The 144,179-nt window shown below is 35.4% G+C and overlaps 3 protein-coding genes, 1 long non-coding RNA gene and 1 pseudogene across 7 annotated transcripts; 1 reads left to right on the top strand and 4 right to left on the bottom strand.

Moving 5' to 3' along the window:
• Positions 1-11,940: 11,940 nt before the first annotated feature.
• On the bottom strand, positions 11,941-13,017 carry LOC145577996 (uncharacterized). Its single transcript, XM_081635407.1, has one exon. The coding sequence runs from the start codon at positions 13,015-13,017 to the stop codon at positions 11,941-11,943; it is 1,077 nt and encodes a 358-aa protein (XP_081491533.1).
• A 43,264-nt stretch (positions 13,018-56,281) lies between these two features.
• LOC145577995 (uncharacterized) lies at positions 56,282-67,764 on the bottom strand. The gene is made up of 5 exons (XM_081635406.1): positions 67,599-67,764; positions 67,240-67,403; positions 65,704-66,790; positions 56,779-56,978; positions 56,282-56,689 (listed from the first exon to the last, which is right to left on the bottom strand). Exons 2-5 carry the CDS (start codon positions 67,371-67,373, stop codon positions 56,596-56,598), a joined length of 1,515 nt encoding a protein of 504 aa, XP_081491532.1. The 5' UTR covers positions 67,374-67,403; positions 67,599-67,764; the 3' UTR covers positions 56,282-56,595.
• A 2,702-nt stretch (positions 67,765-70,466) lies between these two features.
• LOC145577994 (uncharacterized) lies at positions 70,467-72,442 on the top strand. The gene is made up of 4 exons (XM_081635405.1): positions 70,467-70,988; positions 71,110-71,253; positions 71,351-72,223; positions 72,317-72,442. Exons 1-4 carry the CDS (start codon positions 70,467-70,469, stop codon positions 72,440-72,442), a joined length of 1,665 nt encoding a protein of 554 aa, XP_081491531.1.
• Positions 72,443-76,849: 4,407 nt separating this feature from the next.
• On the bottom strand, positions 76,850-99,027 carry LOC145577993 (uncharacterized; annotated as a pseudogene).
• Positions 99,028-119,187: 20,160 nt separating this feature from the next.
• On the bottom strand, positions 119,188-123,610 carry LOC145579173 (uncharacterized). Of its 4 annotated transcripts, none has more exons than XR_014099072.1 (6): positions 123,167-123,610; positions 122,464-122,578; positions 121,789-121,866; positions 121,142-121,211; positions 120,220-120,277; positions 119,188-119,474 (listed from the first exon to the last, which is right to left on the bottom strand). It is a non-coding gene; the product is annotated as an uncharacterized LOC145579173 (long non-coding RNA). The 4 variants fall into 4 exon arrangements; XR_014099074.1 differs by lacking the exon at positions 121,789-121,866 and adding an exon at positions 119,610-119,692; XR_014099071.1 differs by lacking the exon at positions 121,789-121,866.
• Positions 123,611-144,179: the final 20,569 nt, after the last annotated feature.

Here is a 144,179-nt window from a genome sequence, read left to right as displayed (position 1 = left end):
ATTTATTGAACTTAAATTATTTTCACTGAAGTGAAAGTATTTTCACCTTTCTTCAAAAAAACAAAAAAAAAAAAGAAAGTATTTTCACCAAACTAAAATTATTTTTTACTGATTAAAAATTAGTTTTATCAATTCTATTATATTTTCTTAAATTAGTTAAATAACAACGCATTTTGTATGCGGCTAGCTAGGTCACACCATCTGGCCGGACAAAGTAATACCTATAAAATTGACTGAGTAACCCCTATAATACTAACTGAGTAACCTCTAACACTAGTTAAGTAACCCCTATCTATAACACTGATTGAGTAACCAATAGCACTGACCAAGTAACCCTTTCAACACTAACGAAATAACTTTTATAATAGTTGGTGACACGGTTTGGCCAGCTACGTATTAAAGTTTGTGATTAAATTATTATAAATAGATCTTATTTTAAAGAACTTTTTAAAAAGAATTTGACGATGGAAATATAATAGAGTTATAGGATATTTATTAAAAGTTACGATTAATTTCGTATATATGAAATATTAGAATTCTATCGATAATAAAACTCTATACAACAATTTTATCTTAAAAATCTTTCAAAAAATCGATTATTTAGCATCATATGTGTCACAATAATACCTATTTTTCGCTTACATGGTGCGACATTTGGCGAAAAACTGGAATGCCAAGTGTCGCTGTCTCATGGCCTAGCTGCGAGACCGGCTTTATATATTAGTGGTATAATTAAGAAACTTATTAAAAAAATATTTCAAAATTAATAAATAATTTTAAAAACTAGATAAACAATTTATAATTAATTCTGACATTAAAAAATAAATCCAAATCATCCAATAAAAAATTAATATAATATTAGTCATTTTAAGAATGACTACCATAAAATCATCCTAAAATTTAACTTTTTTTCCTTGGCATTACAAAATAATTTTAACTATATATACTTTATTCCTAACACTGTACCGTACCATACAACTTTCTATAATATTATAATTATGTATATGAAATTTTAAACATGCGAGAATATAATGAATATGAATTAGTTGAATGATATATATATATATATATATATATATATATATATATATCCGTTCTTAAAATTTTGACTCATCACCTCTCATTTTAAGTTATTTTAAGAAGTTTGACTCACTAATTCTACTTACTTCGTTTCTTTGAAACGCCTCTTTTACTATCTTACCCCTCTTATACTCCTTTTTACATACTCTATCTCAGGGTCGGTTACGGTTTTGTTCACCTTATTTTCACTTATTTCAGGTGTAATAAGTTTTAAAAAGTTCAGATCAGAAAAAATAACTTTATATAAGGGACCCAACTACAAATTACAACTAAAATAAGTTTTGATACACAAAGTATTATATGTGGCTAGCTACATGGTGTGACCATTTCACAATAAGGCAATTAATTAAGTAATAAGGGGTTACGATGATGAGCAAATGGGTTACCTTGACGTATGTGGGTTACTTAAATGAAAAAAAAGGGGTTACTCTCTTCTAGAAGTGGAATCATTCTTTCAATTTTTAAAATAAAAAAATAGAGGTTAGTCGAATGAACAAATGAAGTTACTTATTTATAAATTAGTAAATAATACTCGTATAATGAATTAGAGTTACTTTAATGGAAAAAATGAGGTTACTTGACCTTATGAATAAATAGAGTTACTCATATATATAAATAAGGATTATTCTTATTGATTAATGTGGTCACACTGTATGGCTAGTCACATACAAGACTTATTAGGTTTAATAAGGTTTAATAAATTCAGATAACTTTAAGTAAATTCAAATAAGATAATATATGTTTAGATAAATGAAAATCAAATGAATAAAACATACTTTTATTTTATCCACAATTTTCTTATACTTACTAATATTTTTTCTTCACTCTTTTTTCATCTTGCTTATTTTATTTGCCTTTTCTTACACACTCACGTACTCTTTTTTCATGCATTCCTAGAAACATGAACCTACAATATATAAACGAGTCTATTATAAGCAAGTTAATTCAATATATTTAGTAAATTGACATTATTAGGATTTAGGAATGGTTGATAAAAAACCAATGCGCATGTATTGTCCGCATCGTACATACGCTTCAAAATGACAAAAAAGTGGAATGTGCTATGTAAGTATATTTCAATAAATATGGGCATATAAAATAACATAATCAATAATAACATAACACTAAAACAGACACCGAGAGTACACGTATCACATATTTTTGTTGTTTTCCCCCTCCAAAACTCTCCTTCCCTTTTTACCTTTTTTTTTTTGGTTAATATTTGATTCTATAATAATATCATTCCAAATCTTTTACATTATCTTTATAACAAATATATATTCCTTTTTATTTTGTGTTCATAATTATTCTATATACATTTATCTAAATAATTATTTCAACTTCTTTCAAAAAAAAAAAATTATTCTATAACAAATATATTAAACAATCTTTTACATTATCTTTATAACAAATATATATTCCTTTTTATTTTGTGTTCATAATTATTCTATATACATTTATCTAAATAATTATTTCAACTTCTTTCAAAAAAAAAAATTAATTATTTCAACTCCTTTTTAACTATTTTTTAAATGGAGTATTATTAGATTTTGCCAAAATAAAGTTATAATAAATTGATTCATATAATAGATATTAAAGAAGTTTCTTTAAAACATCACTTAATATTTTTTTTTTCAAATACCTCTAGCTAATATTTTATTTCAATTTCAATTCAATATAACTATATATTCAAGTTAATTACAATTTTGTTTATGAAATTTTACTACTATACGTACATATTATCACAAATTGATTTATAGAGTATAGTATAGCTATAAAATAAATGTTGTGTTTAACAAATGATTTCTTAGATATAAATGTGACATATTATTTGTAATTTTGTGTATGTGTGCACTTTTGCTAATAATTTTATTGGAGAATTTAGTTTGCTGTTCGATTGATTTTTTTTTATGCTTATTAAAAATGCATTTATAAATAAGTATTCACTAATATGGCCACTAGACCTGATCAAGCCCCACCTGAAAAATTCTCGAGTTAAGGCAGACTAAAAAATTCATTTTTTAGATAATTTGTTGCTTTGCCTATTAATGTAGATTATGACATTATAATTTCTATATATTTGATTTGTATGTTTTATCAAATCTTAAAAAAAAAAATAGACTTACCGTGCATGGCATGGGTCTTAAGCTAGTAACATAATACTAAAACAGACACCGGAAGTGACACGTGTCACATCTTGGTGCTGTTTTTTTCCTCCAAAATTCCCCTTCCCTTTTTAACATTTTTTTTTGTTAATATTTGATTTTATAATAATATCATTCCAAATCTTTTATATTATCTTTATGACAAATATATATTCCTTTTTATTTGGTGTTCATAATTATTCTATATACATATACCTAAATAATTATTTCAACTTCTTTAAAAAAAAAAAAAAATTCAACTCCTTTTTAACTATCTTTTAAATGGAGTATTATTAGATTTTGCCAAAAAACTTATAATAAACTGGTTTATATAATAGTTGTTAAAGAAATTACTTTAAAACATCAATTAATTTTTTTTTTTTCAAATACCTCTAGCTAATATTCAAGTTAATTACAATTTTGTTTATGAAATTTTACTATTATACGTACATATTATCACAAATTGATTTATAGAGTATATTATAGCTATAAAATAAATGTTGTATTTAACAAATGATTTTTTACGATATAAAGGTGATATATTATTTGTAATTTTGTTTATGTTTTCACTTTTGCTAATAATTTTAGAGGAAATTTACGTTTGTTGTTCAATTGGTTTTTGATGTTTATTAAAAATGCATTTATATATAAGTATTCACTAATAGACCACGAGACCTGATCAAGCCCTGCCTGAAAAATTCTTGAGTTTGGCCAGACTAAAAAATCCATTTTTTAGATAATTTGTTGTTTTGCCTATTAATATATATTATGATATTATAATTCTATATATTTGATTTGTATGTTTTATCAAATTTTATTTGTTGGATATAATTAATTTTCTTAAAAAAAATTAGACTTACCGTGCATGGCACGGTCCTTAAGCTAGTATTCATTTATAATGTACATGGGTATATTAAAGAATATAGTGTTCATTTATAATGTAAACGAGATTTTTGTACATAAATTTTGTAAAGAAGGAAATAGATAAGTAGTAATTATTTTTTTACCATACATTAATTATAAATCATTTCACTTTATTTTTTTTTAACAAAAGTTCACTTTCTCTCTCCAAAAAAAAACTTCAAACCCATTTAAATTCCTCAAATCCTAAGCAATATTTCAAGAAATTCGAAATTTTTGAGTCCAAATTGTTCAAGATGACAGACAGAAATGAAAGGTAAGACTAGATTCGACATACATACTTGTTTATTTTGAGTATTCAAATAATATAATGTACATTAAACCTGTAAGCAACATTATAACATATATGTTCATCAACAAATAATACAATTTACATTAACATAAAATAAAATGTTCTTTTTCATATGCTTGCATGATCATTTATAACAATTGAATTCTATAAATTACCAAATATTCATTTACTATATGAATAATGTTCTTTAATATTATCATGTTGTTTATTAATATGAAGGATCGATGTTCTTTAGATATACAAAAAGAAATAAAGCTGAATGTTCTTTATAAAATAGTTATTTACAAAACAGGTATATGTTATTTACAAAATAAGTATACAAAGAAAATTTCAGATAAAACATGCTTAAAACGCATGTTTTTTTTTTTTTTTTTGGGAAATAGCTACTCCCTCCATCCCTTACATGTCTACTTTCCTTTTTTGGGGTTTTAAAATTACATGTCTATTTCTATTTAAAAAATGTACTTTTTGACAATATTTCCTCTTTTTTATGAGTTTTTTTTTTTTTTTTTTTTTTTTTTAATATTATTTTTCAATATTTTTTTCTCTTCAATAATTACCAACTACCTTTTCTTTCTCTTTATCTCTCTCTTGTATTTGTACTTACCAATAAAGAATTTTAAGGAGTCTCTAAGGGTCTGTTCACTTTAGCTTAATTTCATTTCAGTTCAATTCAGCTGTAATCAGTTCAGTTCCTAATTTCCTTCTCTCATAAAATATTCAATTCTATTCAATTTTTAATTCAATTTATTTCAACTCCAATCAGTTTAGTTTAATTCATCTCATTTTACTAAATATGAATAGACCTTAAATTTTTTAATTCTCAATGAAAAATAAAAACTAAACATGTAAATAAGAGACAGAGGTATTACTTTTCTTCTTCGGTTCTTCTTACTCCAAAGTTTGCATTATACGAAGTATATAATATACCAAAATGACTTTATAACATTTATGCTAATCTTAACCAATACAATTTCCGAAACAATAATTACACATGCATAGAAAGGCGTGCAAAACGAAACGTGGAGTACGTTGATGGTAAAAATAAACATTGGAGGCGTAGAATACAAATTTACTCGATGCTCATAATTAAATCTTTTTATTAAACATTTATAGTACCAATATAATTCAACTAATTAATCTGATTATGCTCAGAATGTTTTCGATTTAGGGGTTACGACATCTGCCGTGTATATTTTTATTTTATTTTATTTAATTATTATTAATATATTTTTACATATTTTCCTTTTTTTGGTTTATCATATAGTTTCAAATTCGACTTAATGCAAATCATGCAATTTGTATAGTACTTGGTATATATTATATTATCTTGTGAGTAGGCTAAAGCTAGAAGATGCTCCTCGTTGTTACTTGTTAGGTTGTTATCCAAGTACAAATAAATAGTTACTCCTGTTTTAACTCTTTTATCAAACTTAGAAAAGGACATTTCTCTCCCATTTTAATTTTAAAGCATACCACTTTTCCATTAATTAGTGCATGCTTTTGCTTTTTCTACTAGTTTTATGTTTCCTATGTGCTACAAAAGTAACGTATGATTGTTTTTCTTACAGAAATTTTGGTATAACATATGCCTAAACTTTGGCAAATACAAAGTATTTTAAAATTACTCTGTAACAAGTAATTTTTCTTTATAATTCATTAAAACGGTTGGTTCGATCGGCCAATAAAGTTTTAAAAAATAATATATTTAACTTTAAAATTATACATCATTAGTTCATTACTTATATATGTAACGTTGTTAGCTTTAAATTTGATAATTTAAGATTTTAACTATGCTGTCGATCGTGCTGAGCATAGTAGCTACTAGCTAGTAAGGAGTACAAATGTTTGACACATTATTATTATCATATACAGGCAATACAACTATACAAACTAGCTAGCTATTAAAGAAAAAAGAAAGGAAAAACATAACATTACACAAGCATTATTATTGTTTATATAATTATCGCTAGATCGATCACATACTCAACTTGGACCTAGGATAGAAACAAAAACATGCACTTGAACTAAACTTACAAGAAAGAATATATTAAAGTAGCTTATAAATATATAATATAGTATTAATACTTTTAATTGTTGCAAGGTTAATGTAACTTTATCTATTTCACAATAGATTACATGCACCTTTGTTTTATAATGACTTCAGTATAATTAAATCTACATATTAAGGAAAGTGAATAGATGAGTAATATAAGTGTAGATCAATAAGCATCACAAATTAAAGTCTTTCGAGTTTGCTAGGGTTTAGTTGATAACATATTTGTCATTACTAAAATAAAGCTTAGTGTGAGAAGAATTAGAAATTCATAAATTGAATGGAGTATTAAAATTTTCATACAAAGATGGAAAAGGGAAAATTTTTATAAAGTAAGAGGTGAGGTGAGTCAATCTAACCTTTATTTGATTCTTTTAAATGAGACTCTCCATTTTTTTTAAAAAATGTGTATGTGTGAATTTGTATATCAATCAAAACTTAATGTAAGCATCTTATTTTTCATTCACCTTTCTGAACACGTTTGTAATAAAATGTAATTAGACTTTACATGTAAATAGAAAAAAGTAACTACTCCTTATATTAGAGGAGCGCTGTAGTGGTGTTAATGAGCTTAGCCGGCTCGCGAACTACTCGAAATTTTTACAAGCTGAGACACGGCCATGTTCGGCTTGGCTCGTCAAGACCCCTAGGGCCGGGGTAGAATTGGTAAAATGATCATTGTCCTCATTGATGATTGAATAACACGCTCTCAAACAACGGGTGGGAATAGAGGCCGCAACGAAAAGAGAAAGGCGGCACATGGAAATAGAAGACAATAATGAAATGAGTCATCTCAAATCAGGAAAGCATCGGATGCGATCCACATGCATTGACGTTAGTTGTAGTAATCTCTCGTATTATACGCCTTCACCTTCTCTGACTCTCACAGTTGTACTTGTCTTTTCTTCTTTTTCTTTTCTTTTCATTTTTGTGTTCTTTCTTCTCTTCTTTTTCTTTTTTATTTTCCCATTATTTGGGGTTTTGGGAAATTATACGGCTACTCTATTTTAGGAAGTACGAGTATAATATAAAGATTTGGACAGTTATTATTAATTATTGAACTTGTCACATGTTTGATCTGATTTTAACTCTTTGTATTTGCTTACTTTTAATACTCTCTCCTTTTCTAAAAATTCTACTCACTTTATATTTACGTGGTCTTCCATGAACAACTTTGACCATGAATATTTTCGGCTATGTATAATTGAAAATCATAAAAAGTTAATATTTAGAGATTTTATAATAAGGGGAATATAATAAGAGCACAATAATCACATATGCTAATTTATTTATATTGTATAAGTCATTAAGTATAGTCAAAGTTATTTTATTTTGACCCTATAAATAATAAATGAGTCGAGCTTTCAGAAATGGAGGTAATATATCGAATCAGATTAAATTAAACCCTTAAAGAGTAAAATATGATTGTATATGAGCATATATTTAATAATATACTAGTTTTGTGCCCCGTGCGATGGCCGGGTTGTTTGTTGAATTTTAAGATAAATTTTTTATCTATATGTCAAATTTTAAAATGTATCATTGATACAAAATTAGTTAGGAATTGATGTGCTTTTGTGACGATTTGCTATATAGTAGGCATATAATGACTAATAATAATATTGGTGGAAATGTTTGATTTATTACATTAAAAAAATAAAAAAATTAACAAATATTAAATTAAATAAAATAAATGTTCAAAGCCCGATGGGTTTACCCGAACCCAAAACTTTGGGTAAGGGTTGAATATTTCTTGACTTGTAACCTGAAGTGACCCAATCCTAGATGACTCATGGCCCGACCCTAATTAACAGGTTTATATAGTAATAAAATTCTATTAGATTGTGAAATATATTATTTTAACCGATTAGTATATGTAGGAATATGTTCCATGCCTTCTCATTGCTTAGTATAAGAGTATATATACAGAGTACATTGGGAATGATTATCTAATGATAGTAAATACACAACTACACATTTACATAGGCTAATACACCCCTGCAGTCGTAGCGAGAGGTAATCGAATGCTAAGGCTGGCACGAAAGTCTTTGAAGAGGAGTTGCGGCAGCCCCTTGGTGAAGATGTCGGCTATTTGGTAGCGAGAGGGGGCATGGAGTACACGAACCCGTCCGCGGCTGACTTTTTCCCTAACGAAATGGATGTCCATTTCTATATGCTTCGTTCGTTGGTGTTGCACAGGGTTGCCGAAGAGATAAACGACATTTACATTATCGCAATAGACAACCGTTGCCTTGCGAATAGGACACCTTAATTCTAGAAGTAAGTTGCGAAGCCATCGCGACTCAGCAACTACATTGGCTACGCCGCGGTATTCAACTTAGGCGCTTGAACGAGAGAGAGTTGGCTGGCGTTTTGCTGACCAAGATATGAGGTTGTCACCCAGAAAAACGCAATAGCTGGAGGTAGACCATTTGGTGTCAGGGCAGCCACCTCAATCGGCGTCGGTATATGAGATCAAACTCGAGAGAGAAGATGGGTAAAGATGGAGGCCGAGCTTGAGGGTGCCTTGTAGGTACCGAAGGATGCGTCTAAGAGCTTGCATATGCTCTCGAAGAGGGTCGTGCATGAAGAGACATATTTGAGGCATCGGACTTGACGAGGGTCTAAGAGCTTGCATACGCCCTTGGAACTTGTTTCAACCCGTAGAGTGCCTTTTTGAGAAGGGAAACATGAGATCGGACTTGCTGTGAATGATTATCTAATGATAGTAAATACAAAACTACGCATTTACATAGGCTAATACTCCCTCTGTTTTTTTTTTTTAAATGCATCACTTGAGTTTTCACACTTGTCGAGACACAACTTTGACCATTAATATCTTTAATTAGATATTAGTAAAAATTATAACAAAATTATATTATGATAGTAGACATTGTAACAAATCCAACAATATATTACATGACCATGTTTATAAATTATATAGTAGTGAAAAAATTAAGTCAAATGTAACATATGAATAGTGCAAATTCTCAAGTAATGCATTTAAAAAAAAAAAACGGAGGGAGTAGTATATATTTATAAAGGGATGTTTTACGCTTTGAACTACTTCCTTCGCTCCAAAAAATATTATGGTATAAAAAATAAACTTATATGATATTTTTTTAGAATTATAATCTAATAATTTTTTTGAATAAAATTATAATTCAATTTGTACATGTGATATATTAGTATTTTTTCAAAAATAAAACTCTAAATTAACAATTTTATCCTAAAATTCTATCCAAATAGAATTCTAAACTAATTTTTTTATATTATGAAGTCTATTTAAATCTATCCAACATGGCGCGACACTTAACGAAAAGTTGGAACGCCAAGTATCGCTGCCTCGTGATCTAGCTAAAAGCTTAGCTTTATATATTAGTTACTAGTTTTGTGCCCCGTGCGATGCTCGAGTTGTTTATTGAATTTTAAGATAAATTTTTAATCTATATATTGAATTTTAAAATATATCATTGATACAAAATTAGTTAGGAATTGATAGTGCTTATGTGACGATTTGCTATCTAGTAGACATGTAATGACTAATAATAATTCTGGTGGAAATGTTCGATTTAATACATTAAAAAAATAAAAAATAGCAAAAAATAAATTAAATAAAATACATGTTCATACCCCGTTGGGTTGACCCGAACCCAAAGCTTTGGGCAAGGGTTGAACATTTCTTGACTCGTAACCTGAAGTGATCCAATCTGAAATGACTCGTGACTCGACCCTAATTGACAGGTCTAAATAGTAATAAAATTCTATTAGATTGTGAAGTATATTATTTTAATCGATTAGTATATATTATAAATGTATGTTTTATGCTTTGAACTACAATCTTCGCTCCAAAAAATATGATGATATAAAATATAAATTTATATGATAATCTAATAATTTTTTTTGAACAAAATTATAATTCAATTGGTACATCTGAAATATTGGTATTTTATCGAAAATAAAACTCTAAAATAAAAATTTTATTTTAAAATTCTATACAAATAGAATTCTAAACTAACTTTTTTATCTTATGAAGTCTATTTAAATCTATCCAACGTGGCGCGACACTTGACAAAAAGTTAGAACGCCAAGTGTCGTTGCCTCGTGACCTGGCTAAAAGTTTAGCTTTATATATTAGTTATATGATATGATTTTAGAATGATATAGAATTTGGAATACTATATGTATGATTTACGGAAGTCCTTGCGGAACATGCAAGGATTATGAAATTGTTTATATAGTTAAATACCTTGTTATTAATATAACATATCAAAGAAATTAGACTATTCCCTTAATTTTATTTAGTTTTGCAATTTAGGTTTCAATAAATCTACACAAGTAGTGTAGATATTCGTCCGTCTCCCTATGGTGGAGTGTCTCCCTATGGTTTAGTCGTTAGTTTTTGTTAGTTTAGTTTGTTTATGTTTAGAGTTTATTTGTGTGTTAAGGTTCATCAAAAAGGTAATCTTCTTTTGCCTTATTGTCAATTCTTTGATAAAGATGTATTTGGGATCGCAACAGTTGTCAAGTTTTCAAATGCGTTCAGCGAATCAGATGAGAATCATCCTTACGGGTACAACAAATTGTTAAACCGTCTCTCCGAAAAGGCTGTATATTACAGCGATGTGTGCGAGAGATGTACCATAGTGCAAGATCTTTTCAAAGATCGTAGCTTTGATGAAGGAAACCCTAATTTGATTTAATTTTATGTATTTGTTAATTTAGATTTCATTTATAGATGTCGGATGGCTTTTTATTAATGAATTAATTTGTTTCAAAAAAATACCTTATTATTAGCGAGAATAGTGTGATCAATCTTGAGGCTTCATATCGACCAATATCTAGCTATCACAGTATACCTATCAATTTATAACCCTATATGACTTGAATAGTGTGTTAAACTTGATCTCCTTCGACGACGACTTCATTTAGCCAATGAATATGTATCAAATTCATCCCAAAATTCAAGTTTCTCAAGTCCTATCATAATATACAAGGTCATATGAGGATGTGAAATTAAGTGTTTGAGTCGATTTTAAGTAGAGTCTAGTCTGGTAAATGCATCTTACATCTTTTCTTTTTTTTTTTTTTTTTTTTTTTTTTTTTTTTTTTGACAATAGTAAATGGAACAACAAACAAACAACTAAATATTAGAATTAGTGAAACGATATGTTCTTGTTATGTCGTTAGCTCTTTGAACCTGTTCTCTTGGGACTTTCAGAATTTCTCATCTGTGGAAGGTTGCACCCACTTCCTTAATTTCTTTTCCCATCCAAGCAATCGCGATGTTCCTACCCAACCTATCCAGTAGGTTGTTAATGAGTGAAAAGTCGGAAAGAAGAAGGATCCCCTCCTTACCTTGTGTTCGGGACCACTTCATTGCTTCAAGGCAGGCCAAGCCTCACATTGTATAACTGATGAAGCAGCCCCACACTTCCCTCCTTTGCTCATAGTATTATCCTGATCATTCCTTGTGACCGCCCATCTGATCCCTTCCCTAAGCTAGTGGACTTCTTGTCCCACGACCTATCCACTTCTATAGTAAAGTTATCAAAACCCACCTTCTCCCTTCCCAGTTGCACATAATTGAACCCTAGGGGAATGACTAGGTCGTCCCTGCTTTCAGAAGGGTTGAGATTGTCGTGGTTGTCGTTGTGGATGAAAACTTCATGGTCCTGCAAAGCTAAATTTATGAACTCCGCAATCAAACTAGTATTCACATTAGTCCCATTGAAGCATCTTGCATTCCTAGCTTTCCACAATCCCCATAATGTCGCTATAAACAAAACAATACGGGTTCCATGTTTACCATCCTCACTATAAAAAAACAGGATATAGTGTTGGATCCATTTCCTCAGCGAGTTGGACCTAGTAGAGTCAGGGAAAATAGTTAAGGAGCCAGTCTCCCAAACCTCCTTTGCCTGATTACAGAAACGAAAGAGGTGTTGGCTATCTTCCATTTCCACCACACAGACTTCACATGTCTCGTCAACATGTATTCCTCTCCTAGCTAAGTTGACTTTTACTACAGTGCTGTCATGGAACAGTTTCCACAAGAACAACTTCCATTTTGGCTGAATATTCAACCTCCAAATAAGCTTCACAAACTCTTGATCCCTTGTCAAAAAGATAGCCCGCTCTAACCCCAGCTCTCTTGAAAGGTCGTAGTAGCCTGTTTTCACCGTGTATCTTCCCGAAGGATGAAACTTCCGGTAGACAAAGTCTTCCTCCCTTGTGTTAAGGGGTTCCATAGACAAAATTGCCTTTGCACTATCCCATTCAAAACATTCTCTTATCTTTCCTGCATCCCAGTTACAAGTATCCTTGTCAATAAAATCCTCCACTTTCCACCTCAATGCAGCTCCCAATGCTTGATTTGAGTTCACAGTTGGAATTTCCCCTTGCACCCAAGGCATACTGATAACCTTTACCTTTCTTCCATTACCAACTTTCCAAGCAAAGCCATCCTTGAAAGACTGAGTTACCTTCAGGAGACTTGTCCTTCCCATTAAAGGGTTCCCCATTCTAATGTATGGATTTTCAATATTGCAAATTCCACATGGTTGGCAGCCATTATGCACTCTTGAGAGAAGGAGCTGCGGCTTAAGGTGCATCTTTGTTGTTTGCTTGAAAAGAAGGTGTAGGGAATATTTCAAGCATCCCACACTTGAGCCCCACTGTGATCATACACTTAAGCATGGTGGCGTCCAAAGGGAAGGAAGCTAGAGTAAAAGAGTCGCCAACAAGTTTTAGGAACTTGTAAACCGTTCACAAGGTGAAGGTTATACCCCTTAACGATCCAGGAGATCATTAACTCCAATAGGTCTGGAACCATGACTGGAATTTCGGGGATGAAGGTACAAATCCAACCTAAAAAATATTGAACTTGCCCTAAAAATAGGCCTCTACTTTATTTTTCTCGTATTCACGTGCGCTTTCTGACTAACATACAATCAATAGTTTAACCCTAAACCTGTTTAATGTATGTTGGTTGAATATTAATGCACAAACAAATCTATTATTGGCGATCACTTGAATTATAATCATATTAGCCTAAATAAGATTATTAATTATCTTATTAAGCGTGATTACAATTACAAATTCCCTTTAAACCTGCAAGAGAGGGCGTGATCAAGTAATAACAAATAATAATATATATCAAGCAACATAATAATAACAATCATCTTAATAATATTCTCAATCTCAAAGCATAATAATATTAGCAAGATCCTAGGCATGATACTAAAAAGAACAAATCTTAGCATGTCACTAAACAATAAAGATCAAAGCTTTATTCTTGGCATGATACTAACATGATATTAGGAAAAGAAATAGGAAGCATCATAAACACTCATAATATCAGAAATATTAGTTAACCCTAAACATGATACTAGGAATTAACAAAATAATCTAAGCATGATTTCTATATCAAAAGATCGATAAAGTAATTAAATTACTTACTTCGATGCCTCGTATCTCTTTCTAATAACAAAATAAATGCGTTATTAACTTCAAGGAAAATATTAAAACAAACAATTAAATTAAGTAATTGAAATAGAGATTAGGGACCAAACCCTCAGAAATTATAAACCTTTCACGTCTAGGGCGAAGGCAACTTCGAACTTGGCTAGGTTGTCTAAAACTTGTGAATGTGGAATTTTGTAAAAGGGAAAGTTTAGAAAGAGGGAGAAAGAATAAGCTTCTAGCTTAAGAGAGGAGAGAATAGAGAGAGATGATTGTGAATTGTTGATCGTGAATTATTAATTGTGGAAAACGGAGGTCTAGGACCCTATTTATAGAAAAATAGTCTGGAAACAAATCAAGTCCTAATCGGAATAAAACTGGCATCTGTCGTTAGGCGACAGACATCAGCGCCAGGCGACAAGATCGGTACCAGGCGACAGATGTTAGCGCTAGGCGACATACTCAGTCGTTTGGCGCTAATTAAAAGATAAAACGCGCTTTGTACGCGGAATCCTCTTCTTAATATGATTATTAATCCTAATACTATTAGAATTAAAAAAAACCTTCTAAATATTCTAGAAGATTAAAATCAATCCTAATAACCATAGGAATAATAATTAATAGGCCCTCCTCTAGATCATTGGGCCGCACATAAAATTCATTTCGGGCCCAATTTAGTATTTTGGCCATAACTTCCTCATTATTCATCGGAATTGGGCTTATAATATATCGTTGGAAAGCTCTTTTCGAGCCCGACCCAACTACACTATTATTGGACCCTCATCATGGACCAAACTAAATTGGACTGGCTATTTTCATAAATAGAGTAAGAAAAGAAATGTTTTCAAAAAGAGAAAGAGAGATATTTTAATAAAAACATCCACATCACTAGACTTTCCACACTTTCACCTCGTTCGATAATCAAATGACGTGAAAAGTATTCATCACTGGGTTTGGTTTTGGGGAGACACATTTGGGTGTCTACAGAAGGGCATTGTTGAGAATCGAGGTTCCCCGAATTCCTATCCCTCCCATGCTTTTAGGGATCTGAGTAATGCCCCTATTTACCCAATGCATACCTTTGTTTCCGTTGTTGGACCACCAGAAACGAGTGATGAGTGAATCAATCTTGTTAGCTATGCTTTGAGGAAGTTTAAGACATTTCATTACGTGTGCCGAGATACTTACTAGAACCGTATTGATAAGGATTAGCTTTGCCGCTTGAGATAGGTGCAGGGAGGCCCACGAAACAATTTTATCCGTGTAGGGAATATTTAAAGCATCACATACTTCAGCCCCACTGTGATCATACACTTAAGCATGGTGGCGTCCAAAGGGAAGGAAGCTAGAGCAAAAGAGTCGCCAACAAGTTTTAGGAACCTGTAAACCATTCACAGGGTGAAGGTTACACCCCTTCACGATCCATGAGATCGCTAACTCCATAGTGGTCTGGAACCATGACTGGATATTCGGGGATGAAGGTACAAATCCAACCTAAAAGAGATTCAACCTGCCCTAAAAATAGGCCTCTACTTTATTTTTCTCATATTTATGTGCGCTTTCTGACTAATATACAATCAATATATTAACCCTAAACCTGTTTAATCTATGTTGGTTGAATATTAATGCACAAACAAATCTATTATTGGCGATCACTTAAACTATAATCATATTAGCCTAAACAAGATTATTAATTATCTTATTAAGCGTGATTACAAATACAAATTCCCTTTAATCCTGCAAGAGAGGACGTGATCAAGCAATAACAATAATATATAATAATATCAAGCAACATAATAACAACAATCATCATCATAATATTCTCAATCTCATCAAAGCATAATAATAGCAAGATCCTAGGCATGATACTAACATTATTAATAACAAATCCTAGCATGTCACTAAACATTAAAGATCAAAGCTTTATCCCTAACGTGATACTAACATGATAGAAGAAATAAGAAGCAACCTAATCATGATACTAGAAACATACATGGTATTAGAAATATTAGTTATTACCCTAAACATGATACTAGGAATCATAAAGACATCCTAACATGATACTAAGAATTAAAATAATCTAAGCATGCTTTCTATATCAAAAGAATAATTAAGAAGTAATCTAATTACTTACTTTGTTGCCTCATATCTCTTTCTATCAAAACAATATACACGTTAATAACTTCAAGGAAAATAATAAATCAAACAATTAACTTAAATAATTAAAATAGGGGATTTGGGACCAAACCCTCAGAAATTATCAACCTTTCACGTCTAGGGAGAAGGCAACTTCGAACTTGGCTATTTGTGTCTAGAACTCGTAAATGCGGTATTTTTATGAAAAAGGAAGGCTTAGAAAAAGGGAGAAAGAATAAGCTTCTAGCTTGAGAGAGGGAGAGTAGAATTAGATGATTGTTGATGACTTAAAATGGAGAATATCGACCCTATTTATAGAGAAAATAACTCGGAAACGATCAGAAAAAGACCGAATCCTATTAGGTGTAAAACTGCCTCTGTCGTAGAATGACAAAGTCCAGCGCGACGCGACAGGGTCTAGCGCGACGTGACAGGTTCCAGCTTGACGCGACAGCCTTGTCGCTACGCGGCAGGGTCCAGTGCGATGCGACAGCTTTATCGCGGCGCGACAGCCTTGTCGTTTAGCACTAGCTTTGTTGTTACGTGCTGATTCACGCGTTTTCTAAAAACCCGTACGGAATCCTTAATCTAATTAAATTCGATTAATAACGTCCGTACTTATCTTTAAAAATCAGATTTAATCTCTTTAAACACTTGTTTTAATCCAAATAGAATTCTTTATTTTCATAAAAGATATAATTATCATTCCTAATCTCATTAGAACTCAAAAAAACCCTCTAAATTATTCTAGAAGATTAAAATCAATCATAATAACTTTAGGAATATTAATTAATGGGCCCTCCACTAGATCATTAGGCCATAAAACCATTTCAGGCACAATTTAGTATTTTGGCCATAACTTCCTCATTATTCATCGGAATTGGGCCTATAATATATCGTTGGAAAGCTCTTTTGAAGCCCAATCCAACTACACTATTATTGGACACTTATCATGGACCAAACTAAATTGGAATGGACATTTTCATAAATAGATTCATTTTTGAAAACAGAAATAAGAGTTATTTCATTAAAACAACCGCATCACAAGACTTTTCACACTTTCACTTCGTTCGATAATCAATGACGTGAAAGGTATTCATCACTGGGTTTAGTTTATAGGGAGACATAATCAGGTGTCTACAATCTGACACCTTGTCGACCAAGTATCTAAAAGCCAAGCTCTTCTTTCCCTGAATATCTATAGGAGCCCCTAGGTGGGTACCCATGTTGTCCTTCTCAGACATAGCAAGAATCTGTTTCCAGGCTAACCTTTTACTATCCTCGACCCCTGAAGAAAACTTCACAAAAGGATTTCTGTAGGTTCAGCTGTTGGCCAGAAGCTTTACCAAACCTATAAAGGATGTCGTTAATACATAAGCACGAATCCTCACTTGCTTTAAAGAACAACATAGCATCATCTGCGAAAAACAGGTGAGAGATGGACGGGGATCTTCTTGAGACCTTCAACCCCTTGAATTGGTTAATGTCCTCTGCCAAAGTCAGCATTCTTGAGAGAATGTCTATACAGAAGATGAAAAGATAAGGGGACAACAGATCACCTTGCCTCATCCCACACTTAGGGATGAAATGCCCTGTAGCTTTCCTGTTGATGACTTCTTTAAAACTCACGGTTGAGATACATTGTGAGATCATCCTGATCCAGTGACTGGAGAACCCATATGCTTGTAGAACCTTCAGAAGGAAAAGCCAGTCCACTCTATCATATGCCTTAGACATATCTATCTTAACTGCAGTAAAGTTTGAGCCTTTCCTTGTGTTTATAAGATGCATGAGATCATGGCTAAGGAGGATATTATCCTCCATGTACCTTCCAGGGATGAAGGCATGCTGATTTTCAGAAATAAGGCTTGGCAAAATGGACTTTAACCTGTTAACCAGGAACTTAGAGATGCACTTATAGACCGTGTTGCATAGACTGATCGACCTAAACTGATTAGAAAGTTCTGGAATTTTAACTTTTGGGATTAGAACTAATAAGGACTGATTCCATTCCTTGAGCATATTACCCGTTCTCAGAAATTGCTGGACGCTATCCACCTCTAGCCTCCCAACATCCTTCCAATAGGTTTTGAAAAATTCCGCTGTAAACCCATCCGGACCTGGAGACTTGGAACCATGCATATTAAAATTGCCCTTTTAATTTCCAATTCAATGAAGGGCTTATCAAGCCCTGCTCTGTCCTTTGGTGAGATTTGAGGAAAGTCCAATTGTCTCAAAAGCAGATCTATATCCTCTCCATGACTATCCAACAGAGTTGGGTTATAAATCTCCTTAATAGAGCTTAAGAGTGCCTCTTCCACATCCCTTTGCCCTTCAACCCAGGAGTTATCCCCAATTTTGAGAGTTAGGATCTCGTTGTGCTATTGTCGTTGTTTTACCCTTCTGTGCATAGTAGGAGTTGGGCAATCCCCAAATTTAACCCAGTTTGCTTTCATTCTTTGCCTCCAAAAACTGAAACTAAGCTGGCTTTCTGGAACGATAAGGTTAATTTGATTGATGTAACCAACCCCTTCCTGGACCGAATTGATGTTCATGCCTGTACTTTATAGGTCTCTAGTGAGTTTCCTCCAATTAATTCCCTAAACCTTCCTCTTTTCCAAACTTTTTTAATTTCCTTGAAAGCTGAAACATGTAAGACCCAAGAACTCCTCCTTCTAGACCTCTTCTACCATTGCCTTGATTTCTGGAAAATTGAGACACCAATTCTCAATTTGATAAGGCTTATTCGAGGCCGTCGCTGTGGTTTGGCTCTGATAAGTAATAGCAGCGTGGTCGGTCGGCTCACGAGTTATCCTTCCATCGGGGGAGTGACTGAACCAATCTTCTGTAATATATGCCTGATCAAGCCTTTCAAGAATGAGGTCATTACCCTCCCTTTTGTTGCTCCACGTGAACCTTGGTCCCGAAAAAGGAACCTCCGTGGCATTGCTACTAAATCTCCAATCCAAGAAGGCATCTATTCCTCTAATGATGGGCGATCCTCCTACTTTATCATTCCCTTTCTCTACTTGGTTAAAATCACCGATGACTAAGACATTTTTGAACTCATTCAAAAACCATTATAGTTGTTCCCATACTAGTTTTCTATATTCTACTTGAGGCTCACCATAAAGAAACAATACATACTTAAAATTACCATTAGGTTCATAGATCTTACAAAGGATAAAATTTTTTGAAGAGTACAAACATTCAACTACATCATTAGACCAACTAAGAACAAGCAAACCCCCACTACTTCCTTTCGAGTTCCAACCAAAACTTGAAGTAGGGTTCAAAATACCTAAAACTGAAGCCGCACTATGAAAATCCATCTTAGTTTCCAAAACAAACAAAAACAAAGGTAGCTTAGAAAGATAGAGCCACACTAGGTAAGGAATTGCAAGAGAGTGTAGATCATTCAAGCCCCTGCCATTCCACGCCACAATCTTCATATAGCTTTTGGGGGCTAATCTGGTTCAGCCGCCTCACCCCTCGCAGAAAGTCTCATAGATTCAAGAATAGACAATTGTAGATCCCGACGAAGAGGAGGACATTGCTTTGTGCCTTTTGTTACTTGCCCTTTTTCGAATGTCCTCATCAATCTCAACCCCAAACTTACAAGCCATGTCCGGATCCGAGATTGCTTTTGAAGCAAACTTGCACACCCTATTTCTGTCCTTGAGACAAATGTTAAACCCACCCTTTTCCGACCACCTATGAATCCTCTTGAGCCTTTTACGTTCCACCCACTCATAGTCTGTCTCACTATAGCGAAACAAGTCTCCATCACAAGAGTGAGGCATGTGGCCGGCTTCTTCCCTTATCCTTTTCCTTGTGTTAGCACTATCATCATAATTAAACAAATCCGTGAAATTGAAAGAGCTAAAGGGTGATACCAGAGTGTTAGGTGGATCAAACTCCGTGAGGGGAAAATTAGGGAGCCCTCCCAAGTCCGCCGAGGAAAGCTGTAAGAATAGTGGCGCCGTTGATCTTGCTGCTTGGTATGCATCTTACATCACCATTTGAATTTAATTCAGCTATAAATGGTTCAATTCCAGTTTAGATTTCCCAGATTAGGTTTCTTATAGAGTTTGGCAAAGATCAATTTCTGCCAAATTATGATTAGTTATGCAAATTTCAAGTCCAATTTGATTTTGTTTAGGTTTAGAACGTGTCTATATCAAAAAATTTTGGTTTGATTCGTCATCATTATTCTTTCACTGGAGTTGATTTCAGACACTATAAGAAAAATATCTTTTTGTAGCGATTATTTAAATATTTCATATCAATTGTAATTGCTATAAAAAAAAATCCCAACAAATGGTTATTTGATATAATATCCGCCATTACCATAGCCTTTAGTAGTATTTTTTGCTTCGCTGGGGTTGTCCTCATTAATCGATACAAAAAACTACATTTAATCATGGTGATTATTGTAGCGATTATAATCGCTACAAATGTTGAACTCATTTTCTACCAAAAAAATTAAATCCCTACATATGATTTATACAGGATTCGAACATGCAGCCTCAAGCTCTAAAATTAAATGTTTTTCCAATAAGTCATGACATATTTTATGTTCTCTTTGTCAAACAAAATTTTAAAATCTAGTATAAAAAAAGACATTTCGTATCCATTTTTGGATTTTAATGGCGACTGTAAATGATACGCTTTTTCATAATTTTATAAATGTGCTAAAAAAGGTGAATAATTATTATTTTGTTTTTCGTATCAATTTCATATGGGGTGTACTATGTCGATTGTAAAATGATACGGATCCCTCTACTATTTCACAAACATATATGCATATTGTAGCGAATGTACAATCGCTACGAAGTAATCGCTACAAAAAGACAATTTTCTTCTAGTGAAATAGAATCGTATACACGTTTAGGTTATAATTATATTGGATTATTTAATAAAATTTATAAAAAAAAAATTATGTTTTCTGTCGATTTGTCAGTTAAAATCATATTTATTGAATCCAATATATAGTGTGTTAGGTTAATTTACTAAACTTGCCAATCCACTATATCAGGTAATTAATATATCATGTTGATTTTCTTGCTTTAAGTTCATACTTCATATACAACAATTTTAGTAGAATCTGATCTGATCATGAGTTGGTTGGGTTTGTATTAAATCATAATTATATAGAAAAATTCTAAAAAATAATACAAACTTTGAGCGATCCGCCAAAAACCAGTCAATCTTATAATTATTTCTAAATAATACAAACTTTGAGCGGTATCCACTTTAATCAAGTTATGACCTGTTGGTGACTTGTTTAATAGGTTGTATGTGTAGGCGTCGTTTGAAGTGCGCCTACGTAAAATCATGTTGTGAATATGCTTGGCACTCTTAGGAAGTGGAAATTGACATAATACGATTAAGGACAAATAAAGTAGGGAGCCGCCAACAAGTTTTTAAGGAACTTGTAAACCGTTCACAGATCATAAAAGGCAACCACGAGAAAGGGACAACGATAGGCAACAACGATTGACCCTACACCCCATTCATAATCCATGAGATTACTAACTCCATTTGGTTCGGAACCACGAAAGGAGGATCGAGGATGATGGTACGAAAGTGAGTCATGGAGCCACCTTCGCCCGTATTGGCCTCTACTCGATTCTTATAGTGAAAAGTGATTCTTGCGATCTCAAAGGCATACAAACAAAGATTCAATTTGCTCCAAACTACTATTATACTAAATTGGTTGAATATTAATGTAACACATAATTCTAAAATATCGTGATCACTTTAATTAATATCAAGATTAAAAAGGAACCTAAACCGATCGTCCAAGTTATCTTATTAGGCGTGATTTTCAATTACATTTCCCTTTAAACATGCAGTATGGTGATCAATAAATAATAATAGAATAAACATTAATATTGGAAGCAATTTAACAATAATAGCGTTAGTCAAATCAAATAAAAATTAACCTTATCATGATACTAGCAATATTAAAATAAAATAAGTAATTAAATTAATTAATTACTCACATTCCGCGCGTTCCTTTAAATTGCTACATCATGAATAAATTGTTAGTAACTTCAAAAGAATATAAATCAAATGGAAATAATTAAATTAAATAAAAAGTAGAGTTGATTTGGTCCAAACCCTTAGTTAATTATACCTTTCACGCCTTGGTTTAAGGACGGAACCTCGCGTTAAGTATGGACTCCTTGGAGTGCTTAAGGGAAGAATGGTGTAATTAGAAATATAGGTTTAAGGCTTAGAATATGAGAGAGAGAGAGAGAAGAGAATGATTTTTGGTGTAAAAGAGAGGAAGGGAGAATCATTTGGTGCCCCGAACTGTAGAAAGGAGGGGGGTATTTATAAGGAAAATGAGTAGAGGGAACACACGGAACCCTAAAAAGATAAATACCCTAAAACAAAGGTTGCCGCGACACGGAAAAATGTGCCGTGACACGGGAAACCCTTGTGTGACGCGGCATACTCTGGAGTGACGCGGGAAATATTTGACCTATGGGAGTAAAAACGCGTGAAGGGTTTACGCGGAAAAGACACGAGAAAATTCCGTGACACGGCAGTGTCCACCGTGGCACGGTACATTACACCGTGTCACGGTAAAAAAGTGCGCGGAAATTACACGATGAGAAATACCGTGTCACGGCAACAAATACCATGTCACGACAACAGGTATTGTGTCACGGCAACAGGTACCGTGCCACGGTGGATTTCTACGCGAAAAAACATTGAAAATAGCACCATGACACGTAAATTACCGTGTCACGGCACCACGCACCGTGCCACGTCATCGGGCGCCGTGACACGGTGCTTTTACACTGTGCGCGGTAATTCCAGGTTTTTACACGTTTTTAAAATCATCATAACTTTTGATCCGTAACTCGGAATAAAGCATATAATATATCATTGGAAATCTTATCAAGTCTAATTTCCATCCCAATTTGAATCAGGTCAAAATCGTTTGTATATTTTATTATATGTCCGTTTTAGTAGAAGGGTGTCGGTTTTGGGTCGAGTTTAGTGTTTGGCTCATATCTTCTTCGTTTTAAATCGGAATTGGGCTTATGATATATGTTTGGAAAGATTATTAAAAGGCCTATCTAACCAAATAATAATTGGATCAAAATTATAAGTCAACAAAATCAGTTTCTCTCGGTTTTGCGATGTGGGCACGAGAAGAGGAAAACAAGTTATGGTTTAGGGAAATTAGCTAGGAAATGGAGTTGTTTATGAAATGTATTGAATGGAAACATGGATTTAAGCACTCCAAATATTAAATAATCAACCCGACCAATAATGGCTTTGAAAGGTTGTTCATCATCGGGTTCGATTTTGGGGAGACATTTTTAGGTGTCTACAGTATGGGACACGTGTCATCGTTTTATTAGTTAGGCAATTTAATTTAATTTTTTTTTTATCTTTTTCAAGTTATTTAATGTTTTTAATATTGAAAAAAAATTAAATGATATTAATTATTATTATAATTATTATTATTATTTGTTTAAAATGAAAAAAAAAGAAAAAAAAAGAAATTATTATTATTATTATTATTATTATTATTATTTGTTTAAAATGAAAAAAAAAAGAAAAAACCATCCACCACCACAGCTCAGCCTTGCCATCACCTTCCTCCTCCACCTCCAGTCGCCGGCTCGCCGCCCAGACTCCTCCAACCCCTTCGCCCCAGTCGATCGACCGACCAACCCAGCCGGCTAGCCCCATCTTTCCTGGCCTTTTCCTGATTCGACTCATCTCCCTTCCCTTTACTCCGATACGCAGTCCCTTCCCTGGCGCCGGCAACGACCCCCTCCCCCGTGCGTCATCCCCATCATCCCTCTTCCTCGGCAAACAGCAAACCCCCTTCCCTAAAACAGTCCCTCCCCCTCAAAACCCCCAAAAACACATCTCTCCCACCCTCGAAATACCCTAATTGGACATCCCCAGCTATCGTTAGGGGTTCGACTAGGGTTTTTCGGGGGTGAGGGATGGGTTTTTGGTGGTTTTGCGGGGGAGGGAGGGTTTGGGGAGGTGTTAATTGGTTGCGGAGGAGGAAACAAGAGGGTAAGGTGACGCGTAGGGGAGGGGTTCGACGCCGGCACCGGGGAGGGGGATCTGAAAGCGGCCAGCGTCTGGAGGCTAGGAGGGTTTTAGGGGCGCCGATGGTGGGCGGTTGGTGAAGGAATCAGGAGATGGTTTTTTTTTTTTTTGTGTAAGGAAATTTTTAAAAATATATATTTTAATTGTTAATTTTTTTTTTGAAAAGATTAATTGTTAATTAACCATAATTAAAGTTGTTTTTAATAGTTAAAAAATTTTATTAAAAAGAAAAAATAATTTAACCGGTCTTTTAGGTTGCAGGTAAAATAACTTGTTTAAAGCGGATACTCACCAAAGTTTGTATTATTCAAAAATAATCAAAAGTTTGACTTGTTTTTGGCGGGCCGCTCAAAGTTTGTATTATTTTTTACTCCTATTTATATTTAGGAAAAATGAAATTAAATAATCTCATCTTTGCGTGGTCTGACAATAACAATCCCACCTTTTGATTATCACGAGGCAATCCCACCTTTGAGTGTCATCTTCTTTTAACAAACCTTTTTACCCACAACCTGTTAAACAGGTTAAAATGTTTTTTTTTGTTTTTTTAAATCCATGTGTCACTCAATAATTGGTCAAAATAAAAAAAAAGGTTTAAAACAAAACAAAAACAAGTAAATTTTTTTTTTAAAAAGAAAAAACCCACAACCACCTACCACCCCCAGCCACCATGACACCCTAACCCCACCATAAACCTGCCGGCCACCGCCCTAAACCCTTGAAAACAACCGGCCGGTACTCCCTAATACCAAAAACCACCCTCAAAATCACCCCCTAACCAAAATCAACCCCCGAAACCACCATAACCACAACATGCCAAAGCCACCACCTTGAAAACCCACTGTAAACCCGCCAACCGCACTCAGATGCTGAAAACCCGCAGATAACCCCACCCAACCGCTGAAAACCCGTCAAGAACACCACCCAATCTCCGAAAACAAGCCGAGCTGAGAACGCTACCCAACTGCCGAAAACCCGTCAAGAACCCCACCCAACAACCGAAAACCCGCCGAGAACCCCACCCAATCGCTGAAAACTCCATCCCAACCTCCCTAACCACCACGAAAATCCCCACTCTAGCCCCCGAAAACCCCCCTTAAACACTATAAACGCATCCCTGTTTTCGGCCGGCCATTTTTGGAGGTTAAGGACGGCAGCCAGCGGGTTTTAGTGGTGGTTGGGTGGGGGTTGGTGGCTAGGGTTTCACGGTGGGGATTGGTGGCTGGGTTTTTTCTTTTTTGTTTTTTTTTTGTTTTTTTTTATTTTCTTTTTCTTTTTTGTTTTTTTTTTTTTTTATTTTCTTTTTATTTTTTGTTTTTTTCAGTAAAAAAAATAAAATAGACCTATTAAATTTTGATACGTGGCACATAACCTACTGTAGACACCCAAATGTGTCTCCCCAAAACCAAACCCAGTGATGAATATCTTTCACGTCATTTGATTATCGAACAAGGTGAAAGTGTGAAAAGTCTAGTGATGTGGATGTTTTTATTAAAATATCTCTCTTTCTGTTTTCAAAAATGTTTCTTCTTTCACTCTATTTATGAAAATAGCCAGTCCAATTTAGTTTGGTCCATGATAAAGGTCCAATAATAATGTGGTTGGATTGGGTTTGAAAAGAGCTTTCCAACGATATATTATAAACCCAATTCCGATGAATAATGAGGAAGTTATAGATTAAAATAAATTGGGCTCGAAATGATTTTTATATGTGGTCCGATGATCTAGAGGAGGGCCTATTATATATCATTCCTAAATTTGTTAGGATTGATTTTAATCTTCTAGAATATCTAGAAGGTTCCTTTTAATTCTAATGGAATTAGGATTAATAATTATATTTTAAAGAGTTTTATTTGGAATAAAATAAGTGTTTTATGATAAACCTGATTTTAATTTGATAAATACATAATTTGCTGCTTAATCATATCAAGGAGAGGATTCCGTACAAAAGCGCGTTTTATCTTTTAATTAGCGCCAAACGACAAAGTCTATCACCGGCGCTAACATTTGTCGCCTAGCGCTGGTCTTGTCGCCTAGCGCTAATGTTTGTCGCCAGGTGACAGATTCTAGTTTTATTCCGTATAGAACTTGAAGTATTTTCTACCGTTTTCGGACTATTTTTATATAAATAGGGGTCGTATCTCCTCCATTTTCAATCATCAACAATCATCAATAACCAACAATCAGCAATCATTAATTATTTACAATCAATCATCTAATTCTATTCTTTCTCTCTCTAAAAGCTAGAAGCTTTCTCTCTCTCTATTCTTTTTCTAAACCTTCCCTCTTACAAAATTCCACATATACAAGTTCTAGACACACCTAGCCAAGTTCGAAGTTTCCTTCGCCCTAGACGTGAAAGGTTTATAATTTCTGAGGGTTTGGTCCCAAATCTCTCTTTCAATTATTTAATTTAATTGTTTGTTTATTATTTTCCTTGAAGTTACTAACGTGTGTATTTTTGTTATTAGAAAGAGGTACGAAGTATCGAAATAAGTACTTTAATGGCTTTATTGATATAGAAATCATGCTTAGATTATTTTGTTAATTCTTAGTATCATGTTAGGATGTTATATTGCTTCCTAGTATCATGTTTAGGATTAACTAATATTTCTGATATTATGTATGTTTATGATGCTTCCTAGTATCATGACTAGGATCTTGCTATTAATATTATGCTTTATTGAGAATATTATTATGATTGTGATAGTTATTATTGTTGCTTGATGTATATTATTTGTTATTGCTTGATCACGCCTTTTATGCAGGTTTAAAAGGAATTTGTACTTGTAATCACGCTTAATAAGATAATTAATAATCTTGTTTAGGCTAATGTGATTATAATTCAAGTGATCGCCAATAATAATTTTATTTGTGCATTAAATTCAACCAACATAGATTAAACAGGTTTAGGGCTAACCTATTGATTGTATGTTAGTCAGAAAGTGCACATGGATATAAGAAGAATAAAGTAGATGCCTATTATTTAGGGCAGGTTCAATCTCTTTTAGGTTGGATTTATACCTTCATCCCCGAACTTCTAGTCATGGTTCTAGACCTATTGGAGTTAACTATCTCGTGGATCGTTAAGGGGTGTAACCTTCACCCTATGAACGGTTTACAAGTTCCTAAAACTTGTTGGAGACTCTTTTACTCTAGCTTCCTTCCCTTTGGACGCCACCAAGTGTATGATCACAGTGGGGCTCAAGTGTGGGATGCTTGAAATATTCCCTACACCTACAAAAACTGGTCACTAACAAGTCGGGGTCTGTTAAAAGAAGATGACATGCAAAGGTGGAATTGTCTCGTAATAATCAAAAGGTGGGATTGTTATTGTCAAACCACGCAAAGGTGAGATTATTTATTTCCATTTTTTCTAATATATGTATCTATATCTATATAATATATTTAAAAAATTATATGACATATGACACCGTCTTCTTAGGCAAATGCTTCAAATGTATGTCAAATTTTCAATTAAAAAAATATATTGTTATTGTAAAGAAGTAAACACATGATCAATTTAATAAAAATTGAGAATGAAGTTAACCACCATTTCAATATGATACTAATGCTTAATGTTATTAAAATGAAAGATAAGAAAGTTTAACAAAGGCACTTCCTTAATAGAGAGTTACACAAGTAGTTTTTATCTCCAACACTTTTATAGTACATACGGAGTAATAATAAGCAAATAGTATAGACATTAGCTTTACTTCAATTCATGGTAGAAATCATATTAATATAAGCGATTTTTAAAACTTACATTTAAGAGTTTTTCTTCATGGTAGAAATCATATTAATATAAGCGATTTTTAAAACTTACATTTAAGAGTTTTTCTTCAAACATCAAGCAATTACTTAACAAGTTATGATGTAAAAAATTTATCATTTAACAAAAAATTACGAAAAATTACCATCCGGCACGTTGCCCAAGAAACACAGTGGAGTATTAAAATCAATTTTTCCCTACTGATCAATTTAAGTGTTTTTACAAGGAAAAAAAAATTAAAAAAAAATAATTATTGCATTAGAACTTAATTATTCTTTGTCAAACTATTTTTTTTTCTCGAGTCAGGTGCATATCGAATTTGGATTTAAACTTTAGGGTTAGATATGATGTCAAATCAAATATATTTAGCTCTCGGGTGGTTTTCAATTGACTTGTAGCTTGATTTGAGTCAATTTAAACCATGGTCAATTTTGATTTTCCACCGTACTTTAAAGATATATGTATGGTAATGCCAAATTTATATGTTAAATTTGAATCTTATAAATCGGAATACCATATAAGTATATTAAAATTAGATTAAAAATTGAAAGTTAGTTGAAAATACATGCACATGTAATCTTTCTCACCTTCTAATTCACAGATTTCACACACGATTTAAACTCAATTGGTAATTTTTCTCCTTACAATTTGGAACATCAAAGGTAACTCTCAACATTTCCTACTCATTTCATAATTAATATTGAATTATTGATAGATAATTGGTCCCCTTCAGATAGTTCCCTTACAAATTAAATTGGTCCCCTTGGAATTGATTTTTTATTTTATTTTATTTTTTTTGTAATATTGTCTCGATTAGTTTTCCCAAAAACGATGAGATTGGACTTCTAATAAAATCAGGAAAGTAGTGGGTTCTATCGCGGCTAGAACTTCATTTTTAATGAGGCTTAAGAGAGAGGGGTCGAGGAATTCCCAATTTCTCATGCTCTGTTTGTTCTCTGAATTTGTTTTGTTATATTGTAAAAAAAATTAAAAATAAAAAAAATGAAAAATAAAAATAAATAAAATTGTTTTGTTTATGTGATACTACGTCTCTTTTTTAAAGCTATAGATATATTTCTATTTTAGATGATAATATAATACATGTTAGGTAATGAGGTTTGGTGTTCAAATCTTTTTATAATGTGATACCGATGTTTTTTTTTTTTTTTTTTTTTTTTGACGAGAAGATTAAAGATTTCATTTATAAAATAGCCAAACGGCACTTACAATCAATTTTTGAGAAATTTAAAATTCCAACAAAAATTATATAAAACCCTAAAAATAACATTGTAGAATCGATTGATAATAGCCTTAACAAAAAACTTCATCCGAAGCAATACAATCTGTGAGTTCGCTCTAATTCGGCATAAGATCTGCAGATTCATAATTTTTAGGATGAATAATATACTTCCGTGGTCTTCTAAACTCCGGTAGAAATTGCGAAACCTTCGATCTTCATTCTTCAATAAACAAGTAATAAAAATCCCTATCATGAACACCATCTTAAGGAGGTATCTTTTTATTGAAAGCAATTAAAGAGAAATTGGGGCTTTCCACCGGTAAAAACCAGTGGAAGCCCCTACAAAATTCACAAATTAAAATCAAGAATGAAGGAGATGAAGAGAAGTAGAGAAGGATTGAAGAAAAAACAAAGAAAAAACCCTAGCAAAAGAGGCTAGGAAAAAACCCTCCCAAGGGAAAACCCTAGAGGGAACAATCTCTCTTTAATGTGATACCGATGTCAGAAGGGCACATGTGATATATATATATATATATATATATATATATATATATATATATATATATATATATATATATATATATATATATATATATATATATATATATTTTTAAAATATGTTTTAATATTTAAATATAAATTCTTATTAATACTTGATAATAAAACATTAAAAACAAGTTTATTTTGTAGAGTCTAATAAACTAAGATGAACATAACTACATTTGTAACATTACAAGATTATAAAATGAGAATGCTTTAGATATACATTACTGAAACGATCAAACTTGTTCATATGTATATCAACACTCGACTAAATAAAGAACCAAATTGATATAACCCGATTAAAATTGGTTACAACCTGATTGTGTCGTCTACTGAAACCTATGACTTGCTCTGATTACAAAACTTGATAAAAAATTAACCAATTCGAAACACCCCATATCATACGTGCAACAAAATGACTCATTTCAATCTAACACATACCCAAAAACTAGGTCCTCCTAAGACTCGACCTAATTATAATGACCTTATATGAGCCTAAATTTGTTACAACTCGGCTAAGCATCTTCTACCTAAGCCTCTTCTAACACATTTTTTGGCACGCTATTTAAGCAAGTAATTAGGATAGGTAAACAAATGAATTAAGGAATAAAATTTAAACCGTAGTAACTTATCATTATCTTCTTATCAGTGGTAAAATTTTGTCAATTAATTTGTCTATTTATTTAGTCTAATATTTTCATCAAAGTGCATAGCAAATAGTGTGTTACAAGTACATAAAACTAAAGGAAGTAATATTTTGAATGATAATTTCAACAAAAAAAAGTACTACCACTTTTTAAATGTAGTTTTTAGCATTAATGTTTTTATATTTTTATTTTATATTTTTAATTTGAACTTGGTATTTTGAAACTACACTTTTAAGATTATATATTTTTATATACTTCATCCGTTCCTAAATGATTTTCCAGTTTGCCAAATTTCACAGGAATTAAGAACTGAGAGAAAAAGTGCATAAGGTACATTCAAAAGTCGTTTGTCAAATTTCACGAAAATTAAGGAATGAGAGGAAAAAGATAAAGTACTACGCACATTATAAAGAGAGAAAAGCACTTGGATTGTGAGTGGGCCACAAATAGTAAGTAGTCTCTTCGTTTCCATTTGTTTTTTGCCTTTTCATTTTTGGTGTTCTTATTTAATCTTTACATTTAGGATTTTTCTATTTTAAGACATAAACTTTTTGACTACTTTACCCTTACTTTATTTTTTATTATCTCATATTGCCCTCAATTTTGCATGTGATAGTATACTTTTTCCAATTTTATATTGGATGGGGTAATAATTTCAATGTTCATTGTTACTTTCTCTCTCCTCTCTCCTCTTCAACCTTTTTTTTTTTTTTTTGTAGTAATAGTCTCCTTTACCATCTCCCAATGAATTATAATGACAAAAATGATTGAATGTACTCACTTTATTAATTTTCCTAAATAAGTGCGCATAATTCTAAACGTAAAGAACAAAAGGAAACAGAGGGAGTACATGTTTGGAAAAAGAATAAAGTACATGCAGAAGAGTGTGACACAAATATTTAGAGGAAATGTGATGGTATTTATAGGTATTAAGTTAATAAAACAAAAAATGAGGATAATTTGATCTTTTCATAGTATCCAAAAATGGAATAATATAAAATGAGAATAACATTTTAGGACACCTAAAAAGGAAAATGGGAAGATTGTTTTAGATTTCGAGAAAGCTTCTCAAATTGGAGTGTGTATGATTGATCATTATATAAAGTATTACAATCCTAGTCCTAATCACATTAGAAAATGTCGAATGATAATGGTACAAAATGTATATACAAAACACATCATAAACTTGCAACAAAAACTATCTTTCTTCAATATTTATCACACCCCAACAGTCATAGTGGGATGGAAGAGGTCATACGCTAAGACTGGATCTGAAATCCAAAAATAAGTCACTTGGAAGGCCTTTCTTGAAAATGTCTGCAAACTGATATCCAGTACGAACATGTAGAACTTGGATTCAACCTAAAGCAGAAGCTAATATAATTATGATCTATAACCTTAGTTTTATAATTATGTTAAATAATCAACTCAACTAAAAATTTAAGCTGATGGTTGTAGACACCCAAATGTGTCACCCCGAAACCAAACCCAGTGATGAATACCTTTTATGTCATTTGATTATCGAACGAAGTGAAAGTATGAAAAGTCTAGTGATGTGAATGTTTTTATTAAAATATCTCTTCTTTCTGTTTTTTGAAAATATTTCTTTTCTTACTCTGCTTATGAAAATAGTTAGACCAATTTAGTTTGGTCCATGATAAGGGTCCAATAATAGTGTAGTTGGATTGGGGCTCGAAAAGAGCTTTCTAATGATATAATATAAGCCCAATTCCGATGAATAATGAGGAAGTTATGGATTAAATTAAATTTGGCTCGAAATGATTTTTATATACGGCCCAATGATCTAGAGGAGTGCCTATTAATTATTATTCCTAAGGTTATTAGGATTGATTTTAATCTTCTAGAATATCTAGAAGGTTCCTTTTAATTCTAATGAGATTAGGATTGATAATTATATTTTAAAGAGTTTTATTTGGAATAAAATAAGTGTTTTATGATAAACCTAATTTTAATATGCTTAACGCGGAATTTGCTGCTTAATCATATTAAGAAGAGGATTCCGTACAAAAGCGCGTTTTATCTTTTAATTAGCGCCAAACGACAAAGTCTATCGCCTGGCGCTAATCTTGTCGCCTGGCGCTGATGTTTGCGACAGATGCTAGTTTTATTTTGAATAGGACTTGATTTGATTCTGTGCTATTTTTCCTATAAATAGGGGTCATATTTCCCTGTTTTCATTCAACAATCAATCATCAATCAATCATCTCTCTCTTTTCTCTCTCTAAAAGCTAGAAGCTCTCTCTCTATTCTTTTTCCAAACCTTCCCCTCTCTCAAAGTTCCTCATGCACAAGTTCTAAACACACTTAGCCAAGTTCGAAGTTTCCTTCGCCCTAGACGTGAAAGGTTTATAATTTCTGAGGGTTTGGTCCCTAATTTCTATTTCAACTATTTTATTTAATTGTTTGATTTTATTATTTTCTTTGAAGTTACTAACGCGTGTATTTTGTTATTAGAAAGAGATACGAGGCATCGAAGTAAATAATTACTCTAATTATTCTTTTGTCGTAGAAAGCATGCTTTGATTATTTTGATTCCTAGTATCATGTTAGGATGTTTAATTGCTTCCTAGTATCATGTTTAGGGTAATAACTAAGATTTCTAATATTATGTATGTTTATTATGATGCTTCCTATTCTTTCTAAAATCATGTTAGTATCATGTTAGGGCTAAAGCTTTGATCTTTATTGTTTAGTGACATGCTAGGGTTTGTTATTAATCTTGTCAGTATCATGCCTAGGATCTTGCTATTAATATTATGCTTTATTAAGAATATTATTATGATGGTGATTGTTATTATTGTTGCTTGATGCATATTATTTGTTATTGTTTGATCACGCCTTTTATGCAGGTTTAAAGGGAATTTGTACTTGTAATCACGCTTAATAAGATAATTAATAATCTTGTTTAGGCTAATATGATTATAGTTCAAGTGATCGCCAATAATAGGTTCGTTTTTGCATTAATATTCAACCAACATAGATTAAACAGGTTTAGGGTTAACCTATTGATTGTATGTTAGTCAGAAAGCGCACATGAATACGAGAAGAATGAAGTAGAGGCCTACTATTAGGGCAGGTTCAATCTCTTTTAGGTTAGATTTGTACCTTTATCCCCAAACTTCCAGTCATGGTTCCAGACCTATTGGAGTTAACGATCTCCTGGATCGTTAGGAGGTGTAACCTTCACCCTGTGAACGGTTTACAAGTTCCTAAAACTTGTTGGCGACTCTTTTACTCTAGCTTCCTTCCCTTTGGACGTCACCATGCTTAAGTGTATGATCACAGTGGGGCTCAAGTGTGGGATGCTTGAAATATTCCCTACAGTTTTTTGGCGACTCCATTGGGGAGGATTTCTATTTTAATTCCTAAAATTTATTTTGGCAATGATTTAGAATGAGTGGATGAGACTCAAAAAGTTCAAAGTATTTCATGTGCGTAATTTTGATTAACATTGTGGCATATTTATAAAAAGGTCCGCATTGGAAAGACCATCTGAAATGCGTCAAAAATATAGGATTTTACACGTAGGATTTTAGGGAAATATCTTTCACAACTAAAATCGAAATAATGCTACGAAAAAGCTGGAAAATTTGAGAACAGAAAGCTGCCGAGGCATGTAGGAATTAGCGCTGAGAAAACAGCGTCATCGCTGAGCAATGGCTCTGTCGCCTGGCGACAGAGGTATCGTCTGGCGACAGATGCTATTTTCTCGTGCTGGATTCTTCCAATACCGAGCCAGAAATCTATCTTCTTGTTTCGACTAGTTTCTAGTACTGTTTGCTCGATTTAACTTCCTGATTGAGTTTTTCCCTTTTTTCTGAAACCCTTATGTGTTCTACATATGGCCATAACCCTCTGGGGATTCACGCTCCATCTACCCAATCGAACGCTCCTGGGGATGAAGGGTACATCCGAGTTTGTTGAATTCACCAAACCGTGAAAGCGAGTTTTAACTCGCGGGGTCCCATCCACTCGCGCCAACCCTTCCAAAGGTAAGACTTCCGCGCGGTGCATTCGGACTCACAAGCATGGACCCTCTTTGACTAACCCATATCCCGAACTTTAGAGAACTAGAGCCATGGTTAGGGTGCAAACTCATTGCATCATATTGTGACTATTTGATTACTTGTGCGTTATTTGTTTGTGCATAACCTATATGTGTTTCCATTAACCGTTTGTTTGACTTGTGAATGAGTTTAAATGAACTAATTAATGACTAAAGGACTTTGCTAAATTAATTAATTCATTAATAAATGATTAAAGTCTAAATAAATTGATCAAACTTGACTTAGTACGACTTTAGGCTTGTCCCTTTAGAGTAAAAATACTGGAAACAGTCCCAGACCAACGTTCCAGCAATGGCGCAGAGGTTTGGACTGTGGCGCTACGCGCTAGTGATTAGCGCTAGACGACAATATTGTCGTCTGGCGCTGGTCTTTAGCTTCTAGCGATAGTCCTGTTGCTCCGGCGACAGTCCATGTTTTTGCTCGAGTCTTCATGACGAGTCTAATTATCAGTTTGCTTAATCGGTTTAATCAGTTCATTAATGACAATAGTCATGTTTAGTCCTTAATTAAGAGCAATCTAGTCACATGGTCATGACATGAGTCAAACATGTCACCTACATTCACTAGTCTTAGCACACACTTTGTGTATATGTCATCATGACCATGTCTTAGGTTCATGCATGAGTCGTCCTTTCCGTCATTTGAATTGGGGGTCCACTCTATTCCTAATTTTTACATATCTCTCCATCCACATCGTCTTTCCATTCTCTACATGCTTTCTCCATATCACAACCTTCATTCTTCCTACCTCCTTCCATCTATTGCATGTTGAATAGAGCTTGAGTCAAAAATAAAAACTTACCCCCAATTTCCCTTTCCACAGCACTTGGTCAAGGAGAGAAGGGAGGTTAATCAAAGACAATACATTTGTTCAAATACTCCTTTTTGACAAACCCATCAGTCAAAAAAGAAAAGCTAAGAAGATAATGGTGTCTCAAGAAGAAGTTAATGAACTCAAGAAGGACGTGGCCAACCTAACTGAATTGATGAAGAGTATAGCTCTTCAAATCAATGACCCTGTGAGGCAACAACAAATGGAGCTCATGCAAGAAAGCCTAAGCAAACTCTCCAGTGACTATAGATTCCAGGGCATTAGCTCACAAGGGGTCTCAGTGGACAAGGAACTTCTTCCGCAGAAGTTCAATGCCAATGACATCCCTAAGTTCAAGCCAACAGACAATCCTTATTTTCACTTAAGGGCTTTTGAAACCATAATGAACATTAAGGGGACTGATAGGAAGGTTTTTCATTATTTGTTCTCACTATCTCTTGAAACCGTTTGTCAACATTGGTTCTTTTCTCTTGATAAAGAAAAGACGTCTACTTGGGACGGAATAGTAAACGCTTTCATTGATAGATACAAATGTAACATTCAAGTTGAAACTGACCATAGACAACTCGAGATGCTAAAGCAAAAAGAAAACGAAGGTTTCTTTTCTTTCTTCAACAAATGGAGGGAAACTTCCGCTAATATGATTGAAGTTCCTATTGAAAAGGAGTCTGTAAGGATGTTCATCAAGAACCTTCAAGACAAGTATTCGAAACATTTGAAATATCAACATAATTTGAATACTTTCAAGGCCGTCTACGACATAGGTATTGATATCGAAGATGACCTTGTGAAACAAAAAGCTACTAACAGTAGTAACAACAGTGGATGGAAAGGAAAGAAGAACGACAATCCTTCTTCTTCCGAAAACACTTACTCTAGTAACAATGTTAGTACCGTTGACCATAATGGTGTCTTAGCCATGGATAATCAAGGATCTAAAAGGAAACCCAAAAGAGAGTTCACACCCATTGGAATGACCTATAATTCTGCTTTCGATCGTCTCCATGATCGAGGATTAATCAAACCTATTGGCCCCACTGAAGATCCAACGCCAGAATGGAGATCTTCAAGATGGAATCCCAACTCTTATTGCAAGTACCATCAAGGAAATGATAATACCACGGATGAATGTTACAGATTTCAAAATCTTACTCAAGACCTCATAGAAGCAAATAAGATCCCATTGCCTCTAGCTAGCAAGAAGACCGGGTGATGATCAAGCAAAAGACACAAGGCGAGCTTCAACGACAAGATCTCGCGACCCCCCTTTTTTCTATCTTTTTTGTTCCTCTTTTCCCCAAATAAGTCTAGCATAGGCACCCTTTGTTTTCCTAAGATTTTATTTTGTAGGTTATTTCTTTTTCTCTTTAATAAAATGAGCATTTATTTTCTTGCATATGATTATCGCATTGCATTGCATAAAAAAAAAAAAAAAAAAAAAAAAAAAAAAAAAAAGTCCATGTCGAACTAAGCATAAGGTATACCAATTATTTGAGGCACCCCTTGTAGCCACATCATATTACCTTTTACCTTTCAAATATACAATCCTTTCTTGATAAACCACTTTGAGTCTCGTCTAACGATAAACCTTTATTTTTTCAACCCATATCTACCTAACCTTGGGATGGGATAGTATGCAACTTATGCAAATTCTAAATACGAAAGCTTGGCTGATTTTACATAGAAATCAAAGATTAAAATAGCAAAAAATAGAAATAATAAAAGTGTGCAAAAGGGCAAGTGTTCCAATGTCTTTGATATAAACATGTCATAAATATGAAGACGTCTCAGATTGCGTTTCTTATCGAGTGCTCGGTACCGTACCTGAGAAACATGAATGCCAAGTGAGTGATAGACCGCATGATCGGGATTGCCCACACTTATCAAAATAAAAAAAATGCAAAAGCAAAAAAGAAAGAGCAAAATATAAACAAAAGAGAGTTCAAAAGTGAAAAATCTCAAGCGTACAAATACTAAGATTCAAAAGCAAGGTTGCACACCTTGGGGGCTTATCTAGGGTCTTGAGCCTTTATCCCCTTCTTCTTCAACCTTTAGCCTAACCAAGTTACAACCCTTAAAAGACCTCTTTGAGGTATACACACACTTGTGCGAGGTTCGGCTAGAGCTACGTTCGACCTGATTCCTAACGGATACGTAGGCAACCTCACAAGGAGGTGCAGCCGTAATAAAAATGCATTCATATTCACATTCATGCATGATCATATCAAGGGATTTCCTATGCTCATCCTTATCCACTTAGAGCTAGACTTGGGAGCTTGATCCCTACATTATTAGCTTACCCAACCTGAGATTCACCATCATTTGACTCTTCTCGAAATAATATTTTTCCATACCGTTAGCCTTTGCAGCCTAGCTTTAGTGTCACTTTCACACACATCACAGATACATAGACAAATAATCCTCCCCATAGGAACCCTTTGTCATGAAATCTTAACACAACGATGAAGCACGCCTTGACATATCAAGATCACTCATTATCATAATTCTTATTGCATCACAAAGTATAAGTACTTAGCCTCCGTGCCTAAGTTACCCATACTTTCATCATCAAGTCAACAATCAAGATAGCCTAGGGTGAATTAATCCTTGCACTATGAGATACAACATCGACGCATGCATTTGACTAAACTCGTTCAACATGCACCTCAAACACTTCACTTCTTCCCTTTTGCGTCTTTCTTTTTTAGGAGAAAGTCGGTACCCTCCACAAAAATGACGGAAAATTTTTCGCATTTTCGAATCATGTACACATTGAGTCATGTCGTGTCATCACATTGAGTTAATTCTAAGCACACGAGTCGATTGAGTACATCGAGTTACACGTCGAGTCAGGCAATAGCATTAAGTCACACAAAGTCAACCTTAAAGACATGAGCAAAGTCCTATAGTCCAAAATATAAATGTAGGCACACTAAGTCCCAGACGGACAGGTGATCATTAAAAAAAAAAAATTTTGAAGCAAAAGGACACCAACAACTTAGCAAATCAACTAGAGTCAAATGGTCATATTGATTTATTGGGTTCCTTGGTACGCCAGTTAGCCCCTATAAGAAAATTGACATGATTAGTAGTCGGCTCGATTACAATCTTAGTAAGTGATCGACCAGACAAATGATCGTCTCACTTAGCTTAAAGCGCCTAAGTATTGGCTCATCGCAAGCACCGAAGTAATGGTTCACAAAGAAGCACATCATTCTTCAACGACAAATTTTCCAAGATTGGATTGTCATCTCAAACCGGCAATGTTTCCAAGCATGGGTTGTCGTACTCCTTCTCTATTTGGCAAGTTTTTCCAACTTCAGATTGTCATACAAATCTTCGATAATTTTTCCGAGATTGGATTGTCATCTCAAACTGGCAATGTTTCCAAGAATGGATTGTAGTGCTCCTTCTCTATGTGGCAAGTTTTTCCAAGTTTGGATTGTCATACATTCATCAAATCCTTGGCAATATTTCCGAGATTGGATTTTCATGCATCAAGTTCCCTATGGCAAAATTTCCCAAAGGATTGTCATGGGTCTCTATTCATCTTAACGTTTCGGCAAAGGTTCCCCAACGTGGATTGTCATTCATTTCAGTAGTGGCAAATTTTCCCGAAAGGGATTGTCGATCGACTCTTTTTTGCAAATGTTCCAAGACGCGGATTGTCAATTGTGGTAATATTTTCCCAAAAGGACTGTCGCATAATATTGGCAAATTTCCAAGGTGGATTGATTTCAAGAGTTATATTCCAAGATGTGGATTGTCGATCGTAGCAAGGTTCTTATGATAGATTATTACGAAGTATTGGCAACTTTTCCTAAAATTGGATTTTGGCAAAATTTCCAAGATACGGATTGTCGCTTCATCGTGGCAACATTTCCTAGGATGGATTGTTATGTGGCATTGACAAATTTCCCTAAATCGGATTGTCGTACATCATTCAAGAGTTGTGTTGGAAACTATTCCTAAGGAAGAGAGGATTGTCATCACCCCCAAGGCATCAATACAACAAGCAAATAGCAAAGTAAAGCAATGAGGATCAACAAGCGATGGTCTTCGATAATTTTCCTCGGAAGATTATCATCATAAAACTGAAGATGACTACAAGTGGAGTTATCTTCGATCATATTCCTTAGGATGTGGAAGATGTTCACAAAACGGCAAAAGATCGCTACAAGCGGAGCAATCTTCGATGGTGTTCCCTAAGATGTGGAAGACTATCACAGCGGAAATTGAAGACGGTTACAAGCGGAGCAGTCTTCAGACGATATCCCCTAGCTTGAGGAAGATCGCCAAACAAAATCGGTTACTCTAGAGACGTGTGCTCGATGGTGCAAGATACGAGTTTCTTATCTGTTTTATCTGTTTAACTAACGCTAGTTTGCAGGTATCGGAATTACAAGAGTGATTCAGGATCGCAGAACATTTTGAATCATTCTCTGTCCCTATCGCTACTTTGACTTTTGTTTTTGAAACTTGTGTTTCTCCAAACTCAGTCAAAGTGGGGGCTTCTGTAGACACCCAAATGTGTCTCCCCGAAACGAAACCCAGTGATGAATACCTTTTATGTTATTTGATTATCGAACGAAGTGAAAGTGTGAAAAGTCTAGTGATGTGGATGTTTTTTATTAAAATATCTCTTCTTTCTGTTTTTTGAAAATATTTCTTTTCTTACTCTACTTATGAAAAATAGTCAGTCCAATTTAGTTTGGTCCATGATAAGGGTCCAATAATGGTGTAGTTGGATTGGGACTCGAAAAGAGCTTTCCAATGATATATTATAAACCCAATTCCGATAAATAATGAGGAAGTTATGGATTAAATTAAATTTAGCTCGAAATGATTTTTATATGCGGCCCAATGATCTAGAAGAGGGCCTATTAATTATTATTCCTAAGGTTATTAGGATTGATTTTAATCTTCTAGAATATTTGGAAGGTTCCTTTTAATTCTAATGAGATTAGGATTGATAATTATATTTTAAAGAGTTTTATTTAGAATAAAATAAGTATTTTATGATAAAACTGATTTTATTCTGCTTAACGCGGAATTTGTTGCTTAATCATATTAAGAAGAGGATTCCGTATAAAAGCGCATTTTATCTTTTAATTAGCGTCAAACGACAAAGTCTGTCGCCTGGTGCTAACATCTGTCGCCTGGCGCTAATGTCTGTCGCCTGGCACTGATGTCTGTCGCCTGGCGACATATGCTAGTTTATTCCGAATAGGACTTGATTTGATTCCGTGCTATTTTTCCTATAAATAGGGGTCGTATTTTCCTGTTTTCATTCAACAATCAATCATCAATCAATCATCTCTCTCTAAAAGCTAGAAGCTCTCTCTCTATTCTTTTTCCAAACCTTTCCCTCTCTCAAAATTCCGCATACACAAGTTTTATACACACCTAACCAAGTTCGAAGTTGCCTTCGCCCTAGACGTGAAAGGTTTATAATTTCTGAGGGTTTGGTCCCTAATTTCTATTTCAATTATTTTATTTAATTGTTTGATTTTATTATTTTCTTTGAAGTTAGTAACGTGTGTATTTTGTTATTAGAAAGAGATACAAGACATCGAAGTAAGTTATTACTCTAAATATTCTTTTGTCATAGAAAGCATGCTTTGATTATTTTGATTCCTTGTATCATGTTAGGATGTTTAATTGCTTCCTAGTATCATGTTTAGGGTAATAACTAAGATTTCTAATATTATGTATGTTTATTATGACGCTTCCTATTCTCTCTAAAATCATGTTAGTATCATGTTAGGGCCAAAGCTTTGATCTTTATTGTTTAGTGACATGCTAGGGTTTGTTATTAATATTGTCAGTATCATGCCTAGGATCTTGCTATTAATATTATGCTTTATTGAGAATATTATTATGATGATGATTGTTATTATTGTTGCTTGATGTATATTATTTGTTATTGCTTGATCACGCCTTTTATGCAAGTTTAAAGGGAATTTGTACTTGTAATCACGCTTAATAAGATAATTAATAATCTTGTTTAGGCTAATATGATTATAATTCAAGTGATCGCCAATAATAGGTTTGTTTGTGCATTAATATTCAACCAACATAGATTAAACAGGTTTAGGATTAACCTATTGATTGTATGTTAGTCAGAAAGCGCACATGAATACGAGAAGAATAAAGTAGAGGCCTATTATTAGGGCAGGTTCAATCTCTTTTAGGTTGGATTTGTACCTTCATCCCCGAAGTTCCAGTCATGGTTCCAGACTTATTGGAGTTAACGATCTCCTGGATCGTTAAGGGGTGTAACCTTCAACCCGTGAACGGTTTACAAGTTCCTAAAACTTGTTGGCGACTCTTTTACTCTAGCTTCCTTCCCTTTGGACGCCACCATGTTTAAGTGTATGATCACAGTGGGGCTCAAGTGTGGGATGCTTGAAATATTCCCTACAATGGTTAAAATTCAATATTGGTTTAAATATATACTTTATTAGATTTTGTTTTTAATAAATATACTTTATCCGATCATTTAGGGACGGAGAAGTAGTAACAAGTTGTATGATATATACGAAGAGAATTAATTCTATCAAATACATAATAATTGAATCAAATAAAATGATCTTTTACAAAAATTATTCATTGACTAATTGTTGCATATTGAACATTCTTTGTTCCATCTTTCATATCATTGTGATTTACAACTGTAAATTTCCAATGGCAACCTAGTTTTCAAATAAGCTTGTACGTCTTGCCACATAATATTATAAGCTACTTTGTACTTTTGTGATTAATTACTAATTAACTTGGTACATAATTGCTTGTACGTTGGGACTTTTTATAAATTGTAAGCAAGTTTCTGACTACAACCATTGAAGTTGCTCTTTATTGATAAATCATTTTAATGACAAAAGAATAAGCTTTTTATAGATCCCCAAATTATTTAAAAACTCACCGAAATTAAAAATAATATCACTATGTCAATATATATGATATATATATATATATATATATATATATATATATATATATATATATATATATATATATATATATATATATATATATATATATATTTATATAAGATCATAAAGTCCTAAATTGTCATGACTTTTATGGATATCTTTTTACATGGCCATTTACAAGCATAGTGGCAGGAGTTTAAAGAGCATTGCATGTGAAATTCCATCCAAGTAATGGTCCAAGATAGTTAGTTATTTAGATTTGAATAATAGATTGAAATATGTCCAAAAATTAATCAATTTGGAATTTTATGAAGGTAAAGTGGACCCTTTTTAAAATGTTTATTTCTACATCAAACTTAATGGGAATGGAGTAAATATATACTTTCTTTTGTTTGGTGTCTAGAAATCTAAAAAGATGGGTGATGAGAATTGATCTCAAAATTTCTTAAATTTATGAGAAAAGTTCTAAGAACCTAAGCTATTATCTCATACACATATATTTGCCTCATTTTTCTTTTTTAAATGTGTCATAATATATATGATTTTAGTGGTAATTTATTAAACTATCTCATTCACTAATTATAATATCAACTACAATTGTTCAATTATAATTGACTTTTAAAATTAAGATAATGTTATACGTAGCTCTAAAGTCAGAATTACACATAACGCATTATTAGTACTTCCTTCGTCCCTTAATACAAAGCCTCATTTCCTTTTTGGGTAAACCAAAATACAATGGCTCTTTCCATTTAAAGGTTGTATTTTTTTACGTTATTACCCCCTTTTGATCAGTTGTCATCTTTTCTACTTTAATTTTTTGTACTTTTAACATCAATTTTCAACACTTTCTCTCTCTATCTCTTTAATTATTCCCAACTAATTTTTCTTTCTCTCTATCTCTCTCTAACCCCACATGCACATATGTACTTTTAATCATTAGTTTTAAAAAATTTACAATTTTCTTAATTTCCGCGCAAAAACCAAAAGAGGCTTTCTAGGAGGGAGGGAGTAGTAAAATTATTAAAGGCTGCTAAACATGTTGGAGAAAATTCTACCAAAACGAATTGACAACTTGTAATATTAGACCAAAAACCCAGGCCAAACGTGTGATTCATGAATGAGAAAACTAATCCCAAAGTTTAGCTTATATTGACCTACTTTCTTTTGTTGACAACAATGAGTTTTGAGAGACAGCTGGCTTTTACATTTCTCATTAGATAATTAAGCAGTTAGTCAATCAAGCCTATTACGCAACTAACCAATTCTACTCTACTAATTGAAAATTAATTGTTAATTAAAACAGAATCAACCAATTGTTGTACTACTAAAGCAATGTCCAAACATTAGATTAGCGTTAAAGGAAATGCCTCACTCAAGCTAACTATTCTTTCACCAAAAAGGGCGACACAATGAAGTCCCATAATTACGCCCCCACATTATACTTTCATATTATGGACTAAGCTATGCTAGCTCCCCTAATGCTACAAATTTTTGCATAAACTCAAAAATGTACCCCTTAAAATTAGTACACACGATTACGACCAGATGCGTAATTTTTTTTTGTTTGCTCTTTTTCTTTCAAAATGAAGTAATTTCTTGTCAAAGTGAGTAATGTTGAAGGTTAGGTACAAGATGATGCGTGGATGTAAAGCTTTATTTAATCTATTCGGCTTATTTTATGTGAATTTATATTAACATTGTCTGAAACAAGTCACTGTAATGTTAAGCTAGCTAGCTATCCTAAGTCCCTAACGCTACAAAGTTTTACATAAACTCAAAAATGTACCCCCTTAAAATAAATACACATGATTACGACCCAACACATAAGTGACATAATTTATGTTTTATTTGCTGTGTTTTTTTTAATGAAGTAATTTCTTATTAAAATGAGTGATGTTGAAGAGTAGATACAGAATGATGCTTGGATGTAAAGCTCTATTCAACTTATTATTAATTTTAATTAATGTGAACCTCATTAACTTAAATAAATTCATCTGAAACTATTCATGATAAATTTAAAAGACGAGACGGCCAAAATACACATACATAATGTATATTGGAAGTATTGATGACCCACAACACAAAACACTAGCACTTGCTAGTGTTGCCACAATCTTATACAATTATAGTAATTTGATAGTATTACTTGTGAAAATGGTGGTATAATGATTGTCTCGATTAATAGAATACATAGATCAAATCAAGTACTAAAGATATTACAGAATAACTTAAATTAGTAGGTGCACATCACAATCCCACTATCACGATAAGAATTTAAATTTTTGTGGACTATATAGTATAAACTATATAATATAAATAAATAGATCATTTTCTTAAAGTGCTTATCATGATTTAAAATTGAGTGGCCGGTATGCTCTATTTATCATCATCTTGACACTGAAAGCATGAAACTTGTATCGACAGCAATGTCTTTTTGACACCACCTTTAATAAAATCATTACAATTTTAGAAAAAAGGTTCATGATGTACTACAGTACTATTTAAATTAGTGGTTAGTGATTAGTTGAAATTCATTAAAAATTACTAATGAAATTATAACACTTTGTGTGTGGAAGATAATGCTTTAATTTTTGAAAATTTAACCATACTATTAAAAAAAAATTTACTTTCCCACAATTTAAGTTTTTTTTATATTATGTGATTTCCAATTATACAAAAGGTAAGGTATCATAATAATTGACAATACTTATAGATTAATACATGAACGATTCTTATATGAGACGATATAATGTACTTTTTCATGTTATACAATGTTAAAAGTTTAGTTTTTAAGTAATATTAAAGTCACCTATAGCTAAAGTTACCCTATTATGCTAATGTCACTACAAATACAATATACTTTTTGAAAGACTAATATACAAGAATTTGTCTGAATGAGAGAAAATGGGAAGAAATGTTACTTTACATTCCTTTTCGAAAGGATTGATTTATGCCTCGTTTAACATTATTGGGTCTTTTGTAGGATATCCTATTCCTGTAGCTCTATTATGGAGAGGATATATCCTGTAGCTATGATAGAGATTGGAGAATCCAACGAAGACTTGGAATTTTTTAAGAGGAGAAAACTTTGTTCAAATTATTGTAGTCTATAGTTATCTTATTGTGTATATTGACTTGTAGAACTACGTTATATATGTATTATGTTACATATGTGTTACTTAATACACAAAATCGAGAGATTGTTATATACACCACAACTGGGTCCACCGTACACCTATGAGTATTTTGTTTTCATTTTGATGATTGTTTTTCAATTAATCATCAAATGAAGAGCGAAAACTAATTTTTGATTAGTTGGGTATACGGTACACCCGAATATATATAACAAATTTTACACAAAATCTTATATGTAGTGAATTTACAATAAGGTACTCGTACTATTTTGGGGTTTTACGATTTTTTACTCCATATCTAGTTTTTTTGAATATGGTCCGTCATTTTTTAGGGGTGAAAACTTTAATAAATTTGTCAAAATAAGTAATTAACCAATATGTCTAATTGATGTAGCTAGTAGAATATTACTAAAAAAAAAAAATATTCTAAAATTTCCCCTTTATAATTGGATTAGCTAAGAAAATAAAAACCTCAAATAATTTGTAACATATAAAAGTTAAATTTTCTCCTTAACTTTTATTTGTAACTTTAATTAATTTACTTTTCAATCAATTTTAAATAGTTAGTGGGACATAACTTGCTATATTGTACAATTTGCTAATGTTTTTTATATACGTATGTTATTTATAATTTGTATCAATTTTTCCTTATTTATTATTTGTATATGACCCAACTTAGGGCCTTCTCTCATTGATTAAAATGAGCTGAAATGAACTGAACTGAGCTGAACTTATTAGAGCTGAACTGAACTAAATATTTTATGAGAAAAGAAAATTATGAACTGAACTGAACTGAACTGAACTTATTAGAGTTGAACTGAACTGAACTGAAAATAATCTGATGAGAATAGGGTCTTAATATACCAAATGAAATGACTGCATAATATTTTTAGGAAAAAACATATACAATCCTCATTTCTATTATTTTGTACCTAATGTGAGCAATTCTTGTATTTGTTAGATCATGCTGATGTGTCCCACTAAAAGTCTGTTCTCTTCACCTTAAAAAAATAATATTAAGTAAAAATAATTTCAGTTCAGTGAAAATAAGTTCAGTTCAGTAAAATTAAGTTCAGTTCAGTAAAAATAATTTCAATTCAGTAAAAATAAGTTCAGTTCAGTAAAATTCAGTTTTCTTAAAGAAGAATTATAATAGAAAATCAGTAAAAGTAATTTCAGTTCAGCAAAAATAATTTCAGTTCAGTAAAAATAATTTAAGTTTAGCAAATATAATTTTGTTTCAATAAAAATAATTTCAGTTCAGTAAAATTAATTTAAGTTCAGTAAAAATAATTTAACTTCATCAAATATAATTTTATTTAATATAATTTTGTTTCAACAAAAATAAGATGAAGAGAACGGGGCCTAAATGTCTATATATATATATATATATATATATATATATATATATATATATATATATATATATTCTCTAATAAAAATGGACAAACAAACATAACACTTAATTAATTGTAAAATTATATAAACCACCTTGATCAATCCAACATTACAAAAATACAAGAAACTTTTACCTGTGTAAAAGTTGATGACTAGGTAATAAAGATCAAAATTATACATTTTTGTAAATAAACCAAAAAAAATTAAAGCGAACCATTAAATTTTTAAGGACAAAAATTATAGCTAAGCACCTACATTCACAAAATTGGTCATAAGTCACAATCACTAATTCGAAAGTTTTTTAAGAAAAGATAAAAGAAAAAAAAAAAGTAATTGGTAGGTCCCACACTCCTTTTATTTTTATTTTTTTTAATTTCTTTATTTTTAAGAACTTAGAATAATCAAATCACTTTTTTAATTTTTTTGTAATCACCTTATTTCATCTACCTTCATTCATGTGATCCATCCATACATTATCATCCATATATATATATAATCATCCATTAACCTCACCATCCATCTTCTTCATTTCTTTTTTCTTTACTTTCTCTCTCTACCTTTACTTTCTCTCTCTAGAATTACCTTCTTTTTTCCGCCTCATTTTCTCTCACACCTTTACCGACTACCATATAAACCTACTTACATACACCTCTTCCACACTCAATCCAATTAACTAGTTCTCCTTAAATTTCTTACAAAACAAAAACAATAATCAGGTAATTTCTTCATACAAATCATGTCCACAGATCTAGATGTACACCCTACAGGCCTACACTACTTATGCCGTCGATCATCGATCGAACGATGATCAACAGCCGTAGCGGTAGCGGTGGTGGTGTTGTTGTTCTTGGTAGTCTTTCATCATCAGAACAGCGTACACAACAACCACAACAACAAAAAGGAATTATCTCCGAGGCGGCGGTGGCGGTAGTAAAAAAGAAGAAGGATGTAGAGGTGGTGACGTTGGCGGAGACGGAGGGGGATGAGGAAAACCCGATAACGCCGACATCGGATGAGAATAAGATCCCGGCACCACGGAGCCCGCCGCCAGCGCCTCAAAAAAGGCGGTGCGGCGTGGCCGTGGCGTGTAGGAAGAAGCTAGACTTTCTTGAACAACAACCACAACTTATAATTCCTAAAGATGAAGAAATTCAAGAATTCTTTGCTTCTAGCTTTGATCAAATTCACTCAAAAAGGCTTCTCAAGAGGAGATGCCCTTGTGTTTAATTTGGATTAAAAGTCATTTTAATTCAATTTTTTTCTTCTACTATATTTGTATTTAGATATAACAAAATTAAAAGTTTATTAATTTTAATTTACACGAATGTAGATCATCATCATCTTGAACGATAAATGAAAAAAAATTGTAACGATCTCAGTTACTAATTATATATTTTCAGATCATCATATGGTTAAACTCAAATATTTTTTATATTCTTGAATATGTGAAATTTCTTAAATTTTGTAAAAATTATGTTCAGAAAACAAGTACAAATTTCAGAGTTTGGCAAATTCGGTTCGGTTTAGCGTTGGATCACATACATCATTTAAGGTTGTATCGTTGCATTCCCTACCGAGTGTGTTAATCATATAAAATTTCAGGTCATGGTAAGTCCATTTTATCTCAAAATCAAACCATATAACTTTGGGTTTATTTTAGATCAAATCAACACCGTACCATAAAAGTCACGTTTGATCAATCAACTATTATTAAGGATAGGTGATAATGAGTCATTCTGTTGAGTTCCATGTATCACTTTTTTCAAATCATCTTGGGCGTCGTACCATATTCATCATTTTCGCGGCCAGAGCTCAAGTCTCACATCATATCGTATCATATCGACTCAACAGTACAGGTTCGGGTTTAATACGGGCTAATCCAAGTAAGGAGACCCACAAGAGGGAGCAAGTAGTAGTTGATTAGTAGCTAGCGTGTACAATTAGTGTGGCTTTTAGGGAGGAATCCGAGATAAGGTAGATGTGGGGTTGTTGGTTGTTTAGGTTGCTTAGGAGATGATGATACGGCTGAATTTTTGGATTATTCCATTAATAATAAAATAAAGGGAATGTAAAAAGATGTTGGAGGAAGTAACACTATATTTTAATTTTAATTTTATTTTATTTGTATTAATATTTTTACCTCGTTGTTAGGAAAAAAAAAAGGAAGGGAGGGGACCAAGGTTGATCTAGATTGACATGAAAATAAACAGAGCAGAATGTTGAGTAATTGACACGGCTTTGGGATCCGAGTCACTTTACACACACAGAAAACAGTACAATTTTTGGCAAGAGAGAGAGTTAGAAAGTGAAAGATGGATCTGCATTTGCATTTAACAAAACTGATATAACCACTTATGTGAATTATGTATAATGCGACAACGTCTTGCTCTTGCCTACCCTCCATCCCGTTCTTTCTTTTCTTTTAAATTTGTCCCATTATTTTTTTCTACTATACTTTATTTTTAAAAGGTTATTTCAAACTTTTTTCATCATTTAATATGTTATGTATTTTTACCTTAGAGAGGTTCTTATTGTTTTTTTACAAGAAGTGTTAAAATATATTGTTCTTTTTTTGTTTGTTTATCTTGATGATATTGCTCAACAAATCATCATATGGTCAAAAAATAACTTAACGTATACCTTGTATCAGAGTTTAGATAAGAATTTTTAGTCACCTCAATACGTTTAATATACATAATCAGAAGATGTAAACGAAATAATTAGCTAAGAGTTAAAAAAAAAAAAAAAAAAAAAAAAAAAAAAAAAAAATAAACACTGATAAGAGCACCATGTGTGAATATAAAATAACAGAAAAAATATTATATTTAAGGGATTATTACTAAATCGCTCAAATCAATTCCATTTAATTTAAATTTGAGTAAAATATGGCTATAGGGCAAATAATCGGGTAAGAAAGGGACCAGGGGAAATGTATAATGCGACAATATCGTGCTCTTGCCTACTATTTACGTAGCGCAAAACGTTAGTTTTAGCTGTCTATTTTTATGTGTTGTACTACAATAACTACATATATAAGTTACTACAATATTTTATAGTAATAAAAACTTACGGAGTACAAAGAGATTCCCAATGGGCATGTGTTATTGATTGACGTTATAAATACGGGGGTACATACACCTCCTATAATATCTTCTTTGTTATGGGGATTTAATGTTTGATATGACATGTATTTATAATGGCTGTATTTGCAATTTTTGTATTTTTGCTAGTTTGTTCGGTTTGTCAAGATATACCCCTTAAAATGGTAGGTTTATTTGTTTTATTTTTAATTTTTGAGTTTTGGATTTTATTTTATTTTATTTTTATTATTATTATTTTTTTTTTTTTTTTTTTTTGCGGAAGTATGTAGGTTATTTTGCTATTTAAAAAAAAAAAATTCCATTGTAAAAAATATAAAATAAAATAAACATAGAGTACTACTACTAGATTATATTGTCTTATTTCACTTTTTTTTATAATATCTTAAAAACGTAATTGTAAAAATTATTATCAGTTAATATGCAAAAATATAAAACTACCTAGTCGTCAAGATAAATTAAACAAGATCGTAGTCGAATGCATTTCTTTATATACATATATTTATCAATAGAGTATTAGATTCCAAATAAAACTGAATCTGTGAAGATTCCAATTACTATGCAAGACAATGAAAAACAAATGGAATTAAGGGGGAGTATTAGCAGTAGCCAGCAGGCAGAACAAGAAAAAACAGGACAATGATTATTCAAATATTATGCCACTTAAAAAATAATAATGTTAAATAGCAAATTTTATGAGTCGAATCTAATTAATTTTTTAGGGAGTAAAGTCAACTGCATAGATAGTCATGCACTATCTATCAATCTTACTTTAAAAGTAATGTTAATGTTATTGTTAAAAAAAAAAAAAAAGCTTTCATTTGGACAATTGAATTGCAATGGTAGCATGCCATGTATATATGGTGGCTTGCAGTTGTTTTTGTGCACGCTTAATAATTAACATGTTTTTGAAGCAACATACCATGAAAAACTTTAATGAGTTAGTTTTTTACATGTAGCTCATTCGTAATACTTGTAATTTTTTTGTTTTTTTTTTAAAAAAAAATAAAATAAAAGTGCATTATACATGAAAATTAGGTCGGTTTTCTATTCAGATAAATCGAAACTTTTCGTAATTTTATGAGGTGATGCTTGTCGTTAGAGAGGTTTATACAAAGAATCTTTTGCTAGGGTGTATACTTGTTTTTTTGGGTTAGACAGGGTGTATAGTTGTATAGTTGATACAATGACATACACAATTTTGAGTGGTCCTTTTGCATATATATTCAATGCAACTTAGATTAACTAAATGGACAAAATGTGAAAATTCTCTTACATAACTTTGGAGGTTGCCTTATAATAAAAAATAAAATAAAAATAAAGGTATAGTTTATGATATGCCCATTCTCCCATTACGTTAATATGTATGAACATATTTTGTAGCTGAAATCTCCACATCAAAGCATTGGAATGCACATTTTTCAAATGTTGGTTTTCTTCTTCATTTTTTAGTTCACATACAATTATTTTTTAAAAATAAAAATAAGTTCACATTCATGATGGTAGAATACTAAAATGTCCTTAGTGGATTTTCGCCTACAACCTAATTCGATAAGATTTAAAGTTTAAACCATAAACTATGTAATAAGAGTAACCCTGTATGTAATTGGTGACCGAAGTAATTTTTTTTAAAAAAATAATTCTATTTTTAGATGACCTAAAACCTAAACAAGAGATTTAGATTTGCCCTTTTCTCGCCTTAGTTGCTTGAATGTGAGCTTTATTTATTTAGCACTTTCCTATTTGGCTAAGTAGATCAGGCAACATTTATCTCATACACATAAACGCATATTTTAGTCAACAAGGGCCATTTTAACAATAGTTTTTTTTTTTAAAAACGTCAACAATGTAGTGAATCTACATATAATATTAGGAGTAGCTAAATAGCATCTTATACCTTGTGATGGGAATCTCATACTAGTTGATTTTTTCAATATCAAATTCGTATCCAACAAACATGCATTGTAATGACCTTATTTTCTTCTATCTTACCTCATCACCTACAATGTAAAATATCCAATGAAGCGATGCTTTCTTCCATCTCATAGAAAGCACAAAAGAATTTGTAAAAATAAAGACATTGTATCGTAATTTTGTAATATTTGTTTTTGATTTTATTTGTTATGTTTAGTTTTATTTTTTATTATAAATTCAGTACTGTGTAAGACGTTACTTTCTTCATTTTATTTGTTAAGGCAAACATGATTAAAAAAATGGTGTCAACTAAATAAAAATGGTGGTAGTATAATTCGGCTTGATCTTTATACATTTATCTCCATATGTATATATAATTTATTTTAATGTATTATATTATTTTTTAATATTTAATTAAAGTATTTTTCCATATGAAATTTGCATGAGAATTGCAAAAAAATGTAGAATTAACAAAACCAGACTGAAAGAATATAAAAATTATATAAAATTGAAATGTAGTTTATAGCATTATAGATTTATGGTACTATAATTTTTCTGCCATTTTCTTTAGTACTTTGCTTGATACTTTCAAGAATTACCACTTAAATCTCTCTTTGCTATATAATGAACCACAAATGTTTACACTTTATGTGGTTTAAATTTTTTGTTAGACTCGAGAACAATCGGAGAAAAAGGCTTCGCCTTGTATTGAAATTCATCACGCACGCGCTCCACACAACACACCAGCACGCAACACACAACACAACACGCATACTACGCAACACACCCACAACAAAGCAGCGTACCACAAACCCTAAGTAGTACACCACACACCAAATCGAGAGGTTAAAACCCTAACCCCTCAACACACACACACACGAATCAAACAATGAAGCCCTAATCTCACACTTTTGTGGAAAATTTTAACAAAAAAAAAAAAAAGGAAAAAAAAACGAATTGAATGAAATTCCATGGATCGAAAAAAATTCTCTAATTTTAAAGAGGTTGTGATACTAAGTTAAACTCAAGAACAATCAGAGAAAACGACTTCGCCTTGTATTAAAATTCACAACCATATATATAGTATTATACAAAGAGACTACTTGCCTAAAACTTCTAAAAAATATATATGACAATATAGAATATTAACATAAACCAATCGATTTCCAATAGGTTTAACTAGTAGTAAATAAATATTTGATAATTAAAAAGGAAACATATTATTGAATTTGTCTTATAATATGTATATCTTCAATACATTAATGTTTATACAATTTGCTTATAAACAATTCAAATACACTAATGTTCTTTAGTTTTCCATAAAAAAAAAAGGTTGTTAAATATCGCCCTCGAATATCTAACTAATGCCCGCAAAATAAAATAAAATTACGTATTTATCCTTATAATAACGATTATAAAAATAATTAATTTTACCTCAATTTCACACTTTTACTATACGCAAAACATTTTACCGTTCTCTCTAGTGGTCAACGGCCACTAACGCTCATCGAACAACCACCCCAACCACCGTGAGTTTCAAAATGAAACAAATTTTTTAAATTATGCAAAATCAAATTCGTTAGATCTTATGGACAACGACGAAATACCAGAAACACAACCTTAGACGCTCGCCAAAGGCTCGTCAAACCGTATGGAATCGGTACGTCGTGATAATTTTTTTAAAAAAATTCAAAACCCAAGAAACGCCTAGAATTTTCGAATACCCTAGGCTGAAACGCCTAGTTTTTTCGAAACATCCTAGGCTTTTCGAAAAAACTAGGCGTTTCAGCCTAGGATATTCTAAAAAACTAGGCGTTTCAGCCTAGGGTATTCTAAAAAACTAGGCGTTTCACCTCAAACGCCCAGATTTTTCACACAACCACACGGTTGTTCGCATGAACTAGGCGTTTGAGGCTAGGACGTGCGAAAAATCTAGGCGTTTGCCGCGAATTCAGAAAATAAAAAAAAAATATTTTATCCGCTGGCGATCGACTTCCCTTTGTCCTTAATTACTCGTCATTACCGCGGCTGTGTAGATTGTGAAACCGGAGGTAAAGAGTTGGTGGTTAAAAGAGGAGGAGGAGGTGGTGGTGGTAGTGGTAGTTAGTATGAAGAGGTGGTAGTGGTGGGTAGTATGAAGAGGGGGTAATTTTTTTTATTAAAAAAGGGTAAATTTGTAATTTTAGTTTATTTTGCGGGCGTTAGTTAGATATTTGAGGGCGACGTTTAGCTTTCCGAAAAAAAAAATTATATATATATATATATATATATATATATATATATATATATATATATATATATATATATATATATATATATATATATATATATATTTTTTTTTTTTTTTTTTTTTTTTTGAGGGGACATAAAAGTTAATATGAAGTATGAAGTGACCAGAATTAAAAGAAAAAGAAGGCAATAGTAGTCTGTAGTCAACTAGTGAGTAGTAGCTACTAGCTAGACCTTAAGTATATTAAGGCTGTAATTGGACTACCATTATTCCATCCCGAAGTCCAGCCCAGCCCTAACATTCAAATCCTAATTTTTCATTTTATGGCCCACTAACTCAACAGTACTATCTTTTATACTACGTATATTAATTAATTAATTAATTAATTAGTTAATTAATTATTTTTAGTAGCAATCGATTACTTTAGACCTGGTAAACGGGTCATTCGGATCGGATCAAATCAGGTCAGGTCATTTTCAAGTCAGCAAATATAGGGTTGGGTTCGAGTTGGGTCGGGCCAATTCGAGTTTTGGGTCAACACTTCGGGTCAAGTTCGGGTCGAGTCCCTTTGGGTTGGGTCAGTTCGGGTCTGGTCAATTTTTAGGACCAATTTTCCAGTCGGGTTAATTCGGGTCAGGTCAAGTTTGTGTCGGGTCACCAAAATAAATTCGCTTTTAAAAAAAAGTTGAAAAAATAAAGTTAAATCGTTAAAAATAAAATCATGATGAGTACCTATGACCGAGGAACAAAAGAAAAAAGCCCTAAACTAAGTAATTCACCATTTCAATACAAGAATCGAGTCAGGTCGATTTGGGTCAATCAATTCGAGTTAAAAGCGGGTCGGGTCAATTTGGGTCAATTAATTCGAGTTAAAATAGGGTCGGGTAACTTTGGGTTTCGGATCACTACGGGTAAGTCAAGTTCATGTTTCGAGTCAATTTCAGGTCGGGTCAGTTCGGATTATTGGGTCATATTCGGGTCAACTTCATTTCGAGTCAGGTTAGTTCGACTTCAGGTCAACTTTCAGGTCGCAAGTCGGGTCAGGATTGCCAAGTCTAGATTACTTTATATTAAACTAGATGTAAGCCTGTGCGATGCACGATTCTAGTAAATCATTTTATTTAATTCAAGATTTTGTATATTTATGAAGATCCTTCATTAAATATTTGGATAAAATTCCTAATATTATAAGATATTTTTTTTTAATTTTAACACTAAAGTTATCTTTCTTTGTTTTATTTATTTTACGTGGCGCTTGATTATAAAATCCCAAACCTTATTCATTAATTTTGCTTAGGTGACAATTTAAATTTTAATTCAAAAATAAATGACATTTTTTTTATTATACTCGTTTTGTTTCAAAATGTTAGTCCCATTTAGAATATTTTAACTATTAAAATTAAGTTAGGGAGAATCTTCTAAATTTCTCTCTATATATAAGGACAACGATAGTCATATGAGATTAAGTTTTATTCGTCTCGATGAGTACATTATTAATATCTAATTTTTATAATGTTTTATAGGGAGAGATTAAAGATATTTGCAATCAAATATTTGCATCATATATGTAAAAAAGATAATTATTAGTTGTTTAAATAATTTAAATTTTAATTATTCACTATTCGTTGTTTTTACCTATGTGGCAAAATTCTTAAATCTCATTCGTCACTTTTGCTTAGGTGGCGAGTGAATTTTTTAATTCTAAAATAAATTATTAATCGAATTTTTCATTGATCAAAATAATATCTTTTTTTATGTGGCGTGCCGAATGCTCTTGAAAAATGCATACTTTATTTATATATATTAGATTAGATTGGAGCTTTTTTGTTAGGAAGTTTTTCCTCCTAATTTTTTTTTATTTTTTATTTTTTAAATTCATTATATTTATTTATTTATTATAATTTTTTCAAACACTATTATTATAATTCACGATTGTATAACTTGTCTTACATTTCTCTTTTGGTTATCAATAATTTTAAAATCGAACATAGCTTGAGAATTATCTAGTTGTATCTAAAATAGAATGCAAAGGGTCAATTTTTTTCATGCCTAAAGAATGGTCCAGCCCTTCCCTAAACCATGCAATTTTTTGAAGCTAAGCCTTTTTTTCTTTCATTTTTAATGAAAAAATAAAGACAAAAGGAAAAGATCCCTAATCAAGGAGTCACAGGCAACAATTTAAAAGAAAAAAAAATGATTTGACCTTACAATAAATTAATGTCAATCCGCCTTCATACAATATTTTGAGATCGTGTCAATGACAAACTTAAAAACATAGCTTCATTCAAATATCACCATATTTACATATAAGAAGTAAGACATGATAGAATATCAGCTGAAGACACTACACACACAGACGTAGCTGAAAACCAGAAGAAATCGGAGCAAACACTTTAGATTGTTCAAGTATATGCTCAACGGTAAACTACTACAACAAAATCACCACCACCCCCACCTTAAAATATTTAACATTGCTATATTCTCGAATGCAAATCTAATCAGAATAATACACCGTGACTACAAAACTTGCAACTACATATTTGGGAAACAGCAGAATATCGCCTGACCAACAAATCATTCAGACCAGAATCGAACAAAGGCATCTACAAAAGCTTTAAAGATAGTCAGTAGAGGATTGTCTTCTTTCTTTGAGGCTTTCCATGATTCACTGAAAAAAAAGAGAGCAAACATCATAGTCAGCAAGATTCATAAAATCAACTATACTTATGCAAGTGTAGCTTCGCTAAGAATACTTACAGGTCAATTCTATCTAATGGAGGAGAACTTCCAACAGTAGGTTTTCCATCTCTCTTTGAATCATTTCCAGTTACAACTGTTGGCTCCTTGAAATTTTTGCCACTTGTTTCATTTATATTTTCCAAGCGACTTGTTCCCTTTGAAGCAGTTTTTGGCTGCAATGCATCAAAAGAAGGATTACTCACCAAATAATACCAATGCTTTGCACAATATTGATAAAAAGGACTCCAACAGAGACAATCTTCATATGGAAGAAGAAAACGAAACCATAATTCAGCATCAGAACAAAAAGTAGATTCTGAATCTCAGACTAGGCAAAATATTCACGATCGCATAAAGCTTAAATGTGTCATCTGTGGAGGGAGACATGCAGAAAAATCTAAGTACCTGTATGTGAAAAAGTTCCAATGCCTCTGCTCAAAATTCTAGTTTCATAATGCATTTCTCAGTATACACAGGTATGAAATGTCTCTACTTTGTCCAGTAAAAATATCTTCCAAATCCATGTAGGATCTACAAACTTTTAGCTCAACCACTGCACTTGCATCTTCCTTCCCTTTGTTCCTTCTTAATTCTACTTCCTCTGTTTTTTTTTTTTTTAATGCATCACTTGAGTTTTCACACTTGTCGAGACACAACTTTGACCATTAATATCTTTAATTAGATATTAGTAAAAATTATAACAAAATTATATTATTATAGTAGACATTGTAACAAATCCAACAATATATTACATGACTATGTTTATAAATATATAGTAGTGAAAAAATTAAGTCAAATGTAACATATGAATAGTGTAAATTATCAAGTGATGCATTTAAAAAAAAAAAAAACGAAGAGAGTAATACTGTCTATTTCTAATACAATAGTTCAGAGTCTTTTTAAGAATTAAGACTATACAACACTAAAGCTTTGATTTGAAAAGGATTATTTTAAAATGACTTCATGAATTGCCTATATTTCTTATTTGTTGTAAAGTAGCAAACATTTGTTCAGAAGAAAGAAAGATAGCAAAATGCTATCTAACTTTCTAACGGCAAGGCTTGGTACAGTACATCTACTCCTCCCTTTTTTCAACCCTGCTAAGGGAGAGATTGATAATTATAATTTAAGTTTATCCTCATCTCAGATTATTTAATTAAGACAGGGATGGGTCTGTTGCCTACAGATACAGGAATACAGGATAAAGGAGCTAAGGCCGACATTCAAATTCAACGTTGCCCAAGGACAAATCTAAAATTGTCAGTTGCTACAAGAGACTTACAACTCAGCACAAAGTTTAAGATCCTACAAAGAATATTGAAGCCTAAACAAGGATTATAAGGTACATACAGCTGACACACATCTAAAACACCAGAAAATTTCACAAATACCGTGCTATTGATACACAAAGATGGTGAGAAGGTACAAAATAAGTATTTGGAAGATTTGCAGATGTAATACCCGTATTTTGGTAATTGTTTTCTAAGCTTTAGTGATTATCTTACTTAAATAATTATTACTGCATAGGGGTATTCTAGTAAAATCTTCTTTTAGGCGCCAGCAGAAATATTCAAAAATCAGTGCCAATTTGTATGTACATAAAAATAATTTCGAAAATTAATTTATCAAATAACTAATTTTCGGTTTTCCAAATAAATACTACCTCCGTTTTTTTTAGTTGAGACGTATTCCTTTTTGGGAAGTTTTTTTTTTAGTTGACACGTTTCTATTTTAGGTAAGTTTTGTATTGTTAATTGACTATTTCACCCACACTTTTTCTCCTCCCAAAAAAGACCCCACTCTCTTTCCTCTCTCCTCCATAGCCCCTCTCTCTCCGCTGGAATAAAATTAGCAGGACCTCAATCTCTCCTCTATGCTCACTCTTTCTCCTCTTGATTTTGTCACTAGTTAATTTTCTCTTTTCCAAAATTATCAAACACCACTATCAATTGATGAACTACTAGAGCTAGTCATCTAACCTAACATCATTGCCCTCAAACTACAAATGACTGGAAACAAATTTTCACTTACCTATAAATATGCATCTTAAATATTCGATCTTCACCTTAAATTTTTCACTTTCAATTATCAATTGAAGTTGCTCATTATGAAGATTAATGGAACAAAAATATCAGTGACAAAAAGTTTCAATTTCATATAATTACTTGAAATTTTTTGAGATACTAAGATTCCGCCATTGTTAAGCCTTGAGCTTTCCTTTAATCTTTTTTTCTCTCTCCTATGTAAATGGGTCTTTACATTAATAATAGAAATATTTGATATGTTGATGATTTTAGAGTTCATAGATTAAATGTATTAATACAAACGTAGTATTTTTATTTTCTTGTTTGATTTAATTTTTGTCTGTTCAATTTGTGAAGTTTAATGGATGTTCTTAATTTAAGAGAGAGAGTGAGGTCTTTTTTTCTGGTATTATTATCTTGCAAAAATAATCAGATCAAGAATTTAGGAGGTGGGGACCATGAAGGAATGTCAAGAAGTCAATGAGAGGGTATTTTGCACATCTCTTGTTTTCTTTCTTAATATGTGCGCCAAAATGAAACGCGTCAACTAATAAGAAACGGAGGAAGTAAGATTAAGTTTTAGATAAATTTGATTTAATTTTTGGATTTTAATAAAAAAAAATAGTAACTAGTTATTTTGCCTTAATTAAATAAATATTTTGGTTTTATTATCGTATTATGAAATCCTAGTTTACTACTCTTTTAATCAAAAGATTTTCATGATCAACCTATTTAATTATCTTTAGATTTTTCTAGATTTCCTATCTTCTACTCAATTCTAAAAGATTTATTTTCCTAACTTCCTTTTAATATTTAGACCTTTTCGAATCCGAATCTAGTCAAAAAACAAGTCATGGTTCCATGCTTTTTTAAAAATCTCATAACTATCCTAACTCTTTTACCATTATCTTTTAACATTTCCTAATCATCCTATTCTATCCTAGACTCTCTAAACTTCCTTTCAAAAACTATAAATACCCTCATCATACCTCACAATTTCTCAACTAAAAGCCAATTCACATGAAAGAATGGGACACATAGTACCCTAAAGATTCTAGACTCCCTAAATATGCCTAGATTTAAGCCAAGAGGGAGTCCAGAATCTTCAATGAAAGAATGGGACACATAGGGTGGATGATTGGGTGGCATTTCAGCTTAGTTGATTTAGATTCTTAGGTAAGCTATTGGGACTTGAATTGCTTCTACTCCCTTCCTTGACCTCACCTATTCTTTAGATAATGCAGGTCACATTAAAGTTGGTTGAGTTAGGCCCTGTTCTTTCGGCTCACTTTGCTTTCTGAAATCTGCTCTACTCTGTCTTACTCTGCATTGTGTTGGAAGCCCTGCTCTAAAGAGAACAGGACCTACCAATTACATAGTTACATTCCCTCATGCAGTGTTTTTCATCGTTCCAACTACCATCCCACGTCCTTATATATTTAGATTTTGGGTTCATATGTAAAATTATTAGGCACATGGGTTAAGGCTAGTCATTTGTTCAACATCATAATTATTAACCATATATCTCCCTATAAAAGATTAGCACCACAAAGCTAGTCGAAGAAAATGATTTTTTATAACATACACACACATAGTTTCATGAATTTACCCATCAATTTCAAGCATATAGAATATGCATTACGTCTTCTTTAAGTATAAAATATATTTTTAAAATTGTATTTTAGAGAAAGATGAATAGTGTGGATGTGTTGGACTCACAGTGAGCCTAGGTTGGACTTGGGCTCTGGAGAATGTCGACTCTAACCTCTCCTATTTGGATCTCACTAGTCTAGCTAATCCACAGTTACACGCTATAAATCAAGTATTCAACTTGAGACTTTTTAAAACTTTTGAAATTAAAAAGTTAAATTGCAAAAGTATTTCAAGGCAATTTCAAAACTCTATGTAAATTATGTGCATATAAACTAAATGTGTTTCTAGAATGTAAGGTCAAATTAGTTATTAGGGGTCCAATTTTGGTTAAGGATTAAGAATTTTTATAAAGCTTTAATTCGATTACTATTCGATTATTGGTGAACTTTATGAATTATGAATTATGAATTATTATTCCAAAAGAAAATGATTGGAAACTATGCAAATGTTATGCTAAATGCATGAAAGTATGCGTATGTACGTTGTTAAGTGAACTTGCATGTTTAACAAATGTTGTAAGTTGTGAAAGATCTTTTTCTTTCAGCTTGGATAAAAAGGCTTCTTTTTTTATTTATTTATTTATTTATTATTATTATTATTAGGAAATTTTAGAAAATAACATCACAAAAAAAAACAAAAAAAACCCAAAATTGGATTATAACATTTACTACAACACCACGAAAAAACTTTAAAATTTGATTTCACCACCATTTAACTTTTCCATCCCAAAAAATCGTTAAGTGGGGCCCATAATTGACACATGTCAATAATTTATTGGTTTAAAAATTAAAATAAAAAAAAAACAAAAAAAAATTTATCCCCTTACCATGCCCGCCCCACCACCGGATCCACCTGCCAGCCGCCGACACCCTAACCTAGTAACCTAGGCCGTCGGCACCCCCTGCCCCACCCAAAACCGACGAAAACCAGCCCCACCATCCATTCTTGCCTTCCCAGCCCCCAAAAACCACCCCACAGCACAAAGCCAACCAACCCATCGGAACTCCATCGCCTTTCGCCGAACTCCTACCACTGCAACATCACGCCACCACCACCTACCTCAGCAACATCGTCGAACTCCCCTCCCTTACCCAGATTCGTCGCTGAAACCCTAACCCTAACCCACACCCAAACCTAAATACCGCCTTACTCTTCTCTCCCTCACCTTCACCTGAACACAAACCCGCACCCAAACCAAACTGAATTGGGGCTGAGGCGTGGTGTGGTGCGTTGCGTTGTTCAGGTGGTCAGCTAGGCTAGCTTGGTTTCATCGGTCGGCTATGGGGAGTCGGCAGCGGGGGTTGGGGTGGCGATGGTGGGCCAAGGGGAATCAGCGCCAGTGGTGAAGGTGACGGTTGGGTTAAGATTTTAGGGTTTTTTCTTTTTTTTTTTTTTAATTTTTCTTTTTTAATTCGGTAGATAACTGACACGTGTACAATGTTTGGCCCACTAACGGTTTTTTGGATGGTGTTAATAGCCGGTGGTGAAATCAATTTTTTTTAGTACTTTTGTGGTGTTACATTAAAAGTTATCAAATTTTGGGGTTTTTTTTGGGGTGTTATTTTCTGAAATTTCCTTATTATTATGGTTAATTTGATGTATTATGCGTTTGACCTCCATGATAGCTATGATATTGAACAAGTGACTAAAGAAACCTAGATTATCCTTTTAGCCTTGGCCCATTTAGCTAATACTTTCAATTGGGATGGGAGTTGGAATCAATTAAAAAAAATTGACATGAGAGAGTGATTGGGAGGTGCTAAGGGAGGTACTTTGGTAGGCAATGTTGAAAAAAGGTATTCTACGAAGACAAATGTAAGGACATGTGGAGTGCATCAAGGGTTTGTATTAAACCCTTTTCTTTTTGCAACGGTTCTAGATAAAGTAACCAAGCTAATTCAAGATGAAGTTCCATGGTGTATGTTGTTTGCGAATGATACCGTTTTGGTGGATAAGATGGGGTTAATGACAAATTGGAGCAATGGAGGCAAAGGTTGGAATTTAGAGGGTTTAAGCTAAGTCAGAGTAAGTTGGAATATTTGGTGTGCTGCTTAGGTACAAGCGATAAAGTAGTGAGCTTGGACGGAAAGGATTTGACCATGAGCGAATATTTTAAATAGCTTGGGTCGATCATCCAGAAAATGGTGACATTGATCAAAACGTGGCCCGCAGGATTAAGACGTGGTGGCTTAAATGCAGTGCCCACAGGAGTGTTATGTAACCGAAGCATTCCTTTACAGTTGAATAGAAAATCCTATAAGACTTCCATAAGACTAGTGTTGCTCTATGGTACCAAATGTTGGGCTTCTAAGAAGGAGCATATTAAAAATGATGTTATTTGCAAGAAAATGGGTGTCGTAGGCATTACAGACAAACTAAGAGAAAATCGCCAACGTTGGTTCACATGTGTAGGATGGAGAAGGAGAATCAAGGGACCATGGAGAAGTTAAACGAGGGAGAAGGAGGCCGAAAATGACTTAGTGGAAAGGAGTTAGGATGGAGGAAAATTTTTGTAGATAACTATGCGAAATAATCACTTTTGGTTCATGTAGCTGACTCCACTTATGGGATTAAGGCTTTGATTGATTGTTTAGAATACTTCCTTGATTATAGTTCACTAAAGTTCTCACGGAATTATCAGTGTTGTTAGTGTTGTTCCATCTGAAATGATCATATTCGGGCAATTTTGCTATTAAAGGAATTTAATGCGGCTTGTCACATGGGCAATGAGACAATGGTGGAAATGGTGATGAGTAGGGGTGAACAAAAAATTAGGGTACATCCGGGTTTCGGTTCCGAGTAGTAAAATGGAGAACCTGTATGATTCCCATTTTTTTTTTTTGCCCTACTACTAAAGAAAGTATCACAATTTTAACCTAATTTTAAAATAATAAATATCAAAATGACAATTATAAATATATGTATTAAATTTGCTAAACAACTACTATCATAGAATAAAAACTCGGCCGTGACATCGTGATGCGGCTGAGATGTAATGGATTTGAAGCCTGCTGTTACGAGATTTACCGTTTTGTAACGGAGTTTTAAAACCCTGCATTTTCGACCGATACAGCCAATACTCAACCAGAAGACAAAAAAAAAAGCTTAAATCCGTGAGTTGGAGTTTTGTGGCAAACTCCATTGTTGCTGGCGTGTAGCAAGCTGTAGCAATTGCATGAATGCATGATAGAGAAACAGAGAGAGAAAGAAAAAGAAAACGAAAGGTTGAGCGCTAATAAGAACGAGGTTCGTTAAAAAAAAAAAAAAAAAAAAGAACGAGGTAAATTTGTGATTGGGTAACAGTTGTGTATTTTTTATTTTATATTTTTGACTTTTTGACTCACAAACCTCTCCTTTTAACTATAATACTATAGTCTATAATTACTTCATACCAAGTACTACATTACATTGTTTATAAAAAAAAACCTATATTACTTTTCCATCTCTTATATTATTATCATTATTTTATGATAAATTCAATTTAAATCTATTTGATAAGAAAAAATCTATTTAAAAATTTAAAAAAATTATCTAAAAATAATTTTTCTTTGATAGCTCTAAAACAAAATTTATACCACGATGACCGCTATGCGGTCCGCGATCAACGCATTGATTCTGTTACCGCATCACGACCGTTCCCGTGATCGCAACCGAAACAGCATTTTTATTCTATGACTCTAATTAGTTAATTAGTTTGTTATATTTGCGAGTTGTAAATATTATAAATTAGTGACCATCAAGTTTTTTTACAAAAAATTTTGCAAAAAGTTATTAAGTACTCCATCCGTTTTTAAATACTTGCTTCACTTTCCATTTCCGGCCGTTTTTAAATAATTGCTCCATTTTCTTATTTGGAAAACTTTTACAATATTTAATTCATTTCTCTCAACTAGTGGATCCATTGTTAATTTCATATTCTCTTTATACCAATTCTCTAAACTACTTTTGCTTTTTACAATTTTTTTATTCCTCCACTAACCCCACTACCTCCATATTTTATTATTTTCTCTAATTTCTCCTAAAACTCCACGCATGGAGACAGGGTACCCTGGATCGGAACTGACCTGAAGCTTCTAGTTCTAGTTCCCAATTTCCAAGAACCTAATGAAGTTTTGGTTCCCATTTTGAGGAAACTGATACAACAGGTTTCGATTTCGATTCCACGAATTTCAATAGGGTATCCTGTTATGCTCACTCCTAGTGATGAGATTTTATGTAATTTTGCAACAAATGTCACATGGCAATGTTTTATGAACAAGGGTCATGCAATATTGCAACATACGTCTCATACCAATGTATGGCGTGGTTTTTATAAGTTACTGTAATCATTCAACCACTTTAAAGTTGGTCCAGAGTAGTAATGGAGATTTATAAATTAAATCTAAAACATAACAACATACGCGATGGAGAAACATTACCATGGGCATCAACATATAGCTTTCCTTGCATAGATTACATACAAGCTGCCTAGCAGTTAGGTTGATACTTCAAGAGTTCAAGGTATTTCTGTCAAAAGCCAGTAGCTTATTCTTTTTCCATAAAAATTGAGTTTTTAAGTAGGAAATTTATTGTCTCGGGTTCCATCCCTATTCAAAGCTCACAAGATACTAGGCTACTCTTTTGATTGTGAAAGAAGCATAACTACATCTTACAAATACTTCTAATCCTAAGGAATGTGAAATTCAACAAATTGGCTAAGACGTAGCTTTTATCAATCACATATTTCTGCCCCCCCCCCCCCCCCCCCCCTCTTTCTGCTTAGATTTCAAGAAAATGGTGACTTTCAACGACAAAGTTGGATATTCAGAGAAGGTTATTTCATTTTATGGAATTGAATTACAATTTTTTTTTTTTTTTACCAAAATTCAATTTCAAGTTCCAATAATCTTACAGAAATTCTGAAACCATTCTCAGTTTTAAGAAATAAATTTATTTACGCGGAATATGCATGAAATAGGTATAGTAAAGTTCTGTTAGAGTGCAGAGATAACATCTATCCCTATGGTTGCACTATGTCACTTTGGTTCCTCAAAAAAAATGTCACTTTGGTTCCACCAGGCCAAACAAGACCTAATTGGATAAGAAGATAAGAGAGATAAGAGTGTAAGCTCTTGGCATGATGCTTGTAAACTGCAAAATCATGAATCAACTGAATTTCATGTTTGGTGCACTTTAGGATCAGCCCTAGAAACCTAAGTGTTCTGCTCAACCATTCAAAGTGAATGTCAAAGACAAATAGACCTTTAATAAATAAATAAAATCTGACCTGAAGGTTATTTGGTTCAGCGGTCTTCAATCTTGAGTCATCATGTGGTGATACTTGGTTCACACGATCATGGTGGATTACAGTATCATCTTTGCTTGGGACCGAAACGGGCATATCTATCGAGTCAATTTTGAGATTATCCTCCCTATGTTGAACCAACATATGATTGACCTCTGCATGCTGAATTATCATATCATGGCTTCCACCTGATGCTGAAACTTCAAAGTTGTCTTCTCTCTTAATTGTCATCAGATCAGAAGAATTGTCCGAGGAGATATCTTTACCCAAGACCAGAGTGCTATTGCTTAATTTAACCTTTTCAGCTACCAAATCATTCAAATTACAATCGAATTTCCCTGATTCAGATGATATGCTTCTTAAGTCATTAGTTTCCTCAGTTGTGGGCCTCAATGGGAAAGTCTCTACCTGCACGACCTCAGTTGGAAGTGTTGAATTAGTTTCTAGAGTAGCTGTATCTTCACCTGCTTTAAAATTCTCACATTCTGGTGATCCTTCTGCTAACAGCTTATCAAACTCCTCAGACGTGTCATTAACCTGCACATGGTTTACAAAACGATCACTATCCATTTCACTCACATTGAAACACTGCCCATTGCTATTCAAAGACACCTCCTCCAAATTTTCCTGTTCTTGATGATCCGAAATAACAGGGTTAACAATCTTATCACTTGATATACATGCCACCTTAACAGCCTCTTCCCCTATTTTTTCAGTCTGGTGTTCAGTAGAGTACAGGACAACATCCAAATCAAAATGACTGGTAGATTGCCCATTGTTGTCTAAATTGAGCACCATAGTTTCCTTTTCTTCTTGACTCGAAAAACCATTCAGTCCCCTTGTTGTCTGAAACAAAACACCTTGAGGTTCAGAAGAAATTGTTCCCAATGGATAATCAACTGCAATGGTATCATCTTTTTGCTCTTCATAATTAAATTGTCCAGGACCCAGAACCCTATTCTCTTGAATTATCTCCCTAACAATCTCCCGAACAGTATAAAACGAACCCCCAACCTCTTTATGAGTTAAATTCAGAGATGGAAAATTCCCATTATTAGAACTCTGGTATCTGCAAACCAGTCAGCAATAATATTGGAATAGTTAAAATCTAATTCCTCAGCACATAGACATTAATATATAAATTTACGAAATGTAACCTGCTTCAACCAACATATACCCCCAATCCTTTTATACTTGCAATTGGGTAAAATGTCGTTAGATTCGTCTCAATGTATTTTTTCTAAATATCAATTTTTAAAATAACTAACTCAAAATTATATATATGGTCAAAATTATACATTGGCTAATGGGTCAGTCAAACCGTTGCAAATATTCAGAAACGAAACAAAGTATCAAACAAAGCATACATTGCATCTAAACTAAATTATTGCAAGATACTATTGTCAAAATTGTGCACTGGAGACCGTAAATAAAATTGCAACTACTATGAAACAGAGGAAGTATACCATAACAATTATGCATTACAGTTAAATAATTCAAATTAAACCAGAAGGATACCTTTTAATGAAAGACTCAATCATAATCTTTCTTTCCTCTTTGGAACGCCGAATTCGAGACCTTTTACCCCCTGAATCATTTGAGGTAGCTAAAGCAAATGTTTGCCCAACCCAATTTCCCTTCAAACTATACATGCTACAATTTTTTCAAATCTTCTCATATATCTGCAAAATTCCCGAAAAAAAAAAAAAGAAAAGAAAAAAAAATACCCATTACAAAATTCAATGTTACAAACAACAAAAATTAGATATAATGACAAAAAAATGAAGACTAAATTAAACCCCCCCCCCCCCCCAAAAAAAATAAATAAATAAATAAATAAAAAATGAAGATTGAAATTGGGCTATGAGAAATCTTACCGAAAATGTAAAAAAGTCTAACTGAAAGGTTCGAGGAATGGAAGAACGATGTAGAAACTGAGTGACAGTGGAGAGTGATGACAGTGGGAGAGTGTGAAAACGCAAAAACCCTACAAAAGTATGGAAAAGTTCAACATTTGTAAAACCCTTTTTTTTTTTTTTTTAATTTTTTTTTTTTATAAGTCTTTGGGTTTGTTAAAAATTAGGTTCTGAGTTTCGGACATCTATATTGCTTTAATTGGCTTGGCTAAAGGCGCATTAGGGCGGGAGACTTTGGCACTTTCTAATTTATATCAATACATATATTACGGAATACTTTTTTATAGGTTACTAGTTGTTGCCCCGACGGCTAGATAAGTACAATTCATGGTTGTGTTCGGTTTTTGTTATATTCGTGGTTGTGTTCGGGTTTTGTAATATGAAGGATACATGAATTTGTAAGTAATAATAAGTAGTGAAAAAGTTTCTATGGAGATATATCTATAAGTAAATAAGGAAAAATTGGTATAAACCACCTTTTTTGTCCAACTTATTTGAAAAAATCACCTTTTATGTTTTTTTATTTACTAAACCACCTTTTAAATACCTAAGTTTTTAATGGCACCACCTGTATTTCAAATTTAACAAAAATACTAACGGCGCCGTTAGAGAGGCCCACCAATCTCATGTTTTCCTCTTAAATCCTACGTATAGTTAGAAAGACTTAAATACTCCTTTTATCAACTCAACTAATTCATCTCTCTCCTCTGTCCTTCACTCTTCTTTGTCACTCATCCAATTTAATGCTGACAAATTTCTGCCATTGATGCCATTTTTAGCTTCTTTTCCTTGAATTATTAGATGCTTTTTTGTTGGCAAAAGTAAATAATTGGAGAAAATGGACAGTAACAAGGGTAAAGGCAAGAAATTGCAAAAGATTTATGGGTTATTAAACTGTAGAACGGGGTAAATTTCTTTCTTTTTTTTAAAATGTTTTTTTATTCTAATTTTTGTGGCATTTTGTGTTAATTCATTATTGTATTATATGCTTGGTAGATTGCAATTGTTTATTAGCTCTTTGTTTTTGGGTTGAAGTAAAGAATCATAAACCCTAATTGCATATCTGATACTTTAATCAGTTTGTGTTGGGTTGATTATTGGGCAAAGAAACAAACTTTATTGTTTTCAGTGGTTGTTTTGACTGTGTTTAGAGTGCTTAACTGTTGACTTAATGTTTAATTTTTTGGCAAAAAAATGTGGTTTAAATGAAAAATCTTTTGGTCATATGATTTTAGGTTGCCTAGTGGGGCAATTGATGCTCAAATCTGGATGGGGGGGGGGGGGGGAGTTTGATTTTGTAAAAGGGAAGGTTGAGTATGTAGGTGGACAGATGTTTATGGCTTTGACATTGTGGGTTAGTGATTTGACCGTGGAATCATTGAGGGAAGAAGTAATGCGTGTAATGAATATAGTGTATGGGCAATCTACACAACAATTTAGTATTTGGTATAGGATAAAGGAGAAAAATTTGACAGTTGGGAGGATGAAAGTGAAGTCTTTGGAGGATATATGTAGGATTGTGGATGGTAGGGACAGCAATGGGATTGTGACCATTTATGTGTTGTTTGAAAATCCCCTGCCTATGTCACATACAGTTGGGAAGCCCAAGATGAAGTTAGAAAAGAGCCTTGATTGTGAGAATAGTGCTGGACCTTCGAAAAAGCTCACTACAAATAGCCCAATGTTTCAACCAGGTAATGAAGTTATGTTGATGGGAGATGGTTGGACTGATTTGCAAGGCACACACAGTGAGCAACCAACATCTTCTAAGCCATTTACTCAAAAAAAACCCATTTCATCCAACAACTTCCATGTGTGTGGCAAATCCGACTGCTTATCAAGAGCAGCAAAAAACACCAGCCTTTATGTACAAGCCCCCAACTTAACCAAAGCTACCTGGAAAAAAAACAACTCTTCACTGCCTTTAAACAACCATCAGTTGTTGTATCTCAACCATCCACTTCCAAATCAACGCCCAGAACAAAACCTTCCCTTCCATCTAAACCATCCACCTCAGAACCACTAACCACAAGACCACTTTAAGAATCAAAACAGTTGCAAGTAAGGGGAAAAAAGGAAAGAAAAAGCAACCTGCAGAAGAGGAGGACTGGAGTAAGGAAGGGGATTATTTTTATGATTCCCATTGCAGTGATCTTGATGTAGAATTTGATCCCGAAGAAGAAGATCTGACATCAGATTTAGAAGACAAGGAGATTGCCAAGGAAATTATAACACAAGTCAATGCAACTGTGAAACTTGGAGCACCACCACAAGGCAAAGAAGTTCAAAGGGAAGACATACAAAAGAACAAGAAGAAGGGACAGAAGACAGTGAAAAGCAAGAAAGGAGCAAAGTTGAAGGAAGCTCAAAATAAGGAAGATCTGACTGGTTTAGATGGGGTAAAAGAATTTGACTTTGATTCTGATGAGCTAAGAAGCGTGGATGGTTCTGATGAAGAGGTAGATTCCTATCCCACTTTTAATCCTCTTGTTGACTTCACTAAGCCTATAGATTTAAAGAGAGGTTTAAAATTCAATGATGTTTATGTATTGAGAAAAGTTTTGACAACACATGCTAATTGAGAACCCCTACAATTTTTACACTTTGCACAACACATTCACTAAAGTAACAGCCTACTATAGACACAAGAGTAAATGTCCCTGGGATTCAAAACATGGTAGAATAACTCTTTGTCAGTGTGAGGAAGAGTATAAGTGTCCATACAAAGTGCTTGCTAGGAAGATGAAGAACACTAGCACCTTTTAAATCAAAACTAGTAGGTTAAAGCATAATTGTGGATGGCAACAAATCAATTCAAGGGCCGCATCCATGTTTTTGGCAGAAAGATATGTTGAGTTTTGGAGGGCAGATCCTAATTTTAGTTTACAGGGATTTATTGAACTTGTGAGGAAGGATATAGGGGTTGAGATAAAATATTTTAAGGCATGGATGGCTAGGGTAAGGGCCAAGTTACAAATTTATGGGGATTCAAGTGAACAATATGCTAAGGTCTTTGATTATGGTGCTGCAATTCTTAAACACAACCCTGGAAGCACAATGAGCATAACTTGTGAGGGTGTCGAGTCTGGTTCCCCTGTTTTCCAGAGGATGTATGTTTGTCTTGCTGCCTGCAAAGAAGGATTTCAGGTTGGGTGTAGGCCAATTATAGGAGTGGAGGGATGTCACCTGAAAGGGGCCTACCCAAGGATGATACTAGTTGCTGTTGGTAAAGATGTGAACAACCAAATCTTTCCCATTGCTTGGGCAGTTGTTGAAGTGGAGAACAAGGAGAGATGGAATTGGTTCTTTGATCTGTTGGTTGCTGACATTGGCTTCCCACTTGGAGAGGAAGTAACTATCATGAGTGACAGATAAAAAGTAAGATTTCAATAACTTTCTCCACTTTCTTCTTTGGAACCGTACACTATTGAAATCATAATAGTATTCCATGTTCAATGATTTGTCTGTATAGGGTCTCCTAGATGCCATAGCCACATGTGTGCCTAAAGAAGAGGTTAGATTATGTGTAAGACACATATGGGCAAATTTTAAGTTGCATTATCCTGGTCAAGCATTCAAGGAGAGTTTTTGGTATGCTGTAAGAACAAGCTCTAAGGTACGCTCCATGGTCTTTGATGCTTTGATTATGAAGTTAGAGAAGTTATTTAACTAAGAATAATAGGTTATGATTGATTACATGACTGTGTTGATAGAAAACATTTGATAATCAACTACAAGGCATCAAATTCTTGTCAGAAGATGCATTCAAGTACCTAGATGCCATACCTCCTGAGCATTGGGCAAGAAATGCTTTCAAGCCAACCTCAAAGTCAAACATGCTTCTCAACAACCTATGTGAAACATTTAATGGGGTGCTCAAAGAAGCAAGAGACAAGCCCATCATCACTTGCATGGAATGGATCAGAAGATATGTGATGAAGAGGAGTTATGAGAAGCTACAGTTTGGGGAAGGCATCAACAACAGATTTATGCCTTATGTTGACAGAGTTCTTGAATGGGTTGCAAAGGAGGCTCAAGAATGCACAATAATTCCAACAAGCACGGATTTGTGGGAGGTTGGATATAAGGAAGACACCTTGGTGGTGAATCTCAAGGACAGAACATTTTCATGCAACAAATGGGGGTTAACAGGAATCCCTTGTGCACATGAATTTGCGTGCATTGTGAAAAGGAGGGAGAACTCCAGCAATTATGTCCATCCTTATTACTCCAAGGAAACATACATCAAAGCTTATACCCCACATGTTAATCCAATGCCCGGAATGTGCCATTGGGAGGAAACTGACAACATCAAACCACTGCCTCCACTTATGAGGAAGATGCCTGGGAGGCCATCTAACAAGAAAATAAAGAAGGAGGCAGGTGATGATGGAGAGCAGAGGTTCATTAAAAGACCGAAAAGACAAAACAGTTGCTCAAACTGTGGTGGGTTGGGCCATAATAAAGTAAAATGCAAAAACCCACCTATGGACAAGCCATTAAAGAAAGTTGGCAGACCACCCTCAATGGATATGTGGACTATTCAACAAAGAACTAAGAAGAAGCTCAGAAATAACATTGTGCAGGTATAGTGTGCATACAGTTAGTTAAATGCCATAATGTTTTGCAATATATGATAGTGCCTTATATTGTGTATTGTTCTTAATTTTATTATACAGGCTGCCCTTGGCTCACAAGTAGCTTTAACTAGCAATGTCCAATCAAATGCTCCCAAAGCATCTCAATCCACTCAACAAAGCCAATCTTCATCAAGAAAGCCCAAAAAATCAAACGCACAAGTTTAGAGACCTAAGCTGCCAGTGAAGTCCAAAGCAAAGAAGAAGAAGCTCACTGACTTAATGTAATTTGGTTATGTACATTGTGGTCATAAGTACCACTGTCTTATTTGATCTATGTGGTTAGGTACATTTGGAACAACTTAATATATGTTTTTCATACATGTGTTTGTGATTGCAATGGGCATTGCCCTTGAGCTTTATGTCACTTGTAATGATTGATTTACAGATTGTTGCCTTGTGTTATGCTATGGTATTTTGCTTCTCATGAAAGATTCATGATTACCCTTGTTTAGTTAAATGCCAATGCCAATTTCAGCTTGATAACAGTAACTACCAATGTTAATTTCATAAATCAAATTCATAACAGTAGTACATGTAGGGTTGTTTTCTCACTAACATGCTTCAAATAAGAGTTACAATACAACAGCCCCTAATGCTACATAAAGTACACAATCTCCTATAACTTCGGTTAACCAAAATCAAATAAATAAGAACAACTAAAACCACACATTCTCTGCTCCAAAATACCTAAAATCAAGCACTAAAACATTCCATCATCGTCCCAACCCTACAGTAGTTAAAGACCCTAATATAATCCCAAATTAAGTCAATTTAGAGAAGTACAAAATCAGAATGAAAATTAAAGCTAAGACAAACCCAATTGCAACTGAAATCCCATAATTCACTTTAACCTTAGCCTTCTTCTTCAATAATGCTGCCTCCAATTTTTCCTTTTGACTTTTCAATTTTTGGACATCCTTCAAAATATTGGACTTTTGGTCTTCTGTGTTTCACACTTGCAACTTCAAATGATTAACGTGTTTTTCCAACAACTTCTTCTCCAGCAACAACTGATTGATGACTTGTCGCTGCCACTCAGTCATAGGATCATCTACCCACACAAATGTGTTGCATCCATTCAATCCAGTTTCAGGATTGTAAAATTTACAGCAGACAAATCGCCTTCCAGGGTTTCTTGTGGTCCATGATTGTTTTTGGCCAACTGGAATTCCACATTTGCAGAATTTTGGGACCTCCATAGCTGATTGGTAAGAACTCGACATCTACCAAACAAACAAAAAAGGAATTAATAACTTCAGATTTAAAGGTAAAAAAAAAAATAAAACATAAAAAACTGAAATGGGGATGTTCAATTACCTCAGGGCTTCAGATTTAATAATAAGTTCAGATTTTTTTTAGAGCTTTACTCAACAGATTCAAGCATTTATATACAGGGGAAGGGTCGAATGTTTTGGGAGGGAAAAATACATGATTTAGGAGGGAAAAGAAAAAGTCATGGGCCCCTTTGACGTCGCAGTTAACATTTTTGTCAAATTTTGAATACGGGTGGTGCCATTAAAAACTTAGGTACTTAAAACGTGGTTTAGTAAAAAAAAAAACATAAAGGTGGTTTTTTCAAAAAAGTTGGACAAAAAAGGTGGTTTATACCAATTTTACCAGTAAACAATTATTAAAAGTGAGGTTATCTAGAACGCCATTATTTTAAAACACAATACAATTTCTTATTACCTAAATAATTTTCGAATAGCTTTGTTTTAAAATGATTGTGATAATAAGGAGTAGTAATAAGAAAAAGCAATATTAAAGGTTAAGGTTATGTAAAGTGGATTATTAAACGTAAAAGATATGAAAGAATTGTATTGTTGTTTGTGAGACTCTTTAAAATAGAAAATTTTCGAGTGATTATGTGTATAATGTTGTTTTTCTATTGAAAACTATAGCATTTAAAGTTTATAATCGATATGAAATGCATAAAATTAGTGTGAAATATTATATGTATATGTATTTAAGTTTATTTACTTGTTATTTACTAATAAACTATTTTACAATTTTTAGGTAAGACGGTTGGAGTGAACGACTTTACACTTCTTATATTTAATCGATTCAACTTCTTTATTTGGGCTCTGTCTTAAGTGACCTATAGAAATTTCCGAGTGAATACGTGTATTATGTTGTTTTTCTATAGATCACTATAATACTTTAAGTTTATAATTGATATGAAATGCATAAAACTAATGTAAAATATTATATGTATATGTATTTAAGTTTATTTACATGTTATTTATTCATAAATTATTTTATTTACGATTTTTAAATAAGACGGTTGAAGTGAATGGCTTTACACTTCTTATATTTGACTGATATGATCCAACTTATTTTATTTGGACTCTGACTTAAATCACTTATACCGTCTTAAATGCGATGGTCAAGTATGCTTAGTGTATATAGATTTAAAGTTAAATGTATCTAAATGATATTATTTAGGATCCCCTATATTAATATTAGTTGTAGACTTGTAGTCCATGTTGGTTGAACATGGATTGTATTTATTGTATTATTGGTCATTTCCTTATAAGAAAACCTGTATAAAGATTATGAATATGTTAGGTCAATGGACTATAGGCTATTGAGTTATAAGTACAAGTGGCCAAATAATAAAATTTAGTGTAAAAATTAAAAGAGAATATATATTTTTGAAAAAGTGTACTAAGTAGGAGATATAATATAGCCTATTTTGTTATTACATGCGATGTATTAAATCATGTAAGCATGCATATTTTTTATATATAAAAATTGCTTTTGTTATCTCAAAAAAGAAATGTGGACCTTATTAACTATAGAATGAATTGTGGGTGTTACTAACTCGAAAACTACTCTTATTTTAACCCAAAAAAAATATAAACATATATAATCTTGAAAATATATTTAGAAAGTCTAGTTGATTTTGACTTAAACAAAGTTGCTCAGTTAGACATATGGACATATAATAGTAATTAACTATAGGTTGCTCTTGCTGCCTCTCCCCCCCCTCTTTCTCCCACCCCCGGCCCTTCTATCTTTCCTGGCTTCTCTCTCTCTCTCTCTTTATCACACTATCTCTTTCTCTCTCTTTCTATTCCGACCCTTGTCTTTCTCTCTTTCTTTCTCTTCCTACCCCTCGTTCTCTCTCTCTTCTCCCGACCCTTTTTCCTCTCACTTTTATTATCTTTCCCGACCCTTTTCCTCTCTTGCTAGCATGCTCTCTTCTCTCTTAGCCTGCCCTCTCTCTCTCTCCTCTCCTCAGATGCTCTATCCTCTCTTAGCCTGCTTTTTAAGATGGCCTTTCTTTTTCCCAACACCCCGATCTCTCTCTTTCTCTCTCACCCATCCCCCTCTCTTTATCTCTCTCGATGCATCTAATCTCTCACCCATCCCCCCTCTTTTTCTCCCTCTCTCCTCCCTTCTCTCTCTCCTACTCCCCTTGCTTTCCTTCCACCACCTCTATTTCTCTCTAAAGTTATCTATTACTATACACGATCTACAGTAATATTGAAATTTTCATTCTAAAAGTGTTGTTAATTAGTTGAGTTTTGTTATAACTATTGTCACAAAACCAAATACTATTGATTATTGAAAAAATCTTGTTAAAAACTACTTGTTGTAATTTATCCCCCCCCCTTCTTGCTTATTCTATTTCTCCTTCCATTTAGTTCTGTTTTTCTTCACTTTTTTCTTTCTTTTTTTTTCTTTTTATTTTTTTTTATTTTGAGCAATTTAGAAAATTTCAACCAAGTATTGTCATGTCCTTACTCTAATGCATATTCTCCCTTCTTCCTTTATTTCCCAACACTCTATCGTTCTCTTTCTTGTTGGTCTCTATCTCCCTTGCTAATAAGCAAAACATTTCACTTTTCACGATCAATAAACTTAACATGTACCATAACCTATTATTATAACGTGTACAAACTATTAACATTTATTATATCCTAATATATCTTCAATATTTCTCCCACTTTGATGTCAACATGAATCCATTGGAAAAATTCCTCTACTCCCTTTATTGATGCATTATTAAGAGCCGTTGTTGCTGTTGTGAATTGTGATACAATCAACCCAACTTGAGTACCATCATATCTAGTCGTTGCCATTGCATTTTGAGCCTTCAATCGATATATCTTTGATATATTTTTAAATCCTAACAACCTTCATACACAAAATAAATCGTCTTTGTCAAAAAAAAAATACCGATTTATCAAAACATGATCATATCAAATATGTCTGACGTAAAAATGATGAGTGGAAAATGGACTAATATGAAGAAATTTTTATTAAAAGAGGTAAACATACGGGCAATAGTCGCACCACAGTATACAGGTGATATTACCTATAGAAACATGCATCATAATGTTTCATCTCAGATTTATATCATCACAGATGGACATTTGACAGATAGGTATGCCCCTTAAATCCTTAATCCGTCTATTACAACTATATTCAATAACTGGTTATGTACACCCAAAATACCTACTACTACCGTCAAACAAGCCGAGGTATCTCAGGAATGAAGCAGCTGCTCTAATCTGCATTACCTTGTTATATTAGGATTTGTTGCGGAGTATACTACTAGCACATTCAGGCTGAAACAGGGAGGTTGGCTTCACCCTTCTCACCAACTGCATAACGAGATGTATCTGCGCTTAGACCTAATGAGTAAAGGTGCTTTCTCTTCTTCACAAGCTGTAAAGCAGTTTGTCTATCTTCTTGTGCCTCAGCTAATTCAGGCTGCCCACATCAATAAATTAGGTAATAAGGAAACTCAATCTTGTTACACCATACTGTACTTGATCATTGATATGCAGGTATGCAGTCATGTAAGAAATAAAGAAAATCTAACCTTCAGGGCCAAAGCTTTGTCAAAGATTTCAATTCCACTATCAGGCTCCCTAAAATTCAGTTGTGCTCTACCAAGGGTCGTCCAAGCCTGGAAGACAAATCTCAAAACAATATCAGAATGCCTCGTAATTAGAGCTAGAGGACAGAAAAAATGATATGGAATTACTGCAGTATCTAATTATTATAAAACCAACTGCTGTTGGCAGCATAAAATTGGTAGCTAAGCGGGAAACTGGTTAATTAATCCATTACAAGCATAATAAAATTGTTTGTGTCACAACTATTGAAGCGAAATGAAAGGGGTATTGGGGTGTAAGGAGAACGAAATAAGATCAATTACCTCTGCCTATGATGGGTCCAATTCAGTGGCTCCTGCAAAACAAGTCAAAAAACTGAAGTCAAATCAGCCGGTGATGTTATAAGCAATATTATTTTAATCACATGGATACACAAGAAGCTCACAAGTAAAATACACAATCAAGCATGAAATGGATTCTATTGGGAAGTAGAAAGCAAATATACCAACAATGAACAACAGAGCAATTACATAAGCAACACTTGTATACATGTGGACTATAAGAGAAAACGCATAAATGAGGAGCTGAAAAAAATAAGCATGTAAAAGTGTAGGCGTCGTTTGAAGTGCGTCTACGTTAAACATGTCTGATTATACTTGGCACTCATAGGAAGTAGGAATTGACATAATACGATTAGGGACAAGGAAAGTAGGGAGCCGCCAACAAGTTTTTAAGGAACTTGTAAACCGTTCACGGATCATAAAAGGCAACCACGAATAAAGGGAGAACGATAGGCAACAACGATTGACCCGTGAAGGTTACACCCCATTCATAATCCATGAGATTACTAACTCCATATGGTTCGGAACCACGAAAGGAGGATCGGGAATGATGGTACGAAGTGAGTCATGTAGTCACATTCGCCCGTATTGGCCTCTACTCGATTCTTATTGTGAAAAGTAATTCATGCGATCTCAAAGACATACAAACAAAGATTCAATTCGCTCCAAACTATTATTATGCTAAATTGGTTTAATATTAATGCAACATATAATTCTAAAATATTAGTGATCACTTTGATTAAACAACAAGATTAAAAAGGAACCTAAACCGGTCGTCCAAATTATCTTATTAGGCGTGATTTTTCAATTACATATTCCCTTTAAACATGCAGTATGGTGATCATAAATATAATAAAGTAAACATTAATATTGGAAGCAATTTAACAATAATGAAACAAATTAATATGTGACAAACATAATAAAAATTGTTAGAAAAATAATAGAAATAAAAGGAACATGATTCCTTACTTTGATTTTGTTTGCTTGCAACTACAAAATAATAAACGCGTTAGTAACTTCAAGGAAATTAATAAAACAATAATTAAAATTAAATTAAATTAAGTTGATTTAGGGCCAAACCCTCAAACAGTTCTACCTTTCACGCCTTGGTTTAAGGACAGAACCTCGGGTAAAGTACGGACTCTTTGGAGTGCTTAAGGAAGGAATGATTTAGTTAGGAATATAGGTTAAAGGCTTAGAATATGAGAGAGAGAGAGAAGAGAATGATTTTTGGTGTAGAAGAGAGGAAGAGAGAATGATTTGCTACACCGAACTGCAGAAAGGAGGCTCGTATTTATAGAGGAAATGAGTAGGGGATCACACGGTACCCTAGAAAAGATAAAAACCCTATTTTGGGGCGTCGTGACATGGTCAGTGTCTGCCGTGACACGGTATAGATTACCGTGTCGCGGTGCATTATTTTGCCCTAAAATGATAAAGCGCGTGCAGTGTGTACGCGGAGAAAACACGGAAAAATCTCGTGTCACGGCATGTGTACTGTGACACGACAAAGAATGCCGTGACACGGCAACTTCCACCGTGGCGCAGCGCGTGGTGCCGTGTTATGGTGTACTGTTTTTTCCGAAATGCGTCCAAATTCATCTTTAACTTAATCAAGCTCGGTATTTTTAAGTGCCGTTTCATAATTTCGGGCTATTTAGGTTTATTATTCATCAATTGGGCTCAATTAATAAACAATACAAAATGAATTAAAAAGGTTCGGGCCAAAATACAAATTGGACCATGCCTTGACTAAACATTAGGATTGATCCGTTGACTATTTTGTGAGCTGATTTTGATCGAACATGGACTTTAAGCACTCTCGGGATTAAATACTCAACCCGACCAATAATGGCGGTGAAAGGTTGTTCATCATCAGGTTTGGTTTCGGGGAGACATTTTTAGGTGTCTACAGAAGCCCCCACTTTGACTGAGTTTGTAGATTCGTCAGTTTCAAAAATGATAGTCAAAGTAGTCGATTGGGACGAAGAATTATTTAAGACGTTCTTCGATCCTAAATAACTCTGTATACGCCGATACCTGCAGAAAAATGTTAGTTCCACAAATAAAAGAGTAAAGGGATAGAATACGTATCTGACACCAGTGTATCGGTGGCAAATATGTTCGATAGTATCTGACACCAGTGTATCGCTGGCAAAGAAATTTGGTAGTTTTCTATGCTTGAAGAAATCCATCGGATGATATTTGTTGAGATACTTTCCATGCTTGAGGAAAATAGATAGATGATATAATCGCTGATTTCTTTGCCTTGAGAGGTGGCAACAACCAACAATTTTCCATGCTTGAGGAAAAACTTGTCTGATGATAAGATTGCAAGTCTGTGTGTATCGAGAACCTTGGGCCGTGAATCTTCTTTGCTTGGGAGATGATCGCTAAAGTTTGAAAAATGATGATGGTTCGATTGTCCCCGAACGTGGGCCGTAGATGGTTCGATTATCCTCGAACGTGGGCGGTAAATGGTTCGTTTGTCCCCGAACGTGGGCTGTAAATGGTTCGCTTGTCCCCGAACGTGGGCCATAGATGATTAGACCTTCAAGTCGACTATCCGACCGTATTAGGTGCTTGAAATATAACTTTGATGCTTGCTAGGGGTAAAATGGTAATTTTGATACCATTTAAATATCAGTTAGAATTTCCTGCAAGTTTTTGGTGGAAAAATAACTGACAAAAACTGTGGAAAATTGTTCAAACTTGGTCAAAAGATGCTTGGAATATGCCTGGAATATTCACTAGAAAAGCTCCTAAGGTGTGCAGGAAACGCACGTACACCGTGCCACGTGGAAAGCTGCCGTGATGAGGCGTATTTTGCCGTCACACGACAATATAATTCGTGACCCGACCTTCTTTTTCTGTTGCTGAATTAGTCAAAAGCTGCCAATATTCGTTGGCAGATTCCTGGAATTATGCAGACCACGCGCGTACACCGTGTCATGTTGATGGGCGCCGCGACACTGGAATTCTGCCGTCAGCGGCATATTATTTCGTGACGCGGTGGTTCTTCTTCCTGCAGAATAGTCACGTGTGCTCCAATCTTGTGCCCTTGACCAGCTATTTTGCCGCGCCACGTATATTTGCACCGTTACTTGGGAACAAATACCGTGACACGGGACATTACGCCGTGTCACAGCGTTTTTCTTTTGTCTTTAAATTCGGATTTTCGCGTGCTTTCTTCCTCATTTCATTTTTGCTGCTGCTGCTCGATGTTCTTCGCCACTGCCGCGATCATTTTCGAGCTTTTTCTCATTTGATTCTTCACCAAATTCACTCAAATTTCTTGCAAACTTTCTCATTTTCGAATTTCTACAAGGATCTATGTTAGTTTTCTTCCTTTTTGTCTTGAATTTGGCTCCAAATGAGCAATTTTCATATGAAACTCTTAAAAAATCAAATTAGGGGTTTTTGATTTTGAGCTTTTATGTCGAAATTCTTGCCATGAATTAGCTTGTATATGAATGTATGTTAGTTTGTGAGCAATTTGAGACCAAGTTTGCATGATTTGGTGAAGAAATGAGTAAATCACCATTTTTTATACTACTTGGTGCGTGAAATGGTGTTCTTATTGTTTCTTGCACTTAAAATGATGATATAATTGTTGTAGATCTTGTAAAACATGCTATGATGTGCCAATCTATTGTTTTTGTGCAATTTCGAAACATGCTCTATTTTTTTGTGTATGTACTACATTGTCATGGAGAACATAGTATCATGCGATTAGGAGAACTGTAGTATTAGTTTGTCATTGAGAAACTAAATACTAGAAATGATTTTATTATTTTGCTAATTTTTAGCCTTGAGGTAAAAATTTAGCGCATAATGGGAAATGCAACTTAAGGTAGCCGTTAATGCTATTTTGAATAAATAATCAAATAACTTAGGAAATGATGCTAAGTATTTAGATTTTTATCTTTTTTGAACATAATAGCATGCCTAGACAACGAGATCGAGATATTTCTACTCGTGGCCGGCGTCAGGCTTTGAGAGAGGACACTCCCTCGGTTCTTGAGGATATAAATGATGCCTTGGAGCCCGAGCCTCGCCCCTCTACGAGCATGGGTAGGTGGACTCCACCCTCGTGGACTCCAAACGAGTTAGTTTTCTGTCGTGATAACCATGTTTCTCACCGTCCACTTGCTAGATTAGTCGATGGTGTACTCAGCCATCACGATTCAGGAGTTGGAGATTTGATTCCCCGGCTGTACGGGGTCATCATAGGAGACCCTGTTACCAACGCCTTGTGGGAGTCTGCTGGTTTAGGCGATTTTTATTCAACAATTGTGGGATTTCGCAGCCCCCGAGGTTGTGGTTCGATAGTCGTCCGAGCGTTGTTGGAGTATTTTTGGGATACTACCAACACTTTCCACTTCGCTTAGTGGGAGATGACGGTGACTCCTCTCGACTTCAGCATGATCAGCGGTTTGCGTTTCACCGATCAACCCGTTCAGCAGATTACTGAACTCACTTGGGGTCGAGTGAGGTAGTGGACTTGTTAGGTCCTGTCTTTTACCAGATCAGCACTTGACCGGTGCCTCGGGGTGGTCCTCGGAGTGGGCGATCAGAGTCGGCTTCTGTTCTTGCCCATGGTTTTGATATTGCTGAGACGATGCCTGAGCAGCGAGTGCGGATCTTCATCTTGATCCTTATTTTTGGGACTCTTTCTCCTAATAGGAGTTCTCGCGCGCTCCTTTGTTACCTACCGTCTTTGACCGGGATCGCCGAGATAAGATCCTTTAGTTGGGCTATTCTAGGGTATGCTGATTTGCTCTCGTTGCTGCGTCATGGCTGTAGGCAGCTGAACGATCAGTCCCCTGTTCCCGTCTATGGTCTTTGGAGAGTTATAGAGGTGACGATCCTTTTTCTTCATGTTTTGCTTTTATCGGTTTCGCTCATGTACTCAGAGATTATTCTTGTTGCAGCTGTGTATCTATGAGTACTTCCCAAGATTAGCCCCTCGACGGCGTCGCAGAGCAGTCCAAGAATTTCCTGTCGGTGCCAGCTGGCGTGACCGGGGCGAGTCACGAGTGGAGTCAGTACCGAGTCTGTGAGGGTTGTTGCGTTAGGGTACCACCATTGTTGGCATAAGGATCGACTTCATAGTGTATTCCTTTCATTTTAATGTTATTTCTCGGCATTCATTGCATTCTTTTATGGTTTTCAGGTCCCAGTCGAGATCTAGTATCGACCTTGGGCTGGCTTGACTGACCTTCCCGAGGCTTTGGAGTGCTCGGCGTGTCGTACCATCTTCTTTGGTACATCACGTCTTGTCTGGTACCTTGGAGAGCGCATAGTCCGTCAGCACAGCGTTGACCGTTTTGTGGTGCCATTGTCTTTGCCTAAGTCGATGTTGCACTCACGCTTGTTGGAGGCGCTGGTGAGCGGAGGAGAGCGCTATTAGCTTTCTTGGAGAGCTTGAGCGCATGGACGTCGACTACTCACAGGACTTACTCCCTTACTTGGCTCCTCCACCCCGGCTTCCCGAGGTTTGATTTTTTTGAGAATTTTTTTTATGGCAGTCCCTGTTTAAGCCGTCGAATAACCTGATTATTCGATCATGTTTTAGGCGACTACTCGTCGTAGGGGAAAGATCGAGATCCCGTCACAATCCGTCCGTTACCCGGGGCCGATTGGTATGGTCGAGGACCATATTGCTGATGCACCAGAGGGTTTTAGACAGGTGCAGGAGTCCCTGTCTGATGAGTTCGAGCCAGTAAGCTTTCTAACACAGCTTTCATTCTTCTTAATATTGCTTGTTACTGATTTTTTGCTTTTAGGTCACGCACTCGGATATGATGAGCATAATGAAGCTGGATGATGCTCTAAAATATTGCGTCATCAAGCTACGTCGCGGTACGAGTTGTCGGAGTAGTTTAGACGATGTTCACGAGGTATGTTCGCTTGTTTTCCCCTGTTTACCTTTTCTTTTATCTTACACCACAGATCTCTTTTTATTTTTTGTATTTCAGGAGCGACGGAGGTGACGGAGGTCTCATTCGCGCTCAAGGCATAGAGGCTCGGTGTAGGGAATATTTCAAGCATCCCACACTTGAGCTCCACTGTGATCATATACTTAAGCATGGTGTCGTCCAAAGGGAAGGAAGCTAGAGCAAAAGAGTCGCCAACAAGTTTTAGGAACTTGTAAACCGTTCACAGGGTGAAGGTTACACCCTTCACGATCCATGAGATCGCTAACTCCATAGGTCTGGAACCATGACTGGAAGTTCGAGGATGAAGGTACAAATCCAACCTAAAAGAGATTGAACCTGCCCTAAAAATAGGCCTCTACTTTATTCTTCTCGTATTCATGTGCGCTTTCTGACTAACATGCAATCAATAGGTTAACCCTAAACCTGTTTAATCTATGTTGGTTAAATTTAATGCACAACAAAGCTATTATTGGTGATCACTTGAATTATAATCATATTAACCTAAACAAGATTATTAATTATTTGATTAAGCGTAATTACAAGTATAAATTCCCTTTAATCCGGCAAGAGAGGGCGTGATCAAGCAATTACAATAATAAATATCAAGCAACATAATAATAATCACAATCATCATAATAATAATATTCTCAATAAAGCATAATAATATTAGCAAGATCCTAGGCATGATACTAACAAGATTAATAACAAATCCTAGAATGTCACTAAACAATAAAGATCAAAGCTTTATCTCTATTATGATACTAACATGATATAAAGAAATAGAAAGCAACCATACATGATATTAGAAATCTTAGTTATTACCCTAAACATGATGCTAGGAAGTAATAAAACATCCTAACATGATACTAGGAATCAAAACAATCAAAGCATGATTTCTATATAACAATTAAATTATTTACTTGGATGTCTCGTATCTCTTTCTAATGACAAAATACACACGTTAGTAACTTCAAGGAAAATATTAAACAGTAAATCTAATCAAAGAATTGAAATAGGATTTGGGACCAAACCTCGAACTTGGCTAGATGTGTCTAGAACTAATGTATGAGGAATTTTGTAAGAGGGGAAGGCTTAGAAAAAGAATAGAGAGAGAGAAACCTTCTAGCTTTTAGAGAGAAATTAGAGAGAGATGATTGTTGATGAACGTTGATTCTTGATAATTATTGATGAAAACGGGGGTCAAGGACCCTATTTATAAGAAAACAGTCCGAAAACGATAGAAAATACTTCAACTTCTATACGGAATAAAACTGGCATCTGTCGCCAAGCGACATACATCAGCGTCAGGCGACAGATGTTAGCGCCAGGCGACAGACTCTGTCGTTTGGCGCTAATTAAAATATAAAACGCGTTTGTACGCGGAATCCTCTTCTTAATATGATTAAGCAGCAAATTCCGTGTTTATCAAATTAAAATCAGGTTTATCATAAAACACTTATTTTATTCCCATTAAAATTCTTTAAAATATAATTATCAATCCTAATTCCATTAGAATTTAAAAGGAACCTTCTAAATATTCTAGAAGATTAAAATCAATCCTAATAACTTTAAGAATAATAATTTATAGGTCCTCCTCTAGATCATTGGGCCACAAATTCATTTCGAGCCTAATTTTGTTTTCCATAACTTCCTCATTATTCATCGGAATTGGGCTTATAATATATAGTTGGAAAGCTCTTTTCGAGCCCGACCCAACTACACTATTATTGGACCCTCATCAAGGACCAAACTAAATTGGACTGGCTATTTTCATAATAGAGTAAGAAAAGAAATGTTTTCAAAAACAGAAAGAGAGATACTTTAATAAAAACATCCACATCACTAGACTTTTCACACTTTCACCTCGTTCGATAATCAAATGACGTGGAAGGTGTTCATCACTGGGTTTGGTTTTGGGGAGACACATTTGGGTGTCTACACTTGGACGAGGGGGAGCCTAGTCGCCGTAGACGATCCCTTGAGATTCGTCGGCATTCTCAGGCCTAGTGGCAGCAGGGCCAGCAGCCTCTGTCTTCTCAGCCATTTCAGGAGTTTTAAACTCAGTGGCAGCAGCCCTAGTCTTCTCAGCCGTTCCAGCACTTTCAGACCCAGTGGCAGCGTCCTCCGTCTTCCCAGCCATTCCAGCCTTCACAGCTTGAGTTTAGGTCGATCATTACCCCCGTGGATCAGGGCTTATTTTCGATTCCATTGTCTGGGACGATGCCTCCACTGACGATACCTAAATCTTGGAGTCAGCCTACGCATTTTACCAGCTGGACAGGACCTGCCTTGACTATGTCTTCTACTGGAGTTGTAGGGACTAGTAGGGACACTACTCCTCGTACTCGGATAATGGAGGGCCTTTTTGGTCCGCCATTCCCTTACTCGCAGTGTCGTGATTACACTGATTCTAGTTCTTCTAGATCTGAAGATTTTTGACCAAGGGTTTTATTATGTACATTGACACTACTTATGTACCATTACTCATTCTTGTACATTTATTCACACTCTGTATTTGACACTTTATTTATTCGGTTAATGTATATGTTAGTGTGTGCTTATGACTGTTTGTGTGTGATTATGTATTTATTAATGACGCGAAAAAAAAAATATTATTTTTTTTCGTAAGTGGAGGGTACCGACCTTTTCCCAAAAAAGAATAGGAAAAGTTTTACAACTTCCCCAAAAATAAAATAAAATAGAATAAAAATAAGAGGAAAAAAAAGGGGACAAGTCTTTCAACTTCCCCAAAATAAAAATAAAAATAAAACAAAGGGAGAATTTTATTAGGAATAAATAAAGAAAATAAAAATTAAGAGAAAATAAAAATGAAAATAAAAATAAAAATAAAATAAAGGGAGAATCTTATTAGCAATAAAGGGAGAATTTTATTAGGAATAAAATAAAGAAAATAAAAATTAAGAGAAAATAAAAGTGAAAATAAAAATAAAAATAAAATAAAGGGATAATTTTATTAGCAATAAAGGGAGAATTTTATTAGGAATAAAATAAAGAAAATAAAAGTTAAGAGAAAATAAAAATAAAAAGAAAAATAAAAATAAAATAAAGGGAGAATTCTATTAGGAATGTAACTCTAAAAAAAAAAAGAGTTTGAAGGATAAACGGTTAAGGAGAACGACAGAAAAATCCGAAAAAAATAGGTCAAGGATAAAAAAAAGTTAACGCGTGAACACCGTGACATGTGGCCTGTACCGTGTCATGGTAGATATTGCCGAGCCACGGCGCCTTGTACCGTGACACGGTACGGTTTACCGTGTCGCGATGCTCAGATAGTTCAGCGATGTTTTTCGCATGCAAAAGGATAAATTTTCTGCGTTTCTGGACTCTTTTGGCTATAAATTACGACCAGTTAATCTGTGATGTGCATAATTACGAAACATAAAATAGCTAGAATTTCATATTTCAATAATAATGTCTCAGAATTTTGATAATACATTGCGTGACTGGTCGTATTCCTTGACCAATGCAGAGAAAATAGAGCTAGAATTATTCCATGTCAGAGGTTTACTAGTGTTGAGGCATGTAGCAATTGAACATGATTTTCTGAGAGCAACCTTAGATTATTGGAGTCCGGAAACCCGTTATTTCAAGTTCGATTATGATGAAATATGTCCTCTGCCGGAGGAATTTGGTGCTATCTTTGGCTTCCCTGCTAGAGTTCTCGTTGCGATGCCTACTCTGCGTGAATATTATTACCAGGATTTTGAGCATCATCTAAATCTGACAGATCCAGATTTAAATAAAATTGTGTGTGGTAATGAGGTAGATCTAGAAAAGCTTGCAAATTTATATTTTAATCGTCCTGTCTCTGAGTCATACCATGTATACCGTAGGAGAGCTTATATTTTTTGCATGTTTAGCAAGCTTTTATTTGCAAACGGTAGAGCAGGACATGGTAGTTTAGCATTTGTGCTTGAACATGTTGAATCTGGAAGATCCCCTATGCCTACTTGCCTTGGAGAAACTCTGCGTGGTTTCGATGAAGCAAAATCTGACCGGAAAGCCGTCAGGAAGGGCTCTCTAGTACTGTTGCAGGTAAAAATGGCTTTTGTTTAATAACGTGACATGTGGCTGGCACCGTGCCACGGTACTGTTTGCCGCGACACGGTGCTGCGTGCCGTGTCACGGCGCTCCATCAATTTTTTTTATTTTTTTTTTTTTTTGGTGATGGAGCATTTGGAACTCTTTGAAGCCCCCAACGATATTGAAAAATATGGTCCCAATGATCTAGTTTGTAGGAAGAAAAACTACTCTGCAAACATGTCTTATGATGATTGGAAGTTATTCTTTGCGAAGAGAGAATTTTCCATTCGATGGGTGGTGCCTTGGTGGAGGCTTACTAGGATGGTCGGGACGAATGATACCCCGTATTGTCGTATTCCTAGTCTCTCGAAATTGACTTTTTATTGCCCTTCCCGATTGATGCGACAATATGGACTTGAACAAGTAGTTCCACGCTATAATGATAGTCCTCGTGAAGTATCATTGCATGAAAGTAATGTGCATAAGTATGAGACGTATTGGATTGGAAGACCTTTGTGGACCATTTTTTCAAGTAACCAACCTCCTCCACCCTTGTCTAGTGCATACAAATCATGGTTGAATCCTCGGAGTAGGAGGGAACGAGTTGGATCGCGTAAGTTTGATGGTGATGTGAAGGAACGACTTGGAAGTAAGAAGCCACCTCCTAAAGATCGTCTTGGTCCGAGAACACAAGGAATTGAGTTTAAGACTCCTATCATGCCTAAGAAGAAGAGTTGGGTAAAAGGAAAGGGTAAGGACAAGATGGTGTATAGAGAAAAATAACCTAAGAAACCTAAGAGAGGTGAGAGGGGTGAAAGCTCTACTAGGGGTGTCACGGTTCAAGCTACGAATGACACACACATGGTGAAGGCTGACCTAGTTGAAAAGAAAAAAGAAATTTCTAAGGAGAAGAAGGATTACACTAATATTGCTTTGCTTTTATGATTTAAGTTTTAATTTTAAATAATGCGTATGATGCCAATAATTGTACTGATATTTATTTTTATTAATAATAGCATATTTATTTTTACCTCAATTAAAACTTAGAATGACTTTTTAATATTATTATTATTTTATTTAATTTATCCGAGTCAAGAAGTCGGACGCAATGGAAGAATAAAAATTGTCGAATGAAATAATCGTAAAACAATTAATAAAATGCAAAATCCCGGAAAAGGCTGTTTACCGCGATTACCCGCCGCGTCACGGTAAGTTTTTCCGCGACACGGTGCTTCTCTGCTGCATTTTTTTGCCAAAATTCCGCCGCGACACGGTGTATTTTGCTGTGGAGCGTTAGTCATTGCCGCTACGCGTTGTTAATTGCGAAATCCAGAACTACTGCCATAATTTTGATGTGCTGCGGTAATTTGCGCCGTGGTGCGGTGGATGTTGACATGGAACGGTGGTGGCTGACGTGGCACGGTGGTTGCCATTGTGGGATTTTCTTGGCTTTGTCGCATTTTACTGCCTTGTTTGCTGTACTTGGCCGACGAAGGAGGGATTTTTATTTTTAAAGTGGCCGGGCCCCCTTGAGGGGTTACCAACGTATCCTTAAGAAGAAATCAGGCCAAACGTAGCTCTATTGGGTCTTGAACCCGTGCAACTAGGCAAAAAATTTCTTGAGTTGATCCAAGTTGGTTAAATTATGGAAGCTGTTGCCATCCATGTCTACTAATTGTGCCGCTTCGCCGACAAAATGGACTTGACAATATATGGACCTGACCAATTTGGTCTAAATTTTCCTCTTGGATCTAACACATTTTTGCGAAGTGCCTTAAGCACTAAATCACCTTCTTTGATATTCCTAGTCTTGACTTTTTTATTGAAATGTCGTGCCATACGCTGTTGGTAGGTTTGGACATGATGCAAAGCTGCCAAGCGTTTTTCATCAAGTAAGACTAGTTCATCAGATCTCGCTCTAATCCAGTCGACTTCATCTAGTTGGCTTTCCAACGCGATTATATGACTTCAACTCTATAGATAAAAAGAGAAAGGGGTAGCTGCCGTTGATGTTCGAACGGAAGTTCGATAACCCCAAAGGGCAAAATGTAGCTTGCTCGATCAATCTTTGTAATTTTTTGTCATCTTTTCGATGATAGTTTCCACATTCTTATTGGCCGATTCAACTGCACCATTCGTTTGTGGTCTGTAGGGTGATGATATGTGATGCTTGACATGATATTTTTGTAATAATTTTGTGCATTCATCTTGGAAATGCGTCCCATTATCACTGATCATTTCGTGCGGTACACCATAGCGGCATATGATGTTTTTCTCGATGAATTGAGCCACGTGTTTTGCTGTGAGCTTAGCATATGAGGCAGCTTCAACCCATTCGGTGAAGTAGTCAATTGCTACAAGGATGAATTCGTGTCCCCCTTGTCCTGGTGGTGTTAACTTCCCAATGATGTCGATTTCCCAAGTAGAGAAAGGCCATGGAGAAGTATATGTGTAGAGAAGTGAAGGTGGAACGTGTTGCAGATTTGCGTAGAGTTGACACTTCATACATTTCTTAACATATTCGTGGCATTATCTCTCCATAGAAGTCCAATAATAACCTTGTCGTTGAATCTTTTGGACCAACATCTTGGCATTCATATGCGTTCCACATATTCCGGCATGAAGGTTTTCCATGGTTTTGTATGCTTCTTTTTTAGCTATGCATAAGAGATTTCTCCCTTGTGCGGTCCTTTTGTGGAGTTCTCCCCTGATGAGCACATACTGTGAGGCTAGGAGCCTCAAAGCACGTTGTGCCCTTTTATCAGTGTTAGGAGGGTATTCTCCCTTTGTCACATAGTTAAGAATGTCTGTATACCATGGTTCTTCATCCTCTTCTTGTGATTCTTGTTCATCATCAAGTGCATGAACATAAGCCGGCTTATATCTTCTTTCTATAGTCAATGGCATTCTGACTGTGTCTCTTGGAATTCGCACCATTGATGCCAACTTAGCTAGTGCGTCGGAAAACTAATTCTCTTCTCTAGGTAAGTATGTGTATTCCACTCATCTAGTTGCTCCGTGAGAGTTTCCAGATGAGCTTGATACGAAGCGAGACTTTCACTTCTCACTTTCCATCTCTTAGAGATCAGGTTGATGATTAGTGACGAATCGCCATAGATTCTGAGCTTCTTAATTCCTAAGGCCACAACTGTTTCTAATCCCAAGATGCACGCTTCATATTCTGCAGCGTTGTTGGTTACATTAAAATTGAGCTTCATGGAAATTGGGATGTGTTCATCGTTGGGTGATACGAGCAAGACTCCTACACCACAACCCTTTTGGTTCGAAGCTCCATCAAAATAAAGTGTCCAGCTATCATCTTGGGTCATGAGTAGATCTTCGTCAGGGAAATCATACTCTTCTTCTTCTTTCTCAACTTCTTCTAGTGGGAAATCTACTAAGAAATCAGAAACTGCAGAACCTTTGATGGCCTTTTGTGGTACGAATTTCAAATCAAACTGAGCAAGGTTGACTATCCACCTTGATAATTTGCCATTGAGTATTGCCTTCTCGAACAAGTACTTGAGAGGATCCATCTTTGATACGACATGTACTGTATGAGTGAGCATGTAATGTCTTAATTTCTGTGCGGCCCACACGAGTGAGAGACACAACTTTTCAAGTGGCGTGTACTTGGTCTCATAACCTTGAAGCTTCTTACTCAAATAGTAGATTGCATTTTCTTTGCTTTCGATCTCTTGTGCTAGCATTGCTCCCATCGTTTCTCTTGTGACCGTAAGGTAGAGTCGAAGAGGAAATTCAGGTATTGCTGGCGCTAGCACGGGTGGATTTGCCAGGTATTCTTTGATCTTGTCGAAATCTTTTTGTAGTCATCATCCTATTTAACTGGAACATTCTTCTTTAGCTTCTTGAATATAGGTTCACATATCGCAGTGAGTTTTGATATGAACCTACTTATATATTGCAACCTTCTGATGAAACCTCGAATCTCTTTCTCAGTCTTGGGTGGTGGCAGGGCCATGATTGCCTTGACTTTTGTGGGATCTATTTCAGTCCCTCGATAACTGATCACGTAGCCAAGGAGTTTGCTTGATGTAACTCCGAATGCACACTTCGCTGGATTCAATCTCAAGTTGTATTTGCGGAGTCGTTCAAAGAACTTACGGAGTGCAATGATGTGGCCTGGTCGATCTTTTGACTTGACGATCATATCATCAACATAGACCTCTACCTCTTTATGCATCATATCATGTAACAATGCCGTGGCTGCTCTTTGGTAGGTGGCACCTGCGGTTTTCAACCCGAATGGCATTACCGTATAAAAATATGTACCCCATTGTGTAATGAATGTGGTTTTCTCCATGTCTTCTTCGCCCATCAGTACTTGATTATATCCAACGTAACCGTCCATGAAGGAGAGGAGTGCATGGTTTGCTGTATTGTCGACCAGAATGTCAATGTGAGCTAGAGGGAACCCATCCTTTGGGCTTGCCTTATTGAGATCCCTGTAATCAACACACATTCTGACCCTTCTATCTTTCTTTGGAACTGGAACCATATTAGCTATCCACTCTGGATACTTGGATTCTTTGATGAAACCTGCAGCCAGTTGTTTTCTAATTTCTTCCTTGATTTTGAGAGCCACATCCGGTTTCATACGGCGTAGCTTTTGTTTCACAGACTTCATACCTGGAATGAGTGGTATCGTATGCTGAGCTATATCCCTGTCAATACTTGGCATATCTTGGTATGACCAAGCAAATACATCAACAAATTCACTAAGCAAGTTAATTAGCTCTTTGTGTTCGTCTTGACTTAGTGTTAATCTAATTTTAACGTCTTTGAGAGTCGTATCATTGGAAATATTAACTGTTTCTGTATCTTCAATAATTGCAGTTTTATTTTCATGTTCTTCCATTGATTTTATTATTTCTTTGTCATTTTTATCATTGGCAAAGCAATATTGATCAGGGTTAGGGGAATGACTCGCATCGTAAGCAAAGGTACTCATCTTATTGAATTCATTAAACATTACATCAAAGAGGGCGAGGTTAGTTGTGACCTCGCCGGAATTATTTGGGATAGAGGGAGGAGACTCGACAAGAGGCTCAACACTAGGAGGAACTACAGAAAAAGACTCGATAGCAGAAAGGGGGTTGGCCATAGATCCTACAGGCTCATCAATAGACTCAAAACTCGGACTCGGACTCGGACTCAGATGATTCAGATTCATCAAACATAGGGCCTTCGCTAGTGGTCACTTCCAGCTTTTCTCCACTTGGCATAGTGATCTTCACCGTTTTGCGCCAACCCTTTAGAACACCATCAGTTGGGACAATCAACTCAGAGGGGTCAAAATCTTTGCTTGACATGACAGCATGAATAAGCTCAGAATTATCATTATCGATGTGCTTAGGTTCATTCTTTTCCATCCCGAAAAGAAGATTAATATTCATATCATATGAGCATGGACTAGTTGGTTTCTTAAATGTTGAGAACACATCGCCTTCGTCGATGAAATCACAATCCATGAACACCTCGAACCCTAGCTCACGTTTCCCATTGTAGATGAAAGGCTCGGGAAATTCATAGCATGGAAAATTCTCCCCTTCCTTGATGTATTGGCCATTGAGAGTGAAGGGATAAGGATCCATGGTCATTTCTGTTTTCATGGTTCGAGCATTGTTGCGAGCCTTCATCTTCAAGAGAGCTTGTTTCATCTCTTCTTTTGTTGTCTTGAATCCCAAGCCAAAGGTGTCTTTCTTGGGTGCACCTGGGTGGCCCCAAAGTTCAGCCATCTTTTTCTTGATGCCAAGGGTCATTCTAGGGAAATGCCCTTGCTTCTTCATGATTGCATTAATGTTGACATTTGAATAAGGATCAAAATTGAGGCGACACTTCTCCTTTTCTTCAATTATGAGAACATCTTCTAGAGAAAACCCCCAGAGATCCTCATCTTCCTCATCATGCTCGACATGAACAATGGGAGTGTCAATAACTTGACTACGCATAGGAGAGGCATCAATGGTGATTGGAACCCCTCCAACTATGGCTTTGACTTTCTGGTGCAGCGATGATGGGATTGCCTTTAGCTCATGAAGCCAAGGGCGACCTAACAACAGATTGAGAGAAGCCTTAATGTCCACCACCTGAAACTTTGTGTGACGTTCAATGGCTCTAGTAGTTATGTTTAACATGATAGTACCCACGGCTTGACGGCAGGTATTATCATAAGCACGAATCCCTTGAGTAGAGGGAACCAATTCTTCATCTTTTATGCCCAGGTTCTTCGCAGTGCGTAGCGGGCATACATTGATTGTTGGGCCACTATCAACTAGGCTCATGGGAACATTCATCTGCCTATAAAGCACAGTAAGGTGTATGGCCTTGTTATGTTGATCCCCTTTCGGGGCAAATCCTTATCAGAAAAGGAAATCAAATTGCTGGTACTCGGCAATTCAAAAGTGAGAAAGTTGACTATCCCTTGAGGAGTCATGTCACTATCAACCCCTATCTTCACAAGAGCATTCATCACAACCTTTCGATGCTCATGGGAGGTAGCCAAAAGCTTCTAAACATTCATTTCCACCTTTAGTCTTTTGCAATTGTTTGATTACATTGTTGCTTACAGGGTCAATGGGATCAACTATTGGTTGTGCTTGTAGTGGAGGTGGAGGTGGATTAGGTTGTTGTAACCTTCCATTCCTGGTGAGAACCTTAACCTCAAGGTCCCCCCAAACATCTTCGCTATGTTCATGATTGACAACGCCAAGAGATGAACAGGCTATATCTTTGAGATAGACGTCTTCGTCGTCACTATCTCAAATACCATTAACTTCTTCATAGCTTGAAACAAAAATAACTTGTGGTAGAAGTTCATCCACGGATTGGATAAGTAGTGACGGATCAAATGAGACTTCATCTCCTGTGATAGCCAAAGCATCAGAAAGGAGACCTGTTTGATTATTAGGCTTCTTGGCCCCCGGAGGGACAGGAAGTTGATTAGCATAAATCAGGTCTTGTATTGCATCCTTTAACTTCCAGCATTACTCAGTAGTATGACCCTTGCCTTGGTGAAACTTGCAATTAGCATTGGGGTCATAGCTAGCAGTTCTGTTCTTAAGCCTAGGCTTCGGAAACGGTCTGATAGGCATGATCAATCCTTTACTGTGTAGGCGATCAAAAGCAGTATCATAGCTCATTCCCAAAGGTGTGTAAACCCTCCTTTTCCATTGGAATCTCTGAGTGGGAGCACTAAGAGCCAACACATCATTGAGGTTAATGTTGTTGGTAGCATTGTTGGGCTTGGAAGACGAAAAAGAAGGACTGTCGTTCTTCTTGTTTTTCCAAGTGTTGTTGTTGTTGTTATTGTTGCTACCAGTAGTCTTCATCAACTCGTCCTCAATATTGATACCAATATCGTACACCGCTTCGAAAGTGTTCAAAGGCAGAAACTTCAAATGTTGCTTGTACTTATGAGTCAGATTCGAAATAAAGAGGTGAACCATCTCCTTCTCTTTGGGAGGATCCACCAAGAGTGTAGCTGTTTCTCTCCACCTGTTTAGATATGTAGTGAAGCCTTCATTCTCTTTCTGCTTGACAATGGAGAGTTCTGGGCTTGGATGTTACACTTGTAACGACTCATGAAGCTTTCAATAACATCCTCCCAAGTCGCAGTATGCTTGGAATCAAAAGAATAAAACCACTGTTGACAAGCGTGCTCTAAGGAAAAAGGGAACACAGTAGGGAAGAGTGCTACATCTAGTTCTTTGAGAGCCATAGTTGCAGAAAAAGCCTTCAAGTGAAACATAGGGTTATCAGTAGGCTTGAACTTTGGGATGTCAGCAGTAGAAAACTTCTCAGGAAGCTTGTCTTTGACATTCAGAGAAGTGGCAGATTGCCCTACATAGGTAAAGTCCTCAGAAATCTTACTCACTTGTTCTTTGATCTTGTCCATTGCAGCCACAGTGACATTAGTCTGTTCCATGGTGGAGACTTTAGTAGTGAGCGTATGCACCATGGCAGCGAGTGCTTCAATGGTCTTGTTGAGGTTCTCGACGTCTTCCTTAGTGGCCATTGGAATGAACTCAAAATGAACTGGAGACGAAGGTGGAATCTGTGGAGATGATTGTTGAGGTTTCCTTGTACGCCTCTTAGATTTAAGTTGAGGTAATGATTCGAACCGTAACAATCTACCTCTGCTTCTCGACCAAGTGCTACGATATTAAAAACAAACGCACCTTTAATGACTAGACTCAACCTTGACCCATCCGGAAAAAAAGGTAAGAAATTTTTCGAAATTTTTTTTTTAGAAAATAAAAGTATGTATAGGAGGATACCATCCAACTTATTCCTTAAAAAAAAAAAACACACGACCTTCCTAATGTACGGTCATGAACGAAATGGTGCACGACTCAAGAAAAAGTGTGTGAACTCGACATGACTTGTGAGTGATTAAGTGAAGTTATGGACGCGTGTTATAACCGTACAGTTAGACATGGCACTAAACCGGACATACGAACAACATAAGTACGTACAAAAACCAAAAAAAGACTGACAGGGCACTTTTCCTAGGCACCGTGTCATGGTGCTAAATGTCGTGATACGGTACTGCATACCGTCAGACGGTATAAAGCGCTGTGTCACGACACTGCACATTGTGGCGCGGCATATCTGCCGTGACACAGTGCACAGTTCCAGGTCTAGTTTTGTGATTTTTCCAGATTTTATTCGATTTAAGTCCGTATTAAATTCTTTGTGGAATAAAAACACTTAGTCATAGGTTAGTCCAAAAACAAAGTGAACAAACACATGTGGAGTTAGCACCAAATAAACCACATAGCACTTAGTCATGATGATGCAAAGAAAAGTTCGCAACCTAAGGTCAAGATTTATGTTCAACTATGGTCAAGCTTTTTGGTGTCACAGGGTACCATGGTTAAGAGTTTGGACGTGTTGGCAAGGCAGCCTCCCTTGAGGGTGTATGCCAACAGGCGGCTCCTTGCGAGTTCGTGATGAAATCGAACTTGACTCCATGGTTTGAGTGGATTTAATAACTCGTATGAACCCTTATTGCCATGAGCGTTTTTGGGTTGATAGAGCTTAAATCCCCCGGGGCTAAAATGTATGTAGAACACACACGTTTTTTCAGAAAAATCGAAGGAAGCTGACTGTGAGAAGAGAAGTAAAGCCACTGGAAAGATTTCAAGACTGCCGCGACACGACAGTATATACCGTATCACGGTGCTAAACACCGCGTGACGGTGCCCTGTGCCGTGACACGGCATGCTCTGCCATGGCACGACAGTCAGGAAATCTGACTGGTGCCTCTGTTTTCTTCGTTCACGACCAGGTTATCCAATTTTTCCTATGGGACAGACCTGGAATACGACGTTAAAACGTTTATGCATATGCAAAAATGCCAATTTAATCACAAGAATACTTTTCAAGAATCTTTCAAGTCTCATCCACTCATCTTAATTAAAAACCGATTACTCAAATCGATTAAATAACCAAGAATCCTCCCAAGTGGAGTCGCTAAATTGTAGGTGTCGTTTAAAGTGCGCCTACGTTAAGCATGTGTGATTATGCTCGGCACTCATAGGAAGTGGGAATTAACATAATACGATTAGGGACAAGGAAAGTAGGGAGCCGCCAACAAGTTTTTAAGGAACTTGTAAACCGTTCACGGGTCATAAAAGGCAACCACGAATAAAGGGACAACGATAGGCAACAACGATTGGCCCGTGAAGGTTACACCCCATTCATAATCCATGAGATTACTAACTCTATATGGTTCGGAACCACGAAAGGAGGATCGGGGATGATGGTACGAAGTGAGTCATGGAGTCACATTCGCCCGTATTGGCCTCTACTCGATTCTTATTGTGAAAAGTGATTCATGCGATCTCAAAGGCATACAAACAAAGATTCAATTCGCTCCAAACTATTATTATGCTAAATTGGTTTAATATTAATGCAACATATAATTCTAAAATATTAGTGATCACTTTGATTAAACAAGATTAAAAAGGAACCTAAACCGGTCGTCCAAATTATCTTATTGGGCGTGATTTTTCAATTACATATTCCCTTTAAACATGCAATATGGTGATCATAAATATAATAAAGTAAAAATTAATATTGGAAGCAATATAACAATAATCCAACAATTAATATATGACAAACATAATAAAAATTTTTAGAAAAATAATAGAAATAAAAGGAACATGATTCCTTACTTTGATTTTGTTTGCTTGCAACTACAAAATAATAAACGCATTAGTAACTTCAAGGAAATTAATAAAACAATAATTAAAATTAAATTAAATTAAGTTGATTTAGGGCCAAACCCTTAAACAGTTCTACCTTTCACGCCTTGGTTTAAGGACAGAACCTCGGGTAAAGTATGGACTCCTTGGAGTGCTTAAGGAAGGAATGATGTAGTTAAGAATATAGGTTTAAGGCTTAGAATATGAGAGAGAGAGAGAGAGAAGAGAATGATTTTTGGTGTAAAAGAGAGGAAGAGAGAATGATTTGCTGCGCCAAACTGCAGAAAGGAGGCTTGTATTTATAAAGGAAATGAGTAGGGGATCACACGGTACCCTAGAAAAGATAAAAACCCTAATTTGGGGCGTCCTGACACGGTTAGTGTCTGCCGTGACACGGTTAGAGGGTGCCGTGACACGGTATAGATTACCGTGTTACGGTGCACTATTTTGCCCTAAAATGATAAAACGCGTGCAGTGTATACGCGGAGAAGACACGGAAAAATCTCGTGTCACGACATGTGTACGGTGAGACGGCAAAGAATGCCGTGACGCGGCAACTTCCACGCGCCGTGTCACGGTGTACTATTTTTTCCAAAATGCGTCCAAGTTCATTTTTAACCTAATTAAGCTCGGTATTTTTTAGTGCTGTTTCATAATTTCGGGCTATTTAGGTTTATTATTCATCAATTGGGCTCAATTAATAAATAATACAAAATGAATTAAAAAGGTTCGGGCCAAAATACAAATTAGACTATGCCTTGACTAAACATTAGGACTGATCCGTTGACTATTTTGTGAGTTGATTTTGATCGAACATGGACTTTAAGCACTCCCGGGATTAAATACTCAACCCGACCAATAATGGCGGTGAAAGGTTGTTCATCATTGGGTTTGGTTTCGGGGAGACATTTTTAAGTGTGTATAAAAAGCATTTTGACACAGTTTATGTAATCTAACACCTAAAGTACAAAAGAAAACAGACAAAGGAGAGTGTAGCGCACGAGTTGCTGCCTTCAAAGCACCCCAGGAGTCTCCAACTTCAAGTAATACTTGAGCCTTCTGTTCGTGCAAAACAACCTTTTCGGGCATCAAAGTAATAGCAGCCTCCCACTTTCCAAGTGCTTCGGAATATTTACCATCCTTGAAATTAAGGGTGAGGAAGGCAGCATAAGATTCCAACTTCAAATAATTTTATCAACATCATACTAAACACCAAGTTTTGGGGCAACGGATAGCTACAAAAACATTTATTGCAAAAACAAACATGCTGGAATAGCTATTAACTTATACCAGACTAAGAAAAACCCAGACAGTAGTGTATAGATAAGCCATAAACCGCATAGATATCAAAGGACTCACATGTTCACTACAAAAAATTTAAAATGTGCAAATGCTAAAATACAACTAAAACCAACAATTGCTTGCTCTACATGCAGGACATCACTTAAGAGTTCCATTAGTAAACAATTATGTAAAGCATTGGCTTGCACATTGAGAGGGCATTTAGATAAGGCAGTTAGGCAGATGCATCTTAATATGTGGTATAAATTGTATTAGGGACTATAACTACACAAATTTATCAAAACATGATCATATTATCAAACCAGATCAAACAGGCCACTGAAATTCATACCTTTGCAATGAAATCACATAAGTACATAGCATGATAAGCAATACTCACGGAATTATGACCAATAATGATAAGAAATATTAGCTTGATAAGCAATACTCAACAATCACTTCCCCATGCTCATCGTCATGAAATTTATACACCATAACCCGTCAATTCCTTCACTTCGTTAACTAAAACATCACACAAAATTTACTGTAATAAAATACACGAAACACTTAACAGAACAATATTGTCAAGAATCCTATAGACCTCAAAAACTCAGCTATTTTTTGCATTTGTTCTAGCTCTAATAAACAATATAAATTTTTTTTATTCTAGATAATCTAGCAAATAAATAGAAAACATCTTGCAAATCTGATTTAGAATAGCACTATCTATCTATTGCTTGTTCCATGGATGTTTTCTTCTGGACATATCTGCAGCAATGTTTCCTGACCTATAAAATGTAGCATACCATACATTTCATCAAAAATTGCTTCTAGGTATCAAAAAAAATAAAACACAAACGTACCATACATTTTAGTCATTACCCGATAATCGGTTAATCAGGAAACCATGCACCAATAAGCTGTATTTGTTAGTATTACCTATTCAAGATACAAACCACTCTGCAATTTTGCTGCCCGACAATCAATAAAAAGAATTCGTACTTGTAGGGAATATTTCAAGCATTACCCCAAGCTTGAACCCCACTGTGATCATACACTTAAGCATGGTAGCGTCCAAAGGGAAAGAAGCTAGAGCAAAAGAGTCGCCAACAATTTTAGGAACTTGTAAACCGTTCACGAGGGAAGGTTACACCCCTTAACGATCCAGGAGATCGTCAACTCCAAAAGGTCTTGAACCAAATAGGGGTCGGGGATGAAGGTACAAATCCAACCTAAAAGAGATTAAACCTGCCCTAAAAAAGCCTCTACTTTATTCTTCTTGTATCCATGTGCGCTTTCTAACTAACATGGAATCAATAGGTTAACCTTAAACCTGTTTAATCTATGTTGGTTGAATTTAATGCACAAGAAATACTATTATTGGCGATCACTTACATTATAATCATATTAGCCTAAACAAGATTATTAATTATCTTATTAAGCGTGATTACAAGTACAAATTCCCTTTAAACATACATAAAAGGCGTGATCAAGCAATAACAATAATAATAAATATAATATCAAGCCACATAATAATCATCATCATAATCATAATCAAAATAATCATGTTAAAGCATAAAGCATAATAATAGCAAGATCCTAGGCATGATACTAACAAGATTAATAACAAACCCTAGCATGTCACTAAGCAATAAAGATCAAAGCTTTAGCCCTAGCATGATACTAACATGATATTAGAAAAGAGTAAAAGGCACCCTAAACATGATGCTAGAAAGCAATAGAAACATCCTAACATGATGCTAGGAATTAATAAATAATAAACATACTTTCTACAGGAATAGAGCAATAAGATTACATACTTTGATGCCCCGTACCTCTTTCTTATAACAAAATACACGCGTTAGTAACTTCAAGGAAAATATAAAATCAAACAATTAAATTAAATAATGGAAATAGAGATTTGGGACCAAACCCTCAGAAATTATAACCTTTCACGTCTAGGGCGAAGGCAACTTCGAATTCGGCTAGGTGTTTCTAGATCTCGTGTATGCAGAATTTTGTTTGTGAAAAGCTAGAGAGAATTTAGAGAATAGATGATGGTAGATGAGAATTGATTGATTGTTGATGATGAAAAAGGAGGTTCAGGACCCTATTTATAAGAAAACAGTCCGAAAATAGGTAGAATTTGATAAGGAATAAAACTCCACGATGTCGCCGCAAAACCAAACTTGTCGCTTGGCAACAAGCTCTGTCGCGTGGCGACAAGGCTTGTCGCGTAGCGACAGGCCTGTTGTTTGGCGACAGCCTGGATTTCTACGTGCTTTCAAACACGGAGTCCACTTATCAATCAAAATTGACTTGTAAAGTCCGTATGAAAACTGAAATCGTATTTTTCATAAAATAATATTTTATTCCAAGTAAAACTTATCAAAATATAGTTATTAATTCTAATTTTATTAGGACTTAAAAGAACCTTCTACAGAATTCTAGAAGACTATAATTAATTCTAATAACTTTAGGAATAATAATTAACATTGGGCCCTCCCCTAGATCATCGGGCCGCATGTAAAGATCAAACCGGGCCCAGTTTAGTATTTTGGCCATAACTTCCTCATTATTCATCGAAATTGGGCTTATAATATATCGTTGGAAAGCTCTTTGCAAGCCCCATCCAACTACACTATTATTGGACCCTTGTCATGGACTAAACTAAACTGGATTGGCTATTTTCATAAAATAGAGTTGTTTTTCGAAAACAGAAAGAAAGAATTTTAATAAAAACTAACCGCAACACCTGACCTTTCACACTTTCACCTTATTCGATTATCATTCGAGGCAAAAGGTATTCATCACTGGGTTTGGTTTTGGGGAGACACAGAAGCCCCTACTTTGACTAAGTTTGGAGAAACGCAAGTTTCGAAAACACAAGTCAAAGTATCAATAGAGACGGAAAATGATTCAGAACGTTCTGCGATCCCAAATCATTCTTGTAACGCCAATACCTGCAAACTAGCGTTAGTTAAACAGATAAAAGAGTTAAGAAACGCGTATCTTGCACCGTCGAGCACACGTCTTTGAAGGTAACCGATTTGTTGCAGTTTGTTTTGACGACCTTCCACAAGCTAGAGATTACCGTCTGAAGACTACTACGCTTGTAACTGCCTCCATTGCCTTGCGACCATCTTCCGCAAGCCAGGGAACATGATCGAAGATAACTTCGCCCGAAATCACCTCTTGTTGTTTGTGACAACCCTCCACAAGCTAGGGAACGCTGTCGAAGATATCTTCGCCTGAAGTCATCCTCATTTGTTGCGACAATACTCCGAAGAATATCACCGAAGACCAACGCCTGTTAATCTTTTAAAGTTCGCTTGAACTTTTTTTTGCTATGCCAGTGCTTCAACACTTTTGCTTGCTTGTGAACCAGTGTGTCGGTGCTTTTGCTGTTTATGAACCATTATGTCGGTGCTTTCGTAATGAGCCAATGTTCGGGCGCTTTAAGCGAAGTGAGACGATCTTTTTACCAGGTCGATCACTTGATTTAATCGTAATCGAGCCGATCATTAAATCATGTCAAGTTTTCTTAGAGGGGCTAACTGGCGTACAAAGGAACCCAAGCCGTTGTACGAGGTTCACACAACCATATTATGGAGCCCTGCACTCTGTCGCTGCTCCAGCGCTAGCTGAAACTGCTTGTCGCCGCTAATTCTGCTTATCGCCAAGCCACAGGCTTTATCGCCACGCGACAAACTTGTCGTTTGGCGACAGGGTCGGGTTTTTTAAATACCTTCCCTTTCTTCTTCATTTTCCGCTGTTACTGTTCTGTTTTTTCGCATTTGCTTAAAACTTCAACTTTCTCGTTCTCGCTCACTTCTCAACCAAATTCGCTCAAAATTGTTGCAAATCAAAACTTATTTCATCTATTTTTCCGATCCATGTAAGTTTTACTCAAACTCAACTCGGTTTTTGCTGAATTATGCATTCTTTGTTTGCGACTTTTCCGAAAATTCGAATATGTTCTTGCTTAATTTGCTTCTTTTGTTGAATTTTATGCCTTGAACTTGCTTGATTATGCCCATGCATTGCTTTGGGAGTGTTTTGAGACTTGTTTGATTCAATTTGGTGAAGAAATGAGCGATTCACCATTGTTGGACCTCTTGAGGCCGTGAAGAACAATGTGATCCGTTCTTTGTGTTTTTACTAGTTCTTCTTGAACAACTTGTCACAATATTTATCATAGTATTGCAAGAAATTGTTTGGTTGCTTGAAAATGCTAATTATGCTTAAATTGAATTTGTGCTCTGTTTTAGTACTACGTACTCTATTTTTTGCGAACATAGTATCATGCGGCTAGGCGAACCTTAGATACTATAAAACCTTAATCTTTATTATTTGCATAATATAGCATGGTTAGGCAACGCGGCTCTGGTTCTCAGTCGAGGGACACATGCCGGGAGGACGAGCACGTCGGCGAGGGTGAGGATCCCTCTACTAGACTTGGACCTCTCCCAGAGTGGGATGAGCACACTCTTTTCTTTTCTCCTAAGCACCATATTTCTGAGCGGGTGCGACGCGGGCTCATCAGCGGGAGGACTCGCAGTCATGGTTCTGGCAACAACGTCATTGGTACGCTATATAAAGCGTACTTCAGCAGAGACGAGGCGTAGCGACTGCTGTGGGAGTCCTGTGGGTTGACTCCCCTTTTTCGGGCTACTCAGGCCATGTACTCCTATGATGGGAGTAACCTCGTCGTCCGAGCTTTGGTGGAGTTCTTTTGGGACACCACCAACACCTTTCACTTTCCCTGGGGTGAAATGACGGTCACTCCTGCCGACTTCAGTCTCATCACAGGTTTAGAGTTTCGTCCTTCTCCACTGCCATTTGACAGTGATATTACTGTCTACTCACCGATGGTTTTGGAGTTATTGGGTCTGCTTGCTATTCGGGCCCGTGCGGAGGTTCAACCGGGACAGCTTGGTTCCCGGTGCATCCGTCGTTCCACCTTGGTAGTGGCTTTTGAGGATGATGCGACCACTCTCGAGCAGCGGGTGCACATCTTTGTTCTTATTTTGCTATCAGGGACCTTTTCTCCTGACAAGGGTAGTCGAGTGCTCCTTTACTACCTGAGAGCTGTTCGCGACCTTCACCTGGTCGGGACGTATGATTAGGCCAGCTTGGCCTATGCTGACTGCCTACTAGGCCTGCGACGTTCCTGCCGTCACAGGGCCTTGTCTGGAGAGATCGCACTTTCTAGTTTCTAGAGGGTCGTAGAGGTATATTTCTATCCTTTTGAAACTAGCTCTAGACTTGCGCAAGCATTTGCTGACTTTCTCTTATCTATGTAGATTTGGTTCTACGAGTACTTCCCCTCGCTTTCGCCGACTTCACCTCGCGAGCTCCCCGTTGGCGCCAGTTGGGGAGGTCGCACCGGCCAGGTCGAGACTGCACGTATTCGAGATCTGATCCTCTCGGTAGATTCTCGTGAACACTTGTTTTCTTTGATATTACTCTTTTGAGGGCATTTATCTTACATAACTGTTTTGTAGGAGCCTGGCGTGGTATACCGACCATGGGCTGATTTGGCTATACCTGCGCTGGCCGCGTGGTATACTACCGAGCGTCGTTATTTTCAGGGGGCGTATGACGCTACAGTGTATCTTGGCGAGAGAGTAGCTATCCAGCACTCCTCGAATGTTTTTGTCGTCCCCACTTGCCCGCCTCAACATATGTTTCATGAGGCGTTGATGCGTGACTCCGCGAGTCGGTCGTCTCCTGGCACTCCCTGGCGGTCTCATGTCCATTTGGAGCAGAGTTACGAGGATGACTTGTTGCCTTTGCTAGCGTCGGCCCCTGTTTTGTCGGAGGAGGCAGCGGTATGCTTTACTTTTTATTTTTCATTAGGTAGCCCCCATGTGAATTCTAATCATTTGAGTTTTATTTTATCAGGCTGGGCCTAGGGAGTTCGTCCCTCCGAGGATGTCTATCCGTTACCAGGGTATGTTGGGAACGATTAAGGAGATGATTCCTCCGGCCCCCAAGGATAAACGTTTTGTGGAGCGCTCCATTCCTCGTCACCAGACTCGGGTGAGCTTATCTATTTTCCTGCTTTTGTATTTGTTCTGTATTATTACTGAATTTATTCCTTTGAAAGTTTTCTCGCGAGGTGGTGACAGCTATGGCGAGGTGTATAGACGCCTTTCGCAGACAGCTCGTGAGGTTATGGAACCGAGCTACCTGTCGGGGGAACGACGTTGAGGAGGTATCTCCCTTGTCTTTCTTTTGTGTCACCTTTTATTATATTCTTTACTTGGTATCTGACTTGATTTACCTTTGCAGGGACAGCCTATTCCTTCACCCCGCACTCGGTCGAGACACGAGGCTAGGAGAGAGCCGGCTAGATCTGGCTCAAGGCGTCGCCGCACTTCTGTTGGCGGTCGAGGTGGCCGGTCTGAGACTGCTCCAACCGAGGACTCGGTTTCTTCGCCTGAGGATGTCTTTGCTGGGCCGACGAGCCAAGGAGGCGTGACATCGGATCCTTCGACGGGTGGTGGGACTTACGAGGTTGGCTCGTCGTCGCAGCAGCCCTTGCAGCTTCAGCCGTTGTCGATTGATCATCGGGATGAGCCTGGGTGGACTGGCCCTGAGCTGAGGTTTCCGCCGACTGGCGGGTCAGGAGATGGTGAGGGGCATACACCCTGGACTACAGCGTTCTTTGATATGATGGGCGTACCTGATCATCTACGGCCTCCGGCACCATAGTTTGTACCTGTGCTTATTTTTTTTTTTTGACTTCATAGGACTTTGTCCTTTGTAGATTGTATTATATGACTCACATACTAGACATATTGTATATACAAACTTTTTATATTAAGCCTGTTTTATCTTTGCATTTTATTTCTCATTTTATGTGCATGTGAGTGTGTGCAATTGTGACTTAATTTTTGCGCAAAAATTTCCGTCATTTTTATTATGGAGGGTATCCGACTTTTTCCCCTAAAAGAAAAAAAATGAAAAATGAAGTGATTTCAACTAAAATAAGCCTAAGCTCAATTTAATCAAAAAGAAAAAAGCAATATGGATTGGATTTGTATATAGGGGTATTGAATAACGGTGTGTAATGTGCAAAATCAAAGTCGAATCGAAGTCTGAAAAACGCGGTTTGTATAACGCGTAATTGTCGCTGGCGTAGACGCGTTGTCGCCACGCGTTTCCTCTGTCGCTACGCGACAAGCTTGTCGTTCGGCGGTAGACTTATTTTTTTCAAATCCTTTCAGAATTCAAAATCTGCCAAAAATTGTTTATAAATAGCCCCCAAATCTGACGATTTCTGTATAATTCGAACAGATTAATTGGATTCAAAAATTAATCATGGCTTTAATTAAGAAGAGCTTTTGTGATTTCACTCGTGAGTGGTGTCCTTCTTTAACTGATAAGGAGAGAAAAGAATTTGACTTTTTCCATATGGGGGGTATTTATGGTATAAAGGGGGTAGATCTTGACATAGACTTTATTCATACCGCCTTAGAATATTGGGATCCTAATACTCATTGCTTTAGATTAGGCTATGATGAAATTTGCCCTTTACCGGAAGAGTTTGGTGTCATTCTAGGCTTTCCTTCATTAAATCTTGTGGTAATGCCTAGGATGAGTGAGTATTATTACAAAGATTATGAGCGTTTCCTTGATCTTAGGGGTAAAGATCTAAAAACCATAGTGCATGGTAATAATATTGATTTAAAAGAATTTGTACGTTTTTATTTTGATAGACCACGCTCTGAATCTTTTCATGTTTATAGGAGAAGAGCTTTCCTCTTTTGCATGCTTAGCCAATATCTTCTTACTAGTGGTAAAAATAATGATGGTCAAGCAATTATAATATCTGTGCTAGAACAAATTGAATCTGGGAGAAATCCAATGCCATTAATCGTTGGAGAGACTATGCTTAGTCTTGATGAATTGAAAAAGAATCCAGAAGCACCTCTTAGAGGCTCTCCAATTTTATTACAGGTAGAAAAATAATATTCTTAATTGCAGAAATTAAAGACATATTTTTGTATAGTAATACTGATTATGTGCATTGATTTTTACAGATGTGGCTCATGGAGAGACTAGAATTAATTAGTCCTCCTGATAATATTGACAAATATACCCCTAATTGCTTTGTTCGGCGAAAGAAACGTTTCTCTTTGAAGATGGGTCGTCGTGAGTGGGGCAAAGTTTTTTCCTGTTGTGACTTCTCCATTAAATGGGTTGTTCCTTGGTGGAAGCTTGAAAAGATGATTGGTTGTAATACCCAACCCTTTTGTCGTCTTCCTAGTTTGTCAAAATGACCTTTTATTATCCCTGTAGAGTAAAGAGGCAATATGGGATTGCGCAAACCATTCCCACGGGAGATCTTCGTCGTCCTTATGAATTCCCCGTTTCGAAAGAAGTTGAAAGATTTGACAAGTATTGGTGTGCTAGGCCTTTATGGGAAGTGATTACCCAAAAGGTTCCACCTTCTTTGTCCAATGATGTGAAGCAATGGTTAATCGGTAGATCTCAAAAGGACCGAACCAAAGTAGAGAAGACCAACATGAAGACTCGCCTTGGTGATAAGAAATTTCCTGCTAAGGAACGCCTAGGTGAAAGAGTTGAGTTTAAGACTCCTGTGATGCCTAAGAAGAAGAGTGCTAATAAAGACAAAGGAAAAAGAAAGGTGGACTCTACAGAAAAAAAGGTTTGGGTAGAGAAAAAGCATGGAGTTTTAGCTGTGGGAGAGACTATCCATACTAAATCGAATGTAGATCCTCTAATGGATGTCTCTTAGCAAAAGTGATGGATGAAGAGGAAGCTTCTGACAAAAATTGGAAAAGGATTAAGAAAAAAAAGAAAGATTAGAGTATTGCTTTTCCTTCAATTTATTAGACAATTTAAGGTAACTTTAATTTTTTAAGCTTTATTTAAATTCCATCAATAATGTAATTCTTTATTTATTAATGCAATTTCAGCTTTTTAATTAAAGCAATGAGAACAATTTAAAATATTTTTTCCAAAAAAATTTCTTCAAGTATGGAAGTCGAAAAAATTTCCAGAATGCACCAATTTGTCCAGATGTCCGCAGAAAATTGGCGCTGCTCATACAAGTCTGTCGCCAGACTTTTCCACTTGTCGTCTGGCGACAGACTTGTCGTTTGGGGACAAGGTCTTTTTTTCTTTTTTTTTTTTTATTTTTTTTATGCTTTTGTCGATGTTGGGACGCGAAATTCTTAATAATTAAAATGGCCGCACCCTTTAAAGGGTTGCCTACGTATCCTTTCTTTTGGAATTAGGCCAAACGTATTTCTCTTGAGTGTCCTACTCAAGTAGTTATGGGTAGTACTTCTTAAGTTGGTCAAGATTGGTCATGTTTGAGAATTCATTGCCGTCCATGTCAGTTAATTGAGTTGCACCTCCTGACAAGATTGTTTTGACAATGTATGGTCCGGACCAATTGGGCCTAAATTTGCCTCTTGGATCCAAAACGTTTTTTTTTTAGTGCTTTTAGTACCAAGTCTCCAACCTTGATGTTTCTTGTCTTGACCTTCTTGTTGAAGTGTCTAGCCATACGAGTTTGGTAGCGTTGGGTATGATGTAGAGCTTCTAGTCGTTTTTCGTCAAATAGAATTAACTCTTCATACCGTGCACTAGTCCATTCAACTTCATCGAGTTTACTTTCTAACGCAATGCGTAGAGAAGGTATTTCTAGTTCTACAGGGTGTACGACATCCATTCCATAGAGTAGGGCGAATGGTGTGTTTCCTGTTGACGTTCGAATTGACGTGCGATAACCCCAAAGTGCAAAATGGAGTTTGTCAGGCCAATGCTTGTAATTTTTAGTCAATTTCTCGATGATAGTTTTTAAATTTTTGTTAGCTGCCTCAACTGCTCCATTTGCTTGAGGTCTATAAGGGGAAGAATGGTGATGTTGAATACCATACTTTTGTAACAATTCTTCGCATTCGGCTTGAAAGTGAGTTCCATTGTCAGTTATCATCTCATGTGGGACTCCGTATCGACAAATTATGTTCCTTTCGATAAAGAGTGCTACATGTTTTGCAGTGAGTTTAGCATATGATTGTGCTTCGACCCACTTTGTGAAGTAATCAATTGCTACCAAGATGTACTCGTGACCTCCTGTTCCAGGAGGTGTGATTTTTCCGATTATATCGATTCCCCATGTTGAGAATGACCATGGTGAGGTGTAGGTGTAGAGAAGGGATGGAGGAATATGTTGCAAATTTGCATAAATTTGGCACTTAGGGCATCTTTTTACATATTGATGACAATCCCTATTCATGTTAGTCCAATAATATCCTTCTCGCATTATCTTTTAGACTAGCATTTTGCCATTAACATGTGTTCCACATACTCCTTCGTGGACTATTCTCATAGTTCTTTGAGTGTCCTTCTTGCCTACACATAATAGGGCTCGACCTTTAGGTACCCTTTTGTGTAACTCATCATTTATGAGTACGTATTGAGAAGCCAAAAGTCTTAAAGCTCGTTTTGCTCTTTTGTCAACATGAGGAGGGTATTTTCCTTTGGTGACATAATTGAGTATATCAGTATACCATGGTTCTTCTTCTTCTTCTTCTTCTTCTTCTTCTTCTTGGTTTGTTTCATCATCCTCTATACCTTGAATGTATGCTGGTTTGTGTCATTTTTCTATAGTTAGAGGCATTTGCTCAATTTCCTTACGAATCCTAACCATTGAGGCTAGTCTTGCCAAGGCATCGACAAATTGGTTTTCTTCTCTAGGTAGATATGTGTATTCTACCTTTTCTAGTTGATCGGTGAGAGTTTCCAGATAGGGTTTGGTAAGGGGCTAAGCTTTCGCTCCTTACTTTCCATCTTTTGGAGAGTTGCAAGGAAGAATCTCTGAATATTCGAAGTTTCTTTACACCCAATGCTAAAGCTGTTTCGAGGCCTACCACGCATGCTTCATATTCTGCAGCGTTGTTGGTAACGTCGAAATCTAACTTTATTGAAATTGGAACATGCTCCTCTTTAGGTGATACTAATAGGACTCCTACGCCACATCCCTTTTGGTTCGAGGCTCCATCGAAGTATAAAGTCCAAGTATCATCTTCCGTGACCATCAAGTCTTCATCTGGAAATTCATTGTCGTGTATTGGTGTCGAATCTTCCATTGGAAAGTCTGCTAAGAAGTCTGAGACTACATATCCTTTAATAGCCTTTTGAGGCATGAATCTTACATCAAACTGGGCTAGGTTGACTATCCACCTTGAGATGCGCCCATTAAGCGTGGATTTCTCGAATAAGTACTTGAGAGGATCCATTCATGACACTACAAAGACTGTGTGAACAAGCATGTATTGTCTTAACTTGGTTGTGGCCCACACCAATGCGAGGCATAATTTCTCAAGTGGTGTATAGCGTGCTTCATATTCGAGCATCTTTTTGCTTAGGTAGTAGATGGCATTTTCTTTTCCTTCTACCTCTTGTGCGAGCATAGCTCCCATTGTTTCTTTGGTGACTGTTAAGTACAACCTTAGAGGTATTCCTGGAAGCGCTGGGGCTAATACGGGAGGATTGGCGAGATTTGATCTTCTCAAAGGCTTTTTGACACTCGTCGTCCCATATTACTGGCACGTTTTTCTTAAGCTTCTTGAATATCGGTTCACATATTATTGTTAGCTTAGATATGAACCTACTTATATATTGCAACCGGCCAATAAATCCTCGAATTTGTTTCTCGATTTGGGGCGGTGGCATTGACATGATTGCTTTGATCTTGGTTGGGTCTATCTCTATTCCTCTAGAGCTTATGACATATCCCAAGAGTTTTCCTGAGGTTACTCCAAAAGCACATTTGGATGGATTCAACCTCATGTTGTATTTTCTTAGTCTCTCGAAGAATTTTCTTAAGGCCACTTGATGTCCTGGACGGTCTTTAGATTTCACAATCATGTCGTCCACATATACTTTGACCTCTTTGTGCATCATGTCATGGAGTAGGGTAGTTGCTGCTCGTTGGTAAGTGGCACCCGTGTTTTTCAACCCGAATGGCATTACCGTGTAACAGTAAGTACCCCAAGGTGTTATGAATGTTGTTTTCTCCATGTCTTCTTCGGCCATGAGAATCTGGTTGTACCCTGCGTATCCATCCATAAATGAGAGAAGTGCGTGATTCGATGTATTATCTACCAAAATATCGATGTGTGGTAAAGGGAAGTCGTCCTTTGGACTTGCCTTATTTAGATCTCGATAGTCGACACACATTCGAACCCTACCATCCTTTTTTGGAACTGGGACTACATTTGCAACCTATTCGGGGTATTGGGATACCCTGATAAAACCTGCAATTATTTGTTTTTGTACTTCTTCTTTTATTTTAAGAGTTACGTCGGGTTTCATTCGACGCAACTTTTGTTTTACAGGTTTCAATCCTGGGATTAGTAATATAGTGTGCTGAGCTATATCTCTATTAATGCCTGGCATATCTTCATATGACCAGGCGAATACATCGATGAATTCTTTAAGTAGATTAATTAAATCGGTTCTTTCGTCTTTGTTTAGCGTGAGTCCGATTTTAACTTCTCTTTTAATGGTTGGATCTTTTGAGATATCAACCGTTTCAGTGTCCTCAATTATTGATGTCTTATTTTCAAGTGTTTCCATTGCTTTAATAATTTCTTTGTCATTTTCATCGTTAGTTAAGCAATACTCGTCATCTTGAGTTAAAGAAAAACACGAGGGATAAGGGGAAGAAGACATATTATTAAACTCAGAAATCATTACATCGAATAAAGAAATGTCCGTTGGGACATGATTGCTAACTATCCTAGGAGTAGATGCTGAAATAGAAGAGCTAGAGGGAGGTTCTACAACTAGAGACTTAGAGGACTCGATAGGGGAAGACTCTGACTCAGACGATTCTTGGAACATTGGCCCTTGTCCTGTAGTTATTGAAATCTTCTTTCTGCTTGCAGTAGTCACCTTCACTGTCTTGCGCCATCCTCGCACTAAATCCTCTGCTGGAGTGATGAGCTTGGAAGGATCAAAGTTCTCGCTTTGTAGGACTGTTTGAATGAGTGAAGAGTTATCCTCTATATATCTTGGCTCATTCTTTTCTCGCCCAAAGAGAAGTCCCATGACATTAAAGTCAAAGCATGGGGGTGCTTTTTCTTTATGGATAGGAGTTGGGATCTCATCTAGAAAGCAACAATCCAGAAATATTTCGAATCCAGGTTGTCTTATGCCGTTTACAACAAAGGGTTTTGGAAATTCGTAACATGGATAATCTTCTCCCTTTCTTATGAACTGTCCATTTAAAGTAAGAGGGTATTGATCCATTGGGGTTACTTTCTTTTGTGTGCGAGCATCTCTACGTGCTTTTGATCTTTCCCGGGCTTGCTTTAGATGTTCGAGAGTCGGTTCGAAACCAAGTCCGAAAGTATCTAATTTAAGGAGGCCAGGTAGTCCCATCTGTTTTGCTATCCCTTTCTTCCTTCCTAGAGTCATTCTAGGGAAGTGTCCTTATTTTCTCAGGATAGCATTGGTTATCATGTTGGAGTGGAGGTCATAGCGAAGAGGGGTCCTTTCATTTTCCTCGATTAAGGAGACCTCTTCATTAAAGCCCCACATATCTTCGTCATTCTCATCGTGCTCCACATTGATTAGTGGATTTTCTACTGTTTTGATTCTCATGGGTGAAGCATCGATTGTAATTGGTACCCTTCCAACTATGGCTTTCACTTGTTGGTGAAGAGATGAACGGACGGCCTTTAGGTCATGAAGCCAAGGGCGTCCCAACATTAAGTTGAACGAGGCCTTAATATCTACCACTTGGAATGTGGTGGCATGTTCAATTACTCCCGCCATTATGTTCATAGTAATTGTGCCTAATGCTTGGCGACGTGAGTTATCGTAGGCTCTTATTCCTTGTGTTGATGGAGATAAATCTTCATCTCTTATTCCTAACATCCTCGCAGTTCTAAGTGGGCAAACGTTAATTGCCGATCCATTATCTACAAGAGTCATAGGGACGTTCATTCTCTTGCAAATTACTGTGAGGTTGAGAGCTTTGTTATGCTTGTCACCTTCCGACGGTAGATCTTTGTTGGAAAAAGTGATCAAATTAATAGGACTTGGGAGATCACTCGTGAGGAAGTTAGCCAACCCCTCAGGAGTGGTGTCCGAATCTATCCCTACTTTAGCTAAGGCATCCATGACTGCAACTCTACGTTCTCGGGATGTAGCTAGAAGATTCCATACGTTCATTTCAACCTTAGTCTTTTTTAATTGTTTGACAATATCGGTGTCTTCTATGATTGGTATGGGAACTTGTTGAGTAGCGGGAATAGGTTGTGTAGTAATGGGAGGTTGCATTCTCCCGTATCTTGTGAGGACATCTATGGGTGAATTCTCTTCATCCCAAATGTCTCCTACTAGATATATTGTCAAAAGTGGAGTTTTTTCGACGTCCTTGAGGTAGACATCCTCGTCATCACCATCCCAAACCCCATTAATGGTAGCATTTTGTTCTTGTGGGATTTGAACTAGTTTCTTGTTATCAATCAATCTTTGGACCAAGTCTTTGAACTTGAAACAATTTTCTATAGTATGTCCTCCTGATTGATGATATGGACAGTAGTACCTATCTGTCATTTTTAGTGATTCAAATAGTCTCGGTTCGAGAGGTTGAATTTTACCATTCTCGAAGAGCATTTTGAACATATTTGCATAAGAAGTCCCAATTGGAGTGTATGGACTATTGCTCCTTTTGGGTGTGTCAATTACTTGGAGGGAGAATGATTTCTTTTCTTTAGGTAGAGGTCTACTTTTGAGTAGTTCGTTTCGTTCTTTTATAACCTCCATGGCCTCGCGTAATAATTCTCTTGCTTCCAACACAACCTGAATAAGGATACACACTTCTTGTTTAGTCGCAGGTTCTTATCCACAAGGAAAATTATCCTCGGCATCCTTGAAGACTTCCTGCTCTTCTTCAATGGCTTCGACAGGTTAAATGAGATTCTTGGGGTCAACCTGATTTTCCTCATCGGAAATAGCCAAGGAATCCGACAGTGGTGCATTATTGATACTTGGCTTCTTGCTTGTAGGGGGCAATGGGAGTTTGTTGTTATCAATTAAATCTTGTATTGCTTCCTTTAGCTTCCAACAATTTTCTGTGAGATGGCCCTTACCCTGATGATACTTGCAATGTGCATTGGGGTTCCAGCTAGTTGTTCTCTTTTCGACAGGTGGGTCCCTAAACGGTCCAATGGGAGTTATAAAACCTTTTGCATGTAAGCGATCGAATGCGGTGTCATAACTCATACCAATAGGAGTAAAGTTCCTCCTAAATGGTTTCTTTTGTCCTTAATTATTCATAGCAAGGACTTCATTCAAATTAAAGGTGCTAACATTATTTGAGTGGGTGGTTTTGGAAGAAGAAGGATTGTCGTTCTTCTTGCCTTTCCAGCCACTATTAGAGTTACTGTTGTTAGCGGCTTTTTGTTTAGCTTGGTCGTCTTCAATATTGATACCAATGTCATAGATAGCCTTGAAAGTGTGCAAGTTATTTTGATATTTGAGATGCTTAGAATATTTTTCTTAGAGGTTCTTGATGAACATCCTCACAGATTCTTTCTCACTAGGCACCTCAACCATCTTTGCAGAAGTTTCCCTCCATTTCTTAAAGAAGGAAGTAAAGCCTTCATTCTCTTTCTGCTTAAGTATTTCAAGTTCCCTATGATCAGTTTCAACTTGAATATTGCATTTATATCTATCAATGAAAGCGTTTACAATTGACTCTCAACTAGAGGTTTTCTCTTTATCAAGAGAAAAGTACCATTGCTGACAAACAGTTTCTAAAGATAGAGAAAACACAGAATGAAAAGCTTTCTTGTCTATTCCCTTAATATTCATTACAGTTTCAAAGGCTCTTAAATGAAAATAAGGGTTATCCATTGCCTTGAATTTCGGGATGTCGTTGGCATTGAACTTCTGCGGAAGAAGATTCTTGTCCACCGAGACCCCTTGTGAGCTAATGCCCTGGAATCTATAGTCATTGGATAATCTGCTCAAATTTTCCTGGATGAGCTCCATTTGCTGTTGTCTCACAGGGTCATTGATTTGAAGAGTCAGATTCTTCAACATTTCAGCCATGTTAGCTACTTGTCCCTTAAGTTCGTTGACTTCTTCCTGACTTGCCATCATCTTCTTAGCTTTCCTTTTTCGACCGATTGGCTTATCAAAAAGTGAGACTTGAATGAAAGTGTCATCCTTGATTAAACGTCCTTCCTTTCTTAACCACGCGCTGTAAATTAAACCATATTTGTTTTAATGACTTGACTCAAGTTGACTTTGATTTTATAGTTTAAAAAAAGCAAAAATAGGGTGTATATTTTTTGGGAATGGGTTCAAACAAGTGGTTTAATTGGAGGATTAATATCCGACTTACCCCCCTAAAAAAAATGGCGGAAAATACGCATTCAAGACTCTCTAGACATGGCCAAGGTGTGACATACATGTTAAGTGTGTGCTTTATAAGTGAGTGCAAGTGACATGCTTTGACTCTTGTGTATGACCATGGGACTAAATGCTTAGACTCAATTAAGGACTTAATTTTGGTAAAGCCATTAACAAATTACTGATTAGCAGACTGTTTAATTAGACTAGTCGTGATGACTCGAGTAAGAAACTGGACTGTCGCCGGAACAACAGAACTGTCGCCACAGTTTTAAGCTTGTCGCCAAACGACAAATTTGTCGCCAGGCGACAAATAGTAAACTGCGGCGCCACAGTCCAAACTTCTGCGCCATTGCTGGAACATTAATCTGGGACTGTTTTCAGTAAGTTTACTCTAAGGGGACATGCCTACAGTCGTACTAAGTCAGATTGATTGCTTTATTAGTCTTTAATTAGTCAAACTAATTAATTAAATAGTTAGACAAAGTCCTTTTCAGTCATTAATTGGTTTATTTAGACTTAAACACAAGTCAAACAAACGGTTAGCACATATAGGGTATGCACAAGCAAAGAATGCACAAATAGTTCAAATAGTCACAATATGATGCAATGAGTTTGCAACCTAACCATGGCTCTAGTTCTCTAAAGTTCAAGGATATGAGTTAGTCAAAGAGGGTCCATGGTTATGAGTCCGGATGCATCGCGCGGAAGCCTTACCTTTGGAAGGGTTGGCGCGTATGGATGGGACCTTGCAAGTTAAAAACTTGCTTCCACGGTTTGGTGGATTAACAAACTCGGATGTACCCATCGTTGCCAGGAGTGTTCGATTGGGTAGATGGAGCGTGAACCCCCAGAGGATTATGTCCATATGTAAAACACATATGGGTTTCAGAAAAGAGAGAAAAAATCAATTAGGAAGTAGAATCGAGCCAACAGTGCTAGAAATGGTCAAAACAAGAAGGCAGAGTTCTGGCTCGGTATTGGAAGAACTTGGCGCCAGACTACAGAGACTGTCGCCGCAAAAGTACCCCTGTCGCCTAGCGACAGAACTGTCGCCAGGCGACAGAAGCACTTTACAGGTGACAATCCTGTTTTCTAGACGCTAGTTCCTACATGCCTCAGCAGGTATCTACGTTCTTAGAATTTTCCAGATTTCGCAGTATTATTTCAATTCTAGTTGTGAAAGATATTTCTCAAGTTTCCTACGTGTAAAAATCCTATGTTTTTGATTCATTTCGGATGGTCTATCCAATGAGAACCTTTTTTATGCATATGACAATAATGCTAATCAAAATTACGCACATGAAATACTTAGAACTTTTCGAGTCTCATCCGCTCATTCTAAATCATTGCCAAAATAAATTTTAGGAATTAAAATAGAAATCCTCCCCATTGGAGTCGCCAAAAACTGTAGGGAATATTTCAAGCATCACCCCAAGCTTGAACCCCACTGTGATCATACACTTAAGCATGGTGGCGTCCAAAGAGAAAGAAACTAGAGGAAAAGAGTCGCCAACAAGTTTTAGGAACTTGTAAACCGTTCACGAGGGAAGGTTACACCCCTTAACGATCTAGGAGATCGTCAACTCCAAAAGGTCTTGAACCAAATAGGGTTCGGGGATGAAGGTACAAATCCAGCCTAAAAGAGATTGAACCTGCCCTAAAAAGACCTCTAATTCATTCTTCTTGTATCCATGTGCGCTTTTTGACTAACGTGCAATCAATAGGTTAACCTTAAACCTGTTTAATCTATATTGGTTGAATTTAATGCACAAGCAAAACTATTATTGGCGATCACTTGAATTATAATCATGTTAGCCTAAATAAGATTATTAATTATCTTATTAAGCGTGATTACGAGTACAAATTCCCTTTAAACCTGCATAAAAGGCGTGATCAAGCAATAACAACAATATAAAATATCAAGCAACATAATAATCATCATAATCAAAATAATCATGGTAAAGCATAAAGCATAATAATAGCAAGATCCTAGGCATGATATTAACAATATTAATAACAAACCCTAGCATGTCACTAAGCAATAAAGATCAAAGCTTTAATCCTAGCATGATACTAACATGATATTAGAGAAGAGTAAAAAGGCACCCTAAACATGATGCTAGAAAGCAATAGAAACATCCTAACATGATGCTAGGAATTAATAAATAATAAACATGCTTTCCACAAGAATAGAGCAATAAGATTACATACTTTGATGCCTCGTACCTCTTTCTAATAACAAAATATACGCGTTAGTAACTTCAAGGAAAATATAAAATCAAACAATTAAATTAAATAATAGAAATAGAGATTTGGGACCAAACCCTCAGAAATTATAACCTTTCACGTCTAGGGCGAAAGCAACTTCGAATTCGGCTAGGTGTTTCTAGATCTCGTGCATGCGGAATTTTGTTTGTGAAAAGCTAGAAAGAATTTAGAGAATAGATGATTGTAGATAAGAATTGATTGATTGTTGATGATGAAAACGGAGGTTCAGGACCCTATTTATAAGAAAATAGTCCGGAAATAGGTAGAATTTGATAAGGAATAAAACTCCACGCTGTCGCCGCAAAACCAAACTTGTCGCTTGGCGACAAGCTCTGTCGCGTGGCGACAGCTTGGATTTCTACGCGCTTTCAAACACGGAGTCCACTTATCAATCAAAATTGACTTGTAAAGTCCGTATGAAAACTGAAATCGTATTTTTCATAAAGTAATATTTTATTCCAAGTAAAACTTATCAAAATATAATTATTAATTCTAATTTTATTAGGACTTAAAAAAACCTTCTACAGAATTCTAGAAGACTATAATTAATTCTAATAACTTTAGGAATAATAATTAACATTGGGCCCTCCCCTAGATCATCGGGCCGCATGTAAAGATCAAACCGGGCCCAGTTTAGTATTTTGGCCATAACTTCCTCATTATTCATCGGAATTGGGCTTATAATATATCGTTGGAAAACTCTTTGCAAGCCCCATCAAACTACACTATTATTGGACCCTTTTCGTGGACCAAACTAAACTAGATTGGCTATTTTCATAAAATAGAGTTGTTTTCGAAAACAGAAAGAAAGAATTTTAATAAAAACTAACCGCAACACCTGACCTTTCACACTTTCACCTTATTCGATTATCATTCGACGCAAAAGGTATTCATCACTGGGTTTTGTTTTGGGGAGACACAAATGGGTGTCTACAGTACTAATTGTCACTAAGGGACTATTTCTTTCCTTATCAGTTAGCTTATTGGTTTGGCAAATATTCAATTTTTAGAAGAAATTGCAATGTATGTCATAAAAAAGCTTGAGTATATATAAAACCTATCAATTGTTAGATCAAAAGTTAAAATTCTAATGAAGCTGCTGAGTACAAACATAGTTTTTTTTCTGGGACAAATCAATCACATGAAGTAAAATCAGCACAAGTGAACAAACTATGCAGTATTTGATACTGTTTTTCCAGATCAGGTGCACAATCACCCTCTCACTGAATCCCTATATTAAGGTGGCCTATAGAAGGTGAGGAATAATGTCCAGGGAGAGGGGGACAGGAGCCTTGAACCCAAGATAACCTAGGTAGTGAACTGATGGAAACCAGGGCATTCAATCACTTGACTCTACTCAATAATTGATTAATAGCTTAACTCTACGATCCAAGAAATTGCTAGCACTAATAAACCAGACATTCAAAAATCAATCCAAGTTCAAGCTCTAGAGTTCATCCATATACATATAATAGCAACAACTCATATTTTTGACTTCCAAAGCATGAAACAGAATCAGCATCACCAGGGGCAATAATCTTAGTATCATCATAATTTAATTTGACAAATAATAAGTCGATATATATTACATAAAATTGATTAAAAGATGAAGATTCAATAACTGAATAATTAGAGAAAATATGCAACCGAAAAAAAAGGAAATTAGGCAAAGATCTAACCATGCAAAGGAAAAATCTTAATTGCTATTTTTGCAATTGTTAGATGTCATAAAATCATAACCAAAAAATCAGCATAGCTTTCGGCTGGATTGCCATCCTTCTCAACTACATCTCTTCTTCTCATCAATGCCACCTTCATCGCTGCATTCATCACACTTTAATTCATTAAAACTGTGAGCAAATAAAACAAAACCAGCATAAAAATTTCAACAAATCAATTTAAAAATAGCATCAAAGCAAGTTAACAAATGGTAAATGAAAAGAACTGTGTACAACTTTCTTCAAGTCTACTTGAAACCTTTCCTCTTCATCTTTTTCATCTTGTAATTGTCGAAGCGTTTATTACCCACCGTCCCCAACTGATTTTACAAGCAAGCACGTAATCATTATCTTCATTCTCCAAGAAAACAGATTATAAACTAATTTAATAAAGCTTCAGAAAGTAATGAATAAAGGCAACGGAAGGTAATCATGGAAAACGATAAAAGCTAGTTAGTGTTTTCCAAGTATCTACCCACTAATAGCAGCTTTTCATCAGATCAAAACTCAAAGAAAACCTTTGACAGTTATAAAACAGTCGAAATTCAAACCTCTTGATTTTCATAAATATAAACTGCTATTACCATGTGCTAGCTCTTTCTTTCACATCCTCTTGATTTCCATAGATATAAACTGATACTACCATAGACAAGCCTTATTTGATTTGGATTGTTTGTTAGCCCCAATTTTGGGTTTATTTTTTGAATGTAGAATACGATCAAGTTTATTCCATAATTTAGATTTAGCTAAATGTCCAAAAACGACTAATACAAAAATGCACATAATTGATAGAAAAATAAGCATTAAAATATAAAACCCAAAGCAAATTTAAGGAGTAAGAGATAACCAAGAGAAACCCTTGCTTCCGAAGAGTCCAGTAATACCAACACTGACTGTAGTTGGACCTAAAGAGGGCATCATCAAAAAATCAATTCAATCCACTATAACAAATTTTTAAACAAAAATATATTTACAACCTGCAAAATTACAAGAAACGGAGGCAAATCACAAACTCATAAAAAGCAATTTACCAAAAGGATGTAGAGGACATCAAGCTAGACTGCAGATAGTATTGAAAGCATTTTAGAAACAATTGATCACTTAATCTTATTAAAATAGAAGACTCTATATACAAGATATTATTTGGAAGTCCCCAACCAAATGAATCTCATATCAACATCAAAATAAACTAAATATGGATATTAATGTTCCTTATGGTGATGGCAGCATCAAATGATCCACATTCACTGTGATGGGTCGTGATTAATTAAAAGCACAATTGCTTTCAGAATCTACTTAAACTTTTTTGAAGTTAAAAGGATTAAGTAGTAATAAAATCAAGTAAAGATTAAATGAGCAAAAAAGAGAAACAAAATGGATGGTATATTGTCTTTATTCTTCCTAATAGCTGCTGAACAACAGTGACTTATTCCATATTATGCTCAAACTACCCAAACCTTCATCATTTAACATTAAACTGGTTGGTATATTTATTGGCTACAATCTATAAAATAATTTACTAATGCATGGTAAAATCCTTCTTTCTTTCTTTCTTTTTCTTTTTTTTTTCTCTCTTTCTATCTTTGTCCCATCAAATAGCTTTTCAACTATCACTTAATCGATTAAAGCAACAATATCATAAAACCTAAGTAAATTACATAGATCGAACAAAGTAAGCAATAAATCTAGCAACCTAACCACTATTTTCTAGTAAAATCCAAATTACAAAGAAACAGAATATTTTTCTATAAAGTTGAGAAATTGCTCACCTTTACACACATAATCAGCTTCTTACTTCTCAATTCAGTCAATAGATTAGCTTCTCACACTTCCAACACCCTAAAAAGCATGAAAAATTATCAACAAATGATCACACCCAAATCCAAATTTATCAAGCACTGAAAATTTTGATCAATTTTAAACTTAAATTCAATCCAAAAAACTTTCAAAAATGGCTACCTCAAAAACCAAACCAAACCAAACTTAATAAATCTACTTAATTAAACCAAATTGGATCAATTTAAGCAACTGAGCCATCATACTAATCAGTGGGGCATTAAAGATACACCTAAATTACAAAATCTAAGGGAAACTAAAGGGTTTCAGAAAATGCTACTCAAAAAAAAAAAAAAGGTTTCAGAACATGAAATCGGGGAATTTTGACAAGAAAGTTGGAAGTATTGTCGAAATTCATAGAATTTGGAGAAGAAAAATAAAAGAGAAAAGGCGGGGTGGTTCACATTTTGACAGTAATTAAATCAACACTGAGCAAAATTAACACTGAGCAAAATCAACACTGAGCAAAATAAATCAAAAATTAATTTTTTTTTAACATCTAAAACACCCAAATAACGTAAAATAAGTGAAATTAAGAGTCAAATAAAGTTAATATCCTGAAAACTTATAAGACTAATACCTTAAATTTGGTGGGGTTGAATTAAAGATCCAAACAGGCACCAATTAATAGAGATTAATGCTTAAAAGGCGAATGGACCTAAACAAGAAAGATGAAATGATTCAAAGTTCAAACAGAGGTGTCACAGAACAGGAGTCCAGGCCTTTGGAAGTGATCATGAGTTGTGACCATTAACATTAATAATTATGAATATGTAAACAAATTTAAGTTGATGTAATCCTCAAAGTGGCATTCATAAGAAAAAGACACAAACCTGTTATTCGTGGGCATGACCATATACACAAGACCCATAAATAATCCAGCAAAAAAATAGAAAACAAAAGGGGTATAAGAGTGATGAACTCTATACCGTGAAATTGGTACACAATAGTTCACTCTAGCAAAAAAAACAAAGCATTTGGAAATATAAGTAAGCATGTCAGCTGAATAGCATTGTTATATAGCAAAGAATGAATCAAATTTAATGAGGGGGAAAAACACATTACCCCTAAAATACAGTACTAACTTTGTGAGAGAGAGGGAAGAGATTATTTCGAGATATTTAGAAAAGGAAACAGCAATATAGCTCATTATTTCGAGATTAGCCATGATTTGACAAAATAAGCTACTACACCAATTAATTACATCAATTAGTTGAATATTAGAACAAAATTAGCGATGGATGGGATCACTTACCACCCAATTCTTAACTGCTGGTTTGCTGAGGCCTTAACCATTAAGAACTCTTTTAAATATATTTATAGTCATGTATAATCCACATAAACAAACCTCCGCATTTGCTACAGCAGCCCTGAAACAACAAACCAGACAAGATTATTCGGGAAAACAAACAAAAAATTAAAACCAGTCAAATAAGCCGATATTATTCTTCAGCAATTGATTTAATTAAATAGCCTCCCATCACAAAGGATGAACTAAGCCAAAACCTACAAGAGCAACCAAATAATAAAAATCTGAAATTGAACAATACAAAAACAAAGTCCACAAGTTGATTATTATTGATTGTGATAAACAAAGCAACAAGAAGACTTCAAATTTTTCTAGGTTACGGAATAACAAAAATCTGCAAGAATAAATGCGACTACAAAAATCAAACGTCCAAAAATCTGCAAGAATAAACTCGACTACAAAGCGCAGAAACAGCCCAATCGACAAATCAAAAGAACTTTCATATATTCTTCTGCAAATAACATTTGAAACGACAAATCAAAGAATATAATGATTTAAGGCGAACCTCTTATGCAAATTGCAATCCGCAACAAAGCCTTCTTAATAAAAAAATCAAACCAAAAATTATCCTCTAAAAATAGTTACGAAACTGAATACTCAAGTGAGATTACAATATCAACTCAATATTAAAAATCGAATCAAATCAAACCTATGTAATTTTGAGACATCGATGATCCGGTACAAATCTTCGGCAATAGAATCAACAACCTCCCGCTCACAAATTTTGCAACTACTATATTGATTAATCCAAAATAAGGATGAAAGCAACGACAATCAACGAATCAGCCGATATAATTCGCAGAAATTGAACATCAATAAATGAGCTTCGTCAAATTGATTCCAGAAACTCTGCCACCACCATTACCTCCGCCCTGTTCATCGCATCTTCTCTCCTCATTTTCCTTTTCTCAGGTCAAAATCAAAAGGACAAAAATCCTTAAAGAGTTTCATCACCACTCCTTCAACAAGAAATAGTTCGATTTTTCAATCGAATTTGAGAAAAGTAATTAATTAATTAAAAAGAGAGAGGAGAGTGAAGGAAGTCAGTGAAGAGGAAAGTTGAGTAATGAGGAATGAGAAAGAGCAGCCAAGCATCAACCTACCTTAGGTCTTTAGCTGGCAGTCAAACAAAGGCATGAAGAACAGCTGTATTCTCCATTACAGATGGCAAGCAAATGCACAAAGTTAAGTAAGGGCATTTCTGGCAATTCATTAAAAGTAGGGGTGTCTTTGTAATAGCACCATTGCACTGTTCATAAGGAACAGTAATTTCGTTTTGCATTTTTTATAAGGTTTATAGATTAATAAAAGGGAGCCTTAGGGCCTGTTCACATTTTGGGCGGGTTTGGAAATGCATTTTCAGTTTATTTTTTTGGCCATACTCTAAAATGGCCTAAAGAACCCGCACGACTCGATCATTTTGGGCGGGTTTGGCACAAAAATTCCGGCTCGAAGCTTGGCACGACTCGGCCCGGCCCGAGAAGTGTGCTAATTTTTTTGCTTCGACTTGGCCAGACTCGCCAAATAATCACCTCTAACAGTTATGTACAGGGTATCGTGCCGTCGCGGGCCATGCCTTATGGTGGGCCGTGTCGTGCCTGCATTCAAACGGGTCGTGCATGTCGAGCCACCAATGGGCACATCCTAGCCCACGGCACGGCACTCCAGGCACCGCATAGCCCATATGCTTGGCATGGGCACCAAACAACCCATAGGTCCTTTTTTTTATTTTTTTTTTTTAAATCTATATATAATATAATACCTCTAGTTTGCATTACTCGTTATAGGTTTTTAGGTACTATATTGCGGAATATCGAATCATATTCGTTCGCACCTAAACATGATCAACAAACATAACACATAAAAGTACGAATCAGCAAAAGCTGAGTACATATGCACCACACTAACATGAATATCCTATCAATAAGAATAATAATAAAACATGCTTGCCATACAATCACAGTCAACTTACCTTTGACTCATAACTAGCAATATTAGTTATTAAATAATAGCTTTGGATTACGCATCGAACGGGTTTCCTTTCTTAACAATAGCCCATTAAAAATGGAGCTTCCAATTAGGGAGCCACCCCCAATTGACACCTACTATGTCACACCCTGGTGACGGAATTCCAGCGCATAAATAATAATAAAAGAAAGTACAGCGTCCTGTACTCCTGTAGAAGCTATGGTTAAATATAAAACCTCATAACTCCCCCATATGTTCATACTCAAGGTATATACGTTCCAAGAGTTTTGGTGCGTATCCTCTTACACTTTACGTGATTTATCAATTTAACATGTGAAGACTCCAACAATCAATCAAGAATAACCATACCAATAATCAACACATTCTTCCAATTAATTCTTGAATTACTTAGTGAGTATATACTATTTATTTTAATTAAGGTTCCTTGTCTAGTTTTGTGCACAAAATTGCACAATTGCTACCTTGGTGCATAGAATGCACTAATAAACTTTGTTGACTCAATCTCAACTTACTTTTGAGAGCAAATAAATAAACAAACTTCCTAGACTCAACACTAATAATAAGTGGGTGAGAATAAAATTCATGAATCATGTTCAATAATTCTATTTATAGCTCTTTTAACAATACATAAGCCTTGCTTATTGTAGGCGTCGTTTGAAGCGCGCCTATGTAAAGCATGTTGTGAATATGCTTGGCACTCATAGGAAGTGGGAATTGACGTATACGATTAGGGACAAATAAAGTAGGGAGCCGCCAACAAGTTTTTAAGGAACTTGTAAACCGTTCACGGATCATAAAAGGCAACCACGAATAAAGGGACAACGATAGGCAACAACGATTGACCCGTGAAGGTTACACCCCATTCATAATCCATGAGATTACTAACTCCTCCATATGGTTCGGAACCACAAAAGGAGGATCGGGGATGATGGTACAAAGTGAGTCATGGAGCCACATTCGCCCGTATTGGCCTCTACTCGATTCTTATTGTGAAAAGTATTTCTTGCAATCTTAAAGGCATGCAAACAAATATTCAATTTGCTCCAAACTAACATTAGACTAAATTGGTTGAATATTAATGCAACACATAATTCTAAAATATTCGTGATCACTTGATTAAACAACAAGATTAAAAAGGAACCTAAACCGGTCGTCCAAATTATCTTATTAGGCGTGATTTTCAATTACATATTCCCTTTAAACATGCAATATGGTGATCAATAATAACAATAGAATAAACATTGATATTGGAAGCAATTCAACAATAATATCGTTAGTCAAATCAAATATAAATAAACCTAATCATGATGCTAGCAATAAAAATAATAAGAGTAATTAAGTGAATTAATCACTCACTTTCCGCGTTTCCTTGAATTGCTACATCATGAATAAACTGTTAGTAACTTCAATAAATATACAAATCTAATGGAAATTAAATTAAATAAAAAGTAGAGTTGATTTGTTCCAAACCCTTAGTTAATTATATCTTTCACGCCTTGTTTTAAGTATAGAACTTCGGGTATTGTATGGACTACTTGGAATGCTTATGGGAAGTATTATGAAAGAATAGGGAGACTAGTGTTTAAGCTAAAGAGGGAGAAGAGAATGATTTTGTGATCAAGCTTGTTGATGACTGAAAAAGAAGTGATATGACTTCTATTTATACAGATAAAAGAAGGGTCGAAGAATTAAGAAAAGATCCGAATTCGAATCGGAATAAAACTCTTGCGATAGGCAGCAGTTTTTGGGGTTTTTGTTTTTATCATATCTTTTGATCCAGAAATCGGAATAAGATAAATAATATGTCGTTGGAAAGCTCTTGAAGTCTACTTTCTAAACAAATAAAATCAGATTAAAATAATTTTTAAAATAAAAGATATGGCCAAAATAGTGGGACGGTGTTAGTTTTGGATAGAGTTTCGTATTTCTTTTATATCTTTTTCGTTATAGCTCGGAATTAATATTATAATATATCATTGAAAATATAATTTCAAGAGATATCCAACCATCTAAGATTTAGATAAAAACTATGAGTCAAGAAAATCATATCTGACTATCTTTGAACGTCTTTCAATTCGAATAGAATTAGGACTTTCAAAAAGAGGAGTTTCATTCAATTTCAAACTCTTTAATCTTATCTGTTCATAAAGGATAATTAAGATCTTTTAGAAACTTATAGAAACTTCTAATTAATCTTAATTGGTTTAGGAATGGGATTAAATCCTTTGGACCCTCCACATGATCATTGGGTCGTAGGTAAGGTGGGCTTAGGTTCGGTTTAGGCTCAGTTTAGTATTTTGACCATAACTTATCCATTATAACTCGGATTTGGGCTCATAATATATTGTTAGAAAGATCTTTTCAACCCCATCCAACTATTCAATTATTGGACCCAGATTATGGACCAAATTAAACTGGTCTAAACGTTTTTATAAAAGGACACGAAATGAATGATTTTAAGGGACACGAAATGAATTATTTTGGGTTTAAAGGCACGAAAAGAGGAAAATAAGTTATGGTTTGGGGAAATGGGTTAGGAATTGGGTTGGTTTATGAAATGTATTCAGAATGAATATGGATTTAAGTACTCCAAAGGTTAAGTACTCAACCCGACCAATAATGGCGGTGAAAGGTTGTTCATCATCGGATTTTGTTTTGGGGAGACATCTTTAGGTGTCTACACTTATTAATTTCATGCTTCCTTGATACTCAATAATAAAACATACTTCCATGATTCACATATATTCAACTTGTATCATGCTTCAAATATCATATTCACATGCTTGCATAATAATTCTTGTTCAACCAACATCAATTCCAAGCATAAAATCAACCAAACATGCTACTAATTCATCACTTCAATCACAATTCACAATCCTAGCATGATACTACGCATACACAAATATTACTGTGCACATACGTACCTTGAATAACGCCTTAACTCAGGCACACTCGCTAGAAATCACCTAGCTCGAAACTTCCTACAATTAAAAATACATAACTATAATTAATCCACTATTCTCACAAATTTCCAACAACTATCATACTATTTAAACCATACTAATCAACTCCTTTTAATGAAGTAAAAACCATAAAAGCCATAAAACCTTTCCTTTAAGTGGGTACTTCAAATTCTTTCAAAAAGACTTAGTTTTCATGACTTAAATAAAATTCCAGAATATTTATTTAGTATAAAACACCACTTTTAGACTAGGAAATCATATATAAATCATTAAAACCTTTTTCCCTTTCATGGGTAATCAAACCCTAACTCAATAATTAAAAAGTAGTGTGTATAATTAAATTTCAACATTAAATTGAAGGCTTTAAACTCATCAAAAACATGATTAGACCATGAATTAATCAATAACAACAACCTAGCCTTAATCCCTAACCAATTATACAAAATCCCCAATTTTTAGGGTTTACAATTTGGGGTTTTTGATTAAAGAAAATCTGAAATTTATATTAATAAATTAGCAACATCAAAATCTCAAAATCAATACCAAAACATAATAAAAATCATGCCTTTAAAACCATAAATCAATAGAATTAATTTTAGGATAAAAGAAGTTTATTTTTTTACACAAACCGAAAAGAGAGATAGAGAAGGAGGAGAGAGGGAGGCGCTGTCCGGCTGGGCTGCCGGCTTTGCTGCTGCCGCCGGTAGTGGTGGTGGCACCGGTGGTGCTGGCCGTGCGTGACAAGGAAGAAGGAGGGAGAAAGTGCGTGGGAAAAAAATAGGGAAAAAGAAGAAGAAAAAGAAAGGAAAAATAAGGAGGAAAAGGAGAGAGAAAATAAAGAGAAAACCTCTTAACGTTTTTGTGAAATCTGACAATTATGTAACTTGTGTGGAAAAATCTTGAGGTTTTAAGCTATTTATACTCTCCTTTTAAAAATAAAACTCATATTTATAATTTTGCCATTACTAATTCCTACTCCCTTCCAAATTCTCACTTGGGCCAAATGCGGCTCCAATAGATTGCTAAATGCGGCCTTGTTCTTTTGAACTTTAAGGCAGTGCAGAGCAGAGTATAATGTTGGTCGTATTTTAATTTTAATTTTGCATAATAAATTTTCCACCGCTATTCTTATTATTATTATTATTATTATTGTTGTTGTTGTTGTTGTTGTTGTTGTTGTTGTTGTTGTTGCTGCTGCTGCTGCTGCTGCTGCTGCTGCTGCTGCTGCTGCTGCTGCTACTGCTACTACTACTACTATTATTATTATTACTATTACTATTATTATTATTATTATTATTATTATTATTATTATTATTATTATTATTATTATTGTTCTTATTCTTATTGTTCTTCTTCTTCTTATTATTATTATTATTGTTATTGTTATTGTTATTGTTATTGTTATTATTATTATTATTATTATTATTAAATGTATTAGGAAAAGAAAGCGCCTATCTATGATAGGCGTTCTCTTTTTATTAGAACGCCTATCCTAATATGACAACTCTCTTTTCCTTGTTTTTTATTTACTTTGTACTGGGAATATGAACCGCCTATCTAAGATATATGAAGTGCCTTATTATTATTATTATTATTATTATTATTATTATTATTATTATTATTATTATTATTATTATTATTATTATTATTATTATTATTATTATTATTATTATTGTTGTTGTTGTTGTTATTATTATTATTATTATTATTGTGTTAGATATAGAATGCCTCAAAGAGGCGTTATGTAGACATTATAAGGCACCCCCTCAGAAGAACGCCTCAAAGGCGTTCTATATTGCTTGTTTTAGGTGTCCTGTATTCATATTTTTGTGGTAGTGTTTGCAAAATAATTGCTTGGAGTGTGAATACTTGATGTAAAAATGCATTTTTGAAGCCCTTAAAATGTTAAAGATTCAATATTTAATTGTTTATTTGGTTGGATCTTGACTTTCTAAATTCCATAATGAACTAATTTTTGGTTTAAATCATTTTTTAGTTGATTAAAATCTTAAATGTTCAAACTTGTGCTTGGATTATTATTGTTCTTCATATTAGAAGATTACAATATTCAAATTTGCACAAGTTAGTGTTGGATAAAGTTTTCATTGGATGATTGAGTTTATTTTTCAACCTATTTTGTCAAATTTCATTATTAAATTATGTTGGTTAAATTAATTGTGAGAATAGCCTTCAATTTTTGTAGCATCAAGTGGAGCCAAAATAATTTTTGGTTTTTGAATTAATTTTGGTTTGTGCTCTAAAATTGAATTTATTTAATTTGGACTTGTTTTATTTTCATTTTGCTCAATATTAGTTCTAAAAATAATTTAGAATTAATATTTATTATGTCACACACAAAATCGAAATTAAATCCAAGGCACAAGCACGCAAACCGAGGTTCGAAGCCTTGAGCATATCTCTCGGCCAAAGCATGAGAATAGTGATGGGCTATGACAAAGCAAGACATCACTACTTTCCTAGGAGCGTAAGGTATACGAGTTGATTTTGGTTAAACTTAATGATATTAGTCTGGAGTCCTTAGATGTCGTGGCAATGGAGATAAAACGTCGTGAAAGCATTAGATGTGACGTTTTATCAAACCAAGAATAGCTTAGAGCTATTAGCAATTAGATTGCTTACTTTAAAATATTAAGTATTAAGACAAGCCAAAGCATGCTTAATCACGTTTTGATTTTTGGAGTCTTGGAATCGTTTTATTCTCACTTAAAAGGGGACAAATTACATGTGTGGATAAAACGCTTAATAAGCTTGAAAATTTGCATGTATGCTTTAAATTTCAAACTTATTGGTTTTATGAATGGTTTTTCATTTCAAATTCTTTCAATTATAGAAACATGTCTGCAACTAATATCAATGACAACAACTACATGTGCCCGGAACTCCCGGAGAAGTTACTATTTTGCCCAAATTTTGTAAACTTCAAGGAATGAGAAGAGGAACTTCGGAAAACTCTTTGGAATTGTTCCATGGAGTACATTCTTGATACTCCCATTCCAAGCTTCTACTCGAAGGGAATCATGAGTGATGAAGCTTATGATGCATGGTCTTTTGATTTCAAGAAAGTCTCACAACTAATGGCTAATTCCATCCTGGAAGAATGGAAGGAAAAGTTCTCCTCCTATTTTCCGGACATGTTCCTCCAAGCACTTGAGGACATTGTTAACGTGAAAGTCACTAAGAGTCTCAATGGCAATTATGATGGACTTGTGTTTGACGTGACTAAGTCGCTCTCAAACATGAAGATAAAGCCACCGGAAGAGGGTTTTCTAAGCCAAAGAGAGATACCAAGTGTGGACCAAAGATTTTTTACCATCACTACCTAAGCTCCCCCAAAAAAAAAAAAAAAAAAATTCAAAAGTATATATCTCTAAATTCTATGTAAAATTTTTCTATAGCGAGGATGACGATTGAAAAGGAACAAAAAAAAAATTAAGCTATAAAAATAAGAGACTTGAAATATGTCAAGAGAAACAAAGAGTTTTTTGTAACAATATTATGAAATTTCATACTATAACATTGCTTGTATGTCATTGAGTTATTTTTTTCAGTATGGATGAGGAGGGTCATTATTTTCAACATATTAAGTGCATTCTAAGAGATATGGATTTGCTAAAGAGCTTTTTATTTGATTTAAAAATATAAAATTAAACTAAACCAAACTAAACTAACATATCATAATCAACACATATCATAATATTTGGTAAAGAGCTAGTTATTTGATTTAAAAATATTTGGTAAAGAGCTAGTTATTATAATAAATTAAACCAAACTAAATTAACATATCATAATCAACACATTCATTTCAAATATTAAAACATATTTAAACATAAAATAAAAACAATAATAAACTAACATATATCTAAGTCGCTAACATGCCAAATATAAACTAAACTAAGAATTTTTAGGGTTTATAATGTCACTAACCTCTAGATCTGCACTTTTTATTGAGATTCAAAGCAAGTAAATGTACAAATCCTACAAATAATTATAATTAAACTTATTTAGGGTTTAAAATGTCAATTTTTATTCAAAAAAAAAAAAAAAAAAAAACAAACAAAAAGGCCAACACTTACCGGCGGCAAAACGGCGGGAGGATGAAGGTGGTGGTTGTTTTGGTTGCAACAACGACGGAGAAAAGGAGGGAGTTGTAGGTGGCGGTGGTGGTGGTTAGGGTTTAAACAAAAAGAAATACGCAATTAAAAAAAATACCGAGCGACGGCCTGTGAACGGCAGGTGGTAGAGGTGAGAGCCCACTGGTGGCTGTTGACAAGGTGGTGGCGGTGGTTAGGGTTTATCGAAAAATTTTAATTAAAAAAAAACAAAATTCACTACACTTACCCACCGGCGGCCGACAAAACCACGAGGAAGAATGCGGCGGCGGCAGATCGACGATGGGCGACGATGACTTTGGTTTCCCTCCCTCTTTCTCTTTCTCCCTTTCTTTCGTTCTCTCTCTTCCCCCTTTTTATGTTTCAAAAAAATAAGACCCTAAACTCTAAACCCCCCCCCCCCCCTTTTTAATATTATTTCCGATGGAATTAATATCGGTCGGAAACTAATCTTTGCGACGGAATATTCAGTTTTCCGATGGATTTCTGCGACAAATTTAATTTCCTCGCAAAATTCAAATTTAACGACGGAAATAACGGTCCGTCGAAAATTAGCCTATTTCTAGTAGTGAGTGCTAGACTCAAGCCCGGAATGCCCCTTCAACCTCATCTGGTGCTCCGAATGACAAAGCTCTTCAAGCATATGGCGTTTCATGGTATGCCAATGAAAGATGAAAGAGCTGCTCACATGCTACTAAGCTCACTCCACTCGGCCTTTAATGCATTTAGAATGCACTTAATGCCCAAAAAGGAGAAACACTGACGTAGAGAAAAGTAGGTCGTTTTCTACCCTTTCCTAGAGCTAAACAAAATTTGTAAACACTCGACCAACCTAATACGAGTATATGGTAAGTCAAGGGTCGAAGCCAAAGGAATGAGTAGGTGCAAGCTATAGCCTAGGTCAAGCTACTTCGAAGATTGTAGAAAGATAGGGTTGGTAACTAAGGTATCGAGAAAGCTAGATAAATCGAGAAATTCAATATACTAAACACTAGGGATATTTGTTCCACATGCAAGCTCAATGATTATGCTAATTGAAGAATCACTCAATCAATTTAAACATTACAAAGGACAAACAATAGTTACAACCAAAGGAATTCAAGAGCTATCTCCTATAAGCCAAGCTGGGGTTCACTATAAATGGTTGACTAGGAAAATCACAATCAAATTCAATCAATTAAAGCAATTCTTAAATCTAGGGTTCATGTCATTGAAATTTGCAATGCAATCTAGATTAATCTTATAGGTTGATCACTCCTAGTCTAATTAATCACATGCACAACTATGTTAACCAATTTAATTGCAACAATTCAATCAATCAAGGATCATCAACTAGCAAAAATCATCAATCAAGCATGCTTCCCCTTCTCCCTAGCAACTAATCTACTCACTAATCATGGTGAAATTGAAAAACAAAACAAATTCAATCACAAATCATGTTCATTTCAAGTTTAATCAAGAAGGAATTCAATCACTCAACAAATTCTAAAGCAAAGAATGAAATTCAAATCAAACATTCAAGAATTAAAGGAAATTGCAATAAAAGGAAATTCAAAGGAAAGAAATCTCACAAGTCAGAAACTTTCATTGATGAGAAGAAGAAATCCAAGATCAAGTTGAAATCAAAGATCAAATTCAAGTACAATTAAGTAATCTTAAGCTTCTCTCTCTACTTTCTCTCTCTTCTAAATCTGGAAAATAAAAATGTCAAGTACAAAATAAGTCGTCCCCCTAAAAAGGAAAAGTCTAAGGGTATAAATAGAAGAATCGAGCGAAGGGGGTCGAGACAGGCAGTGCGTGCGCACCACCCAAGCCGCGCGCGCACACAACTTGGTCTGCACGCACGCACCCCCTGTGCCGCGCGCACGTACCCCTGCTTGGTGCTCGTGGCCTTGCCTCCTTCGCTTGCTCGATCAATCTCCGCACTCCCGAGCATCCCTATCATTGGTGCACTCGAGGCGATGCTCGTGAGAAGGGCAGCTCCTTTATCCTCCAAGCACTTGAATGCCTCAAGACAAAGCATTACTTCCAAGGCCCTCGAGCTTGCGGAGCTAGCTTGAATTGCATATTTGGAATCCCGAACTTAGCTCCATCAAATTTCTTGAATGCGCTCGAGCTTTCTCCTTGGTGATCAAACCTCGGGAAACTCAACACACCTACAAAACAAGTCAAGGAAACAAAGAAGGGAGAGAAATAGCCGAGAAATGAACAAAATGACAAGAAAACCATTAAAAGCATGAATTTCTCTAAACTTACACACAAACACGCAAAGCAAGAATTATTATATAAAAACACGGCAAAAGGACTAAAAATGAGAGTAAAACTATAAAGAAAACTAGCCTAAGAGTGCCATAAATGACACTCATCAAATTCCCCCAAGCTAGACTTTTGCTCATCCTCGAGCAAAACAAAAATCAAACTTAAAGGAAAATGATGACATTATTTAGGTAAGCAAGAAACAAGAAAGACTAGAGAATAGAAGAATGTACACTAACTCACTTTCGTAGGAATCACGGTCAATTTTAGCAACTAAAGACAAGCCATTTAAACCCCTAGATCACCCTAAAGGACGAGTGATGCTCTCGTAAAGGTTTCCTAAGAGATTAACCCATAACTCTTTATTAAAAGGAGGCAAAGCATAAGAGGAGAAAAGAGAAAATTAAAACCTTGAAAAGAAAAGAGGTGCTTATACAATGGACTTTTGCACATGATCAAAACACGAGAGGATATTAAACTTTCTAAAACAGCAATGGTAAGCACGTTCTAAGATATCGAGGGTTGATTGAAACATAGGACATGCTAAGTATAGAGAACTACCAAACGCAATTCACCTTCATCAAAAAACAATTTTAGCACATTTTCCCAATTGGCTTCAAATCTTCTTTTAGCAAGCATCTCTATAGTTCCTCGAAGGAACCGGAAAAACAATAGATTTGAGGTTTTCTCGACATCTTGACTTTGCATCCCCTTTCCTTAGGCTTTAACTCATAATGCCCTCCCTCGGTATATGACTCAACCAATAGGTCAAAAAGGCTTTCCCAAAGGTTGTAACGTAAGGGCAAAAGGTTGTGGGTAGGCTTAAAATTTAGAATTTGGTGGTACACCTAAGTTGTGAAGCAAAGATTGGCCAAATCTCAACACCAAAACCAAGTAGTCACCAAACAAAAACAAACTAACACCCCCAAGCTTATTCAAAGCTATAACCACAATCATATATACAAAAAGCGTAAAACGCTTCCCCCCAAGCTTGAACAAAGCATTATCCTCAATGCTTAAAATAGGGAGAACAATTTACATCAAAATGTTTTTGAACCTTTTCATTTCTTAATTTTTTTTTTTCAATTTTTGCCAAAGCTTTTTGAATTTGCTTTTCTTTTTCTCATATTTTGTTTTTCAATTTTTCATTTTCCACTTTATTCATTGTCCTCGCCTTTTTAACTATGGATGGCTTTTTCATTTATTCACTTGCCATTATTCACAAGAAATACAAAACACAAGCTTGCTTACGAATAAGAACCAATATCCAAACTCATATACCATGATCTCCAAGAACATGATCATTTGCTTCACAAAAACCAAAAATGGAACAAAAAGAAACAAAAGGCTCAAAGTTCTAAAGATGTGGCTTGAAAAGAAGGGAAACGACTCAAATGGTTAGCAAGTAGGCAAATGTAAACCCAAGAACTAAAAATAAAGAAGATTAACCTAGAAAAGAAAAATTACCACCCCGAAAAGATGCCTTTGTCTTCCCTAGATAGTTTGATCTCGCGTTTGAGAATTATGAGTCAAGATTCAAGATTAGGTTCGCAATAGTCAAGGATCCATGCCGCTCATGCAAGTGATTGTAGAAGGCTTGAAAAACAATGAAACCTCACATGGTTGAAGCAAAAACTCACTAAAAGCTTCAAATTCACCAAAGGGGAACAATTGCGAGTTTTCAAAAACAAAAGAATCCGGCTTTAAGGTCCCAATAGTTCTAAACGACTACCTTAACATACACTATCCTAGAATCAACCAAAGATACTCTCAAACCGTGCAAACCATTGTTTTTAGGAAGAATGATAGCCAATGTGCAAGTCCAAGTGGTACTAAGTCCAAAGCAAAAGCAAAACATGAAGAAAGAAAAGCAATGCCTCAAAAACATTTTATTTTTATGTACAAAACCTCTTTTTTTTTTCAAAGGTAAGATGTAAAAGTAAAACATACGAAAGCAAAATGCAAAAAGAAATGTAAGAGAAAAGAGATAAAGAAGTAGAAAGAAAAAGGAAAACAAAAAGGAAATATCTACAAGAAGAAGAAAAAGAAAAGAAATAAAGAAGAAAGATGGAAAAGAAAAAGAGAAGTAGAAAGCATCAAGGAAGTAAGCTAACACATATATCCCAATCAACAAACAAGTGAACATTCGGCTACAACGCCAATGTTCCCAAACACACTAAGGTGTTAGAAAGCAAACATCCTCGAACCGTTCAACTTCTCCTAATCTAAACCTAAACTAAGCATCCAAGAAAAGAAAATAAAAGGAAGAAGATTAGAAGGATCTCACCAGGCGTCGAAGCTATGCTACATCAAAAAAAGTGAAAGAGCACCTTAATGAAGCATCAATATCCAAAGCATAAGCGACGAAGCAAGGTGAGAAAGAAAATAGACTATATACAAAGAAAATTGTTAGTAACTTCAATACAAAAGAAAAGAAAAATATAAAAGGGAAACTGTATGCAAAGAATGAAAAAGCAATATATGATAACATCAGGAATAGGGTCAAGTAACAAAATTAGGAAACAGAATCATCAGATGGAAGCAGAGTCAGGAGACAAGATATCAAACAATCATAATCAAGAAGCATAATCATAAATAAGCAGAGATACACAGCAGACAGCGATCAACAAAACAAACAGCAATACCAAGAACTGGACAGAGAAATCAGCAGAAATACATCATCAACATCACCAGAGAAGCAAGAGATACAAAGAGATCAATACCAGTAGCAAAAGAGACCAAGAGTGAACTACAAAAGCAAGGAGGGAAACAGTGAAGCACACAAACAACATAAATCACCCCCAAGCTCAGAATGAACTACCCCCCAAACTCTAAACCTAATAACATATATGCAAAAAAGAACATCATATAAAGCACATAAGAAAGGGGGGGTAGCCACAATAGTCTCACTCCGCACTATGGTAAGGGGTAGAATGAAAACTCCCCTCACCGGTCTCTAAGACATGAACCGAGCTAGCCATCTCACTCACCTCTATAGGAGCTTTCCCCTTTAACCTCCTCTCCCTCTTAGCATGGTCTATCTCAAAGAAATGAGACCAATCATCCAAAACTGCCTCTCCCGATAATCCCCACCTACCAAAAGTCTCGGGGTTCGGGAAAGGCATAGGGTTCGTGGGATCATATGTATAATTGCATCCACCGGGCCGCTTATAGTCGTAATTGGCCGGAGTGGTGCCCATGATAGCACTAGGAGGGATATGATGACCCTCCCATAGGGGTAACAAGGTCTAGGACCCACGATAGGGTCAAAGGGTTCCCATTGAGGGATAGGTCCTTGCTGGACCGGGAGGTATGGGTAGTTCAAGTAAGGTTCAATCTCCCCCCTCCTCACATGATAGTCATACAATTGATTAGCATGTAAATCATAGCCAAGAGAAGAATCACGCCCCAAAGGCATGGAAAACAAGACATTAGTGATTGAATCTAACTTGGCATGAATAGTAGATAAATCAAATGTAAAAGAAGAAGTAGAAGGAGGGATAGGAGTACCTCCCCGTTCAACCGGGGGTAAAGCTTGGAAATCCATCGAGAGAGAATCATTGGAGGCGGTTCTTGTATGATTAGTCTTCTTTCGAAGAGAGGGGTCGATGTTGCATCTTGGAGGTCTCCAAGTCAAAGATTCGTCTTTGTCTTACGGTTTGTAGCCTTTTTACTCGGAATCAAGAACCAATCCTTCACTTGGGACACCTTCCATATGAAAATATTATGCTTCTTGGTATGATCAAGGAATTTTTGGTTTACAAGGGCATAAACATTGAGGAAATGAGAAGGCTTCCTCTCCCGAGGGTCGACTATCGGAGGGAGCTCGCATAGCAAATCTTTATATGAATCATTGAGGCAAAGAGCGAGGATAGAGATCTTGCCTTCAATTTGGATGCTCCCCGAAAGCGAAACACCATCTCGGATGTCTAAAAATCGGTTGATCAAATGTTGAGTGAAATCTACAAGCTCGATCTCATGTGACTTTTAGTCGGCAATCCATAGCCAACAAAGTTCCTCACGGGAAATAGCTCCCAAAGAGTCCTTAGAACATAGGGCATAGGTGAAAAGTATCTCATAGCCGGATGAACGATTGATGCGGACTTGGACGGACTTGGAAGTTTGAGGCTCATATTTCCTTTCATCGGAGATACGCCGCCACCACTTGAGTTCATCATATCCATGATCGCTAGTCATTTTACCATTGGCCGGATAGACAAGATGGCCTTCATGACGGCCCAAAGAAACCGGAAGTAGGAACAAAGTTGTGACTCCGACAACCGATGATCATTGTTGAAAAGTTGAAAGGTCAAAGTTCTTGAAAATTCACCACTTGACTCTCGGACCACTTCAAGGGATGATAGAAACTCATACGTCACCCTAGCTAGGTAGGGGCGCTCAAATCCAAGAACTCTAGGAGACCGAGCTTCTTAGCTAGGTAGAGAACGTCATCATCAATTCCAAGTAGCTTGGTTGTTGTTTGATCGTAGAATCTTGTTGACTTGAGCTTCCGCTTGGATAGTTGCTTGAACCGATCCCAATGTAATTCCTTAGAGAATTCAATGTCGTATGTTTCTACCACCTCGGGAGGAGGTGGAACAACGTGTCTAGCATTGCTTGAACTTGATCTAGCACGCTTCTTATGACGGATTAGGGCCATCTACAAGAAGCAAAGAAATTCATGAGCAATTCATTTACAATTATCATTGTTCAAGATGATTCAAAAGAAATTGCTCTAAAGTCAAGCACAAACATTATTTATTCAAAAATGAAACAAGAAATGATCACACATGAACTATGCTATGAATATTGAGACATAAGCTTGAAGAAACTAGTCATGAAGTAAAGGAAAAATTGGACACAAGAGACCAAATCATGAATCATTATGAGCGAATTAATCCCAAAACATTGAATTATCAAAGAAATGAAACTATCATATAGAATACCCATGAGAGAGAAAATGACCAACAATGGTGAATCAAGGGTTCAAGCAAGGTATACAAATTCATCATGAAAAAGCTTCAATATAACATCCAATAACATCATTCAACACAAATTATAAGCTAAAATAACCAACAATGAAGTTCTACCATGAAAGCAAAAACAAGGGTTTCAAGCTTCAAAAATGAGGAAGAAGATGACTAGAAAGCGAGAAATTATACCTCAATGAAGCTCTAAATCACTTGAAAATTGCACAATTAAAGAATATAGAACAATTAGAACACCCAAAGTCAAGTTTCAAACACCAAAACAAAATCCCAAAATTAAAAATTTAGCCCAAATTTTTCGAAATTTCAGATTTTTTCTTTTTTTTTTTTAATTTGTGAAAGATTTGATTGAGGTTAATGTAATTTTGTGATGAATTGAAAATAAAAGGATGAATTTGCTTGAATTTGCAAAGGAATTGAAAGGGTTTTATGGGAGATAAAGAGTAAAGGAATGAAGGGGAAGTCGGGGTATGAGAAAGGAGTGAATAAGGGGGGTTTGGGAACGAAAGGAGCACGAAAAGGGGGGGATAGCTTCTGCGGCTGGTGCGTGCGCACAGCTGGGTTGGTGTGTGTGCACCAGCTACGGCAGAGGCTGGCTTGCTTGCTCGGAATTACGCAACAAAGGCCACAAACGCTGACCTACTGATGAGCGTCGTTTATGGCGCTCAAAAGAATAAGATTTAGATTCATTTTCTTTATTTTCTTTCATCATTTTCATATAATTCTCTTAGTTTTATTTGATTTTCCATTTTTTTTATAATTCACTTTGGTTCTCGATTAGTTTTTACGAGTTTTTCATATTTTTAGTTGATAATTCATATTTTTAGTTTTAGTTTTATTTTGTTATGCTTTCTCTCTTTGTTTTATTTGTGTTTTGTAGGTGAATAATCAAGTCAATTTGCTCATTTTGGGACTGCCTTGTTCGCGGGCATCATCTCGAGTGCACTGATGATGGGGATGCTCGGGAACGCGGAGTTTGATCAAGCAAGCGAAGGAGCCAAGACCTCGTGCACCACGCAGGGGTGCGCGCACGCGGCATAGTGGTGCGTGCACGCAGACCCAGCTGTGCACGCGCGCGGCTGGTTTGTGCGTGCGCACGGCCCTGTGCAGCCCCCTTCGCTCGATTTTTCTATTTATAGCTTTTGACTTTCTTTTTTATGACGATTTAACTTTTGTACTTGAGATATAATTTTCCAGAAATAGTAGAGAGAGAAAGTAGAGAGAGAAGCTTAAGATTTACTTGTTTGTACTTGAATTTGATCCTAGATTTCAATTTGATCTTGAAATTCCTTCTTCAATTCAATGAAAGTTTGTAAGATTTCTTTCCTTTGATTTACTTTTAATGCAATTCTTTCTTATTTCTTGAATTTTGATTGAGATTACATTCCTTGCTCTAGAATTTGTTGATTGATTGATTTTGTTTTGATTGAGCTTTAAATGAATATGAATTTGATTGAATTTATTTTGTTCCTTAATTTCACCATGATTAGTGAGTAGATTAGTTGCTAGGGAGAAGGGGAAGCATCCTTGATTAATGATTTTTGCTAGTTGATGATGCTAAATTGATTTGAATGTTGCAATTAAATTGGTTGACATAGTTGTGCATGTGATTAATTAAACTAGGAGTGATCAACCTATAAGATTAATCTAGATTGCATTGCAAATTTCAATGACATGAACCCTTGATTTGAGAATTGCTTTAATTGATTGAATTTGATTGTGATTTTCCTTGTTAGCCATTCATAGTGAACCCTAGCTTGGCTTATAGGAGATAGCTTTTAGATTCCTTTGATTGCAACTATTGTTTGACCCTTGTGATGTTGAATCAATTGAGTGATCTATAAATTAGCATAATCATTGAGCTTGCATGTGGAACCAATATCCTTAGTGTTTAGCATATTGAATTCTTCGATTTGTTTAGCTTTTTGACATCTTAGTTACCAACCACAACCATTTATATTCTTCGAATTAGCTTGACATAGGCTATAGCATCGTTCCTACTCATTCCTTTGGGTTTGACCCTTGACTTACCATATACTTGTACTAGGGTTGGTCGAGTGTTTACAAATTAAGTTTGGCTCTAGGGAGAGGTAGATAACGACCTACATTTTCTCGGCATAGATGAGGATGTTCGGCTTCTTGCAAAGGGCCTTGGTCTTTTAGAGTTCTTGGATTTGAGCGCCCCTACTTATGCTAGGGTGACCTATGAATTTCTTTCTTCTCTTGAAGTAGTCCGAGAACCGGGTGACGATTCCTCAAGGATTTTGACTTTCCTACTTTTCAATCATGATCACTCATTGACGGATTCTCAACTATGTTCATACTTCAAGTTTCCATGGGCCGAGGACGCGGATCATTGTATCTATCCGGCACATAGTAGAATGGCAAATGACCATGGATATAATGAGCAACGTTTGTGGAGAAGTATCTCGGAGGAAGGAAAGTATGAGCCTCAAAATTCCAAGACCGCTTCCATGATTCATCCGGCTATGCGGTATTTCAACCGTCTCCTCACTTATGCTCTTTGATCCAAGGACTCTTTGGGAGCTATCTCCTGAGAGGAGCTTTGTTGGTTATGGATAGACAACCAAAACGACTTTGAGATTGAGCTAGTGGATTTCACGGAGCATTTGATCAATCGATTCTTGGATATCCGTGATGGGGGTTAGCCTATCTGTGAGCATCCAATTGGGAGGGATGATTTCTATCCTAGCTCTTTGCATTAATGACGACTATAAGACTTTGTTAAATGAGCTTCCCCCAATTATCGATCCTCGAGAAAAATCTTCTTCTCACTTCCTCAACATCTCCGCCCTTGTGAACCAAAAGCTTCTCGATCGTACTAGAAAGGATGATGTTTTCATTTGGAAAGTTTCTCGGATTAAAGAATGGTTCTTAATCCCATGCAAAGAGGCAACTACCCGACCAAAAGAGAAAGATTCCTTGTCTTGGAGGCCTCCGGTGCGAGATATTGATCCTTCTATTCGACGAAGGACGAACCATACAAGAGGCCGCTCAACTAATGCCTTCTCATTGAATGTTCACACTCCTACTCCTACCCCTACTCCTCAACCGGAAGGTACGCCTATTCCTTCCCCCTCTCCTAATCCTTCTACTTTTGATTTGTCAACCATTAATGCTATGCTTGATTCTATTTCTAATGTGTTATATTCTATGCCTTCTATGCAAACCCCTAATCTTGGTTATGACTATCATACAAATCAATTGTACGATTTGCATGTTCGGAGGGGGGAGATCTAGCCCTATGTGAATTACCCGTATCTCCCGGTCCAATAAGGACCTATCCCTCAATGGGAGCCTTTTGATCCTACCGTTGGTCCTCGGCCTTGCTACCCTTATTGGGAGGGCCCTCATGTTCACCCTAGTTCTATCATAGGCACCACCCCGACCACTTATGACTATCGGCGGCCCGGTGGTTGTGATTATACATATGATTCGGCTAATCCTTCGCCCTTTCCGGACCCCGAGACTTTTGGAAGGTGGGGTAGGTCAGGTGAGCCGGTCTTAGATGATTGGTCTCATTATTTTGAGGTTGATAGAGCTAGGAGGGAAGGTAGATTAGGGGTAAGGCTCTCATGTACATGAGCGAGATGGCTAGCTCTAGTCATATGATGGAGACCGGTGAAGGGAGCTCTCATTCTACCCCCTACAATAGTGCGGAGTGATACTACCATGGCTACCCCCCTTCTTATGTGCTTTATATGTTGTTTCTCTGTTGCTTATATGTCTTTAGGTTTAGAGTTAGGGGGGTAGTCTAGTTTAAGCTTGGGGGTACTTTATGTCATTTGTTTCTGTGCTTCACCGTTTCCCCCATTGCTTTTGTAGTTCATTCCTGGTCTTCTATGCTTCTGGTGTTGATCTCTGTGTCTTTTGGTTTTATGATGATGATGCTGTATTTCTGCTGATTTCTCTGCCCGGTTATTGGTTTTGTTGCTTGTTTCGCTGATCGCTATCCGCTGAGTTTCTCTGTGCCTCTGTTATGATGATTCCTGATGATGAATGTCTAATTTCTTGTCTCCTGATACTACTTTAGTCTGATGATTCTGATTCTTGCTGCTATTATTACTTGCTTTTTCTTTATTTTCATGCATTTTATTTTCTCTTTTCTTCTTTTCTTTTTGTATTGAAGTTACTAAAATTTTCTTTGTATATAGTTTTTTATTTCTCACCTTGCTCTACTGCTTATGCTTTGAATTTCGACGATTCATAGAGGTGCTCTTTCGCCTTGTTTAATGTGCAATAGCTTTGGCGCCTAGTGAGATCTTTCTATTTCTTTTCTTTTTCTTTTCTTGGTTGCTTAGTCTAGGATTAGTTCTAGGAGAAGTTGAATGGTTCGAGGTTGTTTGCTTTTTAACACCCTAGTGTGTTTGGGAACATTGGCGTTGTGGCCGAATGTTCACTTGTTTGTTGATTGGGATTTATGTGTGTTAGCATTACTTCCTTATTGCTTTCTACTTTTCCTTTACTTTTCTATTTTTCATTTCATTTCCCTTTTCTTCTTTTTCCTTTTCTTTTGGTTTTTTTCTTTCTTCATGTTTTCCTTTTCTCTTTTTCTTCATGTTTTCCTTTTCTCTTATTCTTTTGTTTTATTTTTATCCCTTGTTCTCTTTATTTTGTTTTTAGTCCTTTTATTTTCTTTAAAAAAAAAACACAAAAAAAAAAAACGAAAAAAACAAACAAAACTTGTTTTTGTGTATATGAATGAAATGTTTTTGAGGCATTGCTTTTCTTTCTTCATCTTTTTGCTTTTACTTTGGACTTAGTACCACTTGAACTTGCACATTAGCTATTTTTCTTCCTAAATACAATGGTTTTCACGGTTTGAGAGTATCTTTGGTTGACTCTAGGATAGGGTATGCTAAGGTAGCAGTTTAGACCTTTTGGGGCCTTGAAGCCGGATTCTTTTGGGTTTGTGGTAAGACGGAGTTGCTTCCTTTGGTAGATTTGACAACTTTAGTAAGTTTTTGCTACAACCGTGTGAGGATTTTTCTTTTTCAAGCCTTCATCATTTTTGATTGTGCGGCGTGGATCCTTCGCCTTTGCATACCTAATCTTGAATCTTGACTCATAATTCTCAAAAACGAGACCGAACCAACTAGGAAGGACAAAGGCAATTTTTCGGGGTGGTAATTTTTCATTTCTAGGATTTTCTTCTTTCTTTTTAGTTCATTGGGTTTACATTTGCCATCTTGCTAACCATTTGAGCCTTTCCCCTTCTTTTCAAGCCACATCTTTAGAACTTTGAGCCTTTTTGTTTCTTTTTGTTCCATTCTTAGTTTTTGTGAAGCAAATGGTCATGTTTTTGGAGTTTGTGG

Source organism: Chenopodium album, chromosome 14 (assembly GCF_948465745.1).
Source record: "Chenopodium album chromosome 14, dcCheAlbu1.1, whole genome shotgun sequence".
Lineage (NCBI taxonomy): Eukaryota > Viridiplantae > Streptophyta > Magnoliopsida > Caryophyllales > Amaranthaceae > Chenopodium > Chenopodium album.
Note: the sequence above shows the minus strand (reverse complement) of the source record. Positions and strands in the feature narration are given on the sequence as shown.

What these genes read in the sequence shown, in the direction of transcription:
- LOC145577994 (XM_081635405.1), top strand. Translation starts at nt 70,467, where the DNA reads ATGTTTTTGGCAGAAAGATATGTTGAGTTTTGGAGGGCAGATCCTAAT. An exon ending in CTGTAAGAACAAGCTCTAAG is followed by an intron (nt 71,254 to 71,350) that starts GTACGCTCCATG and finishes CTGTGTTGATAG; the next exon opens with AAAACATTTGATAATCAACT. An exon ending in TCAGAAATAACATTGTGCAG is followed by an intron (nt 72,224 to 72,316) that starts GTATAGTGTGCA and finishes TTTATTATACAG; the next exon opens with GCTGCCCTTGGCTCACAAGT.
- LOC145577995 (XM_081635406.1), bottom strand. Translation starts at nt 67,373, where the DNA reads ATGTATAGTTTGAAGGGAAATTGGGTTGGGCAAACATTTGCTTTAGCT. An exon ending in ATTGAGTCTTTCATTAAAAG is followed by an intron (nt 66,791 to 67,239) that starts GTATCCTTCTGG and finishes ACTGGTTTGCAG; the next exon opens with ATACCAGAGTTCTAATAATG. An exon ending in CTGAACCAAATAACCTTCAG is followed by an intron (nt 56,979 to 65,703) that starts GTCAGATTTTAT and finishes TATTGTGCAAAG; the next exon opens with CATTGGTATTATTTGGTGAG.
- LOC145577996 (XM_081635407.1), bottom strand. Translation starts at nt 13,017, where the DNA reads ATGGGGAACCCTTTAATGGGAAGGACAAGTCTCCTGAAGGTAACTCAG.